A 121,896-nucleotide genomic window follows, 5' to 3' on the forward strand; every position below is an offset into this window, starting at 1 on the left:
TCTCTTCGCTTGAGCCTCGCCCCCCTTCCTTTTTTTTTTTTCTTTTTTTTTTTCCTCTCAATTTCGTAATTAATTGTTGCACTCGGGTTTGTAATGGAAACAATCCTGCCAGGCCGGATGGTTGTTATGATTTGCTTTCTTTAGCGTTTCTCCCCCTTCGCGAGCATTGTTCGCGGTGACTGTCTGGGCTCAGATATGATGTTGGGACAGCGCCTCCCTTGAAATGGAAACAGAGGCCTGAATAAAGAAGGGTGGAAAAAAAGTACTTTGTAGTCTGCATCGTCCATCTTTAATTCAGAGACGCATCTATACTCCTGGGAGCGCCGCCTTTGATCTCTTTGATTTTTACACCAGATCTGTTATGGACTAAAATTCCTAGGTTTTCCATAGAAACATCTCCATTCCTTCGGGATATTGATGTTTTCTTCTTCCTAGGGGTTATGATATGGTAAATCAGATTCAGAAAAGCATGGACAATGCCAGCATTCATGGGTCGGGGGGCGGGGGTGGGGGGGCGGGAGCCTCTCTCTCTTCTCCCAATGAATCAAAATATTGTTTATTCTGTTGCTCTTTAAGCCCAGTCACTTCAGCTGCCTTTCAGTGCCTTCAACTCTGGAAGAGGGGCAGCAGCAGCAGCAGCAGCAGGTTGCGTTGCCATGGGGACCCTACTGTATGGCAGCAGCGCCAGCCCCAAAGACAATGCCTCGCAAAGGGGCTTGAAAAGTGAGGTTTCTCCCTTTGCCACGCAGCCACTTCCGATGGAGCAAGCATTCTCCTTTCGGGACCCTCATCTTGTCACTAGAACAATGTCTATCTTCGCCTGCCAATTTTTTTTCTCTATCCTGCCTTTGATCTATAAAAAATCAAAAGAACAAAGTCAGGGGAGAATAGTGGGCTTTTTTTTGTTGTTGTTGTTGCTGATGCACAGAACAGGCTTTTATAATTTGGGTCTACTTTTGTGCCTGAGAATTTCAGGGGCAGGGAAGGAGGGTAGTTTATTCGTGTCTTGGGCTCTCTCCAGTCCTGACGACCCTGGGCATGGCGTGTGCCAAAGGCCCCCCTCCCTGTCCCCTCCTCCTCCCGAAAGCAGACAGGAATAAGCACGGGTGCTACCCAACCTGGGTGTCCCCCACTCCTCAGCCTCGGCCCTAAGACTGTCCTACAGGTTCGGGCTTTCCCACCTGCTGGGCCCAGGACACCACTGGGGTGACAATGACCCTTGCTTAGGGTCCAGAGAAGATTACCCAAGCTGACTAATTAATGCTGATGTTAATTACAGATGTGTACAAGGAAAACATGCCCATCACACTACATTTCAACAAGTGATGCAAAATGATGCTGTTTCCCAAGTCATGGTTTTGTGTAAATGTTAGAGGCATGGATGTGAGACTAACACCCTTTTTTTAAAAATCAGACCATTCTGAACCATGTGAGGTCATGAGATGTTGAAATGTTGGAAAAAGAACTGGAGTATCCATGCAAATACATCAGTGTGCATTTGACTTCTTTGTTTGTAAGTGGCAACAGTCATTGTCCCATGTGTAGGACAGGCCATAAATAATCCTAGATGAAAAACTGGGGCTAGTTTTGGTTCTTTCCAGGAGGACAAGTTGCTGGTTGAGTTCACATGTGACTCCATGCATGTAACCTTCCTGGAATTAACCCTCATAATTTGAACCCAGCTCAACTCCTTGCCTTGCTTCGAACAGCGGAAAGTGTTGATTTCTCCAAAAGGATTGCATTACAGCTACTTCCTTTTCATTAAAAAGCCAGCAGAGGAAATAAGAGAAATGACTGATCTGTGCTGTATCGATTTCACTGGCTTTGGTACCCTGGTTAAAACGTGTTCCTGAACAATTCGCTGATTAACTCCATCACAGGCTGGTTTCCTACTCTGAAGGAGTCAGTTTCTGGGCAAGAGAATATGGTAGATTGGGAAGAGAGTGGAAGTTAGAGGAAGGTTTATTATGAAACCCAGACATCCTTGGTGAGAACTTGTTCTCTTTTTGGCTGCCTTTTCTTAGTTATTTTTGAAAGTAAATCACCAGCTTCAAAATGCGTAGTTGAAGTCAATTAATGTAGACAAGGGCATCAGACCCCTTGTGCTGGGAATCATCTGCTGTGGACTGCAAATGGAGGCAGATGCACCCCTCACTGTAAGCAGAGACTGGGACTTGCATGGCTTGCTGGGGCTCAGGGTCCTCACTTCAGCATTCATGTCAGACAGACACGAAACAGGTTGACACAGCCTTTTTCCAGCAGGACAGAGTAATGGGTGGGCACACAGGTGTTAGAGCACTGTATGTCCCAGCAATGTGCTGCGGTAATTTCAAGTCTGGCTGTAGATCACAACTGGAATGTTCTGGGTGCACCATCCAATACAAGGAGAGAGCCAAGTCTCCACTGCTGCATCTCCCTGGCATAACCTAACCTTTACCAGTGTTTCCTGGCTATTGTCTACAACCTGCATTGGATATTTGAACCCAGATTTCATACCATACCAACAAAAATCCTCCTCTCAGTGCCCAAGAACTGACCTTTTACCCTCTGAAGTGTCCCCATTCCTCAGTGCCCAGAAACCACAGGAATCTGTCATAAAAATGATCACTGAGGTGGTGGGTTTGCATGGCGCTGGGAGGACTTGGGGACACATCCACACCATCCACATCCACACCATCCACTTGCAGGCAGTACCTTGGCCTTGCAGAGAAGGGATGGAAGAGGACTGTGTTTCACCTCTCTGAAAGATAACCACTGGAAGAAGATGTGGCAGTCCTAAGGCTCAAGATCAATTCCTCTTCCCTCCTCCTCCTGTCCCGCACACCCATCCCGGGGAACCGACTTCCCACCCTATCTGGTCACATTCTCTTCCCAAGATTAATTGTTGGGTCAGGGCGGATTCACCATTGTGTCAGCCTGCAAGTGCCTTTCTCCTTTATCTCTCTTTTTATTTTCTTTTTAAGAGCGCTTTAGTCAAACTTCAGGCCCCTCTCTTCTCCCTCCTCCCCCATCTTTTAGGGCGGGGGGCTGCTACCCTGATCCGACCTTCTGAGCTGAGGTGCATCAGCCATGCCTTTTAACCGTACAATTATGCACACTCCCTAAATGTTGCTTTAATAGCAGAGTTTGAAAAAAAGCCGCAGCGGGTCGGTGTTCAGGAAAGCAGCGAGATGCCTGGAGCATCTCGCTCTCCCCCTCAAACACACAGACACGCTTGGGACGGCTTTGCGGGGGGACTGTGACGGTGCACCCACCCCGAGATGGGTGACACCATCTCCGCGGGAAGCCCCGGGTCCCTCCGGGCTGCAGCAGCCTTGGAAGGTGCGGGCGGAGGGGGATACAGGGATGTGGCTTGGGGAAACAGCAGCCTGACCGCTGAGTTGGGATCCACGGAGAGCCACGCACGGCCCCGAGGAGAGTGGAGGGCGCGGGGAGGAGGCTTCTCCGCGCTGGCTTCAGTGCAGTGGATGGGACTGGGGGATCCGGCTGGGGCCGAAGGCATCGCCCTCCGCAGCGGCGGAGCCGCGCAGCCCGGTGGGGAGCGGGGCAGGGCTGCCGTGCGCATCTCCAGCCTCCCGCCGCCCTCCGCCGCTGCCCCTTCCCCCGCCACCGGCACACGCACAGCGGGGACCCCCGGCAGCCACGTCCGGGGGTGCCCCCGGCAGCGGGCGGGGAGAGCCCCTCGGAGCGCCCTGCCCCGCCGCCCGTCGGGCTCTCCCCAGCCCGGCCGCTCACCGGGGTCTGTCCCGCGGGGAACTCCCACCCGGTTCTCGCTACCGTGTGAAAATACAGAGCCTGCCACTCATTGTCCTGCCAAAGCCGCTCTGGGAGAGGTGCTGGGAAGGAGACCCAGACACCTTCATATCTCAATTTTTCTTCTTTGGACAGGAAATGTGTGTGGAGAGGGGGGTCGAGATCGTAAATTTCATTGATTACTTGCAGACTGTACAGAGTATATTCAAGCTTTCATGACAGCTTCTGGAGACATAACGACTGGACAATATTGCCCGAGCGCTACAAACTCTCTTTAACAACTACAAAGAAATCAGCAGGTAATTATAGGCTCGATTGTATACATAATAGGCATCGGAAATCGGAGAATAACTGTAGGCAGCGATTCTGAACCAGAAGAAGAACTGTCGCGCTTCAAACTCTCATACAATAGCTACTCATTGTGCTGGGTGTCTTATTCTAATTACAGATACCTGCACAGCATAGCAAATATAGAAGAGAGACACTTCCTTGATCTTCCTGCCAGCAAAACTCATCCTTTAGAAATTAGAGATATGAAGGCAAAGCAAGCCATGTGGGTATTCCTGAAACAGGGGATGATGCTGCCCTGTGCCCTCTGCTCTGGAAGAGAGCTTTACTCCAGCGCAAAATTCTGCGCAAAAGAAGCAGAATTTCTAACCGGATTTGGACTGCTGTCATTGGGAAAAAGGAAAAAAAAAAAAAAAAAAAAGAAAGAAAGAAAGAAGAAACAAAAAACACACACACAAAAAAATAAACAACATAAAAAACCCCACCACACACACAAACTTTTCTCGAGGTGCATAAAGAAAAAGCTAATAAATCTAGAAGAACGTCCGACCAAAATTAGCCGAAAACAACAATCGCTTCGGGAACATATTAAGCCCTTATTTAAAACAGAAGTTATAACTTTCGAAATTATTTTTTCTTGACATTGGGAAAAAAATAGACACGCTTGCTTTTCTATATCTAAGGATATATAAATATTTAATTCTGATATAGAGATTGTTTCCTTTTTAAAAGATGGTTTTGTTTTGAAATCATTATTGACAGAGCCTGCACAGAATAATCTGTATCTCCTTTGACCAATGATTTCTCTTTCCAAAGGACTCTAAATCCCAGCAAAATCAAGGAGAACACTCCTAAACACTCTAAAAACTCTCCCGGCGTCGTTGCCTATTTCATTCGAGTGCTTCCTCAATTCCCGTTTCTTTCAGGTGAAGTTTTCCAACGAGTTTCCTGGCCACGAGCCGAGGCGGTGCCTGGCATGTGCGGTGTGCGTGGGGGAAGCCCCGCACCGCCCGTCCCCGCGGCTCTGCTCGCTGCTCTCTCTGGCAGAAACGAGCCCCGGCGCTCTCCGCGCAACTTCGCTTTGAATATCATCTGGCCTGAAAGTTCACTTCGGTTGTTTTGCCTCTAGGGGTACGTGCTATGTTGTTCTAGGTCACTCGTGACTTACAAGCCTAAGTAAACATGTGTCCGCATCAAAACCCAGCCACACAGAGGCAAATAATCCGAGGTATCATTTCAGCCTGTGGGGGAAGGTTGTTTCCACCAGGTCAGCTTTGGCTCTGTCAGGAGGCAGAGCGGAGAGAGCCGAGCAGGGGCTGCGCACCCCGGGGCGGCGGGGGGGCGGCGCTCGGCAGGCGCTGACCTTTGCCGTCAGTTCGGCTGCGGCGCGACCCGCGGAGCGCGGGGGGCGCAGGGCCGGGCACGCCCCCCACGCGTGTCCGCGGCATGGGAAACACACTCATCGGGGAGCCCCCAAAGAAATTAGATTTGGATTTCTTTCAATTGCAAATATCTTATTTGTGAAGTCCGACTGCTATTTTTCTAAACAGCATTTTCCGCATACTTGTAAACGAGATAATATAATTGTCGATTCAAAAATTTCCAATGATTTATAGAAATAAATTATCTATCTAACTGGTAACGAGTAATAGCTAAATGTCTCACTCAGTGCCATTCAATCCCGCTTCTGCAAGAACTGTTTTGGCTGAGCTAGGCTGCTGGTTTCAGCCTATCTGTTTGGATTTAATGCCAAGTTAACGTTAGATCTGAAGAAAGATGTTCGTATAAAGATGAATCAATTTTTTTCAAAATGCTCCTGACTAAATCGTGACGTGAAAATAAAACACAGAGAGAGAGAAGGAGGGGAAGTGCTGTTTCCCAAAATTGAAAGACAGTAAAAGATTGATCATCAAAAAAAAGTCTCCAGATGAAGACAGTAAAGGTAAATCAAAGCAGAGCAACTGTTTGCAATATCACTTGTACTTTTCCTGTTGGGCTGCGCAGTATTTCACCGACTGGAAGTACTAGCAAGATGTGCAGGTATCCGCTTACATCAGAAACTGCATTTGGTATAAATACTCTGTTTCAGAGAGCCGTTTTATCATGTTTCCAAACAATAAAGTATCCTTTGAAACAAAAGCCGCGTATCAGGTGTCATTCTATTAATGAATGATGCTCTGCCTCATAAATATGAAGGGTGACTGTATTTATGAACGGTGACTGTTTTCTGCTCCATGCCCTCTCCTCCGCCGGTCCCATCCCGTCCCGTCCCGTCCCGTCCCGTCCCGTCCCGTCCCGTCCCGTCCCGTCCCGTCCCGTCCCCTGCCGCCTCTGACGCGGGGCGCGGTGTCTCGGCCGCCGCCCTGCCCGCCCGGCAGCCACCCAGAGCCGCCCGGCTCCAGCCCGGCAAGCGGCTCCACCGTGCCTTCCGTGCAGGCTTCAGGACGATGCCTTGGACTCCAGGCTTCAGCGATCAAATTCACGCAAAAACACCCCCGCCAAATGTCAACTTTTGTTGGTTCCCCTAAAGTTTTGTGATGCTTGCCCAATTTCAGCAAGAGAGGCTTGTGAGAAGAAAGTTAGGTCAGATTTAAATCAGGGTAACCTTCCTGTCCCCATGCTTTCGCCTGTGTCACCTATGAATTTCTCAGGTGCGCGGTTGCACCTCTGCCTTCACACCTGTGCCATCAGCGATGTCGGGACAGTGCCTGGGCTGAGAGGATGCGTGCCATGATACGTTTGCCATAGCCGGTCCCAAGCCCCAGCTGCTAGTGCAGCTCGACAAAGCCACGCTGTGAATTGGGCAGATTAAGAATCTGTTGATCGCCCTGGCCACAAGTTTGCTTTTCTGACCTTATATCCCTGTACACCCGATCCTTGGTTTGGTCTGGTTAGGGCTTTTTTTAAGCCGACTCTTATTTTACGTGTTAAATAGTAGGCTCTTTAACCAGCAACTAGCAATCATCAGACATTAATTTATACGGCTTTTACAAATACCTAAGCTATTTAAAATGCTGAACTGGGTTGTGTGTGGCAGGGAACATCTATCTATTGAATAGGCAGTGTCACACGGTAGCATGCTCTCTTGTCAAGGGTGATTGTGTTTTAGGCAAACATTTGAGCAAACATAAAGGCAAAGGTCAAGTACTGTTCAGTTGCAGTGTGTGCTAATTCACCTAGCTAACCAATGGGGCAAAAGTTGCATTTTCTGCGAGCACCGCAGACCAAACCTCTGCGAAGGGCATTATTAGCTGTGAGCCGGCTGTGATCGTTTCCAGACAGCTCCCGGGTGGAAGGGCTGGAAGCTCGGAGGGTGCCCGGGGTGCAGCTACTGCACCATCACCTCCCGTTGCTAACAAGTGCCTTCCAATAAGTTGGTGGTTTTTGTACTGCTCTGACCTCATACTATTTTTTTTCCTCTTTTCCTTGCTATTTATTTCTTTCCTGGTATTTGTTTCCTCTCCCTTCCCATCCCCCGGACAAACGAAGATGGGCTGTCCATCGCCAGCCGGCTCGGTGCACTGAGCAACTCCGGAGAAATCGGGCGAGCAGAGACCGGTGGCAGGGAAGTGCAGCTTGGCTCCTCATTGAAAGTGCGTGGGGAGGAGGGGGAGGAGGAACCGAGTTACTTTATAATCCTCATTCCTCCCCATGTCGTCGCAATTTTTTAAAAAAACATGTTTTGAATAGGCAAGGCTGGAATTTATTTCTGAGGGTGATCTACCTGCCGATTTTTCCAAGCAAACCTTATTATTTCTCATAGAATTTTTTTTTTCCTGCTATCTATTAAAAAAATAGCGAAGAATCAAAGGACTGGGTGCTGGTTGTCACACTCACAGCTTAGAAGTCTCTCTCTCTCTCTCTTTTAAGGAGAAAAAAATAGAAAAAAGAAAAAAAATTATGACCCATTCCTTCCTTCTCGGTTCAGCCTGGAGGGCTCGCACTTTGAATCAATAGTTATTTTATTTGAGCCAATGGCTGTGCTTCCACCTAGGCTGTAGGTAAAGTACTTTTCATAATAAACAAGGAGTTCACAGTCGTGGTCTTAAGGCACTCAGGTCTAGGGGATGCAGGTGCAAAATAAATAAATAAACAAACAAATAAATAAAAAAATTAACATGACAGTGGGATGAAAAAGAAATCAACCAAAAAAACCAAAAAAACCCCAAAACAAACAAACAAAAAAAAGAACTAACAAACAGCCAAATAAAAACGATTATTTTGAACCCAGGCAGAAGCTCATGAAATTCTTACTTGTTGCCTTATGGCAGAGAGGCACTCGCCTCCCAGCCCCGCACCGTGGGGTCTGGCTCTGCCTGGCTCTGCTGCTGGGAGAAGCAGGAGGATTTTTCTTTTTTGACAAAACTCCAGGAAGAACATCAACAACATTAGAGACGTGATTCTGAGCGCAAAACTGGTTTATGGCTAAAATGACATTAAAATCACGAGGGCATATTTTCTTTGCAACGCAAACTTTAAACACAAGCATACACTCATGAGAAAACATGTTAAAAATAATAACAAACTTACCCCCGCCTGCCAAACCATCACAATTTGTGGGACACTTCTTTAGTGCTGCAGACAACTTGACCCTTTAAGCCCTGCATTAAACACGGTGGATACAGTGGAACAGGAATAAAATTAAGAAAAAAAAATGTTTTGTCATGTATTTCTAAATAGTTTAATCTTCAACTGTCTCAGATTTCTTTACAACTCACTGGCTACGGTCCTATAAACACCACCTGGGCAGTTTCACAAGCTTTAAAGTTTTGTGCGAGTGTGTGTGTGTGTGTGTGTGCGTGTGTGTGTGTGTGTGTGTGTGTGTGTGTAGTAAGTTGTTTAAAAGGCGTCGTTACCATTCAGAGGTATAAAACTATTGCCCTGATCTTTGGCGTGATGGGATTTAGGTTTTGGATTTGGAAGGGTTGTTTTACATGCACCTCTCATTTTACTTAACTTTTTAAAGATGGGAAAAGCTGGAAGCTTTAGTTTTCGAGAGACTTTTCTCGTTATTCATCTGTTTGGTCGCCTTAGCTGCACAAAAGCGTATCAGCTGCGTTATGAAAAATGGCCTAAGCCCAGAGAATGTCACAGTGGTCGACTTATTATTTTAGTCCTTCTTAAAAAAAAAAAAAAAAAAAAAAAAAAACTCAGGGAAAGTTTGCTTTTGATGAATTCAATAAAAGCGGCACTGCAACGGAAGAGATTTTAAGCTAAAATCATACAGCATGGGGGCAAAAGCTTAAATCAGCCAGATGGCCAAAGGTAGACAGTCTGCCCGCTCTAAACCAATCCACCGAAGTTACAGTCCTCCAGACTTTCAGCTTCTTATTATGTTTATCGTGCTTTGTCCCATTTCTCCCCCCCCCCTTAAAAGTGTCTCAACAAATAAATAAACAAAAGCGAACTTTTGTAATTCATATGTCACGAAGAGTTTTTCTTTCCTCCTCAACTCAGAATTTTTCTTATTTTTTTTCTTTTTTTTTAACCTTTTGTGTATTTTATTAGTTTAAAAAAAGACACAGCATTCATAGCCCCTGGGCAAGGTGTTACTTTTTAATTTACCAGCACCTCATGTCTCGTCTCCAGGGAGGGCTTCCCGGCCGTAACCAGAAAGGACAAATCTAAGGGACTGCAAGGATTGCAGATTAAGGCTGTGCTTTGATTCGGCTTCGTCCTTCTTCTGACTAATAATTAGATCTAAATAATAACTAAGATTAATAATTACAACAAAAACAAATACCACAGACCAGCGATTGTGTGGGGCAAGGGGTTGAATTCAGTGTGGGTTTGGTTTATTGTTAGGAAACACTCATAAACAGCTCTAAAACCACTAGTAAACTCTAATCTACTCCATCAGAAGAAGCTTTGCATTCCCTGTGATCTCAGTGGCACTCGGAGACTGCCATTGGCTTCCAGAAAGTTGTCTCGGCTGCAAGCGAGGGCAGAGATGTGGCGCAGTATCCTGAGTCGAAGACTGTGCCCACCTACTTTAGCAACAGGACAGAGTTTCTGGTGCCGCTGGACCGAAGGACATAGTTCTGACTGTGCAGGGGTGACAATAATCTGCAGGGGCAGTGCGGACTGAAAGCTCCCTGCCAGCCCTGCCCGTCCTGCCAGGGCTCCTCTCACCTCTTGCCCCCTCTTCCACAATTCTCCCATCCTTCAGAACAAGGGTCCTCAGATCCCCGTGGGAGGGGGGCTGCAGCCGCCCGCAAGTGCCTAACGCCGACCTGTCCCCCCTCACCGCTGTCCCTGCCCTCGGCACCGGGACCCGCCGCTCCGGACCCGGCCGGGCCGCTCGGACAGGCCGGGGCCGGGACTGGCGCATCCCGGTGCCCGCAGCTCCCTGTGCCCCGACGGCCCGGCCGCGCCCGCACAGGTACCGCGGCCACCGGAGCGCTGGTCCCCGAGGGACGGCTGTGCCCTCCACGGGGGAGCCGCAGAGCCCACGCCTGGAGGCGGCAGGTGCTGCCTGCCACCAAGAGGGACCCAAGGTCCTGCCTGTGCTCCGGTCTGCGGGCGGGGAATGCTGCTGGCACTGCCCGGGAGCCAAGGGTTATTCCCGAGAGCCGGCTCTTTCCCCAGGACAGTGGGGATTTGAACTCTTGATATTTGGCTTAATTTGTAAACGATTAAACGAAATAGAGAATAACTCTGCTAAAAGCCAGCTTGGGCGTGGAGGAAAGAGCGTGGTTTTGTGTGTCTGAGTGGGCGAGGCGCGCACTGGACACTGTCCCCTTTCAAGGAGCAAATTTACTGCGGAGTTTCCTAACGCCTAAGGACCTCCGGGAATGGCTCCCCGACAGGCGCTGCCGGGGTGAAGACGGCACCAGTCACGACAGTGGTCAGGAGCAGAAACCAGTTTGCAGTCGTTTCCCCGCTGGCGCAGTGGCTTACGAGAAGCGCTGAAATAAGAGTGAAAAGATGTTGGCAGGAAAAATTTTGGGAAAAGCAGCTCCCTCAGTCGTATGTGTGGTGAGCTGAGAAGCCCTGGGCGCAAGGGTGTGGGCGGACACCTGTGTCCTTCTTATCAACCCCTGACCTTCAGCGGCTCCCGCCGCTGCCCAGGGCATGGATCTAACTTGTTCCTGCCTCCACCTATGGCTGCGCTAAACGGGACACCTCGACGTGGGCAAGAGAGACGTCTGGGGGAATCCTCATTACCTTCTGGACTCCTTTTCCCCAAAACGCTTGAGAAATCCGTTAAATCAAAGACCTCAAGAGGCTGGATATCGCCCCTTGCATCCCCAAAGAACGCAGGCTGGGGAAATTTGAAGAGGGGAATGACATCTCCATCCCGCTGAGAATGACAGCGCACCATCGAGGAGCGTTTAGAAAATTTGGAGGAAGCAGTTAAATCTGTAGACCAAAAAAGTTTTGGTTTTGATTTAGGAATATTTTCTTGCCCGTAAAATAATATCGATTCTGAACGGTTTTACAGAAAAGGGGGTAAAGCAGAGGATAAAGGGGTACGACCCAGTCGCATGCTGCCAGAAGTGTACCTGCCCCTGCTTACACAAATTATCTGGACAAAGAACCCCGTTGTCTCTCGGAGCTGTCCCCTTGGCCCTTCCCCCCCAGCGCTTCCCTCTGCGTGGCACAGGTCCCACCGCCTCCCCCAGCGCCGCTCAGCCCCGGCTGCCAAGCCTGTGCAGAGCGCTTGGAGACCCCCGGGGATACTGTGATGCTGTGAGCGCTGCTGGCGTTACCTTCAGCCCCCGGGTCCCTCGAGGGACGGCGAGGCGGGGGAACCCCGCAGTTTGGAGAGGGTGAGGGGGCAGGTTGTCCCGGGAGGGGGCCTGAGCACGGCCGGCTGGGCTGGCCCGTCCCCTCTTTGGTCACCAGCTGGGCTTCCCCATTCTGGCCACTGACTAACTGGACGCTGCCGACACCTTGTGACCCGACTCCATCGGGATCCGGGCCCACCGGGTCGGCTCTGCCGCGCTCCGGGCACGGTGGGCCGGGAGCCAGCCCAGAGTGGCGTCCCAGGACGCAACCTCTCTGCTTCCCTGTAGGAAATACGGACATGTGGTCATGTTTACGGTGTGCAAGATATTAGACTGGCTGGTGTGTCTTCCTGGCTGTAGGCTGCCCGTGAAACTCTGGTGTTCAATCCCCGCCCCGCTATGATACCGCTCCTCTGCTCTGCGAGGAAACTCGCTCTGGCTCTGAGGCCCCTTGCTCTGGACTTCACACCTTCTGAGGACCGATCCTGGACCTCCCAACCAACCCAAACTTCCTTGAAGTAAAGAAGAATAAATATTTTTTTCAATTTGGATCCTCCTAGAGTTTTCTCAAGCCAGGACTCAGCCAAGGAATGGAGAATTGTGGAGGTCATTCCCTCTGGCTGCCCACTGCCTGCTAGGGACGGGCGTGCGGACAGAGGCGTCCCCGGCAGTCCTCGCAGTTCTCGAAGGCTGTGCCTTGTTTCAATGTTTATTTCCCGTACTGCAAATGTCACCAGAATGCAACTTTAGTGCTTTGTGGTTAATATTTTTCGCCCGAGGTCTATCACTGGCATTAATTGTCCCAATAAATTGAGATATAGTGTGCATAATGCAATGTAACAATATGGTTATATTCCACGTGTATGACTTAATTAAGCTATTTGCAGCCTGATGCTGCAAGTCAACGGGTGTGCAAGTGGATTAACAATGTACTGTTCTCGTATCCTCAGGACGGTGCATAATTACTTTACTGGTGGTACATATCAATTTTTGATGATTGCAGAACACATGCTCACTTTACCAACAAGCGCTTTAATAACTCTCCGTTGTGTTTTTAAAAAGCGTTGTTTGGAAATATTTGGAAGCCTCTGCAAATAATGCTCGAGGTTCGTGGCGCGAGGTTTACACCCGACCTCTGATGGAGTGCGGAGGTTGCGAGGCAGCGCCCGAACCTCGCTGCCCGCTCCCGGGGCTGGGCCGGCCGTCGAGGCACTCGGCAGGTCCCCGGGGACGGGGGCGTGCGGAGAGGCGGGGGTAGCGTGCCCCAACACATGCTCCTGACATTTGCCGCGGAGTAATGAAATTAGGAAACTCGATTACAGGGTGGCGGCGAGCCTGGGGAGACCCGGGTCTTTGTTCCCGGGAAGATGGCGCCAGGGTCTGGCCGCTGGGATTTAGCGTGCGCCTCTCCAGGCAAAGGTGGAGGAGAACGAGTGCCGACCTTTCTGGCGGCAATTTAATTTCTGCAGCCTAATGGCGTTGGGGAGGCAGGTACCATCCATGAGAGCGAGTTCCCTGCGCCACGGCGAGCAGGGCTGGGCTGCCCTCCCGGCCGGGCACCGCCTGCCCGGCGCTCGGCGGCAGCAGGCGCAGCCCGTCACGAACCCAAGAAAAGAACAAACAACGCGCTGAGAGCTGGCACATGACACTGGCACGCTCAGGCGTCGCTCGGGAGCCCGACAGGGGTGGCCTCGAGGGCCGGGCTGGGTGCGCCTGTCTGCGGGCTGGGCTCGGGCTCCGGCGTAACCAAAGGCAGATGGGTTCCTTGGCTTGGGAGGGCGTTTAGCAACTCCCGGCCGCCGGGGCTGGCCGGAGAGTGGGCTGCCAGCCCGGCCGGGGTGGCGAGCAGCCCGTGGTGCCGGGCGAGGACAGCAGCCCGGGCCTGTGGCGGCCACGGCCCCCTGCTCCGCGACCCGCTCCGCGCCCAGGAGTGGTGTCGCTGCTGCTCCAGAGGAAGAAGACGATTTGTTCTTGTACCTGAAGCAGGTGATGTTTATGCAGAGACATCTGAATGACAGCAGGAGTGAAGGACAAATCTAATAAAGCCTAATAAACCGTGAGAGTCTAAATGTCATTAAACTTACAAAGATGAGAATCCAAATCACCAAAAAGGTAAATGTCTTCATTAGCCTGATCTCTGAAGACTGTCGAACATTTCATTAATTTATAATTTATGATTGTTTGACAAATATTGAAAAGTATGTAAATATGAGAGGGATAATGTCTTTTCTGCGGGAGATAAGGAAATGACCCAAACTGTACGTGCCTGCTAGATTACACACGAGGTTCCATCTATCTGTTATCAAACTGTGCTTTCCCTTTATACAACATATTGTGCAACTGACAAGTGAAATAGTGCAGATAAACCAATGGTTTAAAACGTAATAAAGACAACAGCCATTTGCATTTTTTACATTTTATTACAAAGGTAATTTACTATGACACATTTCTGAATGTAATTTATGAAAACATTTTAAGGCAATTATATAATGTATACAGCACTCGGAGACACAGAAAGTCAGATAAATAATAATCTTATGGATCTTCAGAGACTTTCTATAACGCTGAAAATATAGACTTTTGCAAGAGCAGCAGTAAAACATAAAATCATAGAAATAAAATGCAGAATGATGTAATAAAGAGGAAATGGGTGTAATTCGGACTGCAATTGCAACATTAGATATTCAAGGAAACAATTTCATCTATTCCAAAGAACTAGATCATCTCAGACTATTTTTTTTCCTTCCTCTGCGTTGTGAGATAGGCTTCTAAAAGAAAAGAGAATTTCTGAGCAAAACGTCTTGTGCCCCAATCCTCTTTGGTGGACCAAGAAGTGGACGTTCCAGTGGGGACCCCGGGGAGGCAGGGAACGGCCTCCCTTTGCTGTCCTGTGACAAAGGCGAATTGCGAGTTTATTATCACTCCTCTTCTCGGAGAGAGAGGGGGGCAGCAGGCGCTGTTCGGCGTGGGCAGAAGAGGCTGCACGGGGCCGGGGGTGCGGGCAGGCCTGGGCAGTGCCGGCCGCTGCCCGCCCTCTCCGCATGCCATCCGCATTCCCGGCTGCACCCAGGGAAGGCTTCCACAGTCCCCCCGTTCTCTGCACAGAGCACACTTGCTCATGTCCCAGTGAAGTCCACGGCGAGGTGGCCACTGTTTTGGTGGGCGAGGGGCACAGGATGGCCGCCCGGACGGGGACCTGCGCCGCCTCCGCCCTCGCCCTCGGCTCTCCGCGGCTGGCACAGGAAAGCTTCGGTGCTTACCGTGGGGAGCAGGGAGAAGATGAGAGGGGACAGCATCTCCCGATAAATGTCTCCATGTGCCTCCAAGGTATTTGCACTCGGAGGGTCAGCAACCCATCTCGTGCAACTGCCTTGAGTTTGGGGTTTGTGTTTGAGCGTTTTTATTCCCAAAGCCACCCAGTAGACAATAAGCCACGGAGCAGAGTTTTCTAAAAGCCCCGCATTTCCCAGAATGGGCTCTGTGTCTTTGTCTTTACATAAAACTGTGCCCGTTGGCCAAATGTGCTTGTAACGAGCTTGTAAAACAAACCAGAAATTTCAGCTCGTCCTCGAGACTAAAACCAAGTCCCTTTATTCCCAAATTTTGCAAATATGTTAGGAGCGTTAGAAGTGGGACTAAAAAGCCTCCTAGCAGAGCTGCTTACCTCCTGTGAGCTTCACTGCCACAGACCCTTTCACCAGCTACATTAAATCTCTTACCCTAAGAAAACAGGCACTTGTCACAGTTGAAGCCCGACGCATCGGGGCAGCGGGATGTAAGAGTTTAGGGAACTCTATCTTTTCCCCGGAGGCCCTCTCGAGCGGAGGTCCGAACACACCTCTGCAAGAGGCCTGCAGGGTCTGCCCAATGTTTCTGAGAGCCAAGTCCAGAGAGTGCTCCAGAGGTGGCCCTCGACGTCCTCCCAGCGCACAGCCAGCACCTCGCAGCTGGACTGGTGCTTAGTTGTTTATGGAGTGGAAGAGGTTTCTGGGAGATGGCAGGTGACTTTCCCCCCAGAACCTCGTTTGTTACGCTCCCCCTCTCCATCGGGTGTCCCGGCTGTCTCCCCCGACGGCAGATCCCGATGCCTGCCCCAAGCTCGGGGCCTTGGGAATCGCCACCCCGGCTCCCCAGCAGCCGGGGCGGGGGGCCGCCAGCTCTCCTCTCCCCGCCCTTCGGCAGCACGCTGTCATTCTTTCCCATCTCTGAAGTATGTGTTTTATTGCAAATTATTTGTTTTGATGAACAACATTCCCACCGCCCTGAGAGCCTAAGTGGAAAAAAGTTTACTTGGCATTGTGAAACAGTTTTAATGATAATAGTTTAAGAAAAATAAAGAGTCAACTACACAGACACAAGAATATTTAGATATCACCAGATGGGCTGAGCTGGCTTCCACGGACCTGGGCTGCAAGGTTTTCCACCCAAACTAGCCCTCATCTCCTTTTTTTTTTTTTTTTTTTTTTTTTTTTTTTTTTTTTTTTTTTTTCTCTGATGGAGACAAGGAAATAGGAGTCTCTTGTCCCACCATCTCACATCTAGGGCAGGTCCTCCCCAGCGAGGACTGAGGTCCAGTTCTCACACGGCTGTTTCTGACCCTCTTGGATAAAGACTGGCAATTGTTCAAAACTGGCAAAATGTCTCCTGCAGCTTGAGTTCAACATAATGCCAAGCGATAGAAAGACACTGGCAACCTTTTTCTTTTTTACCTTTTTTAAATATTATTTTAAATTTTTTAGGGCATAAGTGATTTCTTACAGCACTCGCGGGTTTGTAAGTTACAACGAAAGGAGAAAAAAAGGCAGAGACGGCCGGAGGCTGGGCTGGGAGAAGCCCACCGATCCCTGAGTCATAAAAGCGTACAATGAAAGGGCTTTATTGTCTCTCGTTAAGCAGTTCATAAGTGACCCCGTTTATTTCTGAATAGCCATGTTTTGATGACTTATAGTATATGCAAAAACAAACTTTCCCGCGGTGTTTTTTTTCTCCGTCATGCTTTTCTTTTCAAACAGCCAGATGATTTTAAAAAGAAAAACACCCAGAAATGATAAATCGCGTCGCATAGCTAATGGCTGGAGGGCGCGTTTACCAATTCATAATCATTTATTCTTGGTGATGTATGACCCTTACTCTTAAATCTCAAAAGCTTCTATTTGAAGGTGTAAATAGCTTTTTCCCCCCTTGCAGTAAACCTTACTGCATTAGCAGTGATTGATCTCCTGTACAATTCGTCCCAGAGTGCTATTTTAGAGGGGGAACACTGGCTTTTGGAGATTAACTGGGGAGTCTGTTACATATTAATGAACCTAGGAGATATACTAACGTTTTGGTAATTTAGTTATTTGTGTCTATAGCTTTCGCCGTTATTTTCTCTTAGACCCCCGCGGTTGTTATACATCGAATTAAAAAGTGGTCCTTCAGCATCATTTTTTCAGTGGCAACTAAATGCCATTTAATGTGAAAAACAAATGTTGACTTGTCTCTTGAAGGAAGTGTGTTTCTTGGCAAGACATCAAAGTGTTTTAAACTGTATTAGAAGGGTTTGTTAGTTTTCTTACCCGGAGCCTACGGTAATGTAAGGAAACAGCCTCTCGGTGGAAGCACCCGTCGGAGGGGGGAGCGGGCGCTGCGCAGCGCTGCACATAGGTGCACGCTCGAGAGGCGGCTTTAGCTGCAGCAGGAATGCACAGGCACCTCTTCGCTGGGATTACAGCCTTGATTAACGTGCTAATGAATAGGGATGTTAAAGAGTCGTCCGGAAACCCGTCTGTGAGAAGGAGGAGTGAGAAACTCCTAGGTTGGGCTTAGCCTGCAGAGAGAGCAACTTCACTGAAATGCCATTAACCTACTGCTCCTTAGCAGACACTCGGGCAAAGCACCTCGGAGATGTCTGAGAAAGGGCTGAGGTGGAAGCAGGGGGTGGAATCCCTGCTGGGCTCTGGCCTCTGTCCCCGCAGCTGATGCGGGTCTGCGGAGCGGGCAGGGCAGCCTGGAGCCATTGGGCCGGGCATCGCGCACTCGGCGCCGGGGCAGCCTCTGCCCCACTCCTCGGCGGAAAACAGTGTCGGGGAGATGGTGGACTGGGGGAGAAAGGAGCCCAGCGGTTTTTTTTCAGTGGTTCCGCTCCCTATTAACTTTGACATCTTTCTCGGATTTATAAATTAGAGTTCATTATCCTCGAAGGTCGTTAAAGTGGGCAGCTCAGCTAAGAATTAATGCGTGCAAACCCGCTCGCTACAGCTGGCTTCGCCCTGATCTGTCTGGTGGGCTCAGGAAGTTGGCGGAGGCTTCAGTCACTCCAGTGGTCAAAGAGAGATACCGGTCCCTTCTGCCCTCCTCCTCGCCATTTATCGCCGGTAGAAGGTTGAAACGCAGCTGCCCACCAGCCTGGAGAGAGCAGCAAGCAGATCCCCAAGGCAAATGGACCTGCTCTTATTTTTGAAGGAAACAAACATGTTTCTCCCCCCGCGTCCTGTCCCGAAGTTAAACGTTTGTTTAGGACAAACTCTAGAAGCAACAGTCTTTGCGAGAACTTTGTTTTCTCCTTCTCCTTGTGAATAACAAAGTGGTCATAGGCTACTCGGCCAGTTGGCTAGGAGAGAACTTTTGTTTTCTGGGGCGATTTATGTTCTTTATAAATATGTGGTTTGGAAAATAAAAAGAGACTTGAAAACGTTGTTACAATGAAAAAGGACAAATTAGAAGACATTTTCTGTGATCAAAGGAGGAAGAGAAAGCGAGTAGGGGTATTCAAAAAGCTTGACTTATTCACACAACTCCTTTGGAGCCCAGGGGCAACAAGCGTGTCTTACATTGAAAAGGCGGCTCTATTCAGAGTGCAGGTGCGAAGTGGTGTGGCACATTCTGCCACATTATGTAAAGGTTGTTGGAGATTAGTGTTCAGACTTAATAACTAAAGCGCTTGATTTACATTGGAAAAAAGCCCCCTCATCCGTGAAAGCAAAATAATTTAACGCGTGATCATTTCGAGTGCTGCTGATATCCTAATACTTGCATTGTTCTCGGCCAAGTACTAGAGGAGCGCGGATTGATGCTTTTGGGAACCTATCATTTACAGCCACTGAACTCTGCTCAGAACTGGAGGTCTGGAGGGTAGATAAAAGAGGGGCACAAGAGAAAAGTTTCGCATTAGGGGAAAAAAAAAAAAAAGGGGGGGGGGAAGAGAGAACAATATAAACGTGACAGTTCTCCTCCTCCCCGCAGAGGACTCCATGCCTCCTGTCCAGTGCCAGGGCGAAGCAGCGTCCAGGTCTACGGAGACGAAAATTGGGTTCAGGTCCCAGGCTCTTCCTTACTCCTCCTTCCCCCGTCGGAGCAGAATTACTTACCTTACTAATTATTCATATTTATGTAAATGTCATTAGTTAATGTAACTTTCTATAAAAAGATAATCAGGCGAGAACGGAGCATAGGTATTACCTTAAGTGCATTGGCTCTGGTTGTTTCATTCATATGTTAATACACGTGATGCAGTCGTGCCAGGCGTGGGGAGGGTGGAGAGGAGGGGAGAGGAGGAAGGCAAGGGAAAGAAATTAAATAATAATAACAAAGCCCCACAAAGGCTTTAAGTTTGCATCGCGGGACCAAGGAACACGATGCCTTCTGATGCGCTGAACAAAGGGGGACCGGCGCCGTCCCAGCCGCGGCGGCTGTCCGGGCATTCCGGCAACTTTGGGTGGCTTTTTTGTTTGTTTGTGTCCCCTCCTCTCCTGAAGGAGAATTTTATGCTTCAAACCGTTTCGATCTACCCAAATCCTCGTGCCGAGCCGAGCGCCTCAATTCTCGAACGACCCCGAATTAAAGTATCTTTGTACGGGACACGCACCAATTAAAATTGCAATACCTTTTTGCATCTCCCTCTTTAGTGTAAGCATTTTAGGGCCATTTCCATAAATTCTCTGAGAGAATAAAGGCTATAATGGGAACAAGGTGAGAAAGCTGTTAACCATTGTTTCAGCAAGAAAAGGTCGTAAGTCAGGCAATTGGTGTCTGACCTGTCAGGATAAGGTATAAAGGCTTTATTCATGCAGTCGCTCACGATTTTCTCAGCTCTCACAAAAGTGTTTTTATGATTCTGTTTTCTTACCTCGTTCCTTAATTAAAAAGCTGAATGATTAGAATAGCACCTGCATAATGTCTGAACGACGCCTGCATACTAATTCGCGAGTCTTTACATCTAGTAATTATAACATAAAATCAGAGATTGAATAAAACAGAAGGATTTTGCCCCTAAAGCCCTGCTAATCCTCTTTTAAAAGAGTCTGCTGAAATAATTCAGAACAGTTTCCGGAAGTTGGATTACCGACTCTTTTTTGACTATTTACAATGAAATGATATTTCACACTTAAAGGACTCTCTGTATTTCTACAACAGGTTTTTTAAGGTGGCCTGTTTTCTAGACAATAACAATCCAGCGATTCCTTTATTTTCCTTCCCGTTTTTTCCCTTTTCCTCCCAGCAAGATCTTCATCTTTATCAAGTGTATGCGAGGATTAATCTGTCCTCAGGTAGGGATAACAAAACCTCCCCCCTTGAAACCTCCCTGTGACTCCCCACTCCGGGACTCCCCGTGACGAGGAGGAGGGAGGGCTGCCCAGTTGTGCCCAAGTTCAGACGCACCCTGTTCCCCGGCCGCTGGCAGGAGCAGGCAGTGGAGCAGGGAGCTCACATTGCTTCACTGTTGCCCCCACTCAGGGCAGAGGATAATTTAAGCCAGGAGACACTAGTCAAAAAGTTGAGGACTAATTTTTTTGTGTGTCTTCCCGAAACAGTTGGGGGATTATGGGGGAGTGGTGGTGCCCACGCTTTTTTCTGATTTTCAGGGCGTGCTGTAGCAGGTATCCTGAGAGGCAGCAGCGAGGCAGGGGAGGCGAAGGGGGCAAGAGGGAGCTGCTGCCGAGGGCAGCGCCGTCCCGGGGGCCTCCCCGCTCCCGCTGCCGGGGGCTCAGCCCCCCGGGGTAGCTTCCCCGGTCCAGGCAACCCGCAATGACGGGTTTTGCGGCAGTACAGAGCCGATCCTCTGGGTAACATTGACTGGGGAGAAAGAAAATGTCTGACGATCTGTTAGAGAGTCCTATTTATTTTAGGAAAAATATTTCCTCGTAGACTGGCAAGCTCCAGCCCGGTCATGAGATTGGCTGCCTCATGACGGAGAAAACGAAGTTGATGCACGGATTTTGAAACGCAGGAACTGCTGCCCGCACCCTCTGCAGCTCCGCGGGGTCTCAGCGCCTGATCCAAAGGAGCCACGGTGGTCCTGGCCTCGGAGCGGGGTGCATCCAAATGGAGAAGAAGCTGAGAACAAAGTCAGACTCACGGGAAGTTGCAGAGGTTTCTCTGAGATGTTGCCATCATTAAGAACACCTTAGTCTGTTGTGCCATTTTTTCTTAACTGTTAAAGAGTTGCTTTTGCGGTGACTTTTGTCCTTCCCCTCTTTTTCTTCCCATAGTGTAATCCTTCAAAAAACTCCAAATCATCTATGAGAAAATGGAGTCAACGTGTCATTCAGCATTAAAAATCTAGGGGCTTTAAATAAAAGCTTTAATTGCTATCCTGGCCCCATTATAACCATGGGAACGACATACTCTGTTGGAAACTCAGAAATGTTACATATCGCTTTAGCAGGCGCTGCCCTTGTTTGTTTACTGTAGCTTACTTTCATTTATATCCCAGGAATATTATTTCACTAGGCTACACACGAAAAGACAAAGGGTGTAAATAAACTAACATATGGCCCAGAGGTTTTAGAGGAGCTGGAGCCGCTTAGCAAGTCATGTGGGTGATACTGGGAATCCGTCTTCTGTCCTTCCCCTGCTCCCTCATAACCTCCTTCTCTCTGCGTATTCCTTCTACCTTGTCACGATAAGTCACGTTTGTGTCGCGACCGGCTTTGGAGCACCAGATGGTTTTTCCTTCCGACTGCAAAAATCTGGGCAGCGCAGGGGTGGGAAGGGATGGACGCAGGTCCGTGTGCCTGTGTCTCTACGTGCAGCTGGAGAGAACCAGTTGACATAACAAATGTGTGTGGGGATGTGTGTGCACACGCACACCAGCCCCGGACACGGTCGCTCCCGGGTGGGGGGCCCGGCCCCGGGAAGGGGCTCCGGACCGAGCCGGGCCGTTCCGAGCTGGGCAGCCCCTTGGAGAGGGCGACTGGCGAGGAGCCGAGCAGGGTCGAGCAATCTGGCGCCCACAGAGACACTTGACAATCTTTTTTTTTTCTGTTGTCGTTATTTTCAATTGTAGTCAGTTTCAGGATTTCTTTCCCAAAAAGCCCAACCGGAGTTGAGCCCCGCTCCGTCTGGGAGGTGCAGATGGTTTAACCACGCTGCACCTCCTTCCCTTCCACTTCTCCCGGTAAGGTGGCGGAAACGGGTCTCGGTTACTGATTCATATTTCTAATCTTCCTTTCCTGAGCATACAATGTGCTTTTGTTAAATGAATGGTCTTTAATTAATGCACTTGCACAATGCAGGGCCTTGCATGGGGATCGATGATAGGAAGCAACAGGGGATGGTTCCCTCCAAAATGGTTTGTCAGCATTGAGAAAGAAAAGGCAATGTCTATAAAAGGGCCACTAATAATGCCCACACGTCTCTCACCATGTTGTCTGAGGGGACATTCCTTCCCTTGTTGACAGTCAAGTGTAATAAGTACATGTCTTCGCTCAATCATTATAGACCATAGAATTGTATTCTTTAATTAGCATGTACTGTTAGCTCTCCTTTCCTTTATGGGCCAGTTTTTGTCTTTTACAGACTAGCAAAAATGTTTGCCTTCATTTATTTTTCTTGAATTCTATTATTTCTTAAATTATTTTCTTTCTTTCTCTCTCTCCCTTCGTGTAGTCAAATGTATTCTCTATTGACAATATTCCTGGCAGCTAAAGCCAACTTTTTGTCATCTCTCTGTGTTAGGCAACTTCTTTCAAGTTTTCCTTTTCTAAAAGGAATCGAGGCAGCGCATGCGCAAGGCGCCCGGCGGGTTCGGGCCGCGGTGTGCCCGGGGCTGCTGCATCCCTCCGAACTGCAAAGCTGGCGTTTGTCATGCGAGGGGAGCTCCGAGCAGGTTCAGGAGCTGCGAAACCCTGGAACCTATTAACATCCATCAGGAGAATACGCAAGGCGAAAAAGGCTTACTTTCAGATTACTTTAGCTGGCGAAAGAATTCCATCTCTTAAAAAAAGAAAAAAAAACCGCGCTAAATCCTACTAGGAATCTTATAAAAGGGTTTTATTTCTCTGTGACGGCGACCCATTCTGGACGGGTGGGAGGGGGGAAATTCTTCAAAAGAACACTTGCATCCTGCGAACCAACAACCCTTGGGGCTGAGGGGAGCAGCAGCCTCCCGGGGTGGCCCCGCTGAAAAATCACGCCAAAGCCCCGAGTGTTGGTGCCCAGTATCCCACTGTTGGTGTCCCCAGAGCCGCACGGTGCCCGTGAGGGGCTAGGGTGCCACTGCGGAGGTAACCGGGACAGGCACCCACCCTCCAGAGGGACAGGGCTCCACCTGGATGACACGGGCTCTGTTTCTGCACACTGTGCCTTGGTCAATGCCTAAAGTAAAATTGGTTTGAAGTCTGCGATCTGAAAAATGTTGTCTCAGAAATTAAACCAGAGAAGGGGGTTGTTTTGTTTTGTTCTTTTAATGGAAATGCCAACCTAAAACGATTAACATTAAAAAAGGTTAAAGACCAACAAAAAAAACCACCCATTAATACTTGATTGTACACCACATTAATAGTACACAGGTTTGGGCAAATTTTTTTTCAACTAGTATAAAAACCAACAGAAAGAGAAGGTTGAATACACAGTGTTTTAGGAATGGCTCGGTATCATCAGTACAAACACATTTTAAAAGTGCACATTTGTAAAAATAACCATATAAATGAAATGCTTATAAATATTTATTGTAAAAAAAAAATCCAAATATTAAAAATAAATAGTATGTTCAAGCACACAACAGAATATTCCTTCATTGTCAAACACGTGATAAAGAAAAATAAGGAATATAAGAAGTCTGGAAAGAGATACAGCATACCAACATTGTAAATGTTTTTCTGAAAGCTACATTTTTCAGATGCTTCTTCTCTGTACAGCTCACAAGGAATGTGCTGGATTTTTTCATAAATATGACAAGACCAAAAAATAATAATAATAATAGTAATACCCACTCCACTCTAATTTGACTCTGTCTTTACTCAGAAAAGGTCCCATTAAATAAATGGTTTGGCTTAGAATGGCAGGATTGGGCTCAGGTAATTCTTTAACAACTAAAACAGAAGTACAGATAAGTTACAACTTCAAGGAATTCATATTCCGAACAGGGCATTGCATGATATCCAGTGGGAAACTACTAAATAAAACTTGATCAGGGAATCATTTCAGTACAACACCATTGTGTTTATAAAATGAAGATACAAAAGGGATGCAGTTCGACTATCCTTACACGTACAGACAATAAAACATGAGAGCATATGGAAGCCATCACTTTGAATGCGTTAACAACTTCGATACATTGCAGTATATACATGCTTGATAGGTATTCGGACTGTTAAATGATCAAAGAATTTACTCTATGTCTACGCTCTTGCTTTCACTCTACTGGAAAGAAAACATTTTTTGGTCACAAAGTGGTGTTAATGAAACCCAATGTTTCTGCCTTTACCCAAGAATCGCATTCTATGCAGTGTGTGTGCAGGAATAATTTATTAGAAGGAAAAGTTTGGAGGATGAAATGCAAAAACAATGGACATAATTTCAACTTTCGATCTGTAAGGTCATACAGACATCTATGGACATCTGTACACAAGTCAGAGTTTCACGCAGACACAGCCACATATATCCAGATGTATGTCTATACACAGGATTCGATAGTTTGGTATTTTCTGCACCCTCTGGGCCCCTAAAGTTATCTTTAAAAGTTTGATTTTTGAATCTCTTTAGAAACGGTTTAAAGCTAACGGGCAGGGTGAGTTTGACAGAGAGGAGAACAAATCGCTGACAAAGAACCTTTTACGTTTCATCAGCGTTGTTAGGACGACGAGCAGGAATTTCTCAGATAATAACTCCCACTTCAAAGATTTCTCAGCTCAATAGAAATTGGACCATCCTTTTTATTCAACCACAAGGGCTGGCACTAAAGACGACTCAACTGTTTGAATTTTTTTCCCCCGTGTTTATTTTTCCCCTATTCACTAGGGTACTTGGATAAAATAAACAACAAGACAATTACTGGAACATGGACTTCTAACTTTCCCGGGCCCATGGCCCAGCGCCCATGGCCCCGGCCATGCGGGTGTCAAGTTCCCCGCACCGCGGAGCCTCCGCTCTCTGCCGCGCAGCGACAGCGGGACCGGGCGGAGTGGGAAGGGGGTACGGCCATCTCCCCCCGGACCTCAGCCCGCTTTCCAGCTCCTGGGGGCCTTCCATCGGGACACCTACTCCCTGACACAGAGGCAGCCCAGGGAGGGGGATCTTCCAGTCCCCATCCTATCTTCCCCTCCCACGCTCGGTGGGGAGGAAAGCGAAGCAATTCTCAGGCTTCGTGGCCAGTTTTGCTGCTAGAAGCTGGTCAGCAAGGCTGAGGAGAGCGGGCGGGAGCTCCCGTCGAGCTTGGGGGGCTGGCAGTCCCTTACTCTGGGGAGAAGGAGACCAGGGCTACAGCGTCGGAACGGAGCCCGCCTCGGGGGGAGGGCGAAGCCCAGCAAAACCCAGCTCCGCCGAAGTGCATTAGGTGGAGGAAGTCTATCTCTAGCGGGGAGCAGATTGAGTGTATTAAGCTAGCATGAAACCAAAGGTCAGTGCAAATGTATCTTAATAGACTGTCTCAAATGGAGTGTGCCTCCTTTGAAGGCCGCTTGCTATTGCTCTCCTCATTACCATAGCGATCCTAACGTGGCATGCTGATGCACCATAAAACTCACACTTTCAACCCCAAAATCAGGCCCTTTGAACAACCCGAGCTTGATTAGACCTTTCTCCTTTTCTTTCCCCCCTTAAAAACCATTTCCTTGCCTTTAGAAACTCGCCCTCAAATCCCAAATGCATTCTCTGATCCTGGCAGAAAGCAGAAACAAAAGTGAGCTGAGGCGACGGTTCAAGCGGGCCTTTTCTTCCTGACAGTCTTATCCATTTTTATTATGGTCTGGAACAAGTGCCCTGTTCGCGTGGGTTTTGTTTACCGGAAATTAAATGAAAATGATTTAGTTCGCGTCAAACAAAAATATATACTTGTATACACAAGAAAAAGGGCCTGTTAGACGTAAATATTATGTCCTTAATGAAAAGACTGGACGGGCTCCAGACTTCGCCTTTCACTATTTAAGTATGACTTGCCTATTGCCATAGAAATCCTAACTTACCATGAAGATTCACCGTTGTGAAGAAATACTTCTTTGTGCGAGCTTGCTTTGATGTCTAAGGCATAAGACTCAGGCTTTCAGCTGCGTCTGTCTAGATTACCTTGAGAGCAACGGGGTAGACATCTGTAACAAGCAAATGAAAAATTAAAGGTGATTAGCCTGCACATCCAAATACTTCAGTAAATAGAGAAATAAAGAAATAAACAGATCTCAGGACTTGATGGAAACATCCTCCCTACCCGCATCTGGCTTTTGCACTTCTTGATTTCCGTGACACAAGTTTCGGGGGGCTGGAGAGGGGCACAACTCTCCCCTGTTTAGGTTTCTCTTTCACACATTGCTCTCACCTAACTAATTTCCTAAGTATATTCCCTTAGCGACATGCTGTTGTCACTATTCGTGGTGTTTAAATACAAAAGTTGAATTTGGGCGAATGAAGAAAGGAACTTCGGCTTGGTGCCTTAGGAGAAAAATACGGTGGTATAGCAAGGAAAGCACTGGGCACTGGGGTGTTTTTAGTCACTGACCAGCTATTTATTTTCCTGTAGATTTTCTGTTTCTCGGTATCAACATACACGTGTTTATGTGCGTACGTGTACAGTTGTACACACACAGTAACCCCAGTCACCTGGGTGCGGAGGTGATCTGTCAGACACGAGAGGAGGCGGTTACAGCAGCCTTCTGTCTGCTCTCCGCAAGCCATAGAAACCCTTTCCAGCAGTCTATGCTATTTATTTGCCTATACTATCTGGTACTCTTAAACATCATTAAAGTAATTAAAACGGCACCATTCGGTAGTTTCAAGCTACCCCAGTGGAGAGGTTTGCTTATTTATTTTGGTGTTTGCTTATTTTTTTTACCCCCCTCCCTTTCTCTGAACCAGTGCAGTGAACCCTATAGGTTTGAGACTCTGGGACAGGATGGAGATGCTAAAGCCGCGTTGTGGGAGCGGTTCATTTCTCCTCGGGGCTGTTCGCAGGGCAGAGCCGTGGAGCAGCGGCCCCGGGTCCCCGCGCTGCCGGGGGCTGCCCGGCCCCCGCCCTGGCCCTGACGTCACACAATGGTCTCCCCCCACCCCGTCAGAACCGCCCCCCGGGAGCTTCAGCGCCCACGGTTCAACAGGAGCGCACTCTGGGTGGGGACGGGCATGTTTAGGTATTAGAAGTCATTACCAGTGGGAGCTAAAATGGACAGTCAATCATCGCACCCCCTGGGCCTTTCTTTATTAGCGACTACTGGGTGGGGGGGGAGGAAATATATATATATGTATTTTTATACAGAAAGAGGGAAAAGTAAGGAGATTCTCGACAGAAACGTCCATCGAACGGGTTAATTAATCAAAAAATTTAATGGATCCATTTTGTACAAATTGGTAACAAATAATAGTTTATATATATATATATTTCTTAAAAAAAACCACACTCACAGAAAATCGTGGGCGAACAGAACAGTGCAGCACACAGTACTGTTGACAAGAGAAAATCTGTACAGAGAAAATCTGTATGAAACCACTGAAGGGAAGGAGAAAGGAAAATGGGAAGAAGAAGGGGAAGGGAAAGGGAAAGGAAGGGAAGGAAAGGGGAAAGGACAGGGATAAGGAAAGAGAATGCAAATCAGTTGGCATGTAAACAGACTGGAGCAAGGCGGTCAGAGTGGGGGTGTGTGGCGCGGCGGGAGGAGGTGGCAGCGCCCGGCCGAGGCGAGCGCAGCCCTCCGGTATGCGTGGTGCTGGGGCCGCAGGCAGGGCCCACCCGTGCGCTCCGCAGCCTCTCTCCCTCCGCTAAGCGCCTCTCGCTGCCGCTCCCGCTCGGCATCCCCGTGCCCGGCGCTCCCCGTGCCGGCCGGGCCGGGCCGGGCCCGCCGCCCCCGGCGCTCCCTAGAAGCGGGGCCGGGGCTCGGTGGGGAGGCGCGGCGGCGGGGAGGCGCCGGGGGGTCCGGGGGGGCCGCGGGGCCCCGCGCCTTGACACACGTACCATTCGCTCAGGTTGGCGGCGGGCTGCGCGGGCGCGGAGGGCTCAGCGTGGGAGCAGGAGGCGGGGGGCTCCCGGCCGGAGTCCGAGGAGGGGGACACCAAGGAGGGCGTGGAGGACTCGTAGCCGGAGCTGGGAGGAGGGGATTTGCAGTGCACTTTCATGTGTTTTCTCAGGGAGCTGGGGTGAGTGTAGGACTTGTCGCAGCCTCTCACTTTGCAGTTGTAGGGCTTGTCGCTGGTGTGGACATGAGAGTGCTTCTTCCTGTCGCTGCTGTTGGCGAAGCGCCTGTCACAGCCCTCGAATTCACATTTGAACGGCTTCTCCCCTGCAGGAGGCAATGGGCGAGCACAGCCATTAGCGGCGGCGGCGGGACCGGGAGCAGCGCATCCCTCACCCCCACAGCCCACAGCCTCCCCGGACCCCTCTCTCCGGCCCTGCCACGGCTCCTCGCCCCGCGGAATCTCCTCTCACTAGCTCTGCCCCTGCCCCGCGGGCCCCGCCGAGCGTTCCGCGGAGCTGCCACTCCGTGCCCACTCGGATGAGCTGCCGGCTCCGCACGCGGAGCGCCCTGCCCGGCCAGCTTCTCCTTTTCTTTCCCCTGGCCTGTGTGTGTGCCATCGTAGGGGTCTGTGCAAAAGACAAAGCTCCGAAAAAGGAAAACTTAGAGGAGAACTGCTCGTTCTGAGCAAACTTTTGCTGTCCCCGCAGACTCGGAAGTCCTGCAGAAAGAGCGGTCAGTGATTTATCCCTTCGAAGGTTTTTACGTTAAATACATTTCTCACAGTCTCCTAGGCACGTGGAAATATTTTTCATAACCTGGCTAGATCATATTTCATCCACTTCATACTTGCACTGATTACAATGCCATGGAAGATCCACATCCCCTTCCTCTCCCCGCTCCCCAGCTTGCTGATTCCATGTGCTAAAGTACAAAATATTTCAAAAAGAAATATCGATTGTAGGGGAAAAACGATAAAGATTCTGAAGAAGGATGACTAGGCCAGAGCACAGCACTGTCGCGAGTGTAGGATTCCCTTTTCCTTTCAACTTACACAGTCACTGAAGGAATTGCAATCGGGATTAAATTGTCTGATCATATAATAAGTGATATTACACATAATAGAAATACAATCGTGTTGCTCGAGTCGTGTGAAAGTTTAACCTCGAATCGTGTGGACCTGGCATGGTAGACAATATACAGCAGGTTTTTGAGGAAACACGCCACAGCCAGATGAAGGATGAAATGCTGGCGGCATTATTGTCGCTGACAATAGCAAACTGCAAAACCCTGCTTGCCAAGGGGTACCCAGGTCCTGTACTAACCGACTATGAAAATATCTTCCTCATCCGTCAAAAGTCAAAAAATAGCAGGGCGGAGAGGACTCCACAAAAATACATGGCCTAACCTTACCGTGAAGAGCAAACAAAGCAACTGTGTTCACCATCATGGCGTATGTAGCCGAAAAGACTTCCAATATTTGGTTTTGTGTGTTTGTTTTGGTTTGGTTTTTTTAATTTCTTGGGTTGTACGTTTGTGGTTGTCGTTTTTTCCCCCTCTCAATTCGTCATGATTAAATTTAGAAGAGACTCAGCCTACATGGGGCTCGGCTGCGAGCAGAGACAAATAAAGGAAGGCATTCCAAATATTTCACATGAATGCACTTTATGCAAGGTGGGTGGGAAAGGCTCATGGCTCCGCGTTTTAAAGTATGCCCTTTCCTCACTGTAATAGTCAATGAGGAGCACTGACATCCTGCACCGCTAACATTTGCACAGAGGATGGGTAAATACCTGGCGTTGGAGGGAAGGGAGGGAAGAGGTTAAAAATAAGGTCTCTCACAAAACGATGCGGATTCTGTAACCAAATACTGTCGACATACAGCGGTGCATATGTAGAGGCACACGCTCGCCTATAATCTAATTAGAGTTTCACGTAAGGAAATAATTTGACCTTCAGCATCTAAGTTGAGACAACAAATCAAGGATATTAGTGTAGTACAAGCAAGCAGTAAGTTAGGAGACCCCAGGGAAAGCCATCCTCATAAGCACTCCGCTTGTGCAAAGTGAGTTCCATTCAGGTAAAAGCAGGCTGCACCGCACTGCGCTTTGCCGAGTTGAAAAATGTTCAACTTCTCTTAACCCCCTGGAAGAGCCACTGAAAGGTCCGTCCGTGCAGCCGGGTTTCAAGTGGGAAGAGGGCAGCATTTTCTCAGCTGCCCGGGTTGCATTCCCTGAACGCCTCAGTAAAGAGGAGCCATCCGAGCCGTTTGCAAGTATTCCTTTCGCGAGAGCAGGTTTCCTCACGCGGAAATCCCTGCCCGGCAGGGAGAGGACACTGCACCGGTCCCGGCTGCCGCAGCCCGGGCACGGAGCCGCAGCCACGCACAAAGTTCCGCGGGCGATGGAGACTCAACCGCCATTTTACCCGCACACTTGTAGCTGGGCAAAAGTGTTCAGTGAAATTCAGCTTGGAATTTGTGGCATAATCCCCCGTCTCCGGGAGTGGATTAAGGTATTTACCAACTTCTCCGGGTGAGTGGTGGTGGGGGGAAGCCGGAGCTGGCGGCTCCCGGGCAGCGGGCGAGGCGAGGGGGCGGCGGGGGCCGCAGGGAGGGAGCGGGGCTCCGTCCCACGCCTCGCACTATTGTTCCTGGCCCTCAGGGAAGGCGGTGAAGTGATCCCAGCCCGTCCTACTCGTCCTGTTGCCGCCGTCTTAACGGCCTTATCCTCCAACCTGGAAAACTCGAGCACCGCCAGATATCCCTCTGCCTGCTCCCCAGCCTCGGAGAAATCAGAAGTCATTAATATTTAAGGAGGCAATAATTTTCCTGTTGAATCTAGAACTGTCTTCATGAATAATTCGTAGTGAGTTCTATTAGGGTTTCAGAAACATTGCGTTTTTGACAACTTCTGGGTGTTTAATAGAAACGGTGGAACCATAAAGGCCCTGCAGGAGTTTGCACAATACAGCAATTAATCACCGAGAAAGTTAAAGCCAAAAGTACAGACCCGCCGAATGGTGTTTAATAAACGCAAATCTCCACTCTCGCGTTCGCCCTGAACCTGCATCTCCGATGTAGGTCAGTTTTCCCAAGAATTTAACCATTTTCTGCTTCAGAGACTTCAAACAGTGAGGCCGTTAAAGAGCAGTAAAAGTTTGTTTACTTAAGAAAAACACTGTCATTAAGAGATGAGCTCTCCCGGTTAATGGCTGTACCTGTGCTGATCCAACAAGGAACTGGCTAGGATACAAGTTACGTGACCCGGGGATACCCCTTTTTCGAGGAAAAAGGGGGCCAAGAAAGCAGCCGAGGAACACAACTACGCTGTCGTCCACCTCCTCCCCCCCCACCCCCCCGCCCCGCACACAGACTTACTCCTCATAGAGCGATGGAAAAATAATGAGGTGACGAGTGACGGTCGCTGTAAAATCTCAGTGCTATGTTTAGACGATAGCGATACGAAATTAGTGTATGTTCTGCATATTATATCATGTCGCGCTCTATCATAAAAAATGCAACTCCTGGAAGGTCAAACCCTGCACCAAGCATGGGGGAAGGGGAGTTTTATGAACTGGAAGGCGAAAAAAATCGTTTGGCTGTAAGCAGATCTTACAATAGGATTATGTAGTTTCCCTCGCAGTGCATAAGGCTGTACAGAAGGGGGTGGGAGGTGGAAAACCCTACACTGGAACAGATTAAATTTTCCAAAAAGGGCTTATTTCTTATCTTCTTCTTTAGAGAGGAAAAAAAAAAAAAAAAAAAAAAAAAAAGGACAAGCCAGCGCTATAGACTACAAACACCGGCTGCTAAACTAATTAATACAACTTCACAAGCTGCTCCTGGAAGTGTGAAAACTTTCTACGTGCAATTTCATTAATTATAAATGCTTTCCTGGCCGGAAGAGTTCAAACGTAGTTTTGCAAGATCGTCCATCGTGTTACTTTATTTTCTGTTAACTAGAACTAACAGATGTTTCTGACACATGTCCCAATTTCACTTAACAGATCTGCAAATGACATTTCAGAATGTACAGGCCGAAACAATACAAGGGTTTCTTTTCTTTCTTTTCTTTTTCCCCCCCTTCACGAGAGTCAGAAATTGCAGCTCCCCATATTTGCGAATGCAGAAAGTCGTTGGAAGGCAATGCTCATTAAAAATGTCAGTGTTATTCAGATCAAACATTTGAAACTCCCTCTGCCCAAAACAGAACTGTTGAACGAAAAGGTCGCAGCTGTGTTATTCTCACAATGTTCGAGCAGCAGCATCTCAGAGACATCAGTCAAAACTGACTAGACAAGTTGTAACTTCCATTGTTCACTTTTAATTTGTGAGCTTGCACAATGATTTCATTTTTTCCCCCCGACTACTTTAAATCGGAAAAAAAAAAAAAATCCTCGCCAGTGTGAATTAGAAGAAACAGTAGCTATATCATTCGATATTTACCCAGATTTATCCATATAAACATTACAGCAGCCTCTCCGCACAACCAGAAAAAATTACAGACGAGAATTCTGAGATTTGCTCTTGCTTTCCCCTTCCCCCCCCCTTTCCTCCCCTTCTCCAAACGGTAAAGAAGCAAACAAATCTGAGAATTTATTTTCCAGAAGTACTTGGCGTGCATTCAATAACAACTCAAAGGATAAATTAAAAAAAAAAAAAAAAAAAAAAAAGGAAAACAGTACGCTGAATAACAGAGAGAAAGAGTAAAGAGAGCTTTACATACTGACCTGTATGAGTTCTTTTGTGTATTTTGAGATTCTCTGATCTGGCAAACACTTTGCCACAGCCTGGGAAAGGGCAAGGGAAAGGTTTTTCACCTGTGTGGACTCTGATGTGATTTACAAGTTTATATTTGGCCTTGAAAGGTTTCCCTTCTCTCGGACACTCTTCCCAGAAACATATGTGATTGGACTGCTCGGGTCCTCCAACGTGCTCCACCGTGACATGAGTCACCAGCTCGTGCATCGTGCTGAAAGTTTTCGAGCATAATTTTTTGGGAGTCTGGTCCAACTCAATCCACTTACAGATGAGCTCCTGTTTGATGGGCTGCCTCATGTAACGAAAGAAGGCACCCGGGCCGTGGTGTGGAGCCAGGTTCACGTTCAGATTCATACCACCGTAGTTATGAAGCGAAGAAGCAGCAAAATGATCTGTCCTGGAGGCTGGTACTTGAGTGAAATGTTCAGACCTGGCGTACATTTCTCCAGGTAACCCCAGTCTGAGCTGTCCGTTTAGATGGCCACCTGGAGCTGCATGGGGAGGCTGCTCATGGAGTCCAGTGAACAGAGAGGGATTCCCAGCTTCTGAGTGGTGGTGGTGGTGACCATGGTGTCCGGGGTAGCTACCTGTTGTTGAGACAAACAGTCCGTGGTGAGAACTTGCAGCGGGGTGCTGCTCGGTCAGCCCTGGCATGAGTGGGGCCGGCAGGTCTCTGCGTATGAAGAAGTCCCTACCTGCTGCCAGAGCCTGGGCTGAGTGAGAGACGGGGTAAGGGGCTGCTGGTGACTGCGCCGGGCCAAACGCTGCCGTTTGACTACAGACCACCTCGGCTTGGCCTGCCATATGATGATGATGATGATGATGATGATGATGGTGGTGGTGGTGGTGGAGCTGGTGGTGGGGATGAGGGGCAGGGCTGATCTTAAGGGCCGCGGGGTGATGCTGAGGAGGAGGATGAGGAAGAGGATGGTGGCGGTGCCCCATGTGTTCTGGCCGGAGCTGCTGCGGCCCGAGGCGGGACTCGGCGGCGTGTTCCCCCGGCTGCGTGGGCGCCGTGGTGTGGGGATGCCCGGCGACACCCTGGAAGCCTGTCATGCTCTGAGGGGGGCGGTGATGGTGGCGAGGAGCCCCCGCCAAGTCTACTAATCTGAGCGCCGTGTTCCGCCTGGAGAGAGCAGCAGGGTCCATCACCGGGATCCCCAGAGCATCCACGCTCATTAGCTTCTAACGCTAAAAAGTCACCTGACAGCGGGAGGAGAGATACACAGGCCAGCGGAGAGGGGGGAGGTGGAGCGGGGGAAACAACTTTCTTTTTTTTTTTTTTCTTTGTTTTTTTTTTTTTCCTCCTTTCTCCCAAAATAAAAAGTTTCCCGGTGCCGCTGCCCTGGCGGCGGGACGCACGGGCGGCTGTGCCAGCGGGTGGGCTCGGGGGCCGGCGGGAGGCTTTGGCGGCGGCCAGGGAGGTCCCGCGGCGCGGCCCGTCCAGCCCGGGGCCGGGGCGGCCCTCACGGCGCGGCGGGACCGGACGGGCCGCGCTCCGGCCGCGCCGCTGCCCCGCCGGCCACACAATCGCCGCGCCCGCCCATTGGCTGCCGCCGCGGTGACGTCACCGTGACAGGTCCCGCCGCCGCCTGAAACGGAGATCGCCGGTGCCGCGGGGGGCGCGCGCGGGGACGGGCCGCGCATGCGCCGCCGCACCAACCCTGCCCCCGATGCCTCCTCGGCCCGGCCCGGTCTCTGCCCGGGACCGGGCACCGCTGGGCTTCCACCTGCGCCCGGGAAAAAAAGCCTCGGCGGGAGTGGAGGGCATCACCCTGGCCTGCCCCTCGCCTCTGTCCGTGCCCGCTGCCTGCCCCGAGACAACGGGCAGCCGCGGGGTTCTCCTCTAGGGGAGCGAACGGTCCCCGCCGCCCGGCCAGAGCAGCGGTGGTCGGAGCGGTCCCGGTGCCGGTCCTGCCGGCGGGTCCTCGCACTTGTTGCCAGCGCGGGGAGAGGGTCCTTACCCGGCAGAAGCTGCGGCCGGAGCCGCACCGGCCGCTCGCTGGCCAGGCGTGCTCGGCCCGGGTCTGGGGATACCGCCCCGGTGCCAACGCCTGGACAAAGGATCCCCGAGAGACTCCCCATCCTCTTTCCCCTCCTCTGACAAGTTTTAGCAGTTATCTGATTACTGGCCGCCGGAGCAGTGCGAGAAATCGTGATGTTTAGGCTGAATCTGAATGTTTAACCCAGAAGAGGGAGTCTCTCCCTCTCTCACTTTTTCTCACACACAGTTACAGGATAGTTCAATGTAAAATCCCCGTCATTGGCTTGAAGGAAAAGCATTGCCAAATATTCATAACGAACTTTGTTCTGATGATTCTCACCTGAAGCAAATAACATGGTCTGCAGGGTTTGCGTGCTAGTAGTGGAAGTGTAAGTTTGGGTTTCAGCTGGACACTGAGGCCTTACAGGTTTAGAAAAGCTTAGGGCTTCAGCACAGGAGGAAGTATCTGCTTAAGTTTTTAAGAAGGGGATTGTGAACTTAAAAAAAGTAAATTAAACATGGGGAAAGATTCCTCTGCTCCAAGAAAGAAAAACAAATCTTCAAATATCTGCCCATTGTATTACCACAGTACTTGGATCCTGACACAAAACGGCTCCACCAATAACCTCACAGTCTTATGAAATACAGCAATGCTTAATTCCCTACCCATCCTGTCAAATTCTCATCATTATAATACATTGACTCGCTGTTAATTTGCCAGTGGATTCTTTCCCAGATGTGCGTCAGGTAAAGCTCCCAGAGTAGAATTTTGCATTTCCATAAGAATTTAATAGTGTTGGGGATCAATAGGCTTTATGTGAAGTAGTAAAACAAGAAACTATTTGGCAATGTCAACCCAGCTACTTTCATAACACAAGCTACAAGCCAACGACTGGAAACCATAAGATTAAAGTTTAGGACATACATAAGCACATAGGAGACATCTTTGTCACAGCTTCGCATATTCTGGGTTGGCTGCAATTACATATTTTGTCTCTGCTTGCATTTACCATACTTGTGTTGTAAAACTAGGCTGATATTCAGGTAGCTAGCTATAGATACATCCTTGCACGCATCTTTCTGAGTGGAGATGATGAAAACTGACAAATGATGCAATTAGCTCCCCAACCTTACATAACATGTTTACGCAGGCATTTTACACCACACACCATCCTCACAATATCTCAACTTTCAAGTCTACTTGCTGTACGAAATGGATTTGACAGTCCTATTCATGACCATCTCAATAGGAGTGCACAGAAGAGACAAACGTTAGGAAGTATGAATCTGTTACTTACAAATGTACTGAGACTGTGAATCCCAAATAAAGCTGCTTTCCTCATACCTCCTTAAAACACTGCATCTCTACATACTTGTTATCCATCAATTCTGACACTTCTCAGTCAAGGGAGAAAACATTTGAAAGAGTTCCCCAGTTTAAAAAGATGTCATAACAATTTTGCCCTAAGTTCATTTCAAATGTTGTGATGATTTCTTGCCAGACACTCATGGCTCTCAGCTTGCCCCTCACTCAGGGCTGTCTCTCGCATCCTTTTCCAGGCGGCGTAGGAGAACCTGGCCCTCGGTGTCCCTCACTGTTAGGTGAGGTTGATGTGAGCCCCGGTTGCGTGCGTGGGGGGAGCGGGCGGAGGCGGGCGGGGTCCGCCACATGACTGCGGGGAGGCGGAGAAACGGGCAAGAGAAGGAAAGCGGGCCCAGACCCGGACGGACTCCACTCATCTTCCACAATATTTTGAAAACTTGAACCCCTGTCTGTGCAGCCCTTTGGCAGCTCGAGCCCATACTCGAGAGGTGACGGAGGTCTCCTGTTTCTTGGCAGCGTCCTGAGCCCTGATTGACCAGACACGCCGGGCTCTCGGCAAACTCTCAAGTGTGTCGACATCGGCTTCTGCATGGCCAACAGACTGGCAGCTTGATCCTGAGTACAAATTTTCCTATGGCTGCTGTGTGTCCGCGACCCCGTCCTCAGCCCCAGGCCCCAAAGCTAGCCCGAGCTGGAGGGTGGCTCTCAAGAGGTGACATTTTGTAAAGACGAGTCACTAGCATTTCTCTGGCCCCCAACCCTCTCTCGTGCAAGAAGGTCGGGGCTGTGCCCTGAGTGAGGGGCTGAACTGTCCCCCCGGCTCTCCGCTCTGCCATGTGGGGCCCAGAGCTCCGCCTGCCCCAGCTCGGGGTGGGCGGCCCGCGGGGGCAGCCCCAACCCTCCGGCCTCTGCCCGAGGGCAGCCCCAACCCTCCGGCCTCTGCCCGCACACACCCTTGCCGAGGCCTGCGGCATGGAACCGGCTCTTTGTGGGGTGGGAACAACCCCAGCTGCTCATCACCTTTACCTTAGCCTTGGTTTTTACGGCAGTAATCTACCTAAACATTAAGATGCTTGTCGGTATTTCTAATATTGCCTCGAAAACACAGCTCCCTTTATAACCGTGCTCAGCTCAAGGCACAGCTCCTGCCCTCGGGAAGCGTTGGGGAGAGATAAATTTGACCTTCATCTACCCCGTGTTCTCCCACTTCCACCTCTACGGAAACTTCCCGACAAGCCAGCTACAAAATATCTAGCCGATGCCCGAGAACTGGGCCAGGATGACCTGAACGTTCCAGACAAGCTTCAGGGGTTACTTTTTTAGGCTTCAAATCCCGAACGAGAGGAGGGGAACAGATTAGTCTGAAAACCCCTCATCTTTACTGTGAGAAAAAGAAAAAACGCGAGGAGTAGAAACAGAAAGGACCAAGAAAGTCACCCTGTGCAATTTCTTATCTCTCAAACTCGCTTAGGCAGGGAGGGATGAGGGAAGCAGACACAGAACCTGAGCCCAAGTCCCTGCCTGCCCCGGCAGAAGGCACTGCTGGTTAGGAAGAGGTGGCTCGAGAAAGCCTTTCAGCAATCCCAGCTTCACCTCAGGGAGGAGAGGGTACCGAGTAGCGCCGGAGCACACTCTGCCTTTGTTTTTTTTCCCTCGCCCCATATCCACTTACGGGGACTTCTTTATTTCAAGGTTCCCGAACAATGGGAAATCAGCTACCAGACAAGCAACGGTTTGTCTCTCACATTTTGTGACCTAGAGCTACCCTAGGACAAGCAAATCATATGCTTATTTTAAATAGAATATTTCATTCAGGACCTCAAGATTAAGGTATTCCTGTCAGATAAGCTGTCAGTCACTAACTACTTAGACACCACATTGTGGAAGCCTGGTATCCCTGGTAAAGATGATACATATCATGTAAACCCCATCAACAAGATCAAAGTCTTCTTCTTTAATAGGATCCAATACATGTCAAACCTCATTCCAATCAAATCGTCCGTAAATGAATTCAAGATGAATATGTCATAGAATAATGTGACAGTGCAATCACATGGGGTCAGGGGTTGTTGTTTCAATGAGAGAGTCGTCAAATATTAATTCTAGAACCTCCAAATGAATAGGCATTGAGCAGGATTAGGCAGCTGCTAGTGGGGAGTTCTGTCGCTGATTTGTGTTTATGCAAGTACGTTAAACACTAAGCTGAAAAAAAATGCAGTCTCCTTTGAACTGTAAAAAGGACATATTTTAACTTACTTGACTTTTCCAGGATGTTTCTGTAAAGTCGTTTTCTTTTCCTCATTACAAGGGGAGTCTTGTGCCTCATTTCCTGACTTTGTTCCTGTTTGAGGAGAGAGGTAGAAAGTTAAGAGCAAAACCATTTGTGTGATATGAAATGAGTAAGGCACTCTATATGTTGGGCATCACAGATTCAGAAAGGAAAGGGGAAAAAAACCAAAATCAAACAAAAAAGAACAAACCCAAAAAAACCCAATCCATAAAACCAAACCAAAACACAAATTAGGCAATGAGAGAAGCTTTCTCTGAGGGGAAACTGGAGGCTGTCTCCCCAGCAAAGCAGCACATGTTTTATGGAGTCATGAAGTTTCCATGGCTGATTTAGGGGGAAAAAAAATATGAAAGGACATCTTTTCAGTTCTCCTTTGATCTGACATTCACCTTCTGGCAGGCTATTGTAAGGCAAGTTTTTACCCACTCGGCTATATTGTTTACAGATCCTTCCGTCCCGAAATTAAATTCCGGACTCTCTGCGAGCCTCCAACACAAGTTGTTGTCTCAGCAAGGATTAGTAAAGTACCACCCTGGCACTTCTCCCTGCCTATAATTTTCAGCTTGCTCTTTGCTCTCTGTAAGGCAGAGCCCTGCCACTGCTACAGGCAGAACTTTGCACAACTTGTTTTGAGCGGCAGAAATAGCTCTGAGAGCAGATCTGGGGCTGGATGCAGTGTCTGAGTCTGAATTTTTGCAGATATCTTTGAAATTCTCAGGATTTTGTTTGGCTTTTAATACAGAAAAGCACACTAGAATCTGGAATCAGTTACTTAAAATGACATTATTATTATGATTATGATTAGTAATAATAATAGTAATAGTAATAGTAATATTATTACCCTTGCTACTATTATTTTAGAGACTCCAGAACTAGTAAGCAAAAATAAATCTGTACTAACACAAACACTTGATGATATTAATTACGAAACTTCATCATCGTATCACAGTCATAATCTTTCATAAATAATTTGATGTCCTCAATATTTTCACTTCTGTGATGAAAATTACTGCCAAAACTTTAGGAATCCCTTAGGAATTGAAATTCCTAGTCAATTTCCATTCATCCTCGCACTTTTCTCAAGTCAGAGCAGCCAACACTGCCCCGCTAGTGAGAGGTTTGCAGGAGTTATGCTTTATTGGTTAGGATGGGAGGCTGGAGGACTGCTCAGTTCCCAAGTGCTCGCCAAGACTTGTTGAAACTGGACAAAAAAAAAAATCGCTGCATTTAATATTTCGAATGGTTACCAGATGACAAAAAGGAAGGCAAAACAGTTCTGCATTTCAGAGTAAATATTGGCTAAAACTCTGGCTCGACCTCGCGCGCTTTTCTCATCTGCACTGTACCGTCGGTGGAGCAGGAGGGTGAGGATATCCCCTTGCCTAAACTGTTGGGATGTCGGGCGCTACTGTGGGGTACCAGTTCCCCCTCGGTGTCGCGCTGGGGCTGCGATGGGACCCACCCCGCCTCCCTTCCCTAAACGCTCTCTCCCGCAACGGGTGGAAGGTGCGCCGGGGCCGGGGCAGCCGCCACCCCGCGGGATCCCGGCGGCCCCGGGAGGGATTGCGAGGCAGAGCGAGTGGGCGGCAGTAGCGATGGCGTGTGCCCCGCCGCCACCGGCTTGTCACGCAACCTGTACTTTCCGCGGCCGCGCAGGGCGGAGGGAGCGTTCCCCAGGAAGGACTCGGTGCAGAAATAAAGTTCCTCGTCTCCGTGTGGAGAGAGCCCCGGGACAAGCCCGACCAACTGGCTGGACTCCCCGGAGCTGAGGGATCGTGCGTGACAAAGAAGTGACAGGAAAGGGGACGGCGAGAAGCCAGTCCCTATCGGTCGGCGCTGTGCCGGTGCCCTGGACTGGCACGCTGAGTTGGGCTCGGGTCAGAGGTCACCTTCGGATGTATCGCTCCGGGCAGGGATTTGGAAGCTTTCGCCCTTCCCCAGCCGCCTTCAGACACGGGGCGGCCCCTCGGGGCCGGGACCAGGGTCGCAGCCCCTCCCCGGGCTCTGGGCCAGGTAGGAGGCAGCACCCAGTCCCGTGAGCAGCGCCCCCGGCTCTGCCTGCGGGGGGGCGGGGAGAGGCCGGAGGGGGCCGGCCGAGCTCCCGGGCTCCGTCCCTCCCGCACCCGCCTATAAAGAAGGGCTTGCGGTGCCGGAGCGCCGGGTCCCCGGAGCGCCCCCGTGGCACCGGGCGCGGCAGTGGGCGAGGTTCTGGGCGGGGAGCGCGTCCCAGGGACGCCTCCCCGCGGGGCTCGCCATTGTCAGCGCTCGTCCGCCTCTGCACGCCGCCCCGGGTTCCCGGCACTGCCTGGGCAGCCCCAGGACCCGTCCGGTCCCGGTGCTTGCCCGTCCGAAGAGATCCCGGCAGCTGTCGGGGTCGGGAGAGCCTCAGCCCCGCTCTGCGCACCCCGCAGCCCCGTTCCACGGACCTCCGCCGCTCTACATTGCGCAGACCTCCAGGCCGAACCTCCCTATGCGTTTAGGGGGGTGGGCGCGGCTCTCAGAGTCCGACAGAAGGTGTCGAACTCCCCCTTCGGTGCTTCCCGGGCTCCTGGCCCTCCGCCCGCCCCCGCCCGCCGAGGTGCCTCTGGGACCCTGCCCCACGTGGGCGAGGGGCAGCCGAGGCGCTGCCCCCCTGCACCGCAAGGTTCCAGCCCTTCTTCCCGGGGTGGCCAAGCCTCCTCCCGACGACCCCTCCACGACGACAGGGAGCTCTCGCCCAGCCCTTGGGGCAGGCGCTGGGGGCTAGGCAGCTGCCCGGGCTGCACAGACAACCCCTATACCCAGACACTTACCCCTGCGACCTGTTGAAGGTTTCCCCTCATTTCTGAACTGGCAAAAATAAAAGTGGGGGTGGAGGGGAAGGGAAAAGAAAGAAAGAATGAAAGAAGAAAACAATACCCCCCGCCCCCCCAAGAACCCACCACCTCTTTGGCGCTTCCATCGAGGCGGTCATCCTTCATTTCTTCTTTTCTTGCTTTCTGGAAGCAGTTAGGGAATGTATGATGAAGCAGAAATGAGCCGTCAGGATGATATTTTAATGGCTTATATGTCACGTTGGTGCATGTGGCTTTGAACTGGAGCAGCTTTCGTTTCCTGCAGAGAGCGCACCGCAAATCCCACTTGATAACTTCTACAACCCACAACATTTTTTTTTTTTACATTCACTCTTACACTGTATATTTAGATACGCTTCCTAAAAATACCTTCTCGTCTGCCTTCTCGTATATTTTGCACCGATCTGAAATGATCACTGGTTTCCCCTTGCACTGGGAGGCAGGCTAGCACTGAACTACCCAACTTTCTAGCTCTCCGAATGCCATCGTCCAGCACAGTTCACAGTAATGCTGACAACTCTGTCCTTCGCTTAATTTTAGCTCCAAATACAGAAAGTAGTGCAACACCCGCCTTAAGACTATGTCCACACCCAGGCGCTCCCTAGAGCGGGTATACCTGTTGCTATAAGCTATTGCAATTCCATCAAATAGATTTCGTAGAATAAAAGCAAACGTGTAGATTCAGCTCACCATTATTCTAAGAAAAACAAACCCAAACCCCATCAAACCCTGTAAAGCCTCCCAAGATCCAAGGAAAATTACATAATAGATCTGCTCTGAAAGCTATCTCCATGCACCGAGCACAGGCACACTGCGTCTGCAGATAAACTGCAGTGAAACATTCCATCAAGGCTTATCAAAGTTTATTTATTGTCGTTGATGTTTGTTTGCCTGTTTTCTAGCCGCAATGGCCATTTTATACCTCTCAAAATGAGGCAGTTCTCACCCGAGAAGGGTTCTCGCAGCAGCGCTGGTAGTCCGACTCTTCAGTACCTGCGCTGCGGATTGCTTACCAGCGGCTTTAATTAGAGAGGATGAGTTTAAAGTTTCTTTGTTTGGTACTAGGAATTGGAGGGGCTCGGATTGAGCTGCGAAGGAGGCAAGTGAAGGGCTGAACAAAGGCGAAATGTATGGAGTCTGACTCTTAGCGAGCTTTTGGTGTTTTCGTTACTAGAAAATAATTAGAGCTAATGAATATGCAGGCGACCGAGTAAATAAATAATTTGTCAGTTTTATATATGTACGCACATGGGCTCATACGTAAGTGTATCTATACATACACACACAAAGACTGTCTGTATTTTAAAGTTTCTTGAGACCTTTTTTTTTTTTTTTAAGGAGCCGAAGCATCGTTTAAAATATTGTACAAATGTTGCTTAGCTTAATTGATTAAGCCACAAAGGTTTTCTGCTTTTAAATACCATACTTATACCTTTCAACAATCATTTTAATATATAGTCAATGGCTCTTTGTAGCGGGAACAAAAAAGAACTATCCACAGTTTTTCAATAGACTTTGAGCTGGGGAAAGACAGGTTAATCGAGGGTTGCATCTAGAAAACAACCAAGTGTTGTATGTTTGCACTGAATCCAAATGTCTGCATTTTTCTAACTAAATCAAAGGGAGTGTTATTTCTTTTTCTGCTCACTCATCTGAAGGTAAGTAAATTTTCTCTGGCGATCAAAAGCCTGGTCAGCAACAAAGACACCGCCTGCTTTTTCCACCGTCCTGGTGTGGCAAGTTGAGGAATTTCAATAACTGTGACAAGGGTGACTGATTTGTGAACTAGAAAAGGTTTGAATGTCAGAAAATTTACATTGCTCCTATCGAGGATTTAAAATAAATTTTTCAAAAAAAAAAAAAAAAGAGCGAGCGAGAGAAAAGTAATCGTGAGTTACATGCAGTAGGAAGACAAATAATGTAGACTTGGAAAATTTACAGTTTTACCTGAATGAGAGAGACTCCGTAAAAGAGAGAGCGAGCGACAGCGAGAGAAAATGAGAGCGAGAAGGGGAGAGAAAGAAAATAACAAAAAAGGAGGCGAACCAACAACAACAAAATTAGAAAGTTAAGAGTGCTCACCCACCTGCGTTTTGATGGGTGCAGAAAACAAGATTTATTTCAGAAACCTGATGGAGGGATAGAGTCAGCTACACAGAGAAATCACGTCTGGTGTTAAAAAATAAAATCAAGTGCACCCAGCACCTACTCTCGGAGAGCTTCAGTTTTAAATAAGAAGAAAACACCTTCAAAAGACGCGAATCCCTATAGGGCTTCTCTTTCCAAAGCCTAAAAAGTTGCTCAATGATCTTAAAAATTCAGGATCAGCACGAAATCATCATAATCATCATTACCAGAATGCTGGAGACAGAGGGACAGAGAGAGGGAAAGCGGGGGACAAAATAACCCTAATAATAATAGAAGATTTTTTTTTCCTTAGCAATACACATACACACAAAAAGATGCGCTGGAAATATTTTCGTGGGGGTAAAAAAAAAAAAAAAAAAAAAAGAAGCAAAAAAAAAAAAAAGCCTTATATATATATATTAAAAAAAAAAAAAAAAAAAAAAAGTTGGGGCTGCCGCAGCCCCGTTTGTCAGAGCGGTGTCAGGGCGCCACAATACCTGCGATGGATGAGGCGGCGCGGCCAATCAGCGCCCGCAGCCGGCGGGGCCGGGGGCAGCGACGCGGGGAAGGGGGAGCCGGCGCCGGCCAATGCGCGCCCACGTCCGCCCGCACGGCGCTCCGCCCCCGGCTCCCATTCATCAAGGGGGGGGACGGTGTCGTCTTTTCAATTCATTTATCTGCAGGAATGATTGCCGCTATCAGTCTCGCGTTCACCGCCCGGCTGAGGAGGTGAAAGTTTCTCCCCAGGAAGATAAACCGCAAAAGACAATATTGTGTATGATTTGCGCCTTTTTTTTTTTTGCGGAGCGAAAAAAAAAAAAAAAAAGGCCCCCCGAAAAAAAAAATCGGGTGAGTGTGGGGAAGCTCGAAGAGGAGAGAGAAACAATCTCTCGGCCACTTTGCAACATTCCTATAGCCAAAAAAATCACTGAAGGAAGTTTCTTTTTTGTTTTGGTTTTTTTTTTAATTTTTTTTTTTGCTGCCTGTGTTGAACTCTCGCCGTTATTGTTATTTGCAGCCAGTTTATTTTTGAGCTCACCCAACCCCCCCCCTCCCCACTTAAACCTCCCTGAAAAGTCAAAGCAGAGAGACAGTGAATATTTTTGGGGCACATTTTTTATTATTATTATTATTTGCAACTGCGAAGATCTCTTCCCCCCTTCCGCACCAGCTTTTTTTTTTTTCCCCCTTTTTTTTTTTCCTTCCCCCTGCGCTGATGCCGAAGGGGGTGTTTTTGATGTGGTTGCTTTGGTGGTGATCGTCGCTGACTTTCCAAAGAGGGTGTTTTCGCTGCCGCTGCTGCTGCTGCTGCTGCTTCTCTCCGCGTTGTGTGTGTGCGCGCGTGCTTTTTTTTTGGTTGCTGCATCGACGCTAGGAAGATGCTTCTGGATGCTGGACCGCAGTATCCCGCCATAGGAGTCACTACCTTCGGATCCTCTCGCCACCACTCCACGGCCGATGTCACGGACAGAGAAGTGGGGCTGGGGATCAACCCCTTCGCCGACGGCATGGGCGCCTTCAAAATCAACCCCAGCACCCACGAGCTGGCCTCGGCGGGCCAGACCGCCTTCACCTCGCAGGCGCCCGGCTACGCGGCGGCGGCCCTGGGGCACCACCACCACCCGACCCATGTCAGCTCCTATTCCAGCGCCGCCTTCAACTCCACCCGGGACTTTCTGTTCCGCAACCGCGGCTTCGGGGAGGCGGCGGCCGCCAGCGCCCAGCACAGCCTGTTCGCCTCCGCTGCCGGCAGCTTCGCCGGACCCCACGGACACACAGATGCCGCGGGACATATACTTTTCCCGGGGCTGCACGAACAAGCCACCAGCCATGCTTCGCCTAACGTGGTGAACGGGCAGATGCGCCTGGGCTTCTCCGGAGACATGTACGGCAGACCCGACCAGTACGGCCAGGTCACCAGCCCCCGCTCCGAGCACTACGCCTCGACCCAGCTGCACGGCTACGGCCACATGAACATGAACATGGCAGCCCACCACGGGGCAGGGGCCTTCTTTCGTTACATGAGGCAGCCCATCAAACAGGAACTCATCTGTAAGTGGATTGAGCCCGAGCAATTGTCAAACCCCAAAAAGTCCTGCAACAAAACTTTCAGCACGATGCACGAGCTGGTGACTCATGTCACGGTGGAGCACGTTGGAGGACCCGAGCAGTCCAATCACATATGTTTCTGGGAAGAGTGTCCGAGAGAAGGGAAACCTTTCAAGGCCAAATATAAACTTGTAAATCACATCAGAGTCCACACAGGTGAAAAACCTTTCCCTTGCCCTTTCCCAGGCTGTGGCAAAGTGTTTGCCAGATCAGAGAATCTCAAAATACACAAAAGAACTCATACAGGTACGGTAACCTTCTCTGTCGCTTTTCTCTCTGCGAGTGGAAGCGCCGAGCGCCGGGGCCAGAGCGGGACGCGGGGCCGTGCCGGAGGGGTCGGGGGCCAGCTTGGCTGAGGCTCGCTCGGGGAGGAGGGGGTTTGGTCCAGGGACCACTGCTTTTTTCCGGGAGAGGCCGGCTCGGAGCTCCGCTGCAAAAAGAGCTCTGTCACAGCCACGCCAGCAGCAGCAACAAAAAGAAAATGATCCCTGCCGAGGCAGAGGGGGAGGACGGCAGGGTTTGCTGCTGGGATTGTTAGGGCGGAGGGGGTGGGGGATCGCAGCAACCTGTCCTGTTTAAATTTATAGGTTTTAATTAATTATTGTTCGGCAGTTTTGGCTGTGGCACGATGAGAAATTGTGCTAAGTGTTGCAGGCAGCTCATTCGTCTCCTCTCTGCAATTCAGGGCTTGGTAAATATTTAATTCCGTTGAGCGATAGATATTAAACAAACCGAGCCCTGCGCTTTACTGTGTTATTGTTGTGCGAAGGGGAGGCGCCGGTATTCCTGAGAACTTTTTCCTTCGTGGGAGGTGGGAATGCAGCAGCCTCAGGCCGGGAGAGCGATCTCCCCTTGCTCCCACCCCCGAACGCTGAAAGCCAGAGCCGCTTTCCCTAGCGCTTTTGCCGAGGGTTTGTGGAACTGCCTTCCCGTTGATTACCCGGGCCGGATAATTTTCAATATTGCAGGAAAATATGGGGGAGGGGGCTGGGGTGGGTGAGAGAGTAAAATATTACGAGAAAGAGCTATAAAATCGGAAACTACACGCTGATAATCGTGTGTAATATCCCACCACGCCTGCTCTCTCGCTCGGAGCGTTGTGAAGAGGGAGAGGTGCCCGGGACTGGGGTTGAAAGGAAACTCGCCCGTCCGAAGGGAAGGGGGGGAAAAGAAAAGTTATTTAACTCCCCCGCTCTCCGAAACGGGCACTTGGCTGGAGCCGGAGGTCCGGAAAGGATAGAGACTAGAATCAAGGTTTTGGGATTTGAGCCTCGCTGAAGTTAGAAAGTTGCAAGTGTTTGAAATGAAGCCCTGGGCTCCGTCCGGCCGTGCGGTGACAATGAGCCATCCAGCCGGCCCTGCTTAATCAGATCCCTTTCCCCCCCCCTCCCCCTTCCCTCTGCAATAGGTGAAAAACCATTTAAGTGTGAGTTCGAGGGCTGTGACAGGCGCTTTGCAAACAGCAGCGACCGCAAAAAGCACATGCATGTGCACACTTCCGACAAGCCCTATCTCTGCAAAATGTGCGACAAGTCCTACACGCACCCCAGCTCCCTCCGAAAGCACATGAAGGTAAATGGAGGGCGCCTGGCGTGCGGGCCTGCCCGGGCGGAGGGCGGCGGGGCCGGCGCGGCCGTGCCTGCGGGCGGAGCGCGGCCCGGGGCCGGCCGGCGGCGGGGCTCCAGCTCCGGGCCCGCCGGGCCGCGCTCAACCCCCGCCCCGCCGGGCCGCGCTCAGCCCCGGGCCCGGCGCCGCCCGGGGCCTTGGGTCGGTGCGGTTCACCCGGGGAGGGGCAGGGAGGCAGCAGGACGCAGCCGGGGGGCTCAGACCGGCCTTGCCCGGCGGGCAGGGGCCGGGGCTGGAGCTGGGGCCGCCGGGGAGCCCCGCTGGAGAGCCCGAGCCTGGGGCCCGGTGCTGGGCTCCGTTGTCTGTGCGTCCCCAGGCGAAGGCCTCCGTCCGCCGCCGCTCTCTATCTCTGCCCGGGTTTTCTCTTGCAGGTCCATGAATCATCCTCGCAGGGGTCCCAGCCTTCTCCCGCCGCCAGCTCAGGCTACGAGTCCTCCACCCCTCCAACCATCGTGTCTCCATCCACAGAAAACCAGACTGCCAGCTCCTTATCCCCTTCCTCCTCCGCAGTCCATCACACGTCCAGCCACAGCACGCTTACATCAAATTTTAACGAATGGTACGTCTAAAACGCTAAAACAAAACAACAACAACAACAAAACACAAACCGAAACAAAAAAAAAAAGCCCCAAGCGATCAAACAAATACCCTATTTAAAGACTCCAAAATAATGGACACTCTCAAATCAAAATTTAAATGAGTAAACAAAAATAAAATGCTGCCAGTAGACCCAGGACTGAGTAAAATGAAGACTTAATTTTAATTTTTTTCCTTTTTTTTGTCCTCTATTATTTCTCTCCTTTTTTTTTTTTTTTTTCTTTCTTTTTCTTTCTATTTTCTTTTTTTTTTTGCCTGACTGTTCTGCTCTGTTCCAAGGCTTGGTAGGCGAAGGGGTTAGTAGAATGCATAAGAAGACAAGGTTACCAGGGCAAATGCCAACTGTGTAGGGCTTTACTGGAAACCACTGATTAGAGATCGCCAACTGCATGTCTGCTCGGGCAGCGGCCTTCCCCCCATCCCCTCTTGTAAATACAGAATTATTAGCTTCAAAAACAAAACAACAAAAAAAGTGTACTGTTTGATTTTGTAAATAGTTATATCGCAAGTTGAATAAGGGGATATGTGGATTTGTGGTCTTTGCATATATGTGGGGGGAGGGGCGGGAGGGTGGGAGCGACGGCGGGGGGCGGAGGTGGTGGGGGGGCAGAGGGAAGAGGTAGAAATTCAACTATTTGTACTGAATGGCAAGAATGTTCTAGTAAATGTGTATCAAAATGTGGATTACTTTGTATTATTACAGTCTAAACGTCGATCTAACAGAATATTATTGGTATTAATGTGCTTTTTTGTATAAAGTGCAACATTTCGTCCCAAAGTCCAGTCTAAGTAGTGCAGTAAAATGTTGTTACACGTCCTGTCAAGAAATTCGTATAGTGAAAGCCTGGATCTGCGTGTCAAACTGTTACATTTGTTTATGTAAAGTGATATTAAAAAAAAAAAAATATATAAAACTATATCTGTCCGTTGCTTTTGGCAAATACAAGAACATAATGTATATAAATCCTAATTTCCATATTTATCCGCATGTAAAGGTCCGGTTATACCTGTTACAAGATATTCAATATTTATGGCTAGAAGAATTGGTATGTAAAATTTAGTTTACAGAACTGTTTGGTAACATTTCGTACCTTATTAAAGATTCTTAAATCCCAAGAATTGTGGTAGGAATTCTTATTCACTAAGTCAACCTGCTGCAACTCCTACTAGCTTTAGGATATTAGAATAAAACTGTCCCAGTTTTTCACTGCTTTCCATTATGTCATCACTAAAGCAGCGAAGGTGATATAAATGTGATAAATGAAAGGATCCCTGCTGGCATTACTATAGTGTGTAATTAGTATTTATATCAAAATTTATGAAACAAATTTTCGGCCGCAGTATAATTTAAATGACCTTTGCAGACATAGAATAACAACCATAAAAATAACAGAAATAGATTGCATATGCTACATAAATATTAATGTGGGGAATTGTTACACGAGAAGTGCTGCATTCCACTCCAACACTGTCCATGAATCTGCATAGACTGGGTCCCTAAATTAAATTAATTCGGATAACATATATTAGGAGATTTAAAACAGAGGAGATTTCGGTTGCTATTTTAATTTAAGGCATTTATGACCATAACTAATTCTTAGGCAGTGGATTCATGACTTTCCTTGGGCCTTTTACTCCAGGAAGTACAGCACTCTTTCACGAAGGCCGTTGTTGTTGTTGTGTGTATTTTTATTTGGGTTTTTTTCTTCTTATTTTTTTTTCTTTGCTGATATTCCTTACAACGTGATGTTAATTTAAATCAATTACTTCTTATGCTATGTTATTATTATTACTATAATTTTGCTAGTGTTAATAGCTTTCTAAAAAATAAATCTAGGGCATAAGAATTATTTTATGTAATTTGATTATCTTTCTATCTCTTTTATTTATTTCTCATTTACTTAAGAAATTCGTTCCATTGGCTGGCGTTGATACAGTAAATTTGTAAATGAGAAGACAATATAAAAAATCTAAATTACTTGTGCTTAATGACTGTAGCAGAACGCCTTTTCTCTAAATCAGATTGTCTTCCTTGCAGTTTAGTTTGATAGATTTGCAAGCTGTACTGCTTCCACTAACTTAGCTACGGTTGTTGGAACTGTTGGGCTTTGTTCCTGGTTGTAGCTTGCATGATCGCCCCATTAAGCAGACAACATATCAACAGACAACACAAATCATGAGGTTGGCTAAAGCTGCGAGGGCTTGTGATATGTCATAGAGTGAATTGCACAAACTGACCTTCCAGTAGACCAAGATGACACTTTAACAGCTTCTTTAAAGAAATATTATGTGTACAGCGAGTCAATAGCCATATTAACCGCTCGGGGGGCGGGGGTGCGGGGGAGCCGCTCTCCCCTCACATTCGTGCGGGCACTCGGCAGCCCCGGCGGTAACCCACCCAGAGCACAGCCCGCTGCTTCTCAGCAGCCCACCGCAAGAATTTTTCTTTGTTCCTAGCATTTGGGGATCTCCCTCGGAGACTTTCCACTGCCCGAAAGCACACGCCTCACACCCCACCCCTCAAAAAAAAAAAAAAAAAAAAAAAAAAAAAAAAAAAAAAAGGAGAGAGAGAGGGTTTGTCGTCTTGCTCATCCGAAGCCCCACTCCTCTTGCCAGTTCGGCATCGCAGCCTGCTCCCTGCAGCACCCGTGGGAAGGCTTCCCTTTAACTTTACTTTCTACAAAATGTTGTTATTATAAGGCTAATATCAGTTTTCAATGAAAAGAGCGCCACCTTGCAGGGTTTTGCGAGATAGGAAAAGTTGGAGCCCGGTGGGACCAGGGCAGAAAGTGTTGGGACTTGAGGAAATGTAGCCCAGCGAGCAAAAGAGCCGGGGGAAAAGTGTTTCATGCGCCGAAAATGTTGCTTGTTGCGAATCTTTCAGGGTAACTGTCTTGGCGACTTTGCAGGGCATCGGTTATAAAAAATGTAACCTGAGCGTATCTAAGAAAAAAAGAATCGTTGAGCTCGTCTGAGCCACCCATCTGTAAAGTAAACCCGGAGAAACGTGGTGAGGGTGAGATATTTTAAAGATGCGTATTGCAACTTTCTTTGAACTTGTGTAAAGTCCCTAGTGGTCGCTTAACTCAGATCTGTTACTTGTGTGTATTGGAACACTTGGTTAATGAGTATTCTTTTAAACTTTCAGTCTGAGGTTTTTTTGAGAGTCCTACAGCAGGAAGGATAATTCTAGTGTTGTTGTTGCTGCTGCTGTTGGTTTTTTATCTGGGGTGAGGGGGAACTGTGCGATACTGGTTGATCTCCATCCCGTGTATGTTCTGAATTAGCCACGATCACTGGCGCTGGAATTGTTAATGCTGAATTCAAGTCCACGCCATGCTGGTGCTTGTGCTGTTCGCTTGGCTCTGGAGAGGGGAGCAGTGCTTTGAAATCCCCGGCAGAGAGAGGGGTGTTTTTCAGGCAGAGAGGTTTTGAGGTTTCTCTCGGCGGTTTCTGCACTGTTTTAGTCTCTAAACTCAACTTTCCTCTAGTAAGACTCCCTTTGCGGATTTACTCACAAAGGCTTGCAAAGAGAAACACCGACCCCAGCTCTCCAGCCTCAACGGGGGCCATCATTTTCTTTCTGATGTCTGGCTCTGGAGATGCTGTCGCGGTACTTCTCCTGCGTGGGAAAAGTAGATTTCGCAGCCCACGGCAGGCCGTGCAGACAGCCCCGCGCCTCTCCGCGCTGCCTGGCCCGGGGTTGACGGAACGCTTAGGTCCGGTGTCTGCCGTCCGCGGTCTCCCGTGCCCGCGGAGGCTCCCGCCGCCGAAGGGGAGTATTTGAAGATACCCAAAGCAGGACGGCAGTGCCGGCGGGGAGAGTGCAGGAGGCTGTTCGGGTGGGTGTGTGGAGGGCTGTGTGTGCTGGCCCCTCTCGGGTGGCAACCCCTGGCCGTGCTTGTGCCATTTGCACGCAGAAAGTTAAACGCAAAACAATAATCTGGCGTTTCCACTTCCCCCGCGAAAGACTCGCCTTTCAGGTCGCTTTAATGGTTTGTGAATGATCGCTTGAATTTATTAAAGGCAAGTCCGGCACTCATAAGGCAAAGTTAGCTTCTTTAGTCCAGACACTGTTTGAAATGGGGACACCCGCTCCGCGCTGGCTTCGTCTGGTTATCGCCTTCCTTTTAGCCGTGAGGAAGCAGCAGTCCCTGGGCTGATGCACGGAGCTTCGACACTTTTATTTATTGTTTTTCTGACCATGCTGTTAAACGGCTCTGAATCTGTAAGTTTTCCTGTCTGGCAGCAACTTCTAAAGGGGGCGAGCAGCGAGCCGGGCCGCGGACCGAGCCGGGGCGGCGGGCGCGCAGGAGCCCCGCTGCACACCCGGGCCGCAGGAGCCCCGGCGCGGCCGGCGCGGGGCCAGAGCCCCGTTGCAAAGCCCGCTTCCAGCAGGCAGGATGGGGAAGGAGATCCCCTCTGGAAAGGGCAGAGTATTTTAAGTGACCTGACGCTAAAAGAACCCATGTGCGTTTTGCGGCTGGAGCTCAGAGGGAGAGGAATTCGTGAGCGAAGGAGGCTGTGCAGGTACTAGGCACACCGTGCATCACCATGACAAAGTTTACCTCTGCATTTGCACGCACACGCACCCCGTTCGCACCCGCAGCACGCCTGCGAAGCCGCTCACCGCCGTGCCCGCCCGTGTCTGGGACGCGCCCGCGGCCCCACGCACACGTGAGCGCCGGGCACCTCGAGATGAGGGCTCGATCCCCGCGGTTAGAGCGGCGTTCCCGCGGGAATCCACACATTTTCCTCAAAAGGTGGCTGTCGATTCCCTGCTGAGCGGGGCTTTGCTGCCGGGGAACGCTGAGAGGCCCGGCCGGGGCCCGGCGCGGCCGCGCAGCCCGGCCTGCGGAGCTGCTCCGCGGGCGCGGGGGTCCCGTGCTGGGCACGGACATTGCGTGAGCTGTGCCTACAACTCACGGGCACACGGGCACTGCCGCAGATGCACACGAGCTCACCGAAATCACCGTTCGCGTTGCTGATTGCATTACAGATATGCTCGTATCTGCACACTACCTATCCTCTATCTACATTTGTACGTAAAGAAAGAGCGGTGTTTCTAGAAAGACACACATTCATGTGTTTGCACGGAAGTGTATTTTCGAAGGCTCACAGAACCTCTATTATTCAGTGCAAACGTTTCTGTACAATGGGTGGCATTTGTAACAGAATGGGTGTAATTTGCAAATTCACCCAGAAAGATTAATAACTGAGATTTCTATTTTGAATGAGGGGCAGGTCTGATTTCCTGAACCTGCTGAACGTATGAAGGTGGGTTCCATTTCACCGTAAAGATACTGCGTTTTTGGAAGCATTGTTTATTAAAAATGGCCAAGGTTTTTATTTTGTATCATTTTTTTTCCCCCTGCTGCGAACGTCTACGGGTCAGATTTGGTTCATCTTCGATAACATGAAACACGATCCTGTGAAGCGAAGGGGCTATTTTTATCATGCAGCTGGAAGCTGTCATCAATTCGTAACATTTATTTCGGCTTTAGAACGATAGTATAAAATAGCATGAAGTTTCCAGATGACGCCCGTACTGCAGACAGGATTTTTCAAATATAATAAATCAAATTAATTACCTTTTAGATATATACGATCATACTACCTCTCTATGAAACTGCTATTAAAAAAATGCTCGATGTGTGCATCTGTGATTGTGCATGTGTTTACATCTGAGGACCCAAACACCGAATTAGCTGTCTGGGGTAGCTGCAGCGAGGCAGGATGCAAGATCAATGGGGCACACTCAAGTCCGAGTCCTCACATGCCGCTTGTCGAGACGTGGGCACGACTTTGCTTAACAAAAAAAAAAAAAAAAAAAGAAAGTTGTGTTTTGGCACGGGGAAGAACTGTAAGATCCTTTAGGACCCTTTTCACTTCTAAATATCCCGTGAGGAAATACGACTAAAAAGTGAAGAAAAAATAAGCCCGGGAAAATATCCCGACATCAGCAAGCTTCCCTCTGCCGGGCCATGTGTTTTGTGCTTGATGTTGCCTCTTTCGGGGGCCGGGGGGCAGAGGGGAAGTTCAGGACTGACCACCCGGGGACGGTTCCTAGAAACAGCGGCTGGGCGTGGGTGCGGTGCGTGAGTGTCAGTGGGGTGTGTGTGTATGTGTGTGAGTACTCTGTGTGTGTGAGTGCTGTGTGAGTGCTGTGTGAGTGTGTGTGAGTGTTCTGTGCGTGTCAGTGGGGTGTGTGTGTGTATGTGTGTGAGTACTCTGTGTGTGTGTGTGCTGTGTGAGTGCTGTGTGAGTGTTCTGTGCGTGTCAGTGGGGTGTGTGTGTATGTGTGTGAGTACTCTGTGTGTGTGAGTGCTGTGTGAGTGTGTGTGAGTGTTCTGTGCGTGTCAGTGGGGTGTGTGTGTATGTGTGTGAGTACTCTGTGTGTGTGAGTGCTGTGTGAGTGCTGTGTGTGTGAGTGCTGTGTGCACCAGCGGGGTAGGTGTCTATTTGTGTGAGTACTCTGTGTGTGTGAGTGCCCTGTGCGTGTCAGTGGGGTGTGTGTATTTGTGTGAGCCGTGTGTGAGTTTGTGAGTGCTCTGTACGAGTCCTGTGTGTGTCTGTATGTCTGTCTGTGTGTCTGTCTGTCTGTGTGTGTGTGTCAGCGCCCGCCGCGCGCCCCGGCGGCAGCCCCGGCGGCGCATGCGCGCCCGCGGCGCGGCTGCACGTGCTGTTGAATATTTATGACGCGGCCCCGCCGCCCGCGGAAGGTGCTCGTGCCCGCGCCCGCCCCGCGCCCGCGCACGGCAGCACCGCTGCTGCACGTGCTGCCTGCCCGGCCCGACCCGGCCCGACCCGGCCGAACCCGGGCCGACCTGGCCCGGCCCGGCCCGTCCGGGGCTGCCCCCGCCGCGCCGTCCCCCTGCCGCGCAGCGATGCGCCCGGGCAGGCGCTTCCAGCCTCCCCCCTGCACGTTGGGCAAACGCGACCTCCCTCCTTTCGCGGGGTCTTTAGCGAGCCCCCGGCCCCCTCCTCACAGCCGTTCTCAGCGCCGGGGGTCGCCGGCCGAGTGGCTTTTCGTGGGCTTATATGTCAAAACGCGATGGGTACAGTCACCAGAAGAGAACTGTCTCTGGGTAAGGGAGAAAGGTTCTTGTAATGGATTCCTTTCTGTCTCGCTCGTCTTAAGAAAACCTCTTCATACTGTATGGCCCATCATATTTTATTGCTGATATATCGACATCGCATGATAGATCCGAGGAAGAAACGCAGGGTCTTGGCACTTATCTCTTTGTAGGCTGTAGGTTTGTTTTGTTTTGTTTTTTTCTTAACAAATAGTAGTAATTCCCAGTACTCATTGTTCAGCAGCACAAAGTGATTTTAGAACCTTTTGTACGGTGGCAAAATAACATCCCATGGTATCAGAAATGTATCTTCGTAATGACGTGGATTTTTCTTTCCCATGAGCCCGGTGGGGAGCGGGCAGGATGGAGGCAGGAGCCTTCGTAACCCGCGCGGGCTCTCAGGCACACCTGGGCACTTGCCCCGGCCCGGGCACTGCCGCGTCCTCACGGCCCGGCCCAGCACCCCCGAAGTTCCCAGAAAGGCCCTTCCGGGTGGAGCCAGAATGACTGGAAATCTCCCAGCGACAATTCCCTTTCCGTAGCCTCTCTCTCCCTCTTCCCCCTCCGCCATAGCCCACTTCTCTCCATCGCCCCCTCTCTCCTCCTTGTCCGGAGCTGTAGACGAACGCGCGCCCATAGGTGTGTGCGCCTGGGCTGGGTTGTGGAAGCCTCGCCGGCCAACACCTGGAGTGCTTGTGCCCCCCTCCCCGCATGGCTGAGGCTCCCTGCACGCCCCAGCCGACTACAAGGGGCGACAATAAAGCCCATGTCCATCATGTCGCCTTCTCGTTTCAGAAAGGGCAGATCCTGACCTCGGTTCCCCAAGTGGAAGCTTGTCTTGGGCACGCACTGTTGTCACCATTTGCTCCAACATTTAAACAGATGTGTATTCATACATATTTTCCCCCTGCTTCCACCCAGGCGTTTTTCTTTCTTCCATTTTCCCCCTTAGCCGAAGGGGCAGCTCCCCCGTAATTGCAGGGGCGCAAGAACGGTGTTCAGGGGGACAGTGGCACCCGGGCACACACCTGAGTCACATACCCACGCCTTCGCGTGGCAATCCTCGCCCATCATTTAGCTCCCAAGAAAACTGTTGATATCTGAGTGTGAGCCTGAACCTTTGCATTTAGTGCTCATGGCTGCTTCGTTTCCTCCCTCCCCCCAGCCCTTTCCCCTCCGGGTTCGTCCCTCTGTTGTGCTTCCAGAGATAACCAGGTCCCCCCCGTGGGCTGGGGCAGGCGCGGGGCGCGGGCGGCTGCGCCAGGACGGGACCGCGCAGCGCTCGCTGCGGGGGCAGAGGAGGGGGACGTGCCCTCGCTTCTCAGCCAGCTGGACAGGAATGGGCTCTATTATTATTTTGTTGTTGTTGTTGCTGTTAGTAATATTATTGTTATTGTTATTGTTGCTGTTACTATTATATTAATTTAAAAATTATCCCTTTGCATCTTGCAAAACGTCTGTAAATTTACCTTAAACCTGCTTTTTTTCCTAGCCAATGGTGTCAGGGGCCGGCTAGCCTGTCCCTCCGGAGCATTAACCCTTGTAGCTAGCTGGAGTGAATGAGAAGCTGAGGTTTGGCCCTGAGGAGCCGTGTGTGTAGATCTGGCACAGCTTTGCTCCCTTAACTCCTGGATCTTTGTTTTGGTGGCGACCAGGGAGAGCAGGGAGCGCTGTGCTCGCATTTCCCTCAGGCTTTTACACACGCACACACACACACACACACACACACACATACACAAATCCCCCTTTCCAACTTTCTGCTTTTTGCGCTTCCCTTCCAGTTTTTTTCACTTCTCAGACCTACTGGCAGCATTTGCCGAGATCTAGATCCCCGTCGTGGTAAGTGATGCTTTTCTCCATTGCAAAACTCGCTCAGCTGTCGGCTAACTGTCCCAGGGATGGGTGTAGAAGTTGTATTTGTTTGGAACAGAATTGCCCAACCCCAGTGGTTTCACGTCAAGCAGCACAGAGTAAAACTATTGTCGTGTATTAACTCTGAATGGGAGCAAACAGACCAAATAATCACTGCTGGCTCCGACAGTAGTACGGCACTAATGTCATTCTTTTTAAGTTTGCAAAGCAACTTTTTTTTTTCTCCTTCTTTTTTTTGGTCGTTATGGGGAAAGCGAGCCTGTGTTTTCGGTCGGAACTTATATATTTACATTACACACCAGATCATGACAAAGTATACAAAGAATGCAGCTGCCATATGTGCTTTGTGAACATACAATTATGATTGGGGGGTTCAAGCATTCAGCTTAAGTGTTGCAGACACACTGATACCACTCTGCAAGGTTCGTGCAGTACCTGAAAACTCACTCCATCTTTGGGAGAAGGGCTAGAAGGACGTTGCATTTTTAAAACCTCTATTTTTTTAATAGATCAACTTCAGTAAATGCCTCCTGGACGTTTATTTTTAATGTACAGTCTGCAGCTCTGACTGGATCAAATTCACGATTATTCAGATGAGGTTGAATTTGAATAACTTGCTGGTTTCTCTCCCCCGCCCTCCCCCATCAAACTCCCCCTCCTTTTTTTTTTCTTTCTTTTGCTTTTCTGTTTTTTTTTTTTTTTCTGTTTTGTTTTTTGTTTTGTTTTGTTTGGTTTAAAAATTAAGTAAATTTAGAGAACCGCTGAGTCCGGCTGACCTTTGGCTGACATAATTTAGCAGGAGACCGGTCGCAAATGCGGACTGGATAAATTAGACGCTCTAATTCTCCGGGTAAAACGATACTCAGAGCCCAGCTCCCAGCGCAAGGAGCCGGGCCAGGGGCTGCCCCGCGGCTTGGGAGCCCTAGGGCGGCGGCAGGAGCCCGGTCCCGGCGGAGAGGCGCGGGGAGCCGCGGGCACCGCCAACTTCAGGGCTGGTCCCCCGCGGGCCGCTGAGAAGCGAGCCCGGTAACCGCCCGCTAATGGCTCCTCCCGCGGCTCCGCCATCCGCAGCCCGATACGCGCACGGGTGCCGGGGTCGCGGCAGGGCCCGGGGGCTCAGCGCTGCCGCCGCCCCGCTCCGCGCCCGCGGGCTCCGCCCGGCCACGCCGCTGCCCTCGGGGTCGGCCCGGTGGCGGCGGGAGAGGGGCCGGGGCCGCAGCGGCCGCTCCGCCGGCGCGGGCAGCGATCCTCGGCGGGCCGGGCTCGCCGGCGGCGCCGGGGGCGAGGAGCGGCCGCCGGCCCTGGGACGCGGTGCCAGCCCCCGCCCGGCCTGATTAGCTTGTCAGGGTTTATCTCGTTAAGTTGTGCAGGACGGTACTGACATGACAAGGCACGGGCAAACTCTGGTGAGGGATTAATCTCCAGAAGTTGCTGTGACAAAAATGGAAAAAAAAAAAAAAAAAAAAAAAAAAGACTGAAATAAGAGAAGGAATCAGGGTTTCGTATTTTAGGCGATCATTTGTTTAGCATCTGCGGGTACTGCTGCTCTGCTCAGTCTGGCTGGTCAGGGGATCACTGCTTTAGAGACAGCGGAGCGTTCTCGTGGCGCAGACTGATGTCCTTTCCCCGCGGGAAGAGGTGAGCGCCGCTCCCGCACTGCAGCGGGCGGCAGGGGCAGGGGCACGGCAAGGGGCCGATCCTGAGCTCCCCAGGCAAAACTTCCAGCTCAAGCGGGACCGAGTTCCCAGCCGACAGCGATTTCCCCCTCTCTAATGGGTCGCCTCTGCTAATAAATGTTGCCTCTACTCAGGTTCCTCAGCGGGCTGCAGCTGAGTCCGAGAGAATTTGATCCTTTATTCCAAGACGTGTTTTAATAAAACTGCTATAACGTTGGCATTTTCTTAGGAGCCTATCGTTTCCAAATTAATCCTTAATGTATGAAAACGTCTATCCTCCCAAACCGGAACCTACAAACCTCTCTGCACCCCTCTCTTCATCTACATGCATTTTGCCACTAAGAACCTAGCTCTACATTTCCCTGAATCATCAGACCATTAATTTCCTAGGGAGCTAGCTGTTTCACCCAGAGGGATATAATTCGGAATAAACTCAGAAGAAATGCAAAAACATGTACTTTTCTGTCATATTACTCCTCCTCACCCCCCCCCCCCCTTTTTTTTTCCTTTCCTCTTTAGTCGGTTTGTGTTGAGCAACGCCTTCAGAAACTTCATTATCTAAAAGGCAGACCTAGAGGGCAGGGACTTTGGGAATAGTTCCCTTTTATTCTGAAACTATCTAAACTTAGAGCAGGGTTGAACATGTCCTCAAATCTGCACCTTCCAGGAAGAAATGAATGATGTGCCAGACACTTCTCTTCTAGTCAAAAAAATATAAACCAAATGCTGTGAGGTTCAGAATTCTTTCTCAGGCCTATTTTCTGTGTGCATTTTACAATCTGAATGTAAAATGGTCCCCTCAGAAGTTGATAAAAAACTCATGTAGATGTTATGGTACATCTCTTGCTCTGTTTTATTTCAAGTAGATTTTACTAACAATGCGTACAAAAAGAAAATAAGACAGTCAACCTGACAGGATACATTTGCAGGCTGCAGGCCAAGCAAGCTCAAACAGCTCACTTTAGACATAAAGTTGGACTAGGTGTAATATTTCTGGAAAAAACATCCCCCTTATCCTTTCTTCCCCTCCTTTCTTCCCCCTCCTCCCCCATGCAAATAGATATATTTTTACACTTAAAATTTCACCCTCCTTTGACTTTCTTGAATGGTGAAAGTTTATACCCAGGTCAGCATGAAGCACTGCAACAGACGGTGGTTTGCAGTGAAATTTTAGGTTTCAGGTATTCCACATTAAAAAAAAAATATCCCAACAGGGCAAATGTAGTTTCTGCTTGACATCTAAAAGAGCTGTCTTCTAGGAAACATCCTGAAAATGCGCATCTGCTAGATAACACGAGTGCTGAATAGAAATGTATTTCTACTATCTATTGATACAAATCAAGAAACAAGGAATTGTTAATATGTATGATTGAAAGATCAAGAATTTGTAAATGCACTCAATTTTTTTTTCCTATTTATAAAAAAATAAATGTTTAATTATTCAGATTTGGATTTTCCTTGTTGTATCTTTATGCTTTTTAGGCATGTTAGGTTTAGGAAGCGGGGTTATAATACAGGCAGTTACATATCCAATGTGAGTATTTATGTTTGAATCAAAATCATTATCTTTCACATAGGTGAGTGAAGCAGGTTATATATGCTTACAGCAATTTTTGTGTCAGTCATATTTTCTGATCCATTTAGATTTGTTATTTATTTTTATTTACCATTTGTGCTTGCTGCAGGACTTTCACTGAGACGAATATCCCTAATATGAGCATTTATTTGTTAGTTTATTTGAAATACTCAGGATATTTTTTAAAAAATAAAATTAAAATATACTTGTAATGTCTTATTAGTTTTCTATTGTGATATTTGTAGGAGTTGTCTAGCCTCTGTGTATGTTTGGTCAATATACAATGTGGTTCATACTTCCCCAGACATTTTTAATCATACAGCAAATTGTTGAATGTTTCTATAAGGAGCAGTGGACAAAGGCTACCAGAAAGGGTGACTACATTAAACTGGTGAAACACGAGGGCTGAAATAAGGGACTGAACCAAACAACATTGAAATCAATGGGAGACTCCTATTGAGTTGGAGCAGGCTTCAGGCACAGTGTAAATCGCTGTACAGGTACAGCACTTTTTGTCTCTTTCCAGTTTTGGTTTGGTTTATAGTGTGTTGTTTGCAGGTAACATTCTAGATTAAAATTATTTACAAGTAACATTCTGGATTAAAATTTATTGATTAATGTCTGGCATAGAAAGGTTTATGTTTGGATGCAAGTGCACATAAGAAACCTGACTGGTATTGCAGAGCTGATGGAAATGACATGCAAATCACCTTATCCAAGCAATGGTTGCTTTCAGGATATTTCTTAAAATATTGTTCTTTCGGACAAACGTTTGTTTTTGTAGGAATGCAGCAGCTATACCAAAGATTTGGTCAGGTCCTTTCAAGTAAATATTTTTTTTCAGCCGCATGAATAAAAGTTGAAAATTGCCCAGATTACCATATCTTCTTTGCCAAGGAGTAACAGCAATGAGGGACCCCCCTCCACCCCACTGCTCTCTCAGCCTTAGCATGGTCCTACAAATATAACATAATAATTAATTCACTGCTAATATTGGAACTTGACTGTGAAAAAGCTGTTTTCTGCTAGGAGAATTCAGATGCAGTAAACACTGCTACAGCAAATGGAGTGTTTCTGTTGGGATATGCTATAAATGGTGTTTAGTCAGTTCCCACTGGAGCCATAAGTTTAGGATCAGATCCTGCTTAATATCATATTTCTCCTTCTCATGATACTTATTGACTGTAGCAAAAGCACAGCTATTTAAAAAACCCTGCCCCTTAAAAAATATAAGGAGTTGCTTATCTAGAAAATCTCAGTATCAATGGAATTTTTAATTTTCTGTGCACATTTGCAAAGGACCTAGAGACTCCTTTACAAACTTAGCCTCATACTTAGATACTCTCTCCTTTTTAGTTCTATTGTGTACTGAAGAATAGCTCATTTAATTAAAAAATCCTAACAGCATGAAATTGTGGAGTGTTGTCACTAGTTGGAGAGAAAGGGCCAAATTCTTGTTTTCTTATTCTGGCAAAATTTCCAATGGGTGCTATGTTCTCTATGGAGCTTGGACATATAGTTCAAGATCCCACCAGTAAAAAAGAAAATAGTTTTACTCTTGCTAAAGCATTTTCATGCTGGCTGATGGTACCAATCAGAAAACTGTATGCTCCTAGTTTTTCTTGTCATAAACTATGAAGTGTTAAGATGAAATCCTAAATGTTTCAAAAAGCTGTAAACAACTCACTTCTGATATGAATACGTTGCAGGAACAATCTATATATCCTCTTCCAAGAAGGACTTTGAGTTAAACTATAGGATAAATTCTGCAGCCTTTTAACTTTTCCCCAGCCAAAGCTGTCATTAGTTAAAATATTATTTTTACCTGTAAAAGTACAATGAAAGGGCTTTATAATCCAAAGCTATTTATACTCTGTAGGTCTAGTAAAAACCCAAAGTTTCCCCTCTGCCATGCCCAAATAAACAATGACCCTATTTTCAAGTTCCGCTCACTAAGTGTGTTAAATGCAGAAATTATTTTGAGTAAATGTCATGCAGCTGTTTGGTCACTTGTAATTCCTGTGGTATCGTGTCTGCCTGTGTTCTGTGTACTGCTATGGATACTGCAAGTGGACACTGCTATTTCTGACACATCTTGTCAGATTTTCTATAAGTCTACAAGTTTTGTTCCAAGCAGATGAAAATAATGAAACATTATAAATATTAGATGGTCTTGCTCCAGTGTGCGGTGCTGTAAATCTCTGGAGATTTACAAAGAGACAGTGACAACCCGAATGCAATTACACACGATACTACTTTATGAGGTAATTCTATAAAGCAGCATCTCAGCTGTGCACTGACAATAATTTTTCATGGCAACTTTTGGAATGTCCCATGGAACCTGTTAATAGATTAATTATTTGCTCATCCCAAAATAAATTTGCACGTGGCTACAATTAAACAAAAGGCCCGCCACCGCTTCAGGAGTTTTGCCTGAGAAGGAAGTCAGGACAGAACCAGTTGTTTCAGGGATCAAACTAAAGAGCTGAAATTCTGTGACAGTGTGCCAGGACGCTCTGCTCCGGCTGTGCGCCACAACCGTGTGTGCCCCTGCAAAGCCTTGACACCATCCACTGCTCCCTAAAGATTCTAGGCTGGTGAAGGAGAAATATTTCCTCTCTGTTGGTTCAACAGGTGACTTTGAAATGACCTATGAATTCTTCCACTTTTGTCAAGCTGAGATCAATAGCTAGCGTCGTTCTAGGAAAATAGATGTAGGTATTTTCTCAAGGCATGCTAATTTAAAAAATAAGATCTGGAAAAACACTTGTAGTGTTAGAGGATTCAAAGACTACTGAAAAAAACCCCCAACTTTTGAATTGTTATAGCAGCTGCTATAATCTATTATGTAAATCATCTGGGAATTAAACAAAAATATTTTGTGAGATAGTTTTTGTCAAATAATAAATATGCTATCATTTAGACCTAATGTTTTTCCAGAGGTGTTATTGTTATGTGATGAAAGTGAAACCTCAGAGTACTCCTTATTTTGACTGATGAGAATTTAATATTTATTTATAGCTGTGCCAATGATAACACCCATATATCTGTTCAAGTGAACATATGTTTCTCAAAATTGGGTGTTGGAATTAACGCTGTTGATCCATACCAAGTTATATTTGTCTTCTAGGTGTCACCTACATATTCTCACCAAATTTAATCAGAGATACTAAAAGATAAAATATGTGAAAAGAAACCCCAAAAAGCATAAGTGCTTTTGGCCACATTATTACTTATTTTAATGTTCATTTATATCACTGTGAGCCTCTCTGTAGAAACTCGATGGTTACTTTTCATTGCCTGAGTGTTGTAATCTGGCTTTTATAAAAACAAGAATCAGAGCCTTTAATTCATTTTACCCTTCTGTACAGGGCTGCTGTTGGGACATGTCAGATCATCAGCCTGTTGACTAAAGTACAGTATGATTTCACTAATGACTTCGATGCATACTGCAGATTACCACATTTTGCAAATTAGTGAGTAATCAAACACCATAAAAATCAAGGATACTGCATAATGAAATATACTTTATTCATTTATTTTTACAACCATATATTAGTTTTAATTATTTGTGTTAGCAATTCACTGGATGCTGGAACATGGAGCTATAGAATGTGTTTCTTCTAAAAATTATATTTGAATATCCAAAGCCCCTGTTGTAGTACTCTGATATACAATCCTTTGTGAGAAGATGGGTGAGAAACTATTCTTTGAGTGGGAACCTTGTCTCGGGAATGATCCCTAAGCAGGCTCCAAATTCTCAGGGCCAGCCTGATCCATCCTGGTGAAGATGCTGGGGAGGACTGGCTGTCACCTTGGGAAGGTCACTTGCAGCTGGGCTTATTGCTCTCCTCTTTTGGCTTTCAAAGAGCTGAGGAGGACAGAGAAACTCATGTTGGGCAGGGTAAAGCAGAAGCCTGACTTGAGTGTCCTTGGCCACTCACTGTAAGAAATCCCTCTCTTCTGCCCCTTTATTCCACTCCTTCCTCTTCCTTTCCTGCTCCATGCATCAAGCCCAGACCATGAAGCACACCGTTGTATGTTTTACCCTTGTTTCTGGTGTAATATCTAGTGATGGATCAGGGAGTGGAAGCTTCTCTATTAGGTGCCTGTAGCCTTCAATGAGGATTTATTCCCGGGCTCCACTCCGAGATGTTCACCCCCAGCACCAGTAGCTGCCTGCTGCCCACCTGGGCAGAAATCATTCCTTTCATGTCTACAGGATGAACTTCTCCTGAGCTAGTTTGGGCATCTGGCATGGAGAAGAACAGCCCCTTAGGGTCTTAACTTCTTGCCATTCCTTTAAGAAAAGTACTGATTTTAAAAGTGTCAAGGTAAATATTTAGTGCATGTATAAAACCTATCTTCAATGTTCATGGTCTGTTTTGTTTTTTGCTCTGTACATTTAATTTTCTCTTCCATATACTAGTTTGTCATCTGGCAGTTCCATAAACCCTCAGTTGTTAAAACCATTTCTCTTTTTTCCTTATATTTTAAGTTTGATCCATGAATGGCCTGTCAAGAGTTTTGTATTATTGTAAGCTGAAGTTTGGATGGTAGCAGCGACAGGCCACTAACCATAATTGTATTGCTGTTACCACTATAACAAATTTGTGTCATTTAGCTATTTTGAAGCTTGGGAAGTACATAAAGGCAAATGTAGTACTGATGAATATTTATTATACTGCTGTGGGATCTTAGGTTTAACCATGTTTGCATCAATTCTGCAAAAATTTAGCAGCCTGGATTATATCAGAAAATGGGGGAAAAACCTGGCTGCAAAAATTATTTATGACTGTGGAAAATACTTATTTATATAATTTTAATAAGAACAGTGTTAGGGGTAGTCTCCTTGCAAAGACTGGGGTAGGTGACACACACTTGGCCTGACCTGAAGCCAGTACACCAGTTTGGACAGGATGCTGAGCACTGTGTAAAGTGCACAGATTTTCCTCATTTGACAGTATTCAATTGAATGCAGGTTTATGCCCCAAATATCTGTGTTTCTTGGTGACCTTATACAGAAAGGAAAGTTTCAGCCCCCTCATAGTCTCAGCAGGAGCAAGCCTTTTCCTGTATCGCAGTCAGGGCAAAGGAAGGTTGTGTTCTGAGGCTGGTGGGGTATTATTAATCTACTTGAAAAATGATTTTAATGTGTATAAAACATGCTAACAATTTCAACTTATTGGCAGGACATTGAATTTTTTTCTTTTTCTTTTTTTTTCAGATAAAAATGAATATAGGCAATAGAAAATTGATAGGCATGAGTCATAATGTTTCCCTTCTTACTTCAAGAAATAATCTTTTTGAAATAGTCATGATCTAGAAACAATTTTTTTTTACTCCTTTTGATAATATAGTGTGCATTGGAGACTTGACATAATGAATTATATTTTAGATAATTATAGCCTTCTTAGAAGCATAGCAGCCAGTATTTATCACATATGGAGGACCTCTGTGAGAATGGATCTCGATTTTTTTTATTTTCAGTTTAGTGAGAACTGCAGTTATCTAACAACCAGTGAGTCACTGCTAATGGTTGAATAAGAACATTAAGGAAATTGTAAAGCGTTGCAACAAAAAGAACTCTCTTTTCATGAGCTGAGTCTCACTGTCCATCAGTGTAGCTGGGACAATCTGGACTGGTCAGCATCAATGCCCTTCAGTCAAGAATGACTGAAGCTGAACAGTTTTGGAGGTTTAAGTAGAGGCTAATCAGACCCTAGATGATCTTATGACTCTTGCAAACAAACAACTGAATTTCATCCATTCAAACCTAGCTAATGGTTATGCTCTTTCCCTTGGCCAGTGAGTGCAAAATATGACCATCTCTGAATAAGAAAACCTCAGACATTTACATGAGAACATCTCTCAAGGTCATAAAGTATGTGTGCTAAAGACAAAAGGATACTAATTTGACCATAATTTGTGTGAGGGCTTTCAACAAGGCAATGGAATGCATATTTTAAAGACTTTTTTTCCTCTAGTAATTTAATTTCTCAGGAAATGCTGCCATTAATATTTTATTTTGAGCACAGGGGCGCTAATGGTATTATCCATGTTTCTCTTTGCTCCTGACAGTATACTCAACACCAAAAACTTGTTCCAGTAACATATTTATCCCCTGGTACATGTAAAGTCTTTTTCTTTCCATGTCTTTTTTTCTTTCCCTCCCCAATGCCCCTCATTTATAAAAAGCACCAATGTTTAGAAAGGCTGAAAAAATAACGAGATGGGGTTCACATGAAAAACTGTGATTTTTCCAAGTGAAATTATAAACAGGGTCTCTTTAACATGGAAATTTGATTTCTGTACAATTTGAGGACTCATTTCTGCAACTGTCACATATGTAAAATTTCCAGTGAAGTCAAAGAGGCCTTTGAATACAAAGAAACAGCACAATCAAGCTCTGAATATATATATATATTCCATATGCTTTTCTCTCTTTCTCCCAGTGATGTACATGCTATAATAATTTCATCCAGATAAAACTGTCACCATTTTAATTTTTACAGTCCTTAAGCTGTTTAAAAATACAATTAATAAAAACAATTTCTGAGAAGAAGAATTCCTCTTTATGAGAGCATTTAATTAGCATCTCTATTTTTTTATTTTAATCTGAAAGGGGAAATATTGCATTGTCAGGACATCCTTGAATGATATCCTAGATATTTTGTTTGTTTGGAATGGCTTGAAATCACACAACTTTACTGAATTATAACCAGATAAATATATCTAAGCCTGAGGGCAGGAAGTCCTGGCAGTTGGGATGTGGGGAACATGCAGTTTGTCCATACCAGATTCTTCTGTTCCCTTTTACCAATAAATCTAGTAGAAAGCTTTGTTTTCACTCTCTGCATGATAAATAAAGTCCCTGTCTATGGTGCCATATTAGTGCTTGGTATTTATGCTTGTAATTCCACCTATTCTCATGGAGAGATGAGACCTCTGTGAACCAAACCTCATCAGGTCAGGTTTTGTTTGGGTTACTGCCTATTCCAAAGCAGGGAAAATATCACATATTGCAAGTCTTCTGGGATTGATGAATCACACCTTGGCTTTGTAAGGTCATCTGCAACAGTTATTCGAGCTGCCAGACCACCCACCTCAATTTTTGATTTTCCACAGTGTCCAGTTTTATCTTCTATTTACTCATTTTAAAATTCCCCTCCCCTTCTCCCCGACCCCACTTGTAAAAATCAGTTGAGAGGAGACTGTAAAAAGTTCTTTGCATGTTCATACAACTCTGTTTGTCGAACCCTTTTGTAAACAATTTTTTTTGCATGACAGAGCATGTGCTGTGTGGCAGACATTTTTATGAGGTAGCCTAGGACAGGGCTAATCACATCACCCTGTCTCAGGTTTTGACCTTATCACTGTTGTGCACTGAGCCTAAAAATTGGACACTGGCAACCACATTGGGGGAAAATAAATGGGAAATGACATTTTAGTTAAAAAGAATAAGTAGGTTTTATTTTATTGAAACAAAAGGTCATAGGACCTTTATTTATTGTTCTTGCATGAGTGTAATTAAATAGCTGCCATGTTGCCACGTCAAGTGATTAAAAAAAAAGGGAAAATTTCACTTGCCAGGACCCAATTCATGGCTCTGCAGCTGTTTTACATTCAGGCCTTTAATGAAGCCAGTGGAAACTCTACCTGGAAAGCAATAAGAGAATAATATTCTTATGTGAAACATCATTTATAACATCTGTAATAAAGCAGGCTAAATCATACCTCTGCCATTTGAAATCATAAATAGTATGTTAGCTTTTAAAAGCAGCCTTTGTCCTTTTGAAATCTTTTGATGTCAGGCTGCTTTAAGAAAAGCCTAAGTAGATCTCTTCTGTACAGTGGTTTGATTAAGAAAAAAATCATTACAGAGTCTTCAGTACACCTCTAATGAAAAGTAGTATATAAATGTGAGCCTGGTAATTCATTATCAGAATCAGAAACAGAAGAATTTGTTGATACAACCATTATTGTTTCCACAAGAAATAATAAAATAAGCTATTCTAAATTGATTACTGGCATATTTTTTAAAATATATGGGTATGTATGTGCATGCATGCAGATTGGTGACATAATCTTTAATAACCTGCGTTTAAGAATGTAATTTTTCACTGATGCACTAAACCTCTTATTCATAGATGTATTGTCAACTTTTACAGTGATAGCCTGACTGCACAAAATCAGAGACAAACTCTGGCAGTACTATCAAGGATCTTTCTTAAAACAAAGTAGAAATACATTTGCAAATTCAGAAAAAAACAACGTGCATTTCTGCAAATCGGAAAAAAACAGTTACTTGCAAAATGCCAGGCTGCAGAGAGGGATGTGGTTTGGAGGGCAAATTTGCCACAGCTTCTAATGTAAAACCATCTAAACCCAATGTAATGGCAGACAGGCAGATCGGAGCCACATGTGTGTGACCTGCATTGCCCCGGGAGACCGGCACACCACGGCCAGGCCTCAGCAGCTCTGCTGGGCTGCCGAGCCAGGGCCTGGGAAAGAAGCTCAGGTTCAGAAGAAATGGCTGCTTTGGGGTGTTTGCTGAGTAAACTGACTCCAGTGAAAAATTCTCAGCCTTTTCACTCGGGTTTTTTCCATAGGTCTCATCTCTGGCACAGAGCTGTGGCGCAGAGCTCCCAGCTCACACCGTGCCCTTCCCTGTGTCCCTGCCCCAGCCCTGGGACAGGCGGGTCCCCAGGGTCACCCGGGTGTCTCCTGCCCTCCCGTGCTCCAGCAGAGCCTGGAGACCCTGCCGGGAAGGGGCTGCTATGGGCAGCTCCGGATAAAGGCAGGGGCTGCTTCTGGCTGGGAGAAATGAGCAGACAAAGCTTGTCCCAGCACCTGCCAATCAATCCAGCCGAGCACAGAGCAGTGGCCGGCCTGCAAACCCTCGACCGTCACTCACACTAACAGAGTTATCTCTCCCTGATGTTGCCTCAGAGAAGCAGGTCCCAGATGTTACCTGCTTAATAATTTTCCCATTTCCCAAGGACAAAGCTCCCTGCAGCTCCTGCACCGAGGGCCGGGTGGACACCTGTGGTGGGTCCTCAGAGCTTCGCCTTGCCCCGACAGCTGATGGAGCACATTAAAATGGCTCCTCCAAGAGGGACAATTGCATTACGGCTTGATCTTATTATTTTTTTCCCAATTTTTTTATTAGGTGAAATAAAATAGGAGAAGCACAGTGCTCTAAACCAAGTATAAATGTAATTTTGCTGCCCTTCTTTCTGTTGTGTGGAAGCCATTTGCCAAAAGGCAGATAAATCATTTGGTGAGAATTTGTATCCCATGAGACCTGAAGATTTCAGAAGTTTGAGACAGATCCTGCTCTTGTTTGCTTTGTGCACAAATGATACGCAGGGCAGGGTGATTAGTTGCAGTGATACCAGGATGCACATCCCCCATAACTTTGGGCCAATGTTAACGTTTCCTCTTTGCTTTCAGTTTATTACGCCCAAGGAATTGATGAACTCTAGAGCCTAATTTTAATATCATACTTTTGACATGGATATTAAACATACTGGACTCAGATTAATTCTGAAGTGGACCAGCTTATCCACAACTTCCAGATGTTGACAATGCAATTGGTCCCTATGTAGAAAGAAAGAGAGGTATTTCTTCAAGCTGATATTCAATTCCATGCTCCAATCCCTCCCTGTTTTAACTTGACACACGTGCTGGTATGTAATGGTGAGAGCTGGATATTTTGTTTTTTGATTCATATGGAGAATCTGCACCCAACTCACTGATACACAGATAAGGTGCTGGAAAAAGAGGGTAAATACCTCCATTACAAGTATTGTTAATAATTGGTCTTAAACAAGAATATATGGAGAAAACAAAGATATTGCTATTAAATACACCTTTGCTGTCTGCAGTAGAACACAAGACAGATTTGCAACATTAATTATTTCTACCAGCTTTGAGCCTGAAATACAAATATGTCAGGTATTTAAATACTAATTTACTTAAAAGAAATCTCCACTTTATTAAAACATCATTATGCATATTGGAAAGTTAAAAGTCAAAGCTATGTAGCTGCTGAGGTAAAATTCACATTTATTGTCCACTGAATGTGATGGAAATTGAATTTGTCAGGAAGCTGATTGATATCTAGAAGTGTTTTGTTTTCAGTGACTGGCACTGCCGAGTTACAACCATCTATCATCTAACAGGTAATTAGTCAGATTTCTCATCATGAGCCTTCAATCCTGCTGTTTTATTATTGAAATACCACAAACCAGTAGGCATCTGAATGCAGATAAAGTTCTCTGTCATGGTCTTAAGGACAAAGACAACATTTTGCAACTCAGCTGTAGTAAGTTTGAATAAAAGTCATTGAAATGTGAGGCATGATATTAATATATATGGGAAAATGAAATCCTGGAAAACATCATCAGTGTTGACTTATTTTTTCTGCAAAATAATATTTAATATTAAAATCTTCAGTGTTGTAATGTAGAAAAATATGTCCTAGTACAGAAGGAAGTTGGCTGAGGCAGAAAACCTTTTGGAACTTGAGAGGATGAGGTGGAAATCAGGGTCTGTCTCTCTGAAGCATATCCCTGTCCCTCCTGCCAGTGGCAGACAGCAGCTCCTGCCATGCAGGACCTCCAGGTCCTTCCTGGGGGCTCCCAGAGAAGCCAGTCCTGCTCCTGCACGTGTCTGTGGTAGCTCTCATTTGTCTCCAGAGGAAGCAAAGCTCAACTCACTGAGCTTGGCCCCATTTGAAAGTGGGCAAGAATGGAGTTTGGGACTCAGGTCGCAGCTGACCCTAAAAGTTTATGTTCATACGAACCCAGCTTTGTTGGGAGGTGGTTATAAACACTCCACTTATGGTTGAGTGCATGTCTGAACCATTTTCAAGCTCCAATATGAAAGGATAAAATGAAGTATTTGATAACAGTTGTTACCTACATGATTGTGATACAACTGCTTTCTTCTATGCACCCCTTTCCTTCTCCCCTCATCTCTTCAAAGTGTGCACTGTAGATGATAAAACAGCAGATGAACGAATATTATTAGATAAAGATATAAAGAAGTAAAAATAAAAGTAAAAATAAAATTAAACTGTTACTAGAGCTTTAGGAAAATAAGAACAATGAACTGATTACACTACTAAATGTGTTGCACACTGGGTTCTGACTGTATTCAATGTCTACAGGGAAATTGAAAATGTGTTGCTGTTCATCCTTAAAATATTGCTTTTGCAACAGAATGCAATTGTATGAACTAATATTAGTAAAAGTTTAATTAACGTTCGGTTTTGGGACTAATTGATGTAATCCAGCTGCACAATTCACTCATAGCACTGTCTCGCCAGCAACCTTGGTGGCTTCAGTCAAACCTAAATTTTTTTAAGCTTAATTCTAATGTAAATTTTTTTTGTGGAAATCTGTGTTCATAGTATCCCAGCCTTTCATAATGTCAAGACACAACACTCTTTAGTGCTTAATGAGTCATAAATTTTGTTATTTTCTAGAGAATTTCCATTGTTGAATGTGCAAATTTAATATACTTCTGTAATTCTGAGTTAGAAAGGATAATTTGCCACAGCTGATAAAGTGTTCTTAGTTTATGTTACATACGAGAAAACAATTGCTAAGAAAGTTAGCTAATCATACTAAAAAATGTTTTGATCCAAAATGTCAAAACATGTCTAGAACGAATAAAATGTCCAATGGGTACTTGTTTAATGATTCAAAAAATTTGACGGTAGTAGAATTTAAATCACAGTGTACATATCAGATACCATATATGTGAATATTGTATTACAGCATTTATTTGGAGTTTCTTTAACATTATCTTGTATTGCAGAGACAAGTAATTTTGAATTATGAGTTCATTGCGCATGCTTGAGCTGACGTCACATGTGAGCAAGAGACACGATTAAAGAGAATGGTGTATATTAAAGAGACAGCTAAAATGTGAAGGAAGGTAGCTCTCATTCCACTAAGTTTGGCACACAGGAGGACCAAAACTTGGACTTTCTGAGTAACACCAGACTTTTGGGGAGAGTGAATTGGAATTTACACTTCGTGGCCGAGACCCATCTTTCAAGTGACTGCTCCCTGCAGAGGGGATCAAATAACCCCTTGATGGAAAATGCAAATATAAACCTGACCATGAGCCACAGCTTTTCTTTACTCTCCTTCACTACAAGAAGTCTCTTTTACATGAAATTTGGATAGCTTGTGTGTTTGGGTAAACTAACCTCGTCAAGCTGTTTGTAAACAAATCCCTTATTTCTTGTGCAGTTATTCTACAGTCCAGCCCTTACAATCCATCTGGAAAACAAGGACAAGTTCCTGTCTTGAGAGGATATAGTGAGAAGAATTTGTAGATAAATATCAGAGGCATACAAGAAATCAGGGTAATTGACAAAAAAACCCAAACTGGCAGAACATAAGGTGACTGTCAAAGGGTGATGGAACATATTAGCAGTAATAAATAACCCAGAAATCTCACTTCATGGAAACAAACCAATGCAAACACTGAAGACAGCCAATGCTAAACACTAATTAGATATAACTGCATTTTCAAAATGATTTAATGGCTCAGAGAGCCATTCCCTGGCACTGCCCTAGTGGACACCTGGGCAGAGGCAGTCAGCTTCCCCTTCAAGATCCCCAGGCTTTGCAAAACACCAGTGGGGAACCAGGGGCCAGATCAGGGGAACAAGAAGAAACAAAACATCTTACGCATGGCAGACTTGGGAGAATCTGGGCCATGAAGCAATACAGAAGTCAGGATTTCTCTAGGTTATTACAGGTTAACTAGGTTTTTGCAGGAACACTTCTAAGCAATAGGTCAAGGTTTGCTGAATATTTGCAAATATGAGTCATAGTCCTTGTCAATTCACTGAGCTAATCATGTGGGATGGGAATCTTGTACTTCAAGCTGTACTTTGAAGCAGTTTGTGCAAGTGGCTGATGTGATTGCTGACTCTGGCATTGTATGTTACAATTTAAAGTAATTTATGCTGGTTCTGGCTCTCCCTTTTCCTTTCATGAGCCGTTAGCAGTTTAAATTTTAAGAGCTCCAGTGTACCAGCATTTTATTTCTTACTTTACTTTTCTGCTTCCCATCAAGCAAGTACCTAGCTGAGGGCAGGAGGCCAGGGATGGCCTCCAGTGAAATGTCAAGATGTCTTATTCTTAGGCAATCACCTTTGGACAGTGAACACATGGTCTCTCCTCAATGGCTGTTCACCATCACTTGTAACAACAGCAGCTCCACTGGTCTCTAAAAGGAGGAGCCTTGGCAGTCCAAACCCTCTGCTATCTCCTCCCATCTCCTCTGTGCCTGTGGTCTGTCTCCAGGCACTCGTAGTGTTCATTATTCCACAGGCCCTTCTTCTGCCTGGCCCTTGACCACCAAGAGGTCTGTGAGCTCAGAGGACTTTGGCCAGTCACTGCCCAGTGCCTTACACAGGCAGCCTGGTGTCATTGGCACAGCATGGCCACAGGGAAATGTAGACAGGGGCTACCCTGCCTTCCTGCCCTCTCTTCATAGTGTGCTGCCACGTCCTGCCACCACAGTGACCTCACGACACCCCCGCACAGCCAGGCAGAGCAGCCTGTGACAGCCCATACCCTTCAACCCCCACAGTTCTGGTGCTTTGTGGCTTCTCTCTCTCTGTATGCATGAGTAGCGTACTTGGAGCCTTATTTAGACAAAAGTACAGAATAAATGGCAGTAATCAAATGCACCTTGCAGAGGTCAGGTGGAACAAAAGTGACAGTGGTGGAGGGTCCCAGGAAAGGGTTCTTCTCGTCTCTGAGTTTTACATTCATTTTGGTAGAGGCGAGATCAGTTTTGAAAGGAAGTTTCAAAGCATCAAGTCTTTAGAAGGACTGCTCGTAACAGATTATTTTCCTTTTGATGTTAGTAGATTAATTAAGCTGCTGAAGTCTAAAGTGAAGAGTAAAGTCAAGCCTACCCTGAGCAGTAAGAGTGAGCTGGCAAGTATGAAATGGGTACTTTTCTCTCACCTTTCAGTTACAATTTGGACTTCCTGTTTAGAGTGATGATGTGCAGGCTGTTCTTCCAGGAGATGCAGGCTGTTCTTTCAGGAGATCCAGCAGGCACACGCTGGTACCAGAGCAGGGCACATCTCCCAGTGCTTTGCCAGGTAAAAGCCTGTGTGTTCATCCTGCACCATCGGAGGTGTGTGGGAATGGCATCACCTGCTGGTGCAGCTCCCATTCCCCTCACATGGAGGAAAGTGGAGGGACACAGGGGACATAAGGGGATGAGAAATGCTGGTTTTCTCTACTGTGGGTGCAAAAAGCCCCAACTTCCACCCACACACATGCTCCCACCTCCAGGCACCTGAAGCTAATCCTGTAAGAATGGCAAGGTTGCAAGGGGCTGAATATGTGGGGCTTAGCTAATACCCTCAGGGATAATGATAACTGACACATTCACAGAAAGAAATTCTTTAAAGTTCAGTGGTTGTAAAATGGATAATATATTAATGTTTCGGTATGTTTATGAAATACTTAACAATGTAATTTTTTTGAAGACCATCCTAGCATTGCTATCTTTTTGCATGTGCTTAGTTACCATTTTAAACAACTACAAAACAGTGACATGTGGTAGTGAAGATTTCCTAAGCATCCCAAAGCAATATATGTGTGTGATATATGACATCCTTCCATAAATCCTAAATTTACACAGTATGCTAATGCTTGATTCCATAATTTCTTTTAAAAATGATTATACCCTGCTGCTAAGAGCAAAGGCATACTAAAATCAGTTTTCTATGCTTTTCCAACAATGAAATGCAAGCCAGCACACCACATAACCAATACTTACCATATGTTAGAAGATAATCCAGTAGGCTTCAGACACTGACATGATTTGCTTAAATAAAAATCCCATTTTTTAAGGCAGTAACAACAGCCTACCATTTTTATTATTCCTTTAGTGACCTAATACAGAAACACTAATATTAAACATAAATATTTTTATTGTAAATCAGCCTAGTCTCTTTTAATTGCCTTTAATGTGGGATGGCCCTGGCTTAGTTGCTAGGTTAGAGGAAAAAGAGCTGCCATTAAATCATTGGGTTGTTCGAAGAAATTCTCAAAACCAGAAAATATTCATCAGATCAAAAGAAGTCTAAAGAGCAGCTTCAAGATTTCTCTGGTATATTTGAGATGAGATGAAACAGTTCAATTTGGTATTAAAATAATTAAGTATAGTCTAGAAAAACAGCTATAAAATATTTTTGTAGAGCACTGGTGTCTCTTAAGTGTTCATTCCTTTCTCTACCAAATGAGACTTAATATTAAGCACATGCTTAAGTGTTTGCAAATTTGGGGGTCTAAGGAAAGAAAATGTGAAATGCAATTTTTATAGTGAAAGGAATGAATGCATCTGACAGGTTAAGATTAAGGCTCTATGCACTAATGTGGCATCTTTCATTGTTACAGAATGATAAGAAAATAGAAAAATTGCATGTAGAAAGTAGAAGGTAGCAAATACATGAATTCCCTTTCTTTCAGACTCACCAGGGAAAACATACTTGATCTCAAGTACTGCTTAAAGGTAGAAAACACATTTTTTTAAAGCTGAGATACTTCAAATTTTTCCCAAATCATTAGGACATCAGAGCTGAACTCTTGGCCCCACTGAAGTCAGTGATAGGTGAAAATACAGATCTAAAAGAAATTTATAACTATTATCACTAGACCATTTCTCCCACATAATACTTTTAAATACTGTTATAATTGGTAAAATGTATTTACACCTGTGAGGCAGTGCTTTGTATTTCCTTTCAATGCAAAAATTGGGTCATAAATCACAGCTTGCTGGATCTGTTAACAGCCCAGTTTCTCCAGCTAGATGTGTTGGAATTTCTGGTGCCCTTTTTCTCAGACCAGACTATTCCAGCTGGAGTAGTGGCTAGTTTTATTGAGTAATGGACTGAGCAAAACCAGTAGTTATGGGGATACAAGGAGTATTCCCAATGGGAGCATTTGGTAGTATGTAGAAATATTTGTAATAGGAGGATCTGGCATGTTTCCAGCATCTGCAAAAAATGTAGACTCCTCCTTTACTCCCAAAATATGCAAAGGGTTTACAGCCGAGAACAGAGAAATGTGGGAACTCCACAACTTGACACATTGATCTGCTCCCAAATTGCCCACAACTGTGTACGTGCTTTGGAACACCCTCTGCAAACCCCAGCATTTGGATTAAGTGTTCGTTAGTTCTTTTCTTAATTAATAGCAGAGTGAATTATTTTGCTCATTATGTAGTTAGCTATTTATTGGGCCAGATCCTCAGCTTGGGTTAATCAGCATAACTATTGATCTTGACAGAACTCCCCCAATTATATCAGTTATAGTTCTGGATATTTGACTTTATGTAATTTTTTAATAATACACTAGAAACTAAAAATGGAAGAATACGTTTGAATATTTATAGGTAAATTAAATTCAGAATAAGTGCAATAAATTATGCACAGAAATTAACTTTGGACTAGGTTTTGTAGGAGCAAAATAGGATTCATTCTTTTAGCTGCTGGGATCATTTTGTGAAAAAATATTCAAAATTACTGAGAGGATTCTATTGTGGCATAATCCCATTGAAATTAATAACTACACTCTACAACACTAACTGGCCAACAATTTTTTTTTTTTTGACATTTGGAAAATATCACAGGTTATCTCAACCTTCTGTTCAGTCAAAGCTCACATGTTCATTTTGTTGTAACCTACTTTAGAGACAAATCAAGCATATCCTTTTCCTTAGTATTGAAAATTAGATTGTACTAATTGTTTATAACCTTGAGTTACAAATGTATACCCTGGGAAAAAGGGTCAACAGAGGAAACAGAAAATGATATGACTTTCCAATGGTAGGAATATTACTTTTGAGAAAATATAAAGGTACAGTAATCTTAACAAAACTTATGACATGAAAACAAGTGGATGCCACTTTCAGAACATTCAAACATGTAATCCCTGTTGCAGTAAATCCCAAATCCTGCCCTGTAGAAATGCAGGCTGTGAGCACATTTCAAATTAATGAATGAACCCACACATGGTGATGTACTAGAATTTAGGGAGGATTTTAAAACATACTTAGATTCCTAACTCACTTACTAAATCAAACAATCTAAGTATCTTTAAAAATTGGCCATTTGCACTATTTACTGAAGGACTCATACAATTGCAGGCTAAACCTTCACTTATTTATGCAAAGATGGATGTTCTTGTGAAAGCGTTAGGGAATTTTGGCTTGAATAGTATTTTACAATAATTGTCATATTTCTATTTCCACTTCACTCCCTGAGTGCAGGAAGAGCCTTAGGATGGTCAGGATTATCTATGAGGAGAGGAAGTTACCTCTGGAAGTTACCAGTGAATGCACTGTGCAAAACAGTATGGCTGCTTGGAGGCATCTAAAGTTGCACTATTTTATGCCAATGTGATAGTGTCACTTTCCACAAAGGTGACTGATTTACACCTTAACAAAAGTGTGCCCCCACAGTTACCTGTATTGTGCTGTCCCAGATGAGACTGATTAGCCACAAAGACCGAGAGGCACATTGCTAGCAAACTCCTACCCCTGAATTTTAGTCACATGAGGACTTACTGTCCCAGCTGTTTTTAATGAGAGTTGCATGGCGAAAGCTTAATCTGCTCTTGAAGATCTCTGTGCAGAACCGAGAATTATTCTAGCAACAAGAGAATTGGCTCAGAAAATTGTAAATTAGAGTTCATTAGATAAATATTGTGTCTTTTCCAACCTGTAAGCAAGACATATGGATGTATAGCCTCTAATATGGAGGCTATAAAATTGATTTCAAAGTGTAGCATAGAGCCAGTGGTCAAGAATGTATAACTATACCAATAAGATAAACTCAAATTGTAGGAGGTTTGAATAATCTTACAACATGATATATATCAAATGTATCATATAACACTTGCCTCTTATTTTCCTGCCTGTATCATGACATTTATACTTGTTTCACAAACAGGTAAACTGAATTACCTAGCTATAAAACACATTGTATAAATACAGATTCCTCCTGGTATTTGTGGGCTGTGGTCCTGCAGTTGTTTGCATGGTCAAATGCTAGAAAAGTTGTTCCTGCAGAATTTCAGTGGGCCTTTCTCTGTATAAAAATGGCAGCTTCTGAGGCCAGACTGTGCTTTGTACAGGGGCAACACCTAACCCAAGTATATGGTACTTTAGTTTCGATATGGGAACACCTTGCAATCACCTATGTGTATGAGGCTTCTTTTCAGCTTCTTAAGTCCTGACTGTTCTATAGAAAAGTTGAAATAATTTCACTCTGTAGATCTTTAGTCATTAGTGCAATTACAGAGTTCAGTTATACTCACTTTAATCTCTGGGAGAGAAGTTGTACCTAGAGCAACTCCTGAAGTGCAGCAGAAGTATCTGCAAGCAGAAGAAACTCCTCTTTGCAAAGACAGAAGTTTCCTGAGAGTTCACTCAAGGATTTGCCTTCCTGTACAGTGCTTTGTTAGCAGACCTTCCTCAAGGAGATTTGTTGTATACTGGCAAAAGTGTATTTTGTCAGCCACTTCCTATGGGTTCCCCAAGTAGGAAAAATATGCAGACAAAAGGACATTAATTGACACAAGGAATGTTTGACCTTGTAATCTCACCCAAATTACAACTCCTGTCTGACAGGAATACAGCAGATAAAAAGTCAACTTTGAGCTTCTGCTGGAAGTAAGAAACATATCAAAATGTGTCTTCCCTGCCAAGAACAAAGTGTATCTCTTGTGTAGCCTTTGTTGGTATATACACATAACACTGCATATTTGCCATTTTAGAACCAGAGAAAAGCAAAAGCCTGCAACCCCAAAGCCCACCCTTCAGAGAGCTCTTTCCTTGTGAAGGAAATTCATGGAGCTGCCATGAATCATCTTCCAGCCTGCACCACACAAAGCTCCATGAATGGCGCAGGATGGGCTGCAGCAAGATTTATACAGAGGACCTAAGATAGTGCCGCAGACACCCAGGAAAATAATAACATTTCTCTTTGAGGCATCTGTGGTGAAACTAATACAGATGTGTGCACATCTTAAGCACTAAGTAATTTAATTTCTTCGACTTATTTTTTTGTTAATACACCCATTAAAAGGTGTCTGACCCTTCTAGGCTGGGGCTGATACACAGCAACCCTGGATCAGTTTAGTTAAACCAGTTGTTGTTCAATAACAAACTTTCTCACAGAAGCAAACAGCTTGCTCTCTTTCCTCCAGAAAACCTTGTCCTCTCATGTTTCTTTGCTTACCTGTCACTACATGAAAGATCCATCCTCGCTGGAAGTTCTGACACAGCTTTCTCATTAAGCACCACAGACGACTGCACAGCCACAGAAAGGCTTGTGCTGTATTTCATACTTCTGTCACATGAGAAACTAAACTGCTAAGTATGGTAGCCACACTTCAGTTGGCATGCTTTGAACATGTGATTGCCATCATTTCGCATAAAGCCAGGCAATCAGCAGGAGTTCTAATCATTACTAGATAGTTTATTTTCACACTATTTTTCATATAGTACATTATTTTGGAATTCATATCGCTGAATGGGTTAGTAAAGATTAAATTAGACAATGTAATGATAATCAGGACATTGTGCTGACTGTAGAAGAAGTAATTTGATTCTCTGAGAATTTGACAAGGGAGAGGGAACAAGAACTAGAAGTTTTTAAGTATCTCTGAGATTTGCGGAGGATGGCATTAAACAGTAAAAGAAGAAGACTGCACAAGGTATAACTAGCTCTGATGTAGTTAATTGGAAAATAAAAGAAAGTTTGGAAAATTAAAATTGAAAACAGTGATTTTATTTTTTTAATTAAAAAAGTAAATGTTACATTAGACACTTTTAATTACATATGAAAACAGAGACAGTCTAGGCTGATTTAAAAGTCTGCTTAGAGGGTAAAACTGAAAGTAACAAAAAGTAAAAAAAACCCCGAAACAAATAGAACTAATAAAATAGAAGGGGTAAAAGCCCTAGAGAAGGAATTAATACACCTCTGTTTCGGCATTAGCACTTTCAAGGAAGCTCTGGCTGTCTGTCAGAGCCCCACTGGAATCAATGGGTTACTGTATGGGTGTGGATATCAACCAGTTCTGTGCAGTTTGCAGGCTCTTGGCTAAGATGTGAAGCTATCATCACCTTAACCACTGTGCTTGTATGCTATATCACATTTCCCCATCTGGATTCTGTTTTTTTGTCTCTTAAACCAGCAGCCTCCTTGGAGCAGGGACTGTCTCTTCTGAATATTTAGCACTTAGCACAATGAAACCTTGATCCCAGCTGCAATTTAGAAGAGTAACAATTATTTTTAATGATATAGAGTATAAAGATTTTCAAAACAAACCAGAATTTGATCACCAAAAATGCTGGACTAGCCTAATAAAATTTGGGAGTTATTTTAATAATTCTATCTTGATATTTACAGGTTCAGCAAATGTCTGTATGACTTATGCCAAATCCAAATGTTTCAAAAATTGTTTTGGTGGTGTTTGAAAGTACATATGAAAATTTTAATACAGTTACTCACTATGTATAGATCAACCGATCTCCTCTCCTTCAAAAAGATTTTAGCCAGTCACTCGTGGGGTACAGATGCTGCTGTTTGAATTAGATCTCTTCTTACAGAGAGCTGAGGGTGCAGATGACCACTGTAAAGCCTCTGTGTGGACTCCACATCCCACATGCCCCACATCTCATCACTGGTGCTTATGGTGCCATGAATGAATGTTTCAAAAAGACAGAGATGACTTGCAACCATGCCACTTTTCCCAAAAATGCAAAGAGGAGTTAGTATTGGGGTCCTGAAGATCTGAGGTGACCAGGTTAATATTAATTTAAAGAATTTAGGAGCAGGCATCTTTTGGGCCCTCTCTGTGGTACAAAACCACTCAGAAGCATTAGTAATTTTTTTAACATTTTGGCCTAAGCTTACCACAAATGCTGACAGAATGGGACATACAGCTCATTGTATGAATTTAGATACCTCTGTAAAAATATTGTGTTGGCAATAGTGGTATTGACAGCAACATTATACCCTGGACAATGCCATTGTTCTTTGCTACTGAACATTCCCCATCAATCTACATCAGAGAATCGAGGTTCTTTTGGAAACTAATGGAGATATTTAGTTAAGAGCCATAATAGAGAGCACCTCTGTGACTTTTAAATATGGAGCAGTAAGCTTACAGGAGTCCTGAAATTCATATTAATTTCACATTTATGGCTACGTATTTTTCATTTGGAAGTCAACAAGAAAAGATCAACTGAGTTAACAGGAAAAAAAATAATTCTTATCACAAAACTATCTCTGCTGCTTTTATGGTTTTACTGAATCCATACATTTAAGTTTAAGAACCAGCAGTTCCTAAGAAAACAGGCATGGAAAGTCCATTCTGAATGATTTCAGACCCATGTCCTCAGAGGCAAGCAGAGTGACCAGGCAGTAGCTGTGCCTAGGAGGAACAATTGTGGCTGTCTCTGCCCAGCAGCCTTGCTGCTTTGACATACAGCTGTACTAATACTGCCATCACCCTTCAGATCTCTGCAGCTGGAGAAAGGCACAAGTTAGATCTGCTTTGATTTAATACATAAATATCAGTTTTTAAGGTGCTTCATTCAGATGGGCACAATACATAATGACTCAACAATGTAAAAATTATGAGATTATGATTTGTGTCATTCAAGACACAGTACACAGGTAATCCTAGAAAGCTGGAGACTGACAAAAAACATATGGATAACTCCTAAAACTGTTCACTATTAACAAGAGAAACATGGTAAGCCACTGGGGAAACTTGTATGAATTTACATTTTTGTAGAGTTGTTGAAAACGTGTATCTGGACATATTGAAGCAAAATCTTACACGTACAGCTAGTATATTCACATAGATTGGCTAAAATTTTCAAATACCTAGGATTGAAATTTAGTCCTAAACTGATATTAAGTTTCCTAATTATGCATGGCTGTAGACCCCATACTCATAACTCTCTGCTGAAGTCAGAGCTTCCAGTTGGGCACTGCCTGTGAATAATCAAGCAATTTTATTTAGAAGCCTAAATTTGGATGTAATAGTTTAATGCTGTAGATACCTATCATGATGTTTGCTTTATTTGCATGTTTGAAATGTTCAGTGTTCTAATTTATGTAGTGATAATATGGCTTTTACTTTTAAAAACTTGCTTTATTTGGAGAGATCAGTAGAAGCAATGGGTGTAAAAGGTGATTTAAAAGCTCTGACCCAGTTGGGGTTTACTTACAGCTGTATTTTTTTTCCCAACTCTAGTCATATGTGCAATTATACAAGTGGTGATCTACAGTACACCCTGTACTTCAATTAGGTAAAGAATGATTTGTCTAATAGTATAATAACAGGGGCAAAATATTAATGAGTCTACCTACAGTTTTGCACACTGACTTCACGACTGATTTTCATCATTAAAGCTCAGGAGCCATGGGCCACACAGGTCAAACCATATCTTGCTGCATATGGGAATCCAAAGCTTCTCTCTTTTTGTTTTGCTGGAGTTGATTCAAATTCACTGTGGTCCACATATGAAGAGCAGAACTTGCTAATAGCTGAGTTGTGACAGGAAACACAACCAGCTCTGTGAGTGCTAATAGGCACGAGGCAGTGGGGCAGGCAGTGCATCCATGTCATCAGCCCCGTGGGAGCACTGGCCCCTGCTGAACATCCCTGGCCACTCACTGCCTGCACAGCCACCAAACCACTGCCATCACTGCTGAGGGACCTTTGTGTGGTGGGGATGCCAGAAAATGAAGCTTTTTATATGTTGGAAAACAAAAAGTATTGAGACCAGGTTTATAGAAGGATGTATTATTGCTCTATGAGACTGAACAAGAGAGTCTGGAAAAATGTGGATAGTTCAGTCCTTCAGTAGCAACTGTAGAAGCCTTGTGTGCCTGGGGCTGGACTGCCTTAATCAACTGCTGTGTTGGGATGACAGAACGGTAATTTTTGCCCCCATTCTTCCCTGTTAATATTCTTTTGCCACTATGCAAACCCAGAGTGCTGCTGTAGGCATTGTGGAGCAGAAAGGCTGGGTCACAGCCATGCAAGTGGCAGGGAGAGGGGCACAGGTAGCTCCTGTGGCCATTTGCATCTCTGGAGTCAGGGATATCAGTCTCTGCCCAGAACAAGCTGTTTTCTCTGAGGTTGACAGAGATGCACAGGGATTTGAAAGGGTGCAAAGCAGGTGGCTCCAAGCTGACACTATGAGTACCAGACCTGAACTGTGCATCACAGAGACACGAGCCAAGGTTTTTCTGAATGTGCTCCCAGCAGTCCATCATCCTCCCTCCTCTGAGGGGTTTCAGCCAGGGTGAATGTCTTTTAGGGTACTGAGGACACTAATATGAGTACTTTTTTGTGTGAGAGAGCTGATGGTACTGTCTTATTTCTGAAATTTCTGAATTCATGATGAGAAATTAAAACCCTCCATTTCTTGCCAAACCAAATCAAGCCCATATACTTTTTCGCATTGGATACTGGTGAAATTTTGTAAAATTGAGCTCTCCATTTAACTCTCCGTATTAAGACATCTTTTTGTGTATTATGCAAACATTCAGGTAGATTTATATTAGGTGCATTGCAAAAAGTGGGGATAGGTAGTAAAGATTATATTGATGTACATAAGACAGAAGACAACAACACATGGAGAAAAAAGATATATGACTGGCTGGAAGCATTGCAAGCTAACACTTTGCTAACTTGCCACATGTGTACATCACATAAGCAGCTGAAAATATTTAATAGTGAAGGCTCACACATCTACAGTGCATTCGGTCTGGGGGAAGCATATGCAGCTGTTACAGATTTAAGTAGTATTTTCTTTTCCTGTTGGCGACACTGAAGCAAAAAAGTACCTATAACTGAAAGATTATATGTTAAAGACAGGCTATAACGAGGCATGACGTGGAAGTAAAAATAAGTATTAGGGAAAAGGAAAACTATGGCATTCTCTGAAAGAGCAGACATGGACTTTAAATACAGATAAGCCTCTCCTTTTCTCTCTCTGGGACTTCCTTTGTTTAAGGACTTGTTTTGAATGATTTTTCAAAATGGGCTACTAGCACAAAATTTAATTTACACTGAGGACACACAAATGATATGTTGTGTACCAAAACTTTCAAATGTATTATGTCTGTGCTATTTACTTTTTTAAAAATATTGATGGTTAAAGAACAAATGTTACTTATAATGCTTCCAGTATCCTCAGAGTTTGCTTACTCTATAGCCTTTTCATTTCCCATACAATCAGAATCTAGTTTAATTATATAAAAGCATCCTCCATAAAAAGTAGTGCAAAATGCTTTGCAGAGAGAGATAAAGAAAAGCAGGAATGTTTTACGCAGATTGTCACAGTGACTCTCAAGGAGACGAAAAACAGTCTCTGAGGATAGACTACCATGAACATAAGAAAATCAGAAATAAAGAAGAAATAGCAGCAGAATTATTTTTGAAACATAGATTGAGTTTAGGAGCCACAGGAGAAGGAAAAAGGGAAGGGAAAAGAATGGAAAGGAAATGAGTTGTGTAACAACTAAAAAAGGAAAGGAAATTGGAAAGTTTTCAGATGAGATTTAAGAACAAAGACATTTCCAGGAGAGGGAGATAAGGCAGCAGCACAAAAAAGGGGAAGAACATCCATGCAGTGTAGGATATCACAAAAGAAAGAAGAGTGGCTTTTAGCTTATAGTGAACCAACCAAGGATTTGGAAAACCTGGATACTGCTGTCTGGATGCCTTTTGTCTCTCTGGACTTTCCTACCTATAAAATGGAAAACAGGTTAGGTGATGAGGCATGAGGGTCTCAAGAGATTTCTGAGAGAAAAGCCTTGAGGGGGCTATGGAGTAGTTCCACAAAAGTAAGATATGGCCTGTTGATCTTCCCTGGTGAGATACAAATGTTCAAGTGTTCTTTATAGTTGATAGGTAAATTATTTTGTAGCAAATTACAAGTAGTAGGAAGGAGCTGTGACTAAGCCAACATAGAACAAAGGGGAGAACAAGCAGAGCTGTGATATTTAGAGTAGATATAGTGATAAGAAAAGTAGAATTAAGAATAAGAAGGCCTAGGGGGAGAATAGGGAACAATGAATTTTAATGAAGATGAAAACTTCCTTCAAGGGAGTTGGATAGATAACTTTTGTTGTAACTGGAGGAAAAGCATACCAGAAACACTGAGCCAAATGTAGCCTTGTGTTTTGCCAGCTTTTACCATCTTTTTCCACAATACATATTCCAAAATGAAATAAAATCCTCCCACAGAGAAGCTTTGAGAGGGAGGTGCCCTGCAGGTTGGCCAGTGTTGGCTGAATCCAGAAGGGTGAAGATGGGAAGGGACACATCTGAGACAGTCAGAAGTTTTGTTCCTCCTGTCATGAGAAGCAAATGATGAGGAGCAAATGTGGAGCAATGATTTGCTCTTTTGCAATTTTCCCTAGAGGTTAGTTTCTCTTCCTCTTCTCTGGAGTGCTCAGAGAGGGCTTTCCTGCCCCACCTGCCCCTGCCTGCCTTGGCTATATTGACATGTGATTTATGTTTGTGGTGTACTAAATAGTGATGAAATCTGTGCCATGTATTTAGTAAGGTGAACCAAAGGAAATGACTTTCTGCTGCAAGATCTTACATTATGCTGAGGAGATACTGAAACTTCTAAAGAAGAGCAGCCAGGGCAGAAGAGATAAAGCAGGGCTGTTTTACTCAAGAAATAAACAGCAGCAAGCATTCACAGAAGTGAAGACTCTCTTAAAGCCACTCTTTAAGCTATACTTTTACTGTACCCATTTGGAATAAATTTTAGTTTGTTGCCCAAAAGCTACATAGTACCATAAGGCCTGCTGTATTCAGATAACATCATTCACAAGCATGGTGGATCTTTCTGAGGACTTTCCAAATTAGCCACTCTATACTTTGTGAACTTTTACACACACTTTACTTCTCTTAAAGTGTTTCTTTTATCTTCTACTTAACATCTTATTTTACCTAAAAACTTGAAAGGGATCACATTTAATAGTGGAGGCCATCAAATGTGGAGGTGAGAGAAGGAGAAATGGGGCAGTTATCTCTGTGCCAGTGCTCCATCCACACTCTTTGAATAAGTCTGCACAATGACACTTGAATGAAAGCCTAAGTAAATTCTGGTTGATAACTGCATGGAACAAATGTGGAACAAAGAAGCTATGTTCTACTCTTTATATGTTGGAAGAATGAACTTGTTGCTGCTTGATCAGTTCCTTGTCCTTCACTAGTACTTGAGTTCCTCTTTTTGCTGAGAGAGCATGCAACTTTGCAGTGCGGGGTTGTGTTATATTTCCTGACCTTTGACACTTTTTTCCTCCAGAGATTTAAAGGAGTTAATATGGGAAGCAGTTTTTGTCTCACTTTGGCTTTTAAATAGCAGAGTCTATTTATTTCTCATTCAGCAAGCCTCAATTATTTGTTTGTAAAAAATCATTTGGTAACGGGTTTAATTCATCCTTCATGTAACTACACTGGAAAACAATAACGTTACACAAGAGATGAATTTAACAAATATATAACTCTTGTAGGGACAAAAGGAATTCTTTCTAGAACTGTGTGAAAGGTTTATTATACATGCCTGATTTAGTATACTTCTACAAATCTGATTATTAGACCCCATTTGCCTTTCTTAAAAAGTACTTAATCTGAAACCAGGCCCAAATGTTGAACCATCACTTTTGTTTTTTTAAGAAAAAGTGATTTGATTATGCTTGTGCTGAGGTTGTATAAAGTTTGCTTGCTCCTGGCAAGTACTCTATTCAATATTTGCAATGTAACACAAAGTTGGGCATATCCATGCAGCTGCACAGCAAGAGGAGAACTCATGTCAAGCTGCCCAAGTCCAGGTTCTCAAGGGCTGGGTGAAGTGGTGGTGCTGGGGGGGAGATGGAGACCAGGCAGGGCTGTGTGGCCTCTGTGCCTGCTCGGATATTATGCTCTTTACCACAGTGTCTGCCAAGACAATCCATCGATGTGTTAAACCATGTCAATCCTATCTCTAGCATGCTGTTCTTTCTCTCCTCTTCCCCAGGGGTGGAGCACACAGAGGTAAATGTTTTATTTTGGATAAGTTTTTGATTTTTTCAACTGTATGCACCCACCCACACCTATTATACTGTGTACAGTGTAGTGTCCCTAAATTCATGCTGTGTCTGTAACCAAGCTTTGCAGTGAATGTGGAGTGTTTGATTTGTGTTCTGAAGAGGTAATGCCATGCCCTGGAGAGAGCAATAACCCATAACTCAGGACCCAGGATTCCTAATCCTGGCTGTGCTGCCAACCTGCTGCATGGACCTAGGCAAATCACTTGACCCAGATTCCCAAGGACAGATAAGCACCTAAGATCTTTAAATAGTGACGTCCAGGACAGATTTATCTGGAGTGCTGGATGCAACTTATAAGCAGACCTACAGTGGAGTTGCAACTGGGTGACTGGGCAGCTTTCTCTCCTACTTTTAAAGCTGTGTCTGTTCTTCATCTACATTCACAATTTCAGCTCCATCCAAATGCTGAGATAATGCATTTTGCAAGAGGCACCAAATTTCTACTGTGTATACGGAATACCATGGAAAAACTAATCTATGGTTGGTGGACTGTAAGCTCTGCAGTGAGAGTTTTAAATTAGGTGCCCCACTGCCAGGAGAACCTGGGGTTTGAAGGTGTGCCTGTAATCAGAGTATGTGTGAGACAGAGATTTATGGAACATGGACGCAGAGAAGTGGGAGTTACCTGGAACATTTGGTAGTTAGAAAACCAGCCTGGGATGGTGAAAGTGCGAGTTCAATTCAGGTATGCTAGGGATGATTTGGACACAAATCCCCAAAAGTTTACTGGTCTGAACCAGTAAACTACCAGAAACTCTGTGTAATATCTTTTTATTTTTGGGGGAATTGCAGGGTAGAAGGAAAATCAAGCATGGTAACTGAGTCATGGATGAGTATGTTTTGCCTAGAATCCAAGGAGGCACCAGGATGGAGTGAGCATACCCAAATCCCATCCTTCAGCCTGAGCATTCCAGGCTGGTGTTCCAGCAGGAACAATAAAGAGTGTCAGTAAGGAGAAGAAGGGCAGCATACAGTTAAAAGCTGTGATATCTAATGTGTCTCTGAAGGACCTGTTTGTCCTGATAGGGTTTTTATTTGTCTCCTAAAGACAAGGGACACTCTCCAGGGCATTATTTGCATGTGTGGAGGTGACCCTGCACACAGCAGAGCACAACCTCGGACCTTGCTGCCACAACAGCAGGCAACACCTCTAATATTTGTATGGGAAGCTTCAGGAGAGGCAGGGGCATGAGGATGCCAGGCTCCTTGGAAAATCTCAGCAAAATGTATAGATGGTGCACAAAATAAGCATTCATGCCATTCAGCTCTGGCTGTGTTCTGAGCAATGCGACAGAATTGTGAGGGGCCTCTGTTTCCCATGATCAAAGTGGTGAAAGTATTCAGAGCTCCTCGATGGCCTGGAGAAGCCTGGTACTGTGCAAGATGGAGTCCAGGTTTAAAAGAACAATGTATTTTATGAGTAGATCTGGAAGCAAAACAGCTGACTGCCTCTTTCAGCCAGGCTTTTATACATGGTCGTAGGGTATCTGGGAATCCATGAATCCACACTGACATCTGCACACTTAGAATCATGATGCTGCAGGCCCTAAGTATATATTTAGACTGCATCTACAAACCTTGCAGAAAAACATTAAATCAGCAAAACGAAAAAAAAACCCCAAACAAAAATGAGACATAAAAATGAGCTGGCTACTCTAAAACACAGATACAGTAATTATTTCAGTCTTTTGCTTAGGGGTGTACCAACTGTTTACAATTTACTGTTTGGCAAGCTGGGTGTTCTCATTTCCCTCATGGTTCAGGAGTCAAAAACATATGCTACCTTTAGTAATGAACTCTTCCAAGATTTGAAACTATCCATATTCATGTCACAAGAAATGTTTACACAAGAGCAAAATGCTCCAACATCAAAATAAATCAGTAACATCTCAGAGTTTATATTTCCATATGCTTCTTTGGCATAATAAAGCAGGCGAAGGGCTGCTGTTGTAAAATGGAGTTTAATTAAAAACAAAAGAAAAAAAACTTTATCAGAAATCATGGGCATCCAAAAATCATGCAGAATAATGCATAGATTCAACATATTCTAAAGATTTATCATCTATCAATAGAAACAAGAAAATGCAATAAAATCATATCCTCTACACACCTTGCATATTTTCCATATTATGTGCATAAATTATACATTCATTTTCATAATTATGGTAACATTCTAGTTTTCACATAAACTGCTATTACTCCTGGGTACCAGTAAGTTTACATCTACCAAGACTACACGCTAATTACATTTTCTTTTTATAATGTTATCTATTTATCAAGTTTAGTTTCTTAATGGAAATTAATAGGCTAGCTCTCTGCAGTAAAAAAAAAAATCAGCGGTAACATAGTGTTTTGGGTATGTTTCAGCTTTCATGTTATTCAAGCTTAGAGGGCTTTGAGTGCTTGATTGGTGACTATGGTGTATGAAATAAGTTATAAAACCAATGTCCACGACATGGTTGGGAAGGAGTTAATGATTTCCCTTTTGCTAGAGGAGGTCCACAGCTGCCTGAACTGAGTGCAGGGATTTTCAGGGTAGCCAGCTGTGGGGATTTAATTGATTCACCCACCAGTCTATAAAGGGGGGTACCACAGGGTAACTCTAAATCCTGCTGTGATTAAGGGAGGAGGAGGTAATTTAGGGTGGGTATTGTGGCTGTGAGAAGACCTAAGCAGGAATGACTAGATGGGTAAATACTTAATGTTATTTTTTTCTGAATGTCAAGGGAAGAAATGAGGATATTTTTTTTGTTTGGTTGGTTTTTAATTTTTTACATATGCTTGAGAAAAAGAATGGTCTTTCTATTTTTCTCATACTTTATTTCTCCAACTTTTAATGGAGCTCTGTAATACTCTTGCTAGGATCTAAAGTTAGGGCAGCAGGAAAGCTTGAACTGAAGGAACATCAGTGGATGGCAGATGTGCCTCAGCCAATTGCAGTGGATGGGTGTGGGCAGGAGTGAGGAATAATCCCACGGTGTGTGGGATGCTGGAGGAAATCTCCTTGTCTATATATATGGGAGGTTGAGATCTTAAGCAGTCTTGGCTTTCAGATCTGCAGTGTACCTGTTTGCTGTTCAGTTGAGTGCAGCAGAAGAATTGTTTACTTTCCCTAGACACTTGACTGCTTTTAACAGCAGAGTTTATCAAGGCCTGGCTTATCCTCTGGTTGGGGTTCCCTTCTTTTGCTCTGTCTCTGAATGAGAGTATTGTCAGAAATCTGCAACTTGCTCTACAGGGACAGCAGTGATATTGTAACACCTTCTCTAAGAACCAGCTTTGAGTCTATTTTGATTTGATCCTAAGCATGGTTTTTTTTCCTTCCTCATCTGTAGTGAGAGAGGAATTTTCCTTCCTCACCTCCATCTGCCTTGAGGTTTCCCAGGTTTATGAATGGTAATTTACCTGAGGAAAAAGGCTTCATTTTATATTTTTTATTCTATTTTTAACCTACTTTAGAAATAGTTTATATATTTCAAGCACTATTTACATCCACTTGCTCCTTCTCTGGCAGTAACTCTGCTGTAGCTGAAATGTGAATGCAGAGGGATGCCACAGGCTTCATTTAGCAACGTCTATCTAAATAGCATGTTGTATCTGAAAAATAACAGTTAACATTTGTGTCTAGCACCTCATTCTAGCAATTATACACTACTCATATAAAGTTTTCTGGGATGCTTTGCACAAGTCTAGAAAAGAGCCATGAGCACATTCTGCAAGGCATTCAGAGGCTGCTGTGATGTGCCACGCTTCCAACGCTTCCAGTTAGCACATCCTTTAACATGGCAGGTATGCTCCCAAACCTCACTGCAGTGAAGGCCTGGACGTGTGTGCACCTTCCCTGTGTAACACACACACTCCAAGACTTTTCTAAGTACTGGTGTATAAAAGTTGGCTTTCATTGCTATTTTGAAACCTTTCACAAGGGATTTTTGTCCTGCTTCTACAGACACAATGTGTTGACTCAGGATATTGTCATGGTTGAAGTGTTCTCAGACCATTTTCCCCCTAAGATTTGAAAAGCCCACTTATCTTTTGCCCTCATTAAGGTCAGCTACTGCCTATGAAATACCTTATGTATTCAGAATGCTCAGTGAAGTGTTAATCATTGACACAGGAGATGTTCCAAGTGTTGTGAGTGCTGTACGTTAGCCAAAGTCTCATCAGCCCATGAAATCTGTTCCAGATCCTCTGGCTAGCATTTTTGCTGGATTATTCTTTATTAATCCCTGATAGGGTGCTCTGTTGTTGTATGCAATAAGAAAGGAGATGGTACTTGTTCACTTAAGTGGCAAACAGAACACTGAGAAGTGATGTGGTTGTTGATGGCAGCCTATGCTTTTCTTATTGGCCAAGATATTCAAAAGGTCACTGACAGCACCTTATTCCACTGCAGTCTCCCGGGAATGTTTGAGCACACAGGATAAGCAGAAGCTCAGAACCTCCCTCACAGCTCTTCAGCTTTCTCTCAAAGCCAAGGGATTGTTCACCTACATTCAGTGTTTTTCTGAATGATCTCAGGAATAACCTATTATAAAATTGAGAGAGCGCCAGTCTGCCTTAAACTGTGTAAAACCCAAATTGGATCTAACATACAGGAATGGTTTAGATAAGCAATCTTGTACACGTGAGATTATCTCTAAACCGACTTGTATTCAGTTTGCTTCCTGCTATTAAAATCTGTCACCCTTGGATCATAGCAGAGCCCAATGAAACATTTTTCAAGACATAGGATTGCTCAGAAACATGAAGGGCTGTCCTGAGTTTTTTTTTTTTTAATGTTCAGAAGTAATTTCATAAGAACAACTACAGTAGTTCAGGCGAGGGCCTGTCAAACATTAATGTTTTTGTAATAGTGGCCAAAACCAGTTGTCAAGGGAAGATTATACAGTATGCTTAAGGCAAATGTGTAAAATCTGTCCACTGAGTATTTTTCTGGCTTCTAACTATTCTGGCTCAGGGACTTTAAGACCACTGTGGCTTGTCTGTTTGCTAACGCTCTCCAGCTCTCTTTTCAAGTACTTATTAAGCCTGCCCTTGAACCCAGGAAAGTTTTGTTTCTGCCACATCATTTGGCAAGGATTTACATAATTTTGCTACATATGAATGAAGAACTGCTTGTTTGTTTTGAATTAGGATCAACTGGCTTCCTTTGGCCACCATGTCCTGAACTGAAAAAAGGAAAAAGCAATTCATCTGTGTCTCATGGTTGTTGTGGACCTCCAATAATTTTTCCCCTAAGCCATCTCTTTTCCAGGATGAAAAGTCTTAGCTGACTGAGCCATCCCTTGTATAGAAACCATTCACCTTTATTGCTCTTCTCTGCATATTTTCCAGTTCTAAGATGTTTTTCCAGGTGGAGGTCTTATAATTAACCACAGTTTACAAAAAGTAGGAGAGGCATGGATTTGTACAATGAAAGAATAGATTATTTTTGTTTTCTGTTCCTTATGTGGGAATGTGTGAATGACCTTAGTGTAACCAAGTACCTGAGTGATATTTTCATGGTACTATCATAACCCCAAGACTTCCTCTCCAAGTGATGTTGACTACCTCAAACCAATGCCTTTTTAGACATAGAGTAAGCACTGTTTTCCCCAACAAATATTATTTTACCTTAATCTGCATATTAGTAATGCAGATTATTGGGTTCTTTTCTCAGTTATTGGTTTCTTCTTCCTGAAGTATTATCTTGATATTAATTATCTTTAATTTTCAGCACATTTTGTGAGTTCTGTAGTTTCCATGATTGTCTTACACTGTATATCAAACCTAGTTTTCACAAACAGAAAAAAACCCCAAATATATTTCTGCAGTATACATTTAATCCTTTTTATAAGTTTGGAAAAGAAGTACTGTATAGAAAGAATTCAGTGGAAAAGAGTAGTTGGTGCTCAGGAGCTGGAATGGATTTTCTGTGTAAAAGTGGCAGCATTTAAGAAAAATCATGAGAGAAGGTTATGAAGAAGCATTAGGAAGAGTGGTATGAGAAGAGCAGAGCCAGCAGGAGGTTTACTATGAGGAAAGGAGAGCTGACACACAGGAAGGACTGGTAGAGTGTGGTGCCTTGAAGTAAAGATGAAATACTAGAATATGATACAAAAGGTGAAGGGGAAGCCATTGAAGGAACTTGAAAGGGAATTTATATACTAAGAAATGGTGAAAGATGATGTAACACCTCTTGATTTCACCAGGAAGGAAACAGACTCAGGATAATTTTTCAGGTATTTTCCTAGTGTTCCAAAGCACAGACAAGAGTATAAAAATGCAGCACACTAAAGCAGTGCCTCATTGTGTGGGGCCCTTAAGAGTTGCTGTGACGATAACTGCTGCTGAAAGGTTTGATGCTTGGCTTTGGAAATCTGAAGAGACCTGCAAAACATAGAGATTTTAGAATGTCCTTCCAATAAGCTGGGCACTACTGGAGAGGGCAGAAAACATCTGACTGCTTTTGAGGGAGTAGTAGCAAGCTGTCATCTGTATTCCTCATGCTGAGGGTAGATCAGAACCAGGACTCATCTTCATCACTCATAAAAAGAGCCCCATGGAAGATGCTCTCTCTTCCTGTCTTTGCATTCCCCAGGACAGGCTTCCCTGACTTCAATCATATTCTTTGTGATACTTGGCTCAAATCCTGTATACGTGGACATTGTCTTAGCACTCATTCTCATTTGATGATTCCTACTTATGCTTTTAGTTAGGAAATTTAAAGAGTATTTGAGATTCTCAGCTAGTGTACATTGATGTAGACCTGTAAGCTTGTCATCTTTATCATATCCGCATCTTGGTTCCTCTATTAGAGGAAGTGGGAATGATGAAACCACCTGCAAAATGCTTTGATGAAAAATGCTTGCAAGAAGTGAGTATTTTATTATTTTGACAACTTTTTCCAGCTGATAGTATCCATGAGCATTTCAGTATGTTTCACTTCACCTATTCAAAATGGGGAGAGATCTGGGGTAAGGAAGGAAGAGGCAATTTATTACTAAATCTGGTCATTCCTCCTTAATAATGATATACAAAGGACTGGACTTTTTGACAAAGTATAACTGGAGAAAAGACATGTTTTCACCAGATGCATAGAACATTTATAAACCAAGGTATTGAGATATTTGTCAAGACATAATTTGGGATACTAAGTGTGTATTTAAGGTGCTTGCTTTTTGTATGAGGATTTTTTCCTCCCTGAGAGGAGAATAAATCCCCTTTAGGGCCACGTAACTATTTTTAGAAGGATTTCAGACTATTAAGACTGTATTTGAATTATCAAGTTCATACTGCCCCAGGCCTAAATGTTATACCAGGTGGTGAGGCAGGAATCTATAGGAATATAATGTCTTCTATTCACATTTTGCTTAAACTTCGGAAGAAAACATGTTGGGGAATTGATTTATTTTTTTTTTCTTTTTTGAAAAGTACATAGGTATTTTTTTGTACTGACAGTGTTGTGTTAGGGCTTTCACTGAAAGAGATTAATTTTATTGGCCATTCAGTAGTCTAAAAATCAAAACACTTTATTCTGATCTTCTGTAATCTTACTTCTAGAAAGGGAACAGAAATTACTAGAGCTTTACATTTAAAATAAAACATCAACAGATAAAGTGCATGAATAATTGTGAATGTGGCAAAAAGCGAATCAAGCTGAGGATTGAGAATATTTCATTAAATATTGAAAGCCTGCAACTCATGCATGCTGCATAACACTGTATGTAGTTATGTTTCTGTACTGACTGGCACCTCAGACCAAAGTGTTTATATATTTGGCTGCCTTTAGAAAGCATATGAGGCATTACGTTTTAACCTTATCACAGTTATTTTAATGATGATGTTTTTATGTTTAATTTAACTGTAAATCATGTTAGTGGAGTTTTGACTGCTATGTCAGAGAGCTTAAAAACTGAGCTCAAGTTATTTCAAAAGCTAAGAATTTGTCTAGCCTGTGATGTTTAGTCAATATGATCCACTCAAGTGTGGAGCTGTCAGAGAGGACACCAGTGGATGGTGCTTAATCTGCTCAGTTTTGAAGGGAAGTCGGACTCTGAGTAGGAAGTTAATTTTTTGATCTATCACAGTTACTGTTAAATAGCCAATTTATGAATTTGTTAAGGGCATTAAGGGAGTCACAATGGCTTACAAAACACTGTACCATGCCATAGTACATTTTTCTAGTCAGATATCCATGGAGTGTTTACTTTTGCTGTATGGGAAATGATTGTTTCACTTTAGTTTATTCACTCTGGTGTCTCATACAGTGCTGGGTAAATACTTCAGAAACCACATTGGCAAATGTTGGTTCAGATGAATCCTGCACACCCATGTAAGCAATCATGAGGCTTTCTGTTTGCTTTCTTTTCCACAGGCATTCACACATTCAGTTTCTGTGTAGTCCAAGAAATACAAATTTAGAATGACTAGTTTTTGCTGGAGCATTCTTGCATATCCAAAGTCACCCTCTGCCTTCCTGTCTCTGCTGATATGCTCTTGATCATGGGTAAAAGATCATCTCCCTGTCCAATTCTCCATACAAATTAAAAATAAAAATTTTCCTGAGAAACCCTGAAGGTTTTATGGTCAAGGTGATGACCAGACTGAGGTGAACCTCTGGTAATGTTGTTTTCTCTCAGCACTTTCTCACCATGCAAATCAGACACCTTCAACAGGCAGATTTTCCTTTTGCCTCATGGATTATGAACATGCAAGTCTGTGAACCAAGCTATGAAATAAGATCATGTGTAGGATCATTGGTAAGATCACTGGGGACATTGCTTGTGCAGGAAAAGCCTGTTTAGATGATTGTTTGGGAATGTGTTTTGTATGGGAAAGGTTCATATTTCAATCAGTTTCCCTGATATGCTATTCATACAATGTTCCAGGAAAAAGTGAAGCAAAACCATCATAGTATCTTAAGGGAAAACAAGTAAAATATGTTCCTTACCTTTTCTGTAAAAATTGTCTGAAAGGTCTTGAATTTAAGAATAAATGAGTCAAGAAATGTAATGAGCCTAGGATTGGGTTTTTTTGCTTGATTGGTTGGTTTGTTTCCTTCACCTAGCTTGCTCTAAGCCTTTTGCAAACTGAACTCTGAACTCCAAGCTATGGGACAGCAAAACTTCACACAGAAGATTCAAATGTTCTTTTCTCAAATCTTAGCACTTGCTGAAAACTTGGTCTGGAAAATATTTTTACTGAGTTTAGGCAAGCAGCATTTTCACCAGTGAAAGCCATTGGTTTATGGAGCCTACCAAGGGCCTCTACCTAGAGCAAACCCTTTTGCAAAGGCATATAAAGTTTATTAAGCATCCAACCCACTATCACTAGTTAGAGATAACTAATTAGTTACAGGTGGGTGGGTCCAATGGTGGTGGACTGTGCATAAATATAGTGACTGAAAAATTCTTGCTTCTACCACACTTTGATAGAAAAGGGTTTTTTCCTGAAAGTACATGAAATATTTGTTTTCATTTTGATTCATGAAAGTACTTGCAAGATTTTAAAATTAAACTTGAAATTGCTGGAAGTCATCCTCTTTCCTGGCCCTGTAACAGTTTTTATTTTTCATTCTTATAAGTTACATTATATTGTCTAGGAAAAAATTACACATGATCTTAATTTCCAGGCGTGTTTTTTCCAGGGAGAAACCAGTAGAACATTTACAGTAATTAACATATTTTCTGTCTTCTCATTTTGTTAATGATATCTCTTTGAAGGCTGTGCAGTAATTACTGCCCACAGAGGTATGTACTCTGAAATAAATTAATGACCAGTGACCAATAATGATTATAGATGTAATCATCCATTGTGGAATATAGGCTAAAATAGATACTAGGAACAGTGTTGGAAGCAAAAATAAACTGCACTGTTTAGCAGTGTTAAAATTATTTTAGAAATTGATCAGAAAAATATAGAGTAACTTCTAATCATATGCTAATTTTATTAATTTTTTTACTAGTTTTTATTTCTAAAACATTTCTTCAACAGACTAATACAGGAATAAGTAAAAAGCTAATCCTATGCTGATATGTATTTTTGGTGAAACCTATTTTAGAGATATGAGTTTATATTGTTAAATGTTCTTGAAAAATGAATTTTCAAACCATAATTAGAACTTAAATTTGATTTCATATAAGCATGAGTTTGAAAATCTCAACCCCTAACTACTTTTTTGGCAATTTCACTTGATAAAAAATAATGTAGATGAAAAAAATCTCCTGCCGGTGTCTGCTCAATTTTGAACGGATATTTGCATACAGAATTAGAAGGTTTAAAGGTGGAGAGTCTCCAATAGAGTAATATGTTCTATGTTCTTGCAATTCAAAGAAAGCATAAAACATACACCCGAAGTTTCTTAAAAATTAATTTTTATTAAAGTAAGGTCTTGCCTTTTAAGGAAGCAATTTAAAAAATAGATTTTGAAAAATCTGGTGGCAATTCTTCAAAAACTACACTGATTGAGAGCATGATTCTTTTTCAAACAGTGTAGTTTAGAAGCCTTGTTGAAATGCAATAATTTGATTGTTCACCAGTAGGAAATAGACATCTTAAACATCTTAAATATTTGACCCTTTGGCCTTGCAAAGCACATTTTCACTGTAGCAAACCTTAATATGCCCAGGGTGGTTTGCATTAACATCTGTAGTGTCCTTACCTGTCTTCAAGCGTCTTGGGTTAAAGAAATACAGCTTTAGAAAATAAGCTCACCTGGAGGAGTTCTGTACTTTGTACCATACAGCAACAGGCAGTGTTAAAGTGGCCCTTTTCTTAAATTTTCAGTGTTGTCATTTTTGGAACCATGAATTTTGGAGGTATGTGGGAAAGAAGAGATGAACAGCCATTGAATTTTCACCCAAGACTTTATGTTCTTCAATTTATTCAAACTGATGGATTTAGCTGCATTTGAGCACTAGTTAAGATACACTATCTCACAGTGGGTTAGATTCTGATTTTTCTTTCCAAGTTAGTGCCAGCATAAATAGAAAACATGCACTCCAAGAGAACACTATGGGAGAGGAGGACTCTATAAAATCCAAATGTGCGTATAAGCAGCCACAAGTCCATTATCTGAAGTGGTTATGTCATCTTACACCAGCAGAAAACTCAGCCCCTCTACGTTTGATTCCTAAATCTCACCTTACATCAGATGTTCAAAGGTTCAGATGAATAAGATATGTCTCTGTACAGTGTGTTTTAAATTAAAAGCTAGTGAAAAGCATGTCTCTCGATTTCTGGATGACAGTCCTGGAAAATGTGTTTCAACTGGCAGCTGCCCTCTTCCTATTTGCCTCCACCCTCACCTAGAAACCAGCATCCAGCAATGTCAGAGCTGATACACTCGACAAAACCAGTAACCTTCTCTTTGCTGCTTCTTCCCTGGTTTGTTTGGGGTGCTGAGAGGTGGCTTTGAAAGGGCAGCATGTACAGGGCAGAAATATTTCTTGAGGGTATGGGAGGTTGTTCTCTCGTTTGAAGGAAACCAAGACTTCCAACTGATTTTAATTTTATTTTTAATGTTCATGGGAACCAGTCTTACATGCCTGACTGAATTCAGAGTTTGGATTTTTGGCAGGTTTTTATTTGAGCCCAGCTTGGCTGTTTTTCAAAATGTCCAGATTGCTCACATTAAATCTGAATAAGCACTACCCACTAGTTTAATCAGAGTCATCTGGTATACCTCTAATTAGTGTTAGTTAAAGTTGAAATTCTTAATAACACAAAATGCAGCATTTTTGGGATGTATTTTGTAAACTCCTAATTGTAAAAATTTTAGGAGAGAAAATATCTTTTGCAATATTATTCAAAAACTGGAATACATGAATTATGATGACAATAACAAAATGGTAACAAAATAAGGCCAAGTTCCCGAAAAATACCATCTTTATCCGTTTAGGCATGCATACACATATACAGCATTTTTGATACAAATCCATTTATGAATTTTAGTTGTTCCTGCTAATACAATAATTGACTGTAACTGTATATTGTGCACAGTATAAACAGTAAAACATGTACACATCTGGGAGTATTTCAGCAATTAAATAAGCATGTGACACTGTGGGTTTAGATGTAAATTGTTTCCTGGTCTTAACTCATTGCAATAAATGATATGTAAACAAAGTGTTATAAAAGTATCTTTCTGTTTGAATTCAATCGATGTTTTGCCTGAGCCAGGAACAGACCATTACTGTGTTACTGTAGCCTGTCAAAAATGAAGCTTGAAAATTATTATACTTGTGCAGTTATTTGCTCCTAAAGGATCAAGATCTAACAAATCTAATTTTTTTGTATTATGATCTATACCTACGTGGTGCTTGTTTATGTGGAGTTCTTCCCTGGATTCTTGCCTTTGAAGATGTTTTTACTTTTATTATGTCAAGACATAGAATTAAAACAGCAAGCACTGCTGTTAGATTTTTTTATTAAAGTGTTCCCCAAATCAGTAATGCTAGATTTGACTTTGATTTTTCAGGTGTCTCTTCTAAATCCTAGAGAACTGGTGAACCACACTCTAATATTTTGTAGATCAGCTATTGTTTTTACATTTGAAATGTAACAATAGTGCAAAAAGCATCTGTTTTCTCAGATTTATGTCTTCAGATGTTCTTGTTTCTCAATCATGCTTCAATTGATACTCTGGACATAGAAATATAAATTATCTTTTTTTATTTTTTTTTGGACACATTTCAACTTCACTGTTCAAAGATTCAATGGATTGTGATTGCAGAGTTGTGGGTTTGTGTGTTGTGTTTTTTTTTTTTTCTTTCCAAGGGCATCTGTTCTTAGCCACAGCTGAGGATGGGGCCCACTGAGCTGACTGGAAGGATCCACCTAGAATTTGTTGAATTAAGTCCTTGCACCTGGATATAATTGTCATGCTGCTGTGCTGGGGTTTTCTTAAGCTACTGGTAAAACAAATTAGCTCAATTTAAAGTGGCATCCAGTAGGGAAGCAACAACTCACCTCATATAATGTTTTTCAAATAATTATTTTTCTATTGCCAGTTTTGCTTCATGAATATTTTCTTAAAGGCAGGATGAATTGTTAGATATTTTTAAAAATAAGTTAAACACAAGAAGCAAAAAAACCATTCTATTCTGTGTATCTCTTCAGTTACAAGTATTAGAGTGCTATGCAATTACTGATTTTATTTGACTGGCTCTTAGATAAATATATGTGTATAAATAATATATAAATATACATTAAAAGGATGGCAGCAGCAGATAAAATGCATTTAAAAATGCGGTATCACACCACCTTTACCCTTCCAAAACCTCCAAAGCAGTCTCTGCACACACACTTCATGTGCTTTTTGCCAGATTTAGCACTATAATGGTATAACAGCTTCACCATTTGGGAAAGATTCATGCAAGTTTGTTTTTTTGTTGAACAGTAGACAAAGGTAGCCGTTTATGTCTGACATGGGAATTTGTATAAATACCATGGGATCTCATTTCCTTATGTATTTTAGAGCTGTTTGAACTTGGCAACAAAATTCACAAGCTTCCTGGAAGGTCCACAAAGGTTCATCGCCTCAGTTGGACTTGCAGTGGCAGGACTTCACATGAATCCCTGGAATGTGTGCATCTGTGTTAGCTTCAGCTTTTCATAATATTCCCCAAATGTAGACTCTGGGGGAAAACAATGAAAAATCACCTCTGCAGCTGAACATTTCTGGAAGACTTCTGAAATGGAAGAAATAATACTTTTATTGGTGCTCTAAATATTGCTGTTATTTTATTGGTAGGTGATGTGCTAATTTGGAGAAGAGAGGGGTATGTTCACTAAGCATGAAGGGTGCTTTTGGATGTGCCTCTGGAATAGCCCCAGCTTCAGCTGTGACCTAAGATGCTGCTCTTTTGATCTGGTCAGGCCACTGTAGATACCAATATAAATTGTTAAGATGCTATTCAGTTGGCTAAAAAATAACATGGACTGAAGCTACTTCTTGTTTTTTAAGTTTTAAAGTAAATTTAGGAATATAAAAGGAGTCTCAGTCATCCTCTTGGCAGACATATACATAGCATTGTAAGCCATTCTCTTAGCTACACTCTCTATTAATATTGGGTAAACTCAAATGCACCAGGAGTGTGAATTAGGAAAGCAATTCTTTTCTAAAGGATGGCAAAATGTTCAGAGATCAAAAGTTAAATTTAGAAGCTGCTGCCAGTCCTTCAGCTGTTTTGTGAATTTTAAATTTTGGAGAGTGTATGTGTACAGTGGCAGGGGCAAGCAAGGACATTTCTGTGGCTCTCAAGAACAGTTTAACTCATGCAAGCTTCAGCTTAAGGTGACCTGTGTGTGTCACCAGTTCTGGTGCCTGCAGAGCTGCTGAGTGGCCCCGAGACCAGTGGGGAAGTGCTAAATGCAGACTGTCCTGCATGAAGGGAACTTTCAAACAGCAGCTGATTCCGAACTCAAGATGGTTTAAGGGTGTAGTGCAGTTGGTTGCTTTTAAATTGCCTCTTTTATTAAAAAAATAATTTGTTTTTTAACTGCCAAGTCAGATTCTTGCCTGCAGTGCAGCCTGCTTTGTCCAATCCAGCAGTGTCACAGGCACTCTGCCATGGCATGGATTGGCCATCGGTGCTCCAGCTGAAGGCTCTGCACAGACCTGGGGTGCAGAAAATTCACAGAGCAAAAGGGGCCAGCACATAAAATAACACTGAGTTATTACCCCTCTTCTGTGGACGAGCAGGTCATGGGAGAGAGCAACCATACCCCAACACATTGTGCTGGTGCACACCCAGAGCAAAGTCTTTCTTCCAGCTGACATAGCCCTGAATCAATGCATACAAGAGGGCAAGCTTTCATATAATATTCCTTTTCATAAGTTCATTTTTCATGAGCTTCAGGGGAAAGAAAAAACCTCTTCCCTCAGAGAAGAGGTTGTAACAGCTGTAGCTGGTGTAAGGGTTGCCTTGAATCTTTTCTGTGTTCCCTCTCCTGTCCTGTCTTCCAGGAGGAGGAAGTAGGAAAAATCAGTAGCAAACTGAGTTTAGCATTTTTTTTCCTTATGTGATGATAATCCTAGGACTACACTTAGAGATAAACTTCCAATGGGAAATTAAGCTAAACTGAAAAGCATAACAAAACCCAAATGATCTAGATCACAAGAATTCCTCCAGTGTTTTGTTCTTTAATGCTTATTAATAGAGACAATACCAAACCCTTTTGGTTATAGCATGGATTTTTGTTTAGTAAACTCCATGTCACATCTTCTAATTTAATTATTGACCTCACAATGTGGATAAATGTACAGACATGACTAATAGCATTCACTTCTAATTTCATTACAGAGTAATGGATGCAGTTTTTTAAAACTAATTTTTTTCTTCTGTTACAGAATGTTTGTAATAAAAATGAACTCTCACATCCCACCTTTTTTTCTCTTTACCCTCTTTTTATTTCTTTTTAGATTTGATCAATAGAAAAATGTGAGTGATGGGTGCTACTGATTTGGGTCATCTGTATGCAATTCAAAAGAAAAAGGTGTTTTTTAAAAAAATTTTTAGACTGCCTATCAAGTAATTGGGACAGGTGTAGAAAAAAGTGGATTTATGCATAAAATAGAAAACTTCAGGTGAAAGAATGGGCCTCTTTTATCATCATAGAAAGAAACCATCTTCAATAATTAACAGTCAGACTATCCCCACACTGTTTCCTCATGACATCTGAGAACTGCTGCACTTCTTGAACCAATAGCTGCTACACAGCAACCAGCATCAATCCTGAATGAAAAAATTGTCCCAACTGCTGGTGAATGGCACTCAGTGGGTTTCCCATTGAACTGTGCTGCGAAACAATGATGCACATTGGTAAATCACCGTGTGTGCCTTTCAGTTCTTATGCATATCCCATACTGGACAGCTTCCATTCACTCCGGCACCCACTGCAAACAAATGTAAGTATGCATCAGAGATGAAAGTGAAAATGCATATGTTAAATCCCAAATGGAAGCAGAAGAGTGTAATATATACATAGTTGCTTAGCAACAAACATGTTTTGGCCACAGGAATGGTGACATCAGTCAGAGGAGCGAGAGGGAAACTGCTCTGCCCTCCTTGTCTCTCTCCCTAGAAGCTTCAGAAAGGTCTTTTCTTATTTCTTTCAGAGCAGAAGAGCGAGGGCTATTGTAGACGTTTGTTTATGCTATTAATGCCACAGACTGTAGGACAATTGGACTGGGAGCAGGGAAATCTGTTTTCCCTCTGGATGTCTGCTGCAATGGCGCAGGCCCTCCTGAGCAGGCAGGTGCTTCCATCCTCGCTGCACCGCTCGTGCAGATCCCCTCTCGACCAAAATACTCCAAGAGGAGAAATGAGATCTGAAAATACAAACTGCTGCTAAGAAAAAACATTTTTGGCATCATTCACTCTGTCTTTGACCCTATCATGTGTTTTATGCTCCTATCATGGTTCTCTGTTGTGACCCTTTCAAGCTCCCAGAAGCCTTTATTTTACTGATATTTCATGTTCATTGGGCTCTGAGTTTTTTCAGGAAAGCGAGAAATGTTGATTTTGGAAAACCCACACTGTCTATGGCTAATAGACAGGTATTTATTAATTCCTCTAATTTCAGATGGTTTTAATATCTCTTGTCTCTTTTCCCCCTTCCTGCACTGTCCTGCTCTCTGCAATGGGAGCCCTCACACAGGTGCCTTATGCTTTCAGCAGCTGGGGTGCTCCACTGGCCCACAGCACCATGCATGTATAGAGAAACTGCATCTCAGAGTTCAGATCCATCTGCCACTTTGGATTGCTGCAGACACATGCCTGTATACACTATTATTGAGTGTTTCCTTTTAATTCAAGATAACTAATATGTTTGTTGGATCCCCAGTGGGGGAAAGAACATATCAGGCATGCGCCTCTCTGTGCAAAGAAGGCTTTCTCAACCATGTGAGAGATGTGTAGGAATGCAAGACATACCGAAGAACTCAAGTGGAATTAAAATAACAGATGAAAGCAGGCTTAAAGGACAATTAAGGTAAAATAACATTTATTTCCATTCATGGAGCTTCTATGTAGATAGTTTTGTTTGCTCTCATTTTCAGTGAATTCATAGAGCCCCTTTTTCACACACGAGCACATATCAAACTGACAAGGTATAACCAATATACCACTTACTATCAAATAAGTTTTGGGACAAAAGCGTGTCATTCTGAAAATACAGCAGAACTTGACAAGGTGTGGTGGTGCCTTTGACCAGAAATGCATATGAGGTTATTTTGGCAGGGTGGATCAAAACAACAGGGAAAGACAAAAGACTGGTAAACAGGAAAAAGTGCATTATTGATTCTTTCTGAAGAGCAAGAATATTTTCTTCTCTTGAAATGCCAAGAAAAAGCAGCAAGAAGTATATAGTTGATGTCCTCAGCAAACAGTTGAGGTGAATTCTTGTCTCCATTTTCCATCTGTGACTTTAGGAAGTTCTCCTAGCTTGGATTTCAGCCTTGGTGGCAGTCCTGAGTGATCCTACAGTAATTAAGCTAACATATGGATCAGAAGTTCATGGCTGGCTCCTCAGTTTCACCATAGGTGAAACCGAGCTCCCATATTGAAATTTTGTGAAGTGGCAGCTTGAGCAATGAACTAAAATTGGTTGCCTGAAATTCCCCCCATGAAGTTCTCCTACCATGCTACTGAGCTTTCCCCCATATGTAAACTCTTCCTTTTTAATTTGTGAAATGAATGACTATATAGCTGAAGGATAATTAAACTAGAAACCAAAATAGATGTTTAGAAGCCTGTTAGATTGCTGGTATTTGAAATGTGAATAATAAACATTTTTAATGGTAATGTCGTCATTGAGTAACAAGATTTTACAATTCACATTCATTACTGAACTCTAATTTATTTCACAATGTATACATTTTAGTTTATATCTCTGTGACTCTTTAAATGTAGGCTCAATTGGTTGCCAAGTGTTGGCTTTCTTAGAACTATAGTTTATAATTTTCCTAATGGGATTATTTTCTTATAGTTAACCACATAGATGGGCAGGTAGCTTCCTTTGCAAAAAGATACATCTCCATGTTAAGGAAAGATTATGACTCTACCCATGCTTTTACTAGTTGTGTTGTGAAGCTCTAATCAAGTGGATGTAAAACATACTGAAAGATATGAAGAAGTTCACATCTCTAAGAGTAAAGTTCAAGTTTGAAGAGTAATAGTAAGAGAGAAGATGAGATGGAACCATGCAAGGTCAGAGTATGAATCAGTGTTTATGAGTCAGTGACACTTATATGTCCCTTAGAGTCATGGGGATATTCTCAGCAGCTCTACAGTGACATGACTGGGGAACTTGGCTTTAAGCAAGACTTCTGAGACTGTTTCACTATGCACACAGGCCTCATCAAGAATTATTAAATGTCTTATAGGAAAAAATTGCAAATACCTCAAACTCCGTTTAACCTCTCCCTCTCTTGATAACTTTTGATAAATTCATAAAAAAAGCTAAGAAAACATAGTTTTGATGAAACCTTCCAAAAGATGGGTATTTTCCCAGTTGGAAAAATATATTTGGAGATCGGTTATCAGTGAGACACTGTTCAAATGGAAATCTGTACCAAGCAGGATCCTGTGCTGTGATCTGTGCTCACTGATTAGTCAGTAGTGTCCTGGGTGCAAGAACCAATTGTACTCACTACAACCACAAAGAACGTGAGCCTGGAAAAACTGCAGCTATGTTGAGAGTGGAACTGGAAACCAGATTGGAAAAGTGATTAGAAAAAATGCTATTCATAGTGGAGAGAAAAACAAAAGGTACTTACTGTATATACAGCGGCAAATTTGGCTGCAGAATGGAGGGTAAAATATTTGATTCTAAAGCAAATAATAGAGAAGCTATGAGGGGTTCAACCTGCATTTAAGTCTTCAATGATACAATGTTGTGAAAAAGAAAAATGCACTACTGAGATTTTTTTTAATGACTGTGACCTGGAAGACAGGTGTATACATTCTACCTTCCTCACCATTGGCAAGCTTTGGGCTTTACTTTCCAAAAAGGACATGAGGGAAAGGAGAGGATCCTGAGCCAAGTGGTCAGAACCAGAGAAATTGGAAGGATGGGGGCTGTTTACAGTGTACCAAAGGGAGCTTTAAAATCTTCAAATACCCAAAAAAGGTGCTGAAGGCAGGAAAGAAATTAATTAACATCTTTTCCCCTGAATTGATAAGAAAATATAAACTTAGATTACTCAAAGAAAAATTTAGGTTAGGCATTAAAAATGTCATAATTAAAGAACAGGTCAGATGGCACTGGAAAATGTGTGCATTTCCACTGCTGAAGGAGTTTACAAAGTGATTAAATAAACAGCTGTTAAAAATAGCACAGGTACAGTTGATTTTTGACCTGTTAAAATCTGTTTCAGCTCTGCTTTCTATTCTCCAAGTGGATTCTGACTGTTGGATGTTTGTTGGTAAAGCCAGCAATCAAAATAATAATGTAGAAGCAGAGGCCTGTAAACACAGAGGATCTGGTACAGTTTCCAGTCATGTCATTCAGCCTCTGGTGGAAAGTGCCAAGATATGTGCTTTGGAAGGCTCGTAGGGCACATAGCTGCATGTCAGCCTATTTCAATTAGCGTGTTGAAATGGCGGATTACACATCTCTATAAAAATTAAATTGGTCTCATCCCTGAAATTATAAAAAGCCTGAGGATCCAATGGAAGAATGAAATCTTGAGCACCTCGATTTCAGGGGCCACTGGAATGTGCTGTGCCACTGTTTCCGTGGCACCCCACTGCTGCTGCCTGTCCTCTCTGAACGTCTCCTCTCCCACAGTGTGGGGTCACAGAGACAGGGAAGCACGGATGGAGAGCAGTCCCTAACAGATGGCTTTCTGCTTGGAGTGTGTTAGCTGCTGAGATGTCAGGGAGCCCTGGGAGCCTTAGTTCTGTAGTTTTCTGAAGACAGGCCTGCTCTCTTCAGTGCTTGTATTCAGACTATTTAAATGTGCAATTTAGATGGATTTTGAGTGTTTATTTGTACAACTGTCCTCTCTGCAATATCAATCTTGTGGCACACTGTAACACACCATCCATTCACTATCATCCAGTGCCCCAGCTAGGAGCTCAGGTGAGCTGCTGTTTTCCCTTGTGTGCTCAGTCATTTCCCTCTCTTGAGTCGTCTCCTTTCAACCCATCTGTGTCTCATGCCACCAGCCAGCATATTTGCCTCCCCCAAGCTCTCAGGGGATCTATCACAAGACCTATATGAGACTGAAAAATTTCTCAGATTTTCTAATTTCTTCATGCTACTTAAGGGGGCTGTCAGTGTCCCTGAAATTTTTGGTCACCACTGTGGTCTCTTCTACCTGTGCTGTAGGTGTGTAGCAGCCCTGGGCAGAGGCAGACACTCAGCCCTTTGTGGATCCATTCCCGAGGCAGCTGAGCCTTTTCTGGTGGCCCCCCCTATCCCCGCTGAGGCTGCAGTGGTGGGTGAGTGGGTCATGGACAGGCTCTGAGAGCCACAGAACTCCATGATGCTGTCCAGAGGGAGAATGACCTCTGACAGATCTTCCCACCCCATGTTGGGTGGTAACTAATCCTGAGGGGAAAGCAAATGCAGGGAAAAGATTGGGCAAAGTTCACACAGCTTCCCTGGGGAGGGAGCTTAGCCTTCCATGTGTGGATCCATGCTCTGTACATGAATACAGTGACATTTCTATCTCTCTAACATCTCCTCCTAAAACTGCTCCAGGATGTCTTGCTCGTCGGATGTGGGTGGATCTGGCATTGCATTTCTTGAGGACCAAGGCACAGAGTTCTTGGGAAATGGTCTCAGGAGTTGTTATTTCCATAACTCTCAATCTCCAGGGACTGGGGGAAGTGGGGACAGGAAGAATTGTGAGACTAGCTATTATAAAAAGAAAAAAAAACCCCAACCAACAACCAAAAAACTGCTGTCTCTGATGCTGCATGCTTGAGCTCTAAAAGTACCATCTTCTAGATGTCTATGAAAGTCACTGACATTACCATGTCACTGAGTTTGCTGGCTCAGCTTTTAATTCTTTTAATGGTAAGAAAGACACTGAAAGGTGGGAGGACTACTCCAACAACTTCTACCAGCAGTCCTTAAGGCTGGCACACCGTGTCACCCCTCCCTCCACCTGCCCCTCTCCATCTCTCTCAGCCCCAGTGCCACACCAGCCAGCACAGGGGATGCAGAGTGGTTTAGCACAATGCCAAAGTGACTGCAGCATCAGGGAGGGCTGCCACACCACAGAGCTCTTCAGATGCAGTTTTAGGTGAAAGGTGGGGATCACAAAAGCTGGATGTGCAGGTGAGATTCTCTTTGCTTACCCCCGTGCTGGGTTTTGATTGACAAACAAGAAATAAAAAGCAAACATGTTTTAAGAGGTGCAAAGGCAGTAGTGGCAGCAGACCTAAGGTTCAGGAGCTTGTCTGGACTGCAGTTCAGTTTTCAAGAGAGGAGCACTGGTGGGACAGCAACGGATTGAAATGCCCCCCTGCCTGATATTTTTCTTTGCTTTTCTTTGCTTCTTTTTTACCAGGGGGAAACATTTGGTGTGGTTGCTTCTGAAAGGAAAGGCTTGGAGGCCCATCTTCTGGCCTCCCACAAAATAATTTGTATTTTTAAAAATTGCCTGATAAATGAAATTTCTGCATTATTTAAGACAATATCAATGTGCCTGAAACAAAATTAATTTAAAATTGAGCTGTTTTGAAATGAAAATATTCGTTTTAGATAAAGCCAGAATAAAATACTTTGAAACTTTTCTGCTTGGCTTGGTTTGGGAAGTGCAGTACAGCTGAAACGGACCTATTCCTTGAGGCGTATTTTATTTTGAAAAAGCGACTTTTTCTACCTGAAAAGCACTGCTGCCCTCCAGTTAGAAGCCTAACAGCCCTGGTGGTTTGTGGTGGGAATTTTCTGAGGTGCATAAATAACTTGAGTAGTTATGAACACTTTACCCAGAACCAGATTTATCATATTTAATGTCTTAAATATTGGTGGAACAACTCGTATTAAATCCTATGTACTATAATTTTTTCCTGATCAATTCCATATTTATAGCATTAATCATTTCTCTGCAGTTAATTAAGAGAATTGATGGCTCTCAGGCTTCCTTAAGCTGATTCTTTAAATAAATATATCAAACAAGATCTCCATTACCCAAATCAGACTCCGTCACAATAGCTGTACTGGGGCCAAAGAGACAGGAGCACAGATCCGGAGAGCATCCACAGGGACTTGACAAACAAAAAAGTGATATTTCAAGCTTGTGTCTCAGTGGAATGGGGAAATAATAGCAATATAATCAAGGGAGTGTTTGTGTAGCCCTTATGGTTTAAAAACCTTTTGCCTCAGCCGCGCTAATACTCTGAAACAAGGATGCTGATTATATGACCAATTGTTTGGCATGTGTTCCTAAACTGGTTTATAATTACCAAATTAATCTCTCTGAGGTATTAAAAGCCTATTTGCACAATCTTTGTAAAACTAAAAGGGAAGTGAAGCACTTTACCTGTGTTGATACAGAGCCCTGCAAATAGCAACTATTTGTTTTTGTAGCTGTTGTGGCTCTGGGAACAAGTAAATATAAACAGCAGGAAACACAAATACAGAGGCAGTGCAATTGGAGGCTGTCAGGAAGCAGTATGGTGGCTTCAGGAGCTGAATTCGGCTTGAAATAAGCTTTGTCTCAGTATGCGTAAGAGGCTTTGGCACTGTATCAGACCTCTGGGGAAGCCACTCAGCAGGGTGGGGATTACTATAGTTTGTGCTTCCCAATTCACAGCAAACTTGCTTCTCTGTCATAGCCGTGCATTAACTCTCTCTGTCCCACCTCGGCGCTTTTGGTGGGGATTTGTTCGCTTTCTAGCGAGCAGCCTGACATCTGCTCGGAGAGAGCGGGGACAGCCCGGCACTGCTGAGCCCGGCACGGACCGGGCCCGGCACGGACCAGGCCCGGCACTGCAGAGCCCGGCACAGAGGAGCCCCGCACGGAGCGGGCCCGGCACTGCTGAGCCCGGCACGGACCGGGCCCGGCACTGCTGAGCCCCGCACGGACCAGGCCCGGCACTGCTGAGCCCGGCACGGAGCGGGCCCGGCACTGCTGAGCCCGGCACGGACCGGGCCCGGCACTGCTGAGCCCGGCACGGAGCGGGCCCGGCACGGAGCGGGCCCGGCACTGCTGAGCCCGGCACGGACCAGGCCCGGCACGGAGCGGGCCCGGCATTGCCGAGCCCAGCGCGGATACGAGCGCGGCTCCGCGCCGGAGAGCGAGAGAAGGAGGCACGCACAAAGATGGCTCGTTTTGGCAGGCTGGATCGTTCTCTCCGTGCTGTAGCTGCTCTGACAATACCATCTAAAATGCAAATGAATTATGCCTGCGTGGAAGAGCTGGCAGCGAGGGCTGTGTAGACCTGCTGCTGGCATAAACTTCCTCCTAATGGGGATTTTTTTCTTTCTCTCTCTCTCTCTGTGTGAACACATGGACTCCACTCTCTCTTTTGAGGTTTTGCAAGGGTTAATTATCTCTTAGCTGTGGGAATATTTTTCGTTAGGAGCAACTCGATGGTTATTCCTAACACATGACTATCAAAGAGTCAGATTAGCCGAGGGGGAGGGGAAAGACTCCTGAGTTTGCACTTCCTGTCTCTTAATAAAGCTGAGATTCCAGAAGTATTTAATATCATTGTGGTTTACATAGGAAATTGTCTGAACACTCTTAGTAAGTAACTGAATATATGGCTGCTATATTGAATACCATTTGTCCATGGTCGTTTTTCTTTCAGTTATGTTAGATATCTAGAAAATGTTGTAAAAGCAGGATCTTGTTACGGTGCACAGCTAAATGAGGAACTATAAAATACAGTTTTAAAATTTTAAATATCTAAAATGTATTGAGAAATGTGAGGTGCACCAGTACTAAAGAAACAACAGCAATTGTTTTATATGCACTGCTAAGGCAATAAAATGTGGATTCCTTATGTAGGTCCAAATGTAGCAGCTGGATTTGGCTTTATGAACCATGAAAAATAGTTCCCATCTGGAAGTTGATGTTGAATAAAGATGCAACAGTAAGGCTGCATCTTACATGTAACATTTATACATTTCCAACTCAATACAGCACTAGTATTGGAGAGGAAAGAGTGAGGGAGAGGGAGATGGGAATATACAAATCAGAAGCCTCTGGCCAACATTTTAATGTGTATCTTCTAATTTAGGAGCCTCAGGTTTTGGCTGCTGGGTTGGGTTTTTTTGATTGTTGTTCGTTTGTTTGTTTTTATTGTTCTAAATAACCCTACCAATAGTCAACAGTGTACAAGTAAAAAAGGCTTCTGAATGTCTTCCACCACATTCACTGCTTCAAAGATCATTGTCTTCATCTCCCTGTCACATAAGTAAGAAAGTGATAATGTTACTATTCTCTGATATTCATCCCCCCAAGCCTCCCTACGGCCTTCCCACCTATCAAATTGGCATTTAAAAGTGCATTCATGGGGCCTGCAAATCAGGAATTCTGTTTCAAAGTGGCTGGCCCCTTGCTCTTTACCTGCACCCTGCCATGAGCAATGTTTGCAACATGCAAATCCCTCATTTTCATATCCCAAAACTCCAATCACGAGACACCCAGGAGATCCTACTTCCTTTCACACAAAAATATAAAGGTCGAGTTTAGAGACCTTTTTACAAAATCTGGCCCCAGACAAAATTCTACTAATTCCTAAAAGATTTTGTCAGATTTGTGATGCCCCAAAGTTTTCTAAAATTCAAATTGCATACAAGCATAGTCCATGCTAAAACCTTACACTGTAAATTAGGTTGTAAATTCTTATTAATAACATAAGGCAACAAAAAGTCAATAAAGGAATGAAGTTGGAACATTTTATTGGCTCTTTTTTGCTTCCTCGAGCAAGAATTATTTCTAATGCAAGATGAAGTGTTAGGAGACGTGATGATCCCCTTTTTGCCTAGAAGATGTTGTGAGGTTTCTTTAACTGCAAGACTTTCATGGTGGCCCCAGTGCTGCAGTGCATCTGGCTGAAAAGATTTCCTGTATTTTTCTGAAAGGGTGCTGTTATTGTTCCTGCTGCTCTGGTTGTTTCCATGAGCCTTTAAAATGAAACCAGGTCCCACACCAATTTGTGAGGCAGACATTTTAAATGTTGGGAAAACTTTGTAAAATCAAAGTTGGATTTTGCAGGTATTCATTGTCATCAGACCATGGGAATCTTGAAATACCCTTAATCCACATTTACCTTTCACTTGAAATAACAACACCCCCCCATTGCTTGCAAACTGTATTCCTTTAACATAGGAAATAAGAACCACATATGTTTAATATACTGACACGTGCAACACTCACTTGGTACATGTGGCCCACTGATGTGATCACAGGCTTTCCTCAAGTTAGCTCTTCAAATCAGAAGGTAGTGTCACCCTTTCACCTCTTGATATCCTGAGATCCCACACCTAAACTGCATCCTCCCACTTATTCCGACCCCCTGCTCAGTGTAGACTGGAGCACTGGTGTTGGAGAGGAGAGAGGGAAAGAAGGAAGGGGTGATGGGAATATGTCAGAAGCCCCACAGCAACATTTTTATGTTTATTCTCTTAAGTTGTGAGTCTTGGGATTTGATTGCTTATTTTGTTTTTAATTTCGTTTTTTCTTTTTGTAGGATAACCCTGCTACCAACAGTCAGCACTGAACAAGTAAAAGGCCTTTGAATGTCTTCCACCACATGCCTTCCTCCAAAGCCCATTGTCTTCATCTCCCTGTCAGTTAAATAAGAAACTCATGTCCCTATTTTGTGATATTAAACCTCTCAAGCATTCCTACAGCCTCTCCACCCATGCAGTCCCTCGCTGGGGAGGGTTCTGGAGGTTTGTCCCAGGAAGGTGCATGGCTGTGCAGGCACAAGGCAAGCCACAGCCCCTTTGACAGAAGTTGTGCCACAGCCTGAATGTCTGCCATAGCCCTTTTTGGAGAAGTTCCTGAAGCTGAACTGAATGTGTTTGACTCTTGCAGTCTATTTTCCATGCAGGGATCTTGGGAGTTTCTGGAAGATACTCCTCAAGCTGGAATCCAGACAGCTTGTCTGAGCACAGAGAAAACACTCTCCTTCACTCCTCAAAATATTAGGAAAAGGCAATGTATTTGCTGCTCCTTGGATAAAAGCATCCCTAATGGTGAGTGTGGTCTGAAAATAGCATGATGGACCTGCTTCAAAGGAGATTCACACTTGTAGGTTTAATGTATGAACAGCAGCCCAGCCCCTAAAGGGAAGGGGTCGTGGGCTGTGTCTGCCACCAGAGGCATGAGCATGAGGGTGGCACTGGGCTGGGACAGGTGGGCAGCAGAGGGAAAGGACAGAGTGAAGACAGATTTGGGACTGCAGAGTGGGAACAGGGAAGTCAGAGGAGCCAGTTAGGCTTGAGGAGGGAGGAGAGACCTAACAGCCTAACCAACATCCTCCCTCATTGCATTCCCTCCATGGTGGGGCTGTCCCAGCACTGCACTGCAGCCCCTGCATGGGCTCTGTGTGCCTTGGGCTGGGAGGGTGAGGGCAACCAGACTGTGGGATGGAGGGGGCATTTCTGCTCGACCTCTCTGCCAGCCAGGGGGCTGCAAGGCTTCAGCTTCTTTTGGCCTGGCAGGAAGAGGACGAGCACAGGGCTGCATCCACGGAATGGCTTTTCAGGCTCAAGGATCCAGTTCCTTTCTCCTGTGTCCAAAGCAGAGTAGAGGATAACCATTACCTACTTTGTCTATGCCTTGAGCATGCTCTGGATTCAGTACAAAGACCAGAAACATTCATTAACTTCCCTCTCCAGCCTCCATGAAAAAATCCCCAACATCTGGAGTAAGCCTATAATGTTGGCTATGGCATACAGAGAGGTGGCTGCCTCTCTCCACTGTATATATACATTTATTGTTCAAGTTAGTTTTGTAATTAAAATGGCATTAAAGAAATTAAATATCTAGGCTTTCAAGTCCCAGACCCATTTTTATCCTTAAACTTGCAGGGAAAAAAAAGAAAAATATTTCTGCATGAAAGAGTTTTCTATTCCCATTTGCAGAATTTCCAGCCTTTTCATTGTTTAATTCACGTGCATGCAAATGTAGGGATTGTGCAAGCCTTGGCAGGGCATGCTCTGGAAGTTGTATCCACTGCTGAACAATTTAAGCAGCTAGGTTTCATGGAGTTTGGCAATCCCTTCCAAAAGTGCTGAATCTAGGCCAGGATTTAGGATAGACTTGCATGGTGCTATTAGAAAGCATAGGTTGTGTTCAGTTAGCCTGGGAGCTGGAGAGCAGAGCTACAGTCTTGCTTCTGTCCAGTGGCTTTAATAAAGAATCCCATTTATATTCATTACCGCAACCAAGTCCTGTCTCTAATCTATCGCAAGGGACACTACAGATATATTATTTCTTTGTAGTCTCAAAATGCTCAGATGGTTTTTAACCTTATTAAATCTAAACCCCTTAAATGTGCTTCTGAAGCAAAAGTTTTAGCAATAAGCCTTCCAAAAAGTGCAGGATTTACAAAGCAGATTTATGGCTGTGTGGTCAGTTAAGTAGCGTTTCTCTCAGCATATCATTTGCCAAAATTAGGGGAAATTCCCTACTTCAATTGTACAGGGAGCATTAGGAATGTGTATTGTGTGGTAGATCAGGTTGTTAGCGTTCTAAGAAGCAAGACAACAAAGTGTTAATCTACCTAGATGATGTTCTGATGGTTGTTGCAGCTCAGGAAATAATACAACTTTGTTTGAATTACAGAATGCTTCAAAGTCCTCAGGATTTCACATTTACTATATGAGACTAAAATTGGTCATAACCTCCCAGAGTCTCTGTTTTTTAATAGAACCAAGAAAACAATTCTTTTAAAAGGTTAAACCACTATCACATGTACTGTGGGTCCATGCAACTCTGTGCTTGTTTCTGATCAGCCATGGTGTTTCAGAGCCACTGTGGTACATGGTGCAGCATCATGGCAGTTTATTTCACACAAAAAAAAAGGCACACAGGTGCAGAAGCTGTAGGTATTGATGAGTCTGAAACTAAAAAACAGATCCTGCTAGTCAGCTTAGGATTTTTTTTTCTGGTCAGAAATTATGTAAATAATCATTAGATGAATGAGAACACTCAGTGTTACTAAAATAATATGCTATCAGGTTTTTGCTATATTGTGTAATAGCTAAGCAGACTTTTTGGCTACAGAAAGAGGAAATAGTGCATAGACTGGGCTTTGATTTCAGCATTTGGTAAACAGTATGATAATGCAGATGTTTGTTCATTTTTCATCTACATTTTGGGGCCACATGTTTTCAGTCAAGATTTAGACTTACTTCTTGAGTTAACTATATTCTTTAAATTATGATTTTAGACAGAGACAGCTGGAAACTAAGGGGAACTGCCTAAGACCACCTCTACACTTAACAGTGATTAATTTTATTGTATCAGTAAAAGCAAAATTCTATGAGAGTAGAGAATTAAAAGCCAATCAATGGAGGAAAATAAATGGCCTTAGAAACACCAGTGTCAGCATCTCAGAGGCAGGAATTTCCCTTCTGTATTCTAGGCAAAAAGAGTTCTAGAGTGGAGCTTTCTCCCAGCACCTGGCAATTTGGCTAAATATGCAAGCTGAAAAATGAACAAATCTACACTTAAAGTCCCATAGCCAGATGCAAAAGGAAAGTAAATTTGTCTGTCTCTAGGCAGAGTGGTGTAAAATGCATTTGAGGGATTGAGGGATATATTTTCCCTAGACAGAGAAAGCAAAAGTTGGATGAGCATTTACTCCATCTGCCTGTTTTGGACATTGGTGTTCAAGGTGACCGGAAAACACTTCAAATTAACATGCAAGTGTTCCTCTGAAGGAATTTCTGCATGTTTTAAGTGCATTAAATTCCCAAATTGATGGATACTGATTTTATATCAAGGAATGTGTCCCCTAACAATGTGATGCTACTGACAGCAAGTTGGTCTCATCAGTATCTTCCATACACCAGTCAATGACAATTCCAGGGAGAAAGGATTTCCATGAGTAGCAGTGATTTATAATATGAATCCATTCAAAGCACATTATTTCTGTAGCTTTTATATTAAGTGGAAATGTGTTAAATGCACTATGAACCAATTGTTCAAATGGATTTAAAATATGCATTTATATAAATGTGAAGTGTTTCCAAAAGTTAATTTACAGAAAGTCTGAGGTTAGGTCTGTATTTATTAGAGGTCGTTTTATGTATTTTTAAAGTACTAGAAGTTAAAATATCCACTTTGAAAATTGCATTCGGGGCTATAAGCTTTTAACTTGGAAGTAGATTCATCTGGAGTGAAGTCTGTATCACTTGAGAGAGAATCTTTTTCTAAATATGTATTGCCTACAAAGCAATAAATATAATCCTTGAAGTTGGTTTGTTGATAACTTCTCAAATACTTTGAAGAAAGAAGTCTTGGGGTGCATTTGTAAACTTGGCACTTGGCAGAAAAAGAATTGTGAAGGCACAAAATATTGTAGTGTCAGGTTCTTGGTCTCGTTTCGAGTGATGTCCAAAATGCACGAGGGGTAAAGTTGCAGAATGCTGGAGAGATTAATCAGTGGAAGCCAAGGACACGGATTCACGTGTGACTTGCAGAAAATCCATGGATGTATCCAGCTGCCTTCAAGCACAAGTAACCCCTGGGGGGAAAGGCAAGGTGCATGTCTCTACTGGTCACCCCCAGAGACAGCTTTAAGCTGGTCCCAACTCCCCTCTCTTGGGGTCTGTGCTTCCCAGGAGAAGGCTGGTTGCACCTCAGGCAGGAAACCCCCAAAGGCACAGGCTTTGCTGTGGGGATTCCCTGCTGTGGGAGCCCTTCAAACACCAATACCTGTCTTCTTTCCTATATGGAAACTTAGGAAAGGGTTGAAATATATCTGAGGGAATTCTGCCAGATATTCATGTATCTACATTTTCTACTCACTCAAGGGGAGCAGTGGTAACCAATGTACTAAAAGTCTTCAAATGCTGACAAATACAATTTAGCTTTGAAGGCTGCCAGCAATTCTATGGTAGTAAATCCCATTTGCAATCAAAGGGTGAGTCATTAGCCTTGACATTTGAGAAATGGAGATTACTATGAATTTATGAAAAAGGTTCCCTAAAATGTTTCCTTAGCAACTGCTGCTGAGGAGCCTGGGGCATCTCTCAGGTCCCCAGGCTCAGGAAAGCCAGCAGCGGTGGAGCAGATGGTTTCCTATCCACCTGCTCTATGTAGTGCCAAGGGTTTACTCTTCCTTTCTGCTCAAGTCTCGTTTAAGTGAGGAAAAAATGGTGTTTTCTTATGTTCAGTTACCTTTACTGAGCGGACTTAATGCTGCTGAAACTATTGCAATGGGCACAGCTTATTATACAACTCAGGGGCTTGAACTGTATCCTACACAGCTTGGCCAGTTCCAAACATGACTTCAAGTGAAGTGATATGACAGCTTGTTACCACCATAAAAAGCATACTGTATTATTTTAAAAGGGTTTTGTTAAAAAAAAGAGAATTAGAGAAAGCTATTAGTTTTCCATTTGTCCTCTGATTCTGAAAGGCTCTTAAGTCCTCTACTCAATCTTTTTCTTATAGCTACTAGTTTTTCTTCTAGGTGAAGAAGACAGAGTAATGAAGACCTTTCATCTACAGAGAAACAACAGAATATTTCTTGACCTGCTGTAAAATCACAACCATCGACAATGTTACCTATATTTGTAACTCAGCTGGTTAACTTAATCTCAACACATTTAGTTTGGTTAAACGAGAGAAAACGACTTTTCTGTTATTTAAGTAGGATCCTTGTCTGGCTGTCACATCAACAAAAAAGGTGAGAGACCTCAAGGTGAGCAGTGGGAAGGTGGGAATGGGGGGAAGGGAACAAGGGCGTGTGGAGAGACCTGGGTGCTCCATGGAAGGGCAAAGGCAATATTGGTTGGAAGTAGAAGGCACTGGGGTTATACAGAAGGAGGAATCTCTTGAGTGTACTGCAGCAACATCTGTGCCTTGCTTTAGTCAGGTAGGCTCTGAAACCAGAGATAAATCCCAAGAGAAGCTGGATGACTGCAAACCCATGGAGGAATACCCTTATGGCATCTGCACAGAGCAGTGCAGAATGTTTCTTCTGGACCTAGGGAATAGGTCTTAGTGAAGAAATGTGCAGCACCTGACTAGCACATACTGTATTATTGGGGTTTTTTTGTTTTTGTTTTTTTGGGGGGGGTTTGTTTGTTTGTTTGGGTTTTTTTGGTATTAAATTAATTCCTTTAGTAAATTCAATTCTAATTTTCTGTGTCCAGTAGTCAATATTCTATTTGCATGACTTCCTATGGTGGTAACATCTCATGAGTTTCATGTATATGTGATTTTTTTTTCTTCAGGGTTTTTCAGATCTAAGTGAGACCAGTAAAAAACCTAATAGCTTCTAAGGAAAAGATACTGTTGCTAGTGAAACCCACAATGCAAATATGGGCACAGTTCTTAGCAATTCTACTGCAGAATATTTTCAGGGGAGTGGTTGTGACATTCTTACAAAAATATGAAGAATATTAATTTTTTCCAATGGAAATAAATCCTTTCTTTTCTGTGAAACAAGACACTCCCTATATTTCTATTGCTCCTGTGCTGTACATCCACTGAGAATGGCCTGTCATTCTGCAAACTCTCATGTATTTTACAGAGTCAACATTGCTATTCATCTCATGCAACTGCAGCCAATCTTGGCTGCCAGGTGAAACACGATGTTGAAACAGAGAAACCGTCTCAAAGAAATACAAGCTCTCAAACTGTGAATGGCTCTGTGGATCAAAAGAGGCATTTTGAATTACACCTGGGAATGAAGCAGAGAGTGGCAAAGTCCCCGGCGCGTGGGTGCGAGGATGGGAAGGAGGAGCGGTGGCGGGGCTGGCGGTGCCAGCCTCGCCTTGCAGGTCAGCTCTGAGCACATCGGGTATGATTGGGAGCAGCTGCAAGCTGAGCCCAGTGCAGCGCTCCCAATACATTCCAGATGATAAATATGATGCAGACTTACTGGAAGAAAAATATATTTCTGAAGAGAAAAACAATTACTTCTCAAAGCAAGACAATGAAGCTGAACCGATGCTACACGGGCATAAAATAGAACAGAACTTTTGGGCAATGGCTTTAGCGTCTAATAAATCACCCACCTGGAGATCCTTTTGCAGAGTGAGTTTGGTTGTATCAGACCTCAAATATTTTCAGAGGTATATAAAGTTGAAAAATTATGCATTTAAACCTTGATTTCTCTCCAAAGGGACAGATAGTTTGTTGTGTCATAGCCTCCGATTTTCATGTTAGCAGAAAGGTGCCTTTGCCACTCCAAACGACACGTGGGCTGTCTGACGGAAGTTATGTATAAAAGGCTTGGAAACACTACTTGATACAGTGGGTTTCACTGACTGAGTCTTCAGAGGGGACTTGAACGAAATTTGCAAAAACATGTCAAAAGTTAAGTGGCGAAAATCAGCTTAAATGCCTAATTTTAATTTTGTTTGTGCTCTTTGTTGTTTCATTGTGGAGGGAGGGAAGAAGCTGTCTTTTTACTCCCTGTCCTTTCATTTTGTTTGGGAGAAAATGGATGTTGGTGAAAAGAAGAGAGCTCTGGCAGGGACTGGAAAAGAGGTTGTTTATTCTGTTTTGTTTTCTTTAGAAAGGGGCAACTCTTCTAAAACTGGTGATGATCCAGTTAAAGGGGGACTCCGGGTGGGGAAGAGAAAAGAAAACTAATAATCAGCCTCTAAATGACAAGTTTTCTCTTGAACAAAAGAGCAACAGGAGGCGGTGCAGGCAGGGGGTCAGTGCCCAGGGGTAACGTGACCAAAACAATGGCTGGAGAATGTGTGTAGCTTTTGCCACTCCAGAAGCTGCTGCCCCGGTGCCTTCACTGAGGGACTGCAAGGATCAAACCTGATCCAGTGCTGGGCAAGTGTGGTGCCACTTCTGGAGTCCTCCAAAGAGGAGGCAGTGACTGACTGTGTGTCACACAAGCAGGAGCTGCAGGATTGTGAGAGCTCCCCAGTTCTGAATGACAGGTGTGATTGAACAGCTCCCGCCAGTAAGGCAGAGCCCCCACCAGACACGGTGCTAAAGGTGAGGTTTAAAGTGGCTTCAATTAAAGATGGACACTGCTTGGCAGTGTCTGTGCTTCTCTTGCACTTGGTTAATTGCCTGCTGGGGAAAGCCAGTGGTGCTGGATAAACTGAAGCGAGATGATTTTGAACTATTATGAGCATTCACGCAAAAGTTCATTCTGGTTTAGACTAAATTGGTTTTAATTTCAATTCGTGTAACTTCTGTGTAGACGAGGCCTATGGCTTGCCATTTTGCAGCAATGGTGAATTTATAGCATATGTGCTCCAAATGAACTATCATGCAAATTCTCCTGGTATTTGCTTCAAGTCCAGTTCCAGCTGTCGGTGGAGATGGAGGAGCAGAATAGACCACTCACATGGCCTCCCATGTAAGGCAGATTGGATCTATTGTCAGTCAGATGGACTGGTGGTGTGGGAGCAGTGTGAAGCCAGTTCTTTCACTACATGGTGTGTAAAGCAATGAGGCAGACAAAAACTGGATTTAAATTAGGGAATATTTCTGCCAAATTTCGTTCTCTGAAGCAGAAAAATAAAACACTTAATGTGTCTGGCAATGTTTATTCTGTGCACAGTGTTTTAGCTGATCATAAAAGAAAAGCTACGTGTGAACATTATCTAGCAACTTCATCATATTCTGAGGAGATGAGAGGGTATGAGTCCACCATGGTCTGAAAAAGTATTAGACTGAGAAAGCAGAAACAATTTGTCAAGAAACAAGATGGCAAGAAAAAACGAACAAAAATAGGTTCTTTTCAATTAGGTAGGAATTACCATTTATAATCACAGCAAAATCATATCTGCCACAAAGGTTCCATTTTGAAAGTCCTTCATGTCCTCAGTGTCCTTCTCAAGGGCCAGAGGCTTCCCATGTTGCCTTCTTGCTGCTTATTCAAAGAAAAGCAAGATCTGAATGGTTGGAAAATTTATGTTCTGCTCATGCAGTAGCTGCATGTGCATGAAAATAAAAGAATTCCTTGCCTGTGTGGTACATGGGTATCTGTGCTGATAAGGAGGCAGCAACTCTCATTACATGCATATTGGCCCTTTGAAGATTTGGCCCTGAATTCTACTGGTGGAGTATTTTCCATGACTTTTCTTTTTCTTAGAGGTTTGTGCTCCAATCATCCAATACCTTGAGAGAAATAGAAGACTGTTAAAAATAATCCAAAGAAATAATACTAGACCATTTTTAATTCAAAATGATCGGAAGAGAAGTTTCAGCTAATGTGAATGAAAACATAGTTGTGTAATCCAAGTAAGAAGAATGTCAAGAATAACAACTTTGTAACTGGATTTGGAAAAATAAACAATTCTTTCATTTTTTGCATAATAAATATGGCGTGCCTAGCAAATAATATTTTATGAATGCAGTAACCTGTTTTTATTTCTACTGGTTCAAAACAGCATTTGCTTTTTGAAATTAAATCGAATCTGATTGGGGTTTGTTCTTTCAGAGCCTTGTCTGGTACAAGGTAATGCATTGACTGCCCTATTGATATTGTAATTTTTCTATTATACATAGAAATTCTCATATTGCAAGTTGCTGGGGCCCTTGATATTTCACAAATTTGGGATCATTAAGAATGTTTTCCATGTCAGAGCTATACTAATTGTGA

The 121,896-nt window shown here is 44.4% G+C and overlaps 2 protein-coding genes and 2 long non-coding RNA genes across 12 annotated transcripts; 3 read left to right on the plus strand and 1 right to left on the minus strand.

Annotated features, from left to right (window-relative positions):
- Positions 1 to 20,787: 20,787 nt before the first annotated feature.
- On the minus strand, positions 20,788 to 43,811 carry ZIC4 (Zic family zinc finger 4). Of its 8 annotated transcripts, XM_088170827.1 has the most exons (6): positions 43,407 to 43,811; positions 41,408 to 41,579; positions 38,453 to 38,537; positions 32,858 to 33,475; positions 28,129 to 28,453; positions 23,419 to 26,278 (listed from the first exon to the last, which is right to left on the minus strand). In XM_088170827.1, coding segments are annotated over exons 2-6 (1,068 nt in total). In that variant the 5' UTR covers positions 41,447 to 41,579; positions 43,407 to 43,811; the 3' UTR covers positions 23,419 to 26,277. The 8 variants fall into 8 exon arrangements, 6 of the variants coding, with proteins under 6 accessions (XP_088026953.1, XP_088026952.1, XP_088026951.1 ...); XM_088170826.1 differs by lacking the exon at positions 43,407 to 43,811 and having other exon boundaries at positions 41,411 to 43,360; XM_088170825.1 differs by lacking the exon at positions 43,407 to 43,811 and having other exon boundaries at positions 41,408 to 43,360.
- LOC148222650 (uncharacterized) lies at positions 29,780 to 32,806 on the plus strand. Its single transcript, XR_015805716.1, has 2 exons — positions 29,780 to 30,640; positions 30,790 to 32,806. It is a non-coding gene; the product is annotated as an uncharacterized LOC148222650 (long non-coding RNA).
- Positions 43,812 to 44,117: 306 nt separating the features above from the next.
- Positions 44,118 to 47,859, plus strand: ZIC1 (Zic family zinc finger 1). The gene is made up of 3 exons (XM_014877862.2): positions 44,118 to 45,802; positions 46,965 to 47,128; positions 47,554 to 47,859. Exons 1-3 carry the CDS (start codon positions 44,827 to 44,829, stop codon positions 47,749 to 47,751), a joined length of 1,338 nt encoding a protein of 445 aa, XP_014733348.1. The 5' UTR covers positions 44,118 to 44,826; the 3' UTR covers positions 47,752 to 47,859.
- Positions 47,860 to 56,284: 8,425 nt separating this feature from the next.
- Positions 56,285 to 121,642, plus strand: LOC148222651 (uncharacterized). Of its 2 annotated transcripts, none has more exons than XR_015805727.1 (4): positions 56,285 to 56,694; positions 112,822 to 113,332; positions 117,784 to 117,999; positions 118,849 to 121,642. It is a non-coding gene; the product is annotated as an uncharacterized LOC148222651 (long non-coding RNA). The 2 variants fall into 2 exon arrangements; XR_015805728.1 differs by having other exon boundaries at positions 56,305 to 56,694; positions 113,188 to 113,332.
- The last annotated feature ends 254 nt before the right edge of the window (positions 121,643 to 121,896 follow it).

Source organism: Sturnus vulgaris, chromosome 10 (assembly GCF_052056855.1).
Source record: "Sturnus vulgaris isolate bStuVul1 chromosome 10, bStuVul1.hap1, whole genome shotgun sequence".
Taxonomy (NCBI): domain Eukaryota; kingdom Metazoa; phylum Chordata; class Aves; order Passeriformes; family Sturnidae; genus Sturnus; species Sturnus vulgaris.

What these genes read in the sequence shown, in the direction of transcription:
- ZIC1 (XM_014877862.2), top strand. Translation starts at nt 44,827, where the DNA reads ATGCTTCTGGATGCTGGACCGCAGTATCCCGCCATAGGAGTCACTACC. An exon ending in ACACAAAAGAACTCATACAG is followed by an intron (nt 45,803 to 46,964) that starts GTACGGTAACCT and finishes CCTCTGCAATAG; the next exon opens with GTGAAAAACCATTTAAGTGT. An exon ending in CCCTCCGAAAGCACATGAAG is followed by an intron (nt 47,129 to 47,553) that starts GTAAATGGAGGG and finishes TTTCTCTTGCAG; the next exon opens with GTCCATGAATCATCCTCGCA.
- ZIC4 (XM_014877863.2), bottom strand. Translation starts at nt 34,067, where the DNA reads ATGAGCGTGGATGCTCTGGGGATCCCGGTGATGGACCCTGCTGCTCTC. An exon ending in ACACAAAAGAACTCATACAG is followed by an intron (nt 28,454 to 32,857) that starts GTCAGTATGTAA and finishes TGCCTCCTGCAG; the next exon opens with GGGAGAAGCCGTTCAAATGT.